The sequence below is a fragment of the Ursus arctos genome, unplaced genomic scaffold (assembly GCF_023065955.2).
Source record: "Ursus arctos isolate Adak ecotype North America unplaced genomic scaffold, UrsArc2.0 scaffold_14, whole genome shotgun sequence".
NCBI lineage: Eukaryota > Metazoa > Chordata > Mammalia > Carnivora > Ursidae > Ursus > Ursus arctos.
In genome coordinates, this window is record NW_026622808.1 from 3,464,788 (window position 1) to 3,606,551 (window position 141,764).

At 45.8% G+C, this 141,764-nt stretch overlaps 5 protein-coding genes across 9 annotated transcripts in view; all 5 read left to right on the plus strand.

Annotated features, from left to right (window-relative positions):
• Window positions 1–1,454, plus strand: part of LOC113271246 (zinc finger protein 501-like) — a 2,179-nt gene extending 725 nt beyond the window's left edge. The window contains exon 1 of the mRNA XM_026521050.4: window positions 1–1,454. This exon is cut by the window's left edge and continues 725 nt beyond it. Within this exon, the coding sequence (XP_026376835.3) occupies window positions 1–937 (937 nt within the window). The 3' untranslated portion in view covers window positions 938–1,454.
• A 1,845-nt stretch (window positions 1,455–3,299) lies between these two features.
• Window positions 3,300–7,221, plus strand: LOC113271245 (uncharacterized). The gene is made up of 4 exons (XM_044391705.3): window positions 3,300–3,372; window positions 5,705–5,790; window positions 5,882–6,632; window positions 7,055–7,221. The coding sequence occupies exons 1-4, from the start codon at window positions 3,300–3,302 to the stop codon at window positions 7,096–7,098; spliced, it is 954 nt and encodes a 317-aa protein (XP_044247640.2). The 3' UTR covers window positions 7,099–7,221.
• Window positions 7,222–31,844: 24,623 nt separating this feature from the next.
• TRIM16 (tripartite motif containing 16) lies at window positions 31,845–53,060 on the plus strand. Its single transcript, XM_026521048.4, has 6 exons — window positions 31,845–32,624; window positions 38,983–39,078; window positions 43,664–43,897; window positions 46,698–46,863; window positions 47,342–47,437; window positions 51,384–53,060. Exons 1-6 carry the CDS (start codon window positions 32,124–32,126, stop codon window positions 51,965–51,967), a joined length of 1,677 nt encoding a protein of 558 aa, XP_026376833.2. The 5' UTR covers window positions 31,845–32,123; the 3' UTR covers window positions 51,968–53,060.
• A 4,400-nt stretch (window positions 53,061–57,460) lies between these two features.
• On the plus strand, window positions 57,461–98,269 carry FBXW10B (F-box and WD repeat domain containing 10B). Of its 3 annotated transcripts, XM_057311310.1 has the most exons (16): window positions 57,461–59,426; window positions 61,253–61,400; window positions 62,906–63,710; window positions 64,377–64,508; window positions 65,480–65,680; window positions 65,779–65,906; window positions 66,694–66,816; window positions 69,510–69,619; window positions 71,892–72,092; window positions 76,823–76,944; window positions 81,603–81,751; window positions 82,757–82,899; window positions 89,773–89,931; window positions 91,540–91,808; window positions 93,105–93,260; window positions 97,420–98,269. In XM_057311310.1, exons 3-16 carry the CDS (start codon window positions 63,206–63,208, stop codon window positions 98,217–98,219), a joined length of 3,198 nt encoding a protein of 1,065 aa, XP_057167293.1. In that variant the 5' UTR covers window positions 57,461–59,426; window positions 61,253–61,400; window positions 62,906–63,205; the 3' UTR covers window positions 98,220–98,269. The 3 variants fall into 3 exon arrangements, with proteins under 3 accessions (XP_057167293.1, XP_057167292.1, XP_057167294.1); XM_057311309.1 differs by having other exon boundaries at window positions 57,461–61,400; XM_057311311.1 differs by lacking the exon at window positions 89,773–89,931 and having other exon boundaries at window positions 57,461–61,400.
• Window positions 98,270–100,654: 2,385 nt separating this feature from the next.
• On the plus strand, window positions 100,655–120,424 carry TVP23C (trans-golgi network vesicle protein 23 homolog C). Of its 3 annotated transcripts, none has more exons than XM_026521039.4 (7): window positions 100,655–100,792; window positions 105,055–105,137; window positions 106,409–106,553; window positions 109,390–109,479; window positions 110,691–110,822; window positions 117,411–117,539; window positions 119,317–120,424. In XM_026521039.4, exons 1-7 carry the CDS (start codon window positions 100,781–100,783, stop codon window positions 119,341–119,343), a joined length of 618 nt encoding a protein of 205 aa, XP_026376824.1. In that variant the 5' UTR covers window positions 100,655–100,780; the 3' UTR covers window positions 119,344–120,424. The 3 variants fall into 3 exon arrangements, with proteins under 3 accessions (XP_026376824.1, XP_057167295.1, XP_048082993.1); XM_048227036.2 differs by lacking the exon at window positions 100,655–100,792 and adding an exon at window positions 104,293–104,463; XM_057311312.1 differs by lacking the exon at window positions 117,411–117,539 and having other exon boundaries at window positions 100,676–100,792.
• The last annotated feature ends 21,340 nt before the right edge of the window (window positions 120,425–141,764 follow it).

Here is a 141,764-nt window from a genome sequence, read left to right on the forward strand (position 1 = left end):
AAAGAAATGTTATGAATGTAGCAAATGTAGAAAAATTTTTGGTAATTATTCAGCTCTTGCAGTACATCAGAGAATTCATACTGGAGAGAAACCATATGAATGCAAGCAATGTGGGAAAGCCTTTAATCATAATGTCTTTCTTATTCAACACCAGAGAATCCATACTGGAGAGAAACATCATGAGTGTAATGAATGCGGGAAGGCTTTTATTCAGATAATGCATTTTATTCAACATCGGCGAATTCATAGTGGCGAGAAACCTTATGAATGTAATGAATGTGGTAAAGCCTTCAGTCATAATTCATCCCGAATGGAGCATCAGTTTATTCATACTGGAGAGAAGCCCTACGAATGCAGTGAATGCAGGAAAGCCTTTAGTCACAACTCTTCCCTCATTGTCCATCAGCTTATTCACACTGGAGAGAAACCCTATGAATGTAGTGAATGTGGCAAGGTCTTTAGTCAGAGTTCACACCTCTATCAACACCGGAGAACTCACACTGGAGAGAAACCTTATGCCTGTTATGACTGTGGCAAAGCCTTCAGCAATCAATCAGCCCTTATTCGACATCAGAGAACTCATACTGGAGAAAAACCCTACAAATGTAGAGAATGTGGTAAAGCTTTCAGCCAGAGCTCAACTCTCATAAAACACACAAAAACCCACACGGGAGAGAAACCTTACACCTGTAAAGATTGTGGAAAAGCATTCAGCCAGAGTTCATCCCTGATGCAACATCAGAAGATTCATACCGGAGAGAAACCGTTTGATTGTCACGAGTGTGGGAAAGCCTTCAGTAGAAGTGCCCATCTTACTCAACATCAGAGGATTCACACTGGAGAGAAACCCTGTGAGTGTAATGAATGTGGAAGAGCTTTTAGGTGTAGTTCAGCCCTCATTAGGCATCAGAGACTTCACAGTGGAGAATCACCCTGAATGTGTGGTCATTTGGACTCCTCACCTTGTTAAATACCAAAGAATCCTACTTTAATGGGTTATTATAATTGTGATCCCCCCCCTTTTTTTTGAGGGCTGAAAATGCTCTCCTCCCATTTTCTCCTGCAAAGAATTAGCTGCCAGAATGCCACAAATCCATGTGAAGAAATACTGATCTGAAAGCATGAATAGCCCGAGACCAACCATCAATCTTTCTGTGTGTGTATTTTCTTCTGTACCTGAAAATGACTAATCACCGTGAAGTGATTTTTTTTCTCCTGCCCCAGGAATAGGCTGTTCCAACACGCAAAGGAATTCCAGTTGTTCAAACTGGGGCTCATTGCCCCTACTTGTGTTGATTGGAATACTGCCATGTCCATGTTAAATAGACTCATGGTTGATCATATATCCAAATACCACCTTCCTATAAATCTTTGCCTTAATATACAATCATCCCTACCCCTACCAGTACTGTCCTCACTAAAAGGGCTACTTTGAACTCTCCCTTCTCACTGACTTTCCCGTCCTTCTCTTCTATTTAAAGTGCTTACCCAGTGTTAGCTACAGCTTGAAGTTCAACAAGGCTTGAGTTTCAGAGCTGAAAAGCACAACTGAAGATAGAGGAAAAAAGAGTGTTTGTTCAGAAAATTGTAAGACGAAAATACTCTAAAGAAATGGTGACCTCTGGAAATAATTTTTGAAATCCATGAAATTTTTTAGTAACTTTTAGAAATTGAAGGCAAGAAAAAAAGAATCTTCCATAAAAGTGTCTGTTATTAGAATCAGAGCTCTTCAGGGGCGCCTGGGTGGCACAGCGGTTAAGCGTCTGCCTTCGGCTCAGGGCATGATCCCGGCGTTGTGGGATCGAGCCCCACATCAGGCTCCTCCGCTATGAGCCTGCTTCTTCCTCTCCCACTCCCCCTGCTTGTGTTCCCTCTCTCGCTGGCTGTCTCTATCTCTGTTGAATAAATAAATAAAAAATCTTAAAAAAAAAAAAAAGAATCAGAGCTCTTCAAATAATGTTAGTTAACATCTTAGGTATAGCAAGGTCTTTTCAAAAACTTTTCTTTCCTGGAGCCAGTTAGTTTGGTTGTAGAGAAACATTTGCCCTTCCTTCAGAGGCCTCATCTATAATAACCTTCAGAAAGGTTATTTAGAAAAAATTTATATGGTTTAGAAAAAAATTTATATGGTTAAAACTAATTTATGTGGTTAAAACTGCTTACAATTGACTTACTTGTGTTGAGTGAAGGGAAAATTAATATTTGTGTTATATCTCAAATTCCTCCAAGAAGCTTGGATAGTTTTCACTATTGTGATGAGCTCATTGTATGGTGACCCTGGGCTTGATCTGAGGATTGCAGGAAGAGATCTTTGTTGATTAAAGCAGGGCTTTCTGCCTTTTCTGAGGGAGAATTAATCCTTTTTTTATTTTTGTTTTTTGTTTTTTTTTAATCAAGAGGTAGTTGTCACATTATCACGGTTTTCAATTTGCAAGTTAATCTCCTTTAGGACCCAACTTAAAGTGTCACCTTCTCCCTGACCACCGCAGTTGAAAATAACCTCCCCCTCTGAAAAACTTTGCCACTCATTATATCCCTCATAAATGCCTATGAAACATTTTTAGTTTGAACTTACCATCTGGTTTTATCTCCAGATTTAACACAGTTCTCCCCACGAGGAAAGTAACTATCTTCTTAGGTGTTTTATTGTTGATTTTATTTATTTATTTATTTATTTATTTATTTATTTATTATTATTTTTTAAAGATTTTATTTATTTATTTGACAGAGATAGAGACAGCCAGCGAGAGAGGGAACACAAGCAGGGGGAGTGGGAGAGGAAGAAGCAGGCTCATAGCGGAGGAGCCCGATGTGGGGCTCGATCCCATAACGCCGGGATCATGCCCTGAGCCAAAGGCAGGTGCTCAACCGCTGTGCCACCCAGGCGCCCCTATTGTTGATTTTAAACAAAATAATATTTAATACTTATACACGGTTTTAAAAATTCATATAAGATGAGTTAAAAGTCATCCCTGTAGTACCTTTGATACACATCATACATTAGATGATTTCTGGATATGTTTTGCCAAAGTCGTGAATACAAAATATAGTGGCTTGAAATAAACATCTTGGGGAAAATCATATCATACTCACATTTTACTTAATAAAAATTCAACCATATGCACCAAGACTCCCCCTCCAAAAAAGCTCAACAGATAAATTAGTGAAATTTAAAATACTGTAAAATTATATTTTACATACATGTGTAACATTCTATCATTTACTTATACATTTATACATATGAACACATAATAGCATGTGTTATCAGAGTTATACACAAAGCTATGTAACTGCATTTTATGAGCAAATGTGAGATTTATAAGGACAATATTGATAATACTCTATTTCCACCTTATGGGCTCACTGCAGAAGGTAATTTTGTTTCTCCGAAGAACTGAGAGGCATAGCCAGTACATTTGTGTACTACTTTATTCCTCTCCATGAATGTTTCTGCTCAGTTGGCCAGAATCGATATCAGAAGATATGCCAATTCATCCTAGTAGGAAGGTTGCTATGATAGAGCAACATGGAGAATTGAGAAATACTTCTGTTTAATCTAGGTAAAAAAAAAGAAAAAATCCATTTCCCCAAATAAACCTGGCCTTAGGTATCTGGATAATTGCCTCAGTTTGTAAGGCAGACCTAGTTTAATCTCTTCTTTAGTAAATGTAAGAAAGGAAAGCTACCTGGATTTTGTCCTTATCCTAGAAATGCAGTTCGAGAGGTAGGCACTGATATTCCATTCCTTTCCTTTTATAAGCATAAGGTAAGGCAGAATTTAGTGTACAAACTGCCATTTGTCTGTTCTTTGTATTTTAGCTCTTCCCAGACCCCTTTCAGAAGATTTCTGTGACAATAATAGCTAATGCTTGTAGTAAAGATTAATTACATGCTAGACACTGTTCAGGCACCTTTGTATGCACCAACTCATTCATTTCTTCCAACGATGCCCTTAAATAGGCACTCTTATCCCTATTTTCTAGAGGAGGCAACCATGATTCAGAAAGGCAAAGTCACTGGCCAACCTGGAAACAGTGTGGAGCTGAGATTTATTTTTTATTATTTTTTATTTAAAGATTTTATTTATTTATTTGACAGAGATAGAGACAGCCAGCGAGAGAGGGAACACATGCAGGAGGAGTGGGAGAGGAAGAAGCAGGCTCATAGCGGAGGAGACCGATGTGGGGCTCGATCCCACAATGCCAGGATCACGCCCTGAGCCGAAGGCAGACGCTTAACCGCTGTGCCACCCAAGCGCCCCTGGAGCTGAGATTTAAACCCAGGTAGTCCAGCTCAAGAGTCCTTGTTCTTTTTTTTTTTTTTCAAGAGTCCTTGTTCTTAACCTTTTTACTCTACTGCCTTTCTGCACATGTGCCCATGTATGTGTGGCCCTGAGATAAGTAGTTGAGGAAGGCTGCTGAGCGTGCCAATCACCAGGGTATAATGGAACCACTTGCTAGGGATGGTGGAAGCATCAGTGACTGATGGACTACAGATGTCAGAAAACTTGATTTTCTCCATGTTGTACAATCTGGTAGCCTTGGGGAAGACAATATGCCAAGGGTAGATGGCTTCTGTATTGACTTAGAGGCAGAGCTCGGAGTTAGCACACTTTTCACATTAAGACACCGTCCAAAGGGAACCTCGTTGGATGGGACGGTATTGTCTGGGATTTGTTCCTGTGTAGGCTCCAAAGGAAAGAGTTCTGGATTAAGAGGTGCCTTCTCTAATATAATCTAAGTTATAGTGCCTGCTTAGGCAACTGCTATAAGTGTAATAAGGTATTAAATAGCATACAGGAAAGTCAGAGTGGTTTTCCTCGGATAGAACAGCCCAACTTTACTTACCAGTCCCAAAAATACCAGTATTTTTGACAGCTCCTGTGTGGTCCTTAAGATTCATGACTGTGACAAGGCCAGGGGCCTCTTAAGAGCAGAGAACACGGGCTGACAGTCCTTCCTGAAGAAGGCTTTCTGAATCATGCCCTCCTTTGTACTCGATGATTGACATAGTAATAAGCGCACACGAGAAGGGATTCAGAGGTTTCTCTGTGTAGTAAATTCAAGAAGCCAGAGTGTGAGGAAACCGGGAAAACAAAGAGAATATTCTTGAGATTTGTTTCCTTTTATTTCTTATCATTTTAAGAGTATGGCATATGATTCCTGTGACACTTCAAAATTATTCCTAATCCAGTGTCTTGTAGATTTATGTCATTGTTCCCTGCTTAGGATGGGAGGAAAGGTCTCCAACAGAGGAGAAGGCTTGAAAATCCCAGATGAGTTAGGGGAGTCCTTTCCTGCAAAGCTGATCCAAGTAGACGGCAGTCGCAGGCAGTGTCTAATGCTTTTGTTCGCTCTCTCCTCGTGAGCACACTTGCCTTGCCCCTCGCGAAAAGCTCTTTGCTTTCTATGTTGGATACAAGGTTGTCCAACTTCTCTGCTATTTTGGGAGGATATTTCTTTTTTGTATCCTTAGCTCACTTTCCTCGTGGACTCCAAAAGAGTGGTTATTTTTCACTTTTACTCCTTACATTTTAAATTTTTTTAAAACTTTTATTTTTAAAGTCTATTTATTTTTGTAATCTTTCACCCAAGGTGGGGCTCAAACTCACAACGGCATCAAGAGCCCCACGCTCTTCCGACTGAGCCAGCCCGGCGCCCTTAGTTTTCACTTTTTAAAATGTGTCCTCTGGCTTTTCTTTTAGGGAATGCTCACACTCAGTTCATCGGCCTCTTGTGCCTGGTTCTGGAACCCAGCCCTTCTCGCTGTAATCTCTTGTTCATCGATCAGGTGGGTTCCCCTTACGACAGCCCTACCTACATAAGATGATAAAGACACAGAAATTAGTCACCTTCCTCCTGCCTTCCGTCTCTTGGCGCAGCTGCTCTTTGAGGTTGGCTTGACCGTTTGGGGGGCGGGGAGGGAAAAACACAGGAGTTGTCATGGAGACCAGACGAGGACGTGGCGGGTAGGGGCGGGGCGAGGAAACGCCGCAGCTGCTGATTGGCTAGGAAGCCACTCTGTTGCGCAGAGCCCGAAAGATTCCTGTCTGCGCAGGCCCGTAGCTTTCCTGGCCGAGAGCTGTGGCGCCATTAGTCCTGGGATGTGCGTTTGGCTCTTTGCTGGGTCCCGGTCCGCTAATCCCAGGGCGGAGCTACCTGTCATCGTCGACCGCAGGGCGGTACTGATTCCCGCGTGGCCCCGCGTCCTGGCTCTGCCGCCACGTCCGGAACCCCCAGCGAGGCAGGCCCGGGGCGGTGCGGCTTCGCTTCGGGTCCAGCCGTTTGCTCACCCTGGTCGCTCCCGGAGAGGCTGCGCAGCCGGGTGGGTGCCGGCCTGTGGCGCGGACCGCAGCGCAGCGACTCGGGCGCCAAGGACCGGCCGTGGGCGGTCCGCTGCGGTGGGGCGGCCGAGCCCTGCTGTGTCCACTGTGGGAACCCGGAGAACCACTGACCGTCGGTCCGGAGAGGAACCCGTTCCTCCTGTGGGGGAGGAAGAGGGAGCGCCGGAGAGGTGGATCCATAGCCTAGGGCACGTTAGAGAGGGCCCCGGACTCAGTCTAGAGCCTTTGGAGCCTGCGCTGGAAGAAATTGCAGGCGATATTTTCCCTGGCCAAGGAAGGCTCCCTTTTGGTTGGTGTCTTAAATCATATCGATGTGTGGGAATTTCTAACAAGGTGGTCTGGGTGCAATCCCTGTCTCCTCCGCCTGACTCCTGTTCCTGTCTCAGGACTCTCGTGTTGGTATGAAGGAGCACTCTGCTGGCACATTTACCTCCATGTGATGCTCTTCTCCAACTTTGCTGTAGTGCCAAGTGCTAAGATTTTATTTCATCCCTCTTCACCAAGGCATTTAACTTCTCGAAGAGTAAAGATGGGAAACTTTTTTGTCCCCTCCCAAACTTTTGGGGAGAACTATTCAGGCTGATTATTTTAACGACAGTAAGAATATTATATAGTAGGGCAGGAAAATGTTTCCAGATATTTTTGGTGTGCAAAATAACTGTCAAATATTTTAGTCCTTATTATGAATTAATGTCTAAATTTTTATTTCAGATCTTTCCTCACAATCATATTCCTCCTTGAAAGACCTAAAATGACTTGTAAAACCATTACGAATTTTCTAGTAGAAACACTGAAGTAGACTGAAGGAATCCGTTTCAAAAGGAAAAGTGCTCACCACGAACTCCAAGACTAATTATTAAATGTCTAACTTTACAAAACACTTCGCATTTGAGGAAGTAACTTTATAAAACTTTACAGAACAGTTTGCATTTGAGTAACAGTTAATTATTGTTTTTTAAAAAAGGCCCTTGGGGCCCGTGGGTGGCTCTGTCGTTAAGCAAAGGAGTTGGTTTCGGCTCAGGTCATGATACGGGTCATGAAATCCAGCCCCACATAGGGCTATGTGCTCAGCCGGGGAGTCAGCTTGCAGATTCTTTCCCTCTGCCCCTCCCCACCTGTGCACGTGCTCTCTTTCTCCCTCTCTAAAATAAATAAATCTTAAAAAAAAAAAACAAAAAAAAAACACCTCATTTTTTCCCTTATTATTTTTTAAGATTTTATTTATTTATTTGACAGAGAGAGACAGCCAGTGAGAGAGGGAACACAAGCAGGGGGAGTGGGAGAGGAAGAAGCAGGTTCCCACCAGAGCAGGGAGCCCGAGATCATGCCCTGAGCCGAAGGCAGACACTTAATGACTGAGCCACCCAGGTGCCCCTTTTTCCTTATTTTTTTTCCTGTGTGTGGTGAGAAGGATAAGTCAATATGAGAACATGAATAACTTAGTGGTTTGGGTTTAAACACAGACAGTCTTAGGATGGACTTCCCCCAAAGCTGACTCAGACAACAGTTTGGAGGCAAGTAGTTAATTTGGAGGCGATCCTAAGAGGCATGGTGAAGGAATGGGGAAATGAAACAGGGAGGAAGGAATGACAATAAAGGGCAGTTAATGATCAGGTGACCATTGAGGCTCAGTCCCTCTGTGGACCCCGTGAGAGACTGTGTAGATGACATCTCACACTTGCCCAAGAAGCATCCAGGAACCTGGGTATTTATTCACCAACTTCCATTCCTCATTGGTTGAGGTTTGCTTTTGGAGTATTAACTGGCACTTCTGCACATCTTTGCAATATGATTATCTTTTATTTTTTTAAAGATTTTATTTAGCGAACGTGTGAATGGGGGGAGGGGCAAAGGGAGAGGGAGAGAGAATCCCAAGCAGATTCCACACTGAGTGTGGAGCCTGAGGTGGGGCTCAATCTCATGACCCTGAGATCATGACTTGAGCTGAGACTATGACCTGAGCTGAAATCAAGAGTCTAATGCTTAACCGACTAGCCACCCACGCACCCCCTGACTGGTTGTATCTTTAAAATAAAGTCCCAGAAGTGGAATTTCTTGGTCAAATTATACCCATATTTTAAACACATATTGTCAAGTTGCCCACCCGAAAGTCACCTCTTTACCTTCCCCCAGAGCATATGTTGCTCCCTTGGCCATGTGGGCAGGAAATGGAAGGGCTGCTTGTGACAAGAGAATCTCAGTGGGTAGGCCGGCAACTGTGAGGGTCGAGGCTAGGCTGAGGGGAAGAGTGTTTTCATCTCTTATTGTTCACAGAGAACAGAAATGGCAAGCTAAGATAACGTCAATGACAATTTTCTTTCACCTTATTTAGACATTGAGGGACAAACTTCCTGATATTTTTTAGAGAAATAATAAAGCAAGCATAATTCCCATTTAAAAAGGGAATTTTAAGGTAGGGAATCTCTATTTTTTTTTTAAGTGGAGGATAGTTGACATATTACTGTCAGGTATGCAACATAATGATTGGATAATTATAGGATACTCACCATGATAAGGGTAGTTACCATTTATCACCATACTATTATAGTACTGTTGACCATATTCCCAAAGCTGTACTTTTCATTTCCACGACTTATTTACTTTAGAATTGGAAGTAATTTTCTTTGCCTATTTTGCCTATCCTTCTATCCCCCTACCCTTTGGCAACTGCCAGATTGTTCTCCATATCTGTGAGTCTTTTTCTGTTTTGTGGTTTGTATTTTTTTTTAGACTCCACATATAAGCTGGGGAAACTTGATTTTATATGGTCTTCATTGCAGAGAGGCAGTGTGGCACTTGGTACACCCAGTGGCAGGCTGGGAAATTCTCAACAGCTAGTTTTCGGGAGCAAGGGCAGGGAGGGTGCTGATTTGTACGATTAGCCATTTTCTGTGGTGTAAATAATCCTATCATGCCTGACTTCAAGCTGCCAACAGCTCTGAGTTGGGAAGAAATGGGCATGATTGGCTTTTGTGAGTGGTACAGGATGGCTCCAAAACACCACTGGGGGATTTTTCTATTTCATCAGAAAAATAGATATTAGTCACATTCTGTCAATTCCATCTACTTACCATAAGGAAAACAAGGGCAATGTTTTTTACAGGCATTTCAAATACCTTGAAATTTTCCAAAGCATCTCCATAACTGATACTCTCAAAGATCTTCTGTTTTCTAACTCCCAGCTGATCCTGTTAGCAGGACCACTTCTAAAGGATTCCAAGTGACATTAGCACCAGAGTCTATGTGAATAGGGTCCCCTGGAATTACATAGAGGATAGCCTCAAAAATAGTAGTAGAAAGATTTCTGGGGAATGTCCATGTTTGGCAACGACTGTGAACATCTGAAACTAATATGACACTGTGTGCTAACTATACTAGAATTTAAAATAAAATGACATTGGGGGCGCCTGGGTGGCTTAGTCAGTTAAGCCTCTGATTCTTGGTTTCAGCTCAGGTTGTGATCTTAGGGTCATGAGATTGAGCCCCATGTCAGGCTCTGTGCTGAATGCAGAGCCTGCTTAAAATTCTCTCTCTCCCTCTCTCCCTCTGTCCCTCTCACCCCTGCTCTTGCTCTCTCTCATAAAAAAAAAAAAAACAAAAAAAAACCAAAAACCCACACAACGAAATAAGCCATATGATGCAGTAAGTATGGAAGAGCTTTCAGTAATCACTGAAACTGAATTTGATATCAAATAATCCATACTTGAAAGAAACCCTCTGAATACTTTACAAGTGGAGGACCCTTGACTGGGACACACATCTTACTCCTCACTGCAACGCTCACACCAGAGAGAACAATGTGAATGCGACAAATGTGCCAAAGCCCCTGGTCTCAGCGTCCCCCTTACTCTTCATCAGACAATTCACACTGAAAAGAAAACTCACAAATGCTGTGAATTTGAGGGGACCTGTCCTCACTGAGCTTTTACTCTACCTCTGCAGATTCACCCTGGAGAGATCATATAAATACAGCAAAGCCTTCTGTTTTCGGTTAACATTAATCAGCGTCAGGTAATTTACATATTATGCACGTAACAGATATGAAAATATTAATATAATGAAAGTGGGAATACAATTCATATATTATTGATATCAGATAATGCCCACTGGCAAAAACAACAAAGCCCTAGGAATACAATAAATGTATTATGAACCTGTGGCTTAGAATTCTATACCTATTCAGCAATTACAATTTTTATAGGACCCCCAAATCCTGGAATTTAAATAAATATATAAATAAAAAGACTCCAGTAGCACCAGCTTAATTTCATACAGGATAATCCTTCCTGGAGAAAATACTTACATTGTAGCAGGGACAGCAACACCTGTCCCGGATCATTTCCAGTCGTCTCTAATCATAGGTTATAGAACTGAAAGGGAGCTTCAGATATCTAGTATGGGTCGTTTGTTTCATAAATAAGGACACAGAGATCGGGAGAGATTAACTGATATGCCCAGGCCATGTCTGGTTTATGTTTTTGTTTCTGTGGGTTTTTTGGAGGTGGGGGTAATCAATAGCAGAGATGAATTTCCACAGACTTCCCCTCCCCACCCCAATACTTCTTAGTGACCTTTAGGCTATAAGGCAGTAATACTGTGAGTGCAGTGGACACAGGGATGCTTCCAAACGGGGTAAATCAGTGGGCTGAGTGAGGGGACAGGAGGGGACTGGCTTGCTGTTTTGTGGCACTTACTGACTGGGGGCACAGGGCTGAGGCCACAACATAGGGTGCTGTGAATTCCTGCTGTAGGTCTGGGAGTGGGGTGTGGGGCATGCATGCTAGGATTTGCCTGAGGCAGTTGGGGATTCACTGGGTAAGAATGGCTTTCCTTTCCTTTCCTTTCCTTTTCCTTTCCTTTCCTTTCCTTTCCTTTCCTTTCCTTTCCTTTCCTTTTTTCTTTTTTTAAGATTTTATTTATGTGAGAGAGAGAGGGCGCACAAGCAGGGAAGGGGGCAGAGGGAGAGGGAGAAGCAGACTCCCTGCTGAGCAGGGAGCCCAAGGTAGGGCTTGGCTTGATCCCAGGACTCTGAGATCATGACCTGAGGTGAAGGCAGCCGCTTACCCGACTGAGCCACCCAGGCGCCCAAGAATGGCTTTTCTTCTACTGAATTTAAGCCTCAGAATATTGCAAAGCTGTGAAAAGGCTTCTGTGTGAGAGCAACCATGGGTAAAAGAGATCACTAGTTCCAGCAGACATTAGAAATAGATCTCGTAAAGATACCTTGTCTGCTGTGATATTTTTGTGAGTGAATGAATGAGCACATTTTGTTTGTTTACTGTGCATTCATAAGGCTTCCATTCTCTTAGATCAGGGGTTCTCAACCGGGGTCATGCTTGCCCCGTCCCTGGGGGGAGAACTGCCAGTCTGGAGACCTCTCCAGTTGTCACAACTTAGGGAGAGGGCGTCACTGGCACCTAGAAGATAGAGGCAAGGGATGCTACTAAACACCCTACAGTATGCAGGACAGCCTCCTACCCCATCCCACCCTCGTTTATCTGGTCCCAAATGGCAGTAGTGCTGACAACTGAGAAACCCTCAGATACACACTTTATCATGGCTCTGTGTGTGACCACCAGGTGGCAGTCATGACTCCTGCTGCCGAGATGGTAAAGGAGCTCACCAGGAGCGTAGTTATTGGAAGTCTATCTCAACACAGACACAAATTGTTTTTAAATTACAAAAGTGAATAGATTCGAACAATATAGCAGTATATAAACTGGGGCACCTGGGTGGCTCAGTGTTTAAGCGTCTGGCTTCAGCTCAGGTCTGCTTCTCCCTCTCTCTCTCTGTCAAATAAATAAATAAGAACTATAAAAACAAACAAAAAAGAAGGGTTCTTCTGTTCCCCTTCAATTCCTACCCTTTATTTTTTATTTTTTTATTTTTATTTTTAAAGATTTTATTTATTTATTTGACACAGAGAGACAGCCAGCGAGAGAGGGAACACAAGCAGGGGGAGTGGGAGAGGAAGAAGCAGGTGCCCAGCGGAGGAGCCTGATGTGGGGCTCGATCCCAGAACGCTGGGATCACACCCTGAGCTGAAGGCAGAAGCTTAACAACTGCACCACCCAGGCGCCCCCAATTCCTACCCTTTAGAACTAAGTTTGGTGTGGACCTGGCCAGATTCCTATGTATGTGTGTATGTACCCACGTGTGTAACTAGTCTCGGACGGTGGCTTTTGTTTTGCAACTCACTTTTAATTCTCAACATTATACTGTGGACATGAGTAATTTAGAGCCACCTCATTTTTTAAATGGATGCATAGTGTTCTGATGTATGCGTGTACTATAATTTATTTATATATATTCTTATCGATAGGCATCTGGGTTCGTTCCCATTTTTTGCTGGTACAAGCGCTGTTATGGTCTTGCTGTTATTTCTGTAGGATAGATTGCTGGAAATGTGAGAGCTGAGTCAGAGTGTATGTGCATTTAGAATCTTGACGAGTTGGCAGTCCTAACCTGTACTCTCGTAGTGTAACGGAATACTTATTTCCCCATACTCTTTCCTACATTGGATACTATCAATATTTTATCTTAATTTACCTAATTAATTATTAATTTAATCTACTTTTGCTTGCATCTCACACAATTGCACAACAAAGTTTTTTCTAGAAAACCGTCAGAAGTGCCTTATGCAGGGGCACCTGGATGGCTCAGTTGTTAAGCGTCTGCCTTGGGCTTGGGGCATGGTCCGGGAGTCCTGGGATCGAGCCCCGCATCGGGCTCCCTGCTCCACTGGGATCCTACTTCTTCCTCTCCCACTCCCTCTGCCTGTGTTCCTTCTCTCACTGGCTGTCTCTCTCTCTCTGTCAAATAAATAAATAAAATCTTAAAAAAAAAAAAAAAGAAGTGCCTTATGCATAGTTCCCATTTTGTCACTTAGAGGATATTATAAAGTCTATTACTCAAGGGTTGAGATTTAATACAATTAATTTTCACAGTTTCATCAAATGTACCCAAGTGAAACTGACTTTTTTCCCCTTAAATCTCAGTGTGCGTGGCCGGGAAAGTACAGCGACTGCTAGTACAACTTGGTGCTACTGCTTTGACTTATGCTAAGCCCCCAGGAGTTTTGCCCACCATTGCTTCTGCATCATCAGTGCAAAATGCAAAAACAGAGAAAAATACAAATAATATCCTGGTAATAACATGAAAATACTTTTTTAAAGATTTATTTATTTATTTGAGAGAGAGAGCATGAACAGTGGGAGGGGCAGAGGGAGAGGGAGAAGCACACTCCCCGCTGAGCCCGGATCCCTATGCCTGCTCCACCCCAAGACCCTGAGATCCTGACCTGAGCCGAAATCAAGAGTAGGACACTTAACCGACTGAACCACACAGGCACCCCAACATGACAATAATTTTGACCTCACACACTCCCTGAACGGGTCTCACTGGGCCCCAGGTCTAGGCTCTTAGAACCACTGGGTTCATGGCAGGCATCCAGTTTTTAGAAGATGAAGGCAAGTCCGTACAAATACTTTATGGTTGTTATATTTATCCCATTAATGAAATCCATTAGCTTTCTTCTCCAGTGCTTGCCACGTCACTCCCTCCTCCTTATTGCCAAAGGCAGAGATCATTTAGCTGGATTAAAAAATAATACTCACTTATACAATGCCTAACAAGAGGTGCGTTTTCTTTTTTTTTAATTTTTAAAAGGATTTTATTTATTTATTTTTTAAAGATTTTATGTATTTATTTGACACACAGAGAGAGCACAAGCAGGGGGAGCAGCAGGCAGAGGCAGAGGGAGAAGCAGGCTGAGCAGGGAGCCCAATGCAGGCCTCAATCCCAGGACCCTGGGAGCATGACCTGAGCCGAAGGCAGATACTTAACCGACTGAACCACCCAGGCGCCCCTTTAAGATTTTATTTTTAAGTAATCTCTGTACCCAACGTGGAGTTCAAATTTATAACCCCAAGAATAAGAGTTGCATGTTCCACTGACTGAGCCAGCCAGGCACCCCTAGAGGTGCATTTTAAATATCAAGACCTAGGGGCGCCTGGGTGGCACAGCGGTTAAGCGTCTGCCTTCGGCTCAGGGTGTGATCCTGGAGTTCTTGGATCGAGCCCCACATCAGGCGCCTTGGCTGGGAGCCTGCTTCTTCCTCTCCCACTCCCCCTGCTTGTGTTCCCTCTCTCGCTGGCTGTCTCTATCTCTGTCAAATAAATACATAAAATCTTAAAAAAAAAAAAAAAAATCAAGACCTAGGTAGGTTGTTAAAAGGACAGGAAAAAAATAATACCAGATAGCCAAAACCCGGAAACAACCTAAATGCTCATCAGCAAGTGATGGATAGATACGCTGTGGTGTATGGTCATAGAAGGAAGTATTTACTCAGCAATAAAAGTGAACAAGCTGCTGAGACACCATGACATGAGTGAATCTCCTTGTGGTTTTGCTGAATGAATAATAAGGTAGACACAAGGGAGTCCCTACTGTATATTTCCATATATATGAAATTCTAGAACAAGCAAAACTATAGCGATAAAAAAAATGAGGTTAAAAAAAATCAGATCTCTGAGTGGCAGAGAGACTGATTGTAAATGGAGCTTTCTGAGGTGGTAGAAATATTCTTTTTCTTTTTTTTTATAAAGATTATTTATTTTTTTGAGAGAGGGCATGCGTGCATGAGTGGGGGGAGGGGCAGAGGCACAAGCAGACTGCCCGCTGAGTGGGGAGCAGAGGGCAGGGTTCTATCCCAGGACCCTGAGATCATGGCCTGAGATGAAGTCAGATGCTTAAGCAACTGAGCCACCCAGCTATCCTGGTGCTGGAAATATTCTCTATCTTGATTGGGTAGTTGTCCCATGATTGTACACATTTGTCAATACTCATTGGCCTCTGCACTCCAATGTATGAATTTTATTGCATGTACCTTATACCTCAATGCAGTTGATTTTTTAAAAAAAGATTTTATTTAGGGGCGCCTGGGTGGCTCAGTCATTAGGCGTCTGCCTTTGGCTTAGGGCGTGATCCCGGTGTTCTGGGATCGAGCCCCATGTCAGACTCCTACGCTGGGAGCCTGCTTCTTCCTCTCCCACTCCCCTGCTTGTGTTCCCTCTCTCTCTGGCTGTCTTTCGCTCTGTCAAATAAATAAATACAATCTTTATTTATTTGACAGAGCGAGAGCACTAGCAGGGGGGAAGGGCAGAGGGAGAGAGATAAGCAGACTCCCCTGCTGAGCAGGGAACCTGACGCAGGGATTGATCCCAGTACCCTGAGATCACAACCTGAGCTGAAGTCAGACCATTAACGGACTGAGCCACCCAGGTGCCCCAATGCAGTTGATTTTTTAAAAAGCTTTCTCTGGATGCAATTATGGAGAATGGGCTGTATAGAAGAACAAATGGGTATAGGAACCCTAGTTTGGAGGTTATTGTCATAATGCAGGTAAGAGTCAATGGCAGTTTGGACTACAGTGATGGCAGTGCAAATATGAAGGGTAAAGGTTCTGGAGATATTTGGGTTGTACAATGGTGATGGAATGGGTATGGGGGGTGAGGGAAAGGGAAGAGTTAGGGATGTCTTCCAGGTTGGATGCCGGTCACAATCTCAGAGAAAAGAACCATGGGCCAGCTTTGTTGTGGTGGGATCTGGAAAGGTCACATTTAATTTTGGACATGTTAGGTTCGAGGTGGCTATAAGAAAGTCGAGTTCTTATATTTCATATGAGATCTCCTATTTCAAGTCTGGTCTGGAGACACCAACTTGTGAGTCATTTTTACCAGGGGAAACTGAAGTCTTAGGAATGAATCATCTAGGGAGAGAGAAGAGGTTGGGAGTAGGAGGAGGTCTTGGGTTAAGACCTTAAAAGACTTCTCACTTTAACAGCCAGGTAACAGGGGAGGAGCAATGTCCACCGGGATGAAGGCAACCCAGAGAACGTGACGTCCTTTGAAAATTATCCATTCGTGATCTACTTTTCTGCTGCGTTACCTTGTTCTAAAATCTAGAATCTTATAGTAACCCCGAGAGTTTCTCAAAGCTGGTCCTACTAATTTTATAGGTGAAGAGACTTGGGGCTGATAAAGCAAATGACACCCATAAGGGGCCGATCGAGGGCTGTGCTGGAACGCAAACCCAAGTCTTCTGACTCTCAAACCCCAGGCGGCTCTGCTTGTGAACACAATCACTGAACTGCCACGGGAGACCTGCCAACAGACGGATTTGTTTTTTCAAAGGTGCCGTTCTCTACATAAATGATGAGTTGTTATTTTGAAAGTTGGAAGATATGAGAAGGCATGAAAAGGTCACTCCTGGCAACAATTTCATGCAGCTTTCTTCCTGCTGTATACCTCCTTACACACACACACACACACTTCAAAGCTACTCTTCTAGACGTAATTACGCTCATAGTGTACAGTCCACTTTACAATCTTCCTCTAGAAATGTAATATACCGTAATCCTTTCCTCATGCCATTACATAATGAAAAACTGGTTTTGAGTGAATTGTTTGGCAGAATCTTAGGAGAGCAAACAGAACACCTTGCCGGAAGCAAACAAGTCATGTTGGGTAGAGGACTTACAGTACTTTTGGGAATGAATAATGGTGTAGAAACTCAAGTCTCCATGACTTGCTTTCTAATCCTCGCTGCTCTCATGTAACCCTGGAGGGTATGTGTTGTATACCTCAACCAGATGACCTTACCCAGGCCTGTGGGGACAGAATGAACACACTCCTTCCCACATGCCCCAGATGAAGCCATACCCTATTTCAAAGATGACATGACAAATGCCCCCCTCCTCTCGAATAAGGGCACCAACCCCGACAGATCATTATGAATGTCAGGATGGGTACCAGGCAGGGCAGGGTTTCAAACCTGTCATAGATCCGGGAGCCACATACATGAGTCCAGAGTGGGAGGGGCAATGCGTTCTCCCGAGGTCAGTGGAAGCCATGTTCTTCTCTTAGGTTAAGAAAGCTATGTCTAGTCTTCCTTTTTCTGGGGACCCCCCAACCCTATCTGCCTACAACCCCCCCCCCACCTCGAGATATTTTACTAAGATTGCCTTTTGCCCTTAGCAAAGTATTCACATCAACGCAGTTGACTTTCTAGAGGACGGTCACTCTGCCTGTTTGAAGGGCTTGTCAATGGGCTGTAAGTAGTAAGGAAACTTGGTTTTTCTTCTTCTTTTGTTTCCCACATCATTACCCATGGAAACTTCATGAGACAGACAAAACCAGCCATCATTTTAAGTCATCTTTGGTGACAAGTTGCAACAGATACAACATGAATTTAACTAATAAATTCATGTAGAATAAAGGTTGATTGTGTTATGTTTGATAACGTGTTGATGACTCCAAAAGACATGCCTATTTTAATTAAGCCAACAGACGTAAACTTTAATTTACCAGAGATTATCCCAGATCACGTGAACCTGAGAAACATTTGGATTAGTTTCTATCTTTCTGAGCTTTAGAATCCTCAATTTTTATAAGCGTTTGTCTTCAAACCACCTAATCACAGAGCTCTTTTATAATGGAGTTTAGCAATACCATCTGGAGGTAGAAAATACCAAACATCCACAGACAGAAACAAAAACCTTATCGTTGAGATATGTATTTATCCTCGACAAGGTATCTTATGGAAGCTGGGTGCCAGGTTTTGAACAAGGGTGCTTTTCTAGCCATTTATATTTTTAAAAGTCCTCTTCTCCCCCTCCCCCCTTTTTCCCTTTGGTTTTAGGAATGGCGAATGATCTGGATAAGAGTTCCTAGAGAGGTTGAAGGACTTTGAATTGTTTCTGGGGCCATACTTCTGGTTTTTGCAAAGATGTGCAAGGTAAGGACAGTTGCTTTGAGCCCCTCAAGGATTTGGGTTGCAATTTAAGTGACATCATCGGTTGATCTACCCATCTGCTTATATTCTCAGTTTGCTCTTTCCCCTCTGAGCATGTAGTTCTCATTTGGACTTAGGGGAGAAGGCCTTAAAAATAATTCCTATCAGGCTGATATCTGAATATCAGCTTCCAATCTGGCCAAACTTGTGGCTACGGTTACCAGGGCTTTACCATGGTGAGGACAAGGAGGGTCTTGATTTTAGTGCCCTGCTCCCTGGCATCTCACTTAAAGAGTAAGACAAAGGTAGGGCGGTAAGAAGTATTTCTTCAGGAGTTGATATTTTGGGGCTCAATTTTGTCACTATTTCGAAAAGTTCCTTATTAGTTTCTTGCATGGATGGTATCCTGTCGGTGTTTTTTTAGCAGCTTCTAAATACCCATCAGAATATGCACCCCACTAGGATCATTTAGTTAACAGCCGCTTTCTGGATTCGGGTGCACGAATACACTAATTAGGTATTCCAAAGCATCTCATTCAGGCCATTCGAGCATTAAAATCATCCTTAATAGGGATGCCTGGGTGGCTCAGCCGGTTAAGCGTCTGACTTTGGCTCAAGTCATGGTCTTGGGGTCCTGGGATCAGGCCCCGTGTAGGGCTCCACACTCAGCGGGAGTCTGTTTGTCCTTCTCCCTCTGCCCCTCCCCCTGCTTACTCTCTCTCTTTCTTGCAAATAAATAAATAAAATCTTCAAAAAAATTTTTAAAAAATCCTCCTTAATAGGATCCTAAAAATTTTCTTATCCCACTAACCTGTCCAGGGTGCATGCTTCCAAGGATCTGGGATGCTGTCACCTCCTTCAACTGAGGACTTCTGGGCTCAACTCTAAAGAGGATTCAGTCCACCAGAGCCTTTACCAAAGAAGCCTTTCTTCTTTTATTAAAACCTTTCCCCCGAGCTTGGATCTCTGTTAAGGATTTGTCTCCACCTGCCAAGAGGTCTCTAATAAGTGTCAGTGGAGCCATCAGTTTGGGCGTTCTCAGCCAACTGAAAATTTCCTTCTCTGGAGAGTTAGTAAGTAAGCTCTTAAGACTGATCATTTAAAAGTGCACACTCAGTTGTTTGGCTCTACCAAACTGGGGCCTCCCTATCATCTCCAGAACCAGAGGTTTATCTCCTTGAGGCCTCCAGGATGAGGTATTCAAGATCAGCATCCCTGATGAGCCTCCAGGACTCAGGGACACAGAGATGATCCCCCAGGCTTCCCATCCAGACCAGACCAGATCACGGCACAGACCTCGAGCCCTTCCTTTCCTCCTCCCTTGAAATAGGGGCTGAGCCAGAAAGGCGATTTGTGGGGTAATTTTCACTGACCTCTCTGAAGGGGGACTCTGATTACAATGTCCAGAGCAGCCAGTGAACCCATTCAGTTGTACGACCCAACACATCCGCTGCCAATAAGAATTCTCTTAATGCCCTTGCCCCAGGTTTCCCAGCAACATAGACCAGTTGGCCTGGTGACCTGCCGCTGCCCACCTGGTGGGAGCTGGGGGATCTCAAAGGGCTTAGGTGGGAGGTCCCATCTGGGTTGCCAAATTTTGTGACCTGGAACTAGATTCACCTCTTGGTGGGTGTTGAGCCCAAAGACACAACCAAGCCAAAGAGTACAAAAAGGAAGGGTTTTACTTGTGATAACTAAGGAGAACACCAGGGCTATTTCCCAAAGCAGTGTCTCCTGGGACAACAAAAGTGGGGAGTTTTAAGCTAAGGGTGCATGGATGTTCATGGAGGGTTGGGGTGGGGTGGGGACTTTGGCAGAGGAGAATTCAGTCTAGAATTGGGGCAAAAGTCATCCTGAGTTGACAGAGCCCAGGTCCTGGTACACTGAAGTCATGGGGCCAGCAAGGGCTGGCACCATCATTCTCTGGTTCCAGTTAGTCTGGTGTTTGAGTGCTCAGGGGGGTTTAAATCCTGCAAAAACGATTAAAGAATGTGTTTCAGGACAATCTTTGCTTTTGAAACAGCACTGGGGGCTTACCACCAATTTATTATCTCTGATACGTGGAGGCTATCTCCCGGCCGGCCGGTAGTGGCTGTCTGTTGTCACATTGTTTTTGTTCCTTAGAATAATTAACAACTAAGGGCTATCGTCCCCAAATTTTAGCATTTTCCAGGAAGTTCCGCAGGAAATGTGTTTGAGCACGTAGTGCTAGTCAGGCATAGATCACCAAATGGCTGGGGGCCTCAAATGTTAAGAAAGCTATGTCTCGACTTCCTTTTTCCAGGGAACCCTAACCTTCTCTGCCCACAGAGGGTCATCCTTGGCCTGTTTCTTGTCTCGCAGCTTAAGAAAACTGGTTCGAAGAAGTCTTCAGCTCATCAAATACCTGGTGTGTATTTTGACCATGTATTATTAGTATACAAATCCGCTTGCATTTAGATGATGTCTTCTCTTTCGATTTCTTCACAAAATGTAAATTAGTAGGGGCAGAGACTGCGTTCCCCATCTGATGGATGAGAGACAGGCTCAGAGAGGTTGAGATTCTTAGCAGGGTCACACAGCTAGCTGGTAGGTGCTAGGCCAGAATGACAGAGACTTGCCACCTGGCACTTCTAACTCCAGATTCTCTGTCTGACTCTATCCGGAGTCCTCCCATAACAAAACCACTCAAGTCTCCTGTTTAATAAGCTTGTTTCTTTCCTACTAAAATTCTTTTTTTTTTTTTTTTTTTAAAGATTTTATTTACTTATTTGACAGAGATAGAGAGAGCCAGCGAGAGAGGGAACACAAGCAGGGGGAGTGGGAGAGGAAGAAGCAGGCTCCCAGCGGGGGAGCCCGATGTGAGGCTAGATCCCAGAACGCTAGGATCACGCCCTGAGCCGAAGGCAGATGCTTAACGACTGAGCCACACAGGCGCCCCCTTCCTACTAAAATTCTTGGCAAGACAGTGATTATTTTACTCTCACGGATGAAACAGTAACTCCGATGTCTACTTTTGAGTGCTCTTGATGTTTCTTTAGTTCCTAAGTCTGCAGCATCCTGCTTTGGAGGAAGGCTGCCCGCATTCCAGGAAATCCACATACACAGATGTTATACTTTCTCCACCCAGTCAGGGTACAAAGACACAGAGCGCGCTTCGACCATCTGGTTTGCAACAATGAGGCAGAAGTCGAAAACTTTTGAGCAAATGGGTGTCTCCAGGGGGAGTGGAACTAAGAATGGAAGGTCAGGGGCAAAGTATCTTGGGATACTCCCGAGACAAAGTATCTTCTGCCAGGCAGTGAGTATATTGTTTAAAAGAGAAACCAAACCATTGTCCTCTGACCCTGGGCACAGAGATCCTTGGAGGGAAGGGCAGGTTTTGGCCCTAGAAAGAAAAATGTTTTTTTCCTTCCTTTGTTCAGGGATGTAGGTCAGTAGTCCTTACTTCTTATTCAGAATAATAATAATAATAATAATAATAATAATAATAATAATAATAAATAAAAGCCAATTCCAAGATTGCTGGGGGAGAATTAACAAAATGCACATTCTCAAATAAATTGTAGACATGCTCATTAACATCACAGGCTCAGAGTCACCCGTTGGGTTCAAATCCCAGCTGGTGCAGAATCCAACATCTTTGGGCAAGTTATTTAAGCCCAGTTAACTTCAATTTATTGGTTAGTTTCCTCATCTACTAAGTAGAAATAGTAATAGCATCTCTCCCTGTGGGTTGTTGTGAAGATTAGCCTGTATGTTCTATGTAAAGCCCTTAGCACCGATAATGATACGAGTAGTATCAATAGTGTAGCCTCTGTAAGAAGGAATCTCAGACCCTCCTCTGTGCCCCTGAGAACAGGAATAAATCTCCCATGGGAAAGGTGCCCTCCCTGTACCAGGAGGCAAAGAGGCATCCTTTAGCTCAGAGGTGGGAACTTTGGGGCCAAAATGGCTGTAGAAACAACCTCTGTTACTTTGTGCTAATTGAACCCCTCCAGCCCAAATTCTGTTTAGAATCCCTCACTCACGGAAGCTCCCAAAGTTAAGGTTTCTTTGTCCAGTCACTTCCTCACAGTTTTATTGTCTCTATCTAAAAATTATAAAAACTGCCTGCCTTGGTCATTTTTAGGTGGTTTTGGAATATAGGTGGGGTCCAGAGCCAATGACTGAGAAAGAATTCTTGAGATATCTTTGGTGCAAAAAGGTGATTTTATCAAAGCACGGGGACTTGCCCCCCCCCCCCCCCTGGGCAGAAAGAGCTGCTGCCTTGGGGTTGTGAGGGGGGGCTGATTATATACTTGGGAGTTGGGGGAGATAAGGGAAAACGGAGGTTTTCAAAAGGACTTTGATATGCTAAAGAAGATTCACAGGATACTGGAGCCCTCGCCATTGTCACGTTAAGGTTGTTTTCCCCTCTAGTAAGGCATTAACACGAAGACAGTTGGAAGCTTCTTGGAGGAACATTATACTGCCTCAAGTGTTTGTCAATGGGCTGCAGGTTGTAAGGACATTTAATTTTATCTACATTTCCTTCTGGAAGTTAGGTTATTGATAAACATGCTTTTTCCTTGTAAATCACTAAGACGTTTGGAAACTGAGGGAGACTCAGGTCTTGCAGGACTGTCATCTCTATAAATTAACCATTTGTTTTTCTTTCCCTTAGTTTTAGGGCAGCCAGAAGTGCCTGAGGAATGTCACTCAGAGCCCACCTGGGAGTGGGGGGCGGGAGGGTTGTGGGGGTGTCAGCTAGCTTTGTCCTCAGCTTGACTTCTGCTCCCTCAACAATTTCTTTAGGTCTCAATTTCATTATTGGGTCTCTCTGTGCGCATGATAGAACTTCAATATTTTTTCCACTGTTAATCTGTCTCATGTAAATTTAATTCCTGGTCCAGCCAGAAGACCTTGAGGGTAGAGAGGGAGAATGTTTCCTTCCCTTCACTACACACGGGCTCCCACTGAGTCCCAGACTCTCTGCAGCACAGATGCCTACTTTTTTTTTTTTTTTTTAAGATTTATTTATTTATTTTAGAGAGACAGAAAGAGAGCACAAGCCAGAAGGGCAGAGAGAAAGGGAGAGAGAATCCCAGGAGAGAGAATCCTATGTGGGGCTCAATCTCAGGATCCTGAGATCACGACCTGAGTCAAAACCAGGTCAGACCCCCAACTGACTGCCCCACCCGAGAGCCCCCAGATGCCCACTTTTGTTCTCCTCTCTTGGCAAGTCTGCATCTGCCTTTGGGCTGACTGGCCAGGTCCCTGGGGAATTTCTGGGTTTTGGTAATTTTCAAGTTCTGCTTTGATCAGAACCAGTACTTTCAGGTCTATACACACCCATATGCACACACTCACGGACTATGGGCAATGCTTTGGCGTCTTTTCCACATCCTACAATCATCTTCCATCACAGCAGTGGCCCATGCAGCTCGCTCGCTCCTCAGTCCTCTTTGATGAGGGAACAGAAGACAAGCTGACAACAAAGCAGAAACTGACGCCCCGCAACCCGCCCCCCCCCCCATGGGTTGTATGTGACATTCCTCAGGCACCCCTGGCTGCCCTAAAGGACAAAGAAATAGTTAACCTATAGATACCACAATCCTGCAAGACTTGAGTCTCCCTCAGTTTTGCAAATGTCTTAGCAGTTTACAAGAAGGAAGCATTTCTATCAATAACCTAGCTTCGGGAAGGGAATGTAGATACAATTAAATGCCCTTATAATCTGCAGCCTCCAGGAAGTTCCCAACTATCTTCATGTTAATGCCTTACTAGAGGGGTAAACAACCTTAACTCGACAATGGCAAGGCCTCTGGTATCTTGTAAGTCTTCTTTAACATATGAAAGTATTTCCTCAACCTCCCTTTTTTCTTACCTCCCCCAACCCCATGGTGTATAATCAGCCACCCCTCACAACCCCGGTGTAGCAGCTCTTTCTGCCCACGAGTCCTGTCCCCGTGCTTTAATAAACCACCAATTTTGCACCAAAGACGCCTGAAGAATTCTTTCTTGGTCGTCGGCTCCGGACTCCACCCCACTGAACCTCACGAGTATTCCGTGACCTCATCACTCTTCACAGGCATCACGCTTGGAGCCAGGATGCCGAGGCTCCTACGTGTTACCATCCTCCATCCTTTTTGTTTATCTGACATTAAACACTCACGTTCTCTAGGGCTGAGTTTCCTTATTCATAAATGTTAGGAAGGAGGATCGTGGAAGGGATGATTTTCTAAAGTTCCTTCCAACTCTGAAGGTCTATACCTCACTAGTAAATGGAAGAGGTCCCTCACCCTGGCTGCCCTGCACCTGCCAGCCCACCCGCCCTGGCCATTAGCTGCTCCTCAGAGCACGCTGGTGGTGATCACACCCTGGCCGGCCTAGGCTGGCCCGAGATAATTTTAGGAAGGTAAATCTGGGTTCCTGGAATGTGTGGCATCCCAGCGAACAACAAGATTAGAGGCACCCATTTTGACTGGAGGCTGGACAGCTGTCTAACTTCCAGAAAGCCAGCGGTCACCAAAACAACAGTTGCCTTAGGCCCCTGGCATAAGCCAAGCTGGAAACCCATGTTCTATCCCCAGGGCAAGGAAGAATGTTTGTTACCTGTTTTAAAAGATTTCTTTCATTTGTGACAAGTAGGTTATTTTGCCATTTTAGACCTAACCTGTAAAGATAATGAGAATTTAATTTGTGTAACTGCTTTAAGTTTGTTGTCAGAACGTTGTCGAACAAATGTGCTAACTTTGTGCCCCATAAGGCTCTGAAATCTATTAAGAGCTGGAGAGGGGGCCTGGGTGGCTCAGTCGGGTAAGCATCTGACTCTTGACTGGCTCAGTTCATGATCTCAGGGTCGTGAAATCGAGCCCTAGAGCGCAGCCTGCCAAAGATTCTCTCCGGTCGTCTGCGCCCACTCCCCACCCTTGCTGGTAGTGCATGTGTACCCACACCCCCATATACTCTCTCTCTCTCTCTTTCTCTCTCAAACAAAACAAAACTGGAGAATATGGTCAAATTCCTTGGCTGTCCATTTCCAGAGCACTGAAGACTCCCCATGACGAGGTCTCTGGGTGGTCTAGCTGCTGACCCTGGTCCTGCAGGCCTGGGGTGTTGGAGAAGAGGTGGTCAAGGTGTACCACAGCCATACCTCTTCGGCAAACAAGAGGCAGCCTGGGAACAGCCCAGTCCTGGCCCTCCTGTGGCTTAGGGAGGAAACAACCTGAGTGCTCTTCCTTCATTGTGTAGGGGCCCATCTCCCCAAGATGGAGATTGTTTTGAGTTAAAAAGCTCTCAAAACCCAGCAGATTCAGGAAAAGCTCTTTACCTCTCTCACAACTGCCTTAAAGAATTTAGATAGAGGACCTGCTTAGAGAACTTGTGATAGCTTAGGACAGGAATGAGGTATGGTGAACGGGGAGGAACCTAAGAGGGCCTGTTTGACCAAAGTCCTCTATGTCCCATTGTTCCCAAGCAGCCCAGCAAACATTGATTTACCAAACATTAACTCTTTCTCATCTTCTTGGGAATTGCATTTTTTCCCTTTGAAGCCCCAGACTCCTACCCTCTTCTTAGTTCAGAATGACACGTACACCTCGTTTTCTCTGACTGCCTTCGGAATTTCCAAGTCGATGTGGATTTCCTGTCTGTACAAAAATCAATATGATCTTTTCCTGTTAATTGGTCTCATCTCAATTTGAGTCTTAGCCTGGCTAGGGGGACTTGAAGGGCAGAGGAAATTCTTCCTCCTGACAGTTGGAGGATGTCTGTTGCTAAAGCTAAGTGGAAACTGATTCCAGCCAGTTTTCTCCTGCCAACAGCAAGAGCCCTCAGGCATTGGCTGGGTGCTGGGCAAGACAGACCCTATGGGAGTGTGCAATCCCGCCTTCCAAACCAACATGGGTGTCCCCTGTCTTTGTGAAGAGAAGGCTTGGGGTGGCCCCTCCTACTCGGGGGGACCAGTCACTACCCCACAAAGAGATAGGGGGCTAGGGGGCAGGGGTGGGGGCTGCCTTCAACCATCATGTTCTGAAACTAAGTGTAATGATCCTTCTAGTCCCTAAACTCTGTTCTCCCCTTCAGTTCGTTCTCTTGTTTTGCCAGCAATAACCAATCACCAAAACAATCCAAGAGGATCTTAGTAGAAAAGGAGAGCTGGGGACCAGTTTGCTGAGAAGGATCCCAGGCCAGAAAGTCCACTGAGCTCACACCCCCAGGTGTACCAGGAACATTCTGGGCTGGTTTCCGGAAGAACGATCTAACTTCCAGTTCTGTGGTTCTCAGACTTTGGGGTCTTGGTGGAAAAATGGCAGAATGAATTTGGAGGACTGACTTACATGTAACTCTTCCAGATAACTCCACCCCCACTGTTATCACCAGTTTCATAAAAGATAAGATGTTGACTTCCAGAAAAGGGTGCAGGACACAGTCTCAATAAAGTATAATCCCTTAAAATCAACCAAAGTTCAAATTTATGACCATTTTATTCTATTATTCTCACTTTCTCAGTCTGATGGGCTGATTTTTCTTAATTTCTGCAGGCTCACGGAGGGATATTATCTACATTTGTGAATCACAGCTCTGCATGGCTCAGCAGAGACACAAATGAAAAAAATCTGGTGAGATTTTTGAAGAGACATACGGGAAGCTGTTTGGTTGGAGAAAAGCTTGAGCCGCGTCTTCAGCCAGAAACTGCCAAGTAGAATCTTGAGGTTAGGAAAGCTCTCCTTGAATTGTTCCAGATTCCTCAAGGCAATGACCTGAAACATGCAAACGAGGTGATGTGGTTTGGAGCGTTGGGGTTTGGCGCTGATGGCCAAGAAAGAATTCTTGAGACGTCTTTGGTGCAAAAAGGCGGTTTTATTCAAGCACGGGGGACAAGACCCCGTGGGCAGAAAGAGCTGCACTGGGGGTGTGAGGGAGGACTGACTGATTATATACTTTGGAGGTGGGGGAGGTAAGGCCAAAGGGAGGTTTCCAAAAGGACTTTTATATGCTGAAGAAGACTCAGAGGATCCCCGAGGCCTGGCTATCATCGAGCTAAGGTTGTTTTTCCCTCTAGCAAGGCATTAACATGAAGACATTTGGGAGTTTCTTGGAGGAATGTTAAAATCTGCCTGCCTTAAGTATTTGTTAAGGGACTGCAGGTTATAAGAACATGTAAATATGTTCCCCACATCAGAGGGAATCCACTGGCATTTAATGTTTAGGGAGTTTGCCAGTTTGTGGGATTATTTGTCCCAAAGTCAACTGGATGATAGATTAATAGGTACTGGCCTACCTACAAATCATCTACCACATGGCTTGTTAGAATTCGAGTCCTCCAAGTTCTGGGTAGGGAAACCTCCCTTAATTCTGGAAAGGAATATACAAACCACCACCCGCCCTCACATTCCTGGAGGCAGGCCTGACGCAGGAAAGGATACCTCAGTGAAATTATGTTAGTTCTGTGAAGAAGAGAGAGACACTTGATTTTATACAAGGGTGAAAGTTTTGAATGGATGTAAGTGGTGTCCAGTTAATCCTGGACCAAGCCTCCTCTCAGCAGGGCCATCCCTGTGCCTGAATTGGTCTCAGTGAATTGCACATAATAATTTGTTGCTGTGGCGACCAACCAGCAGGCTGCAGAATGCCCCAGAGCACTTGGAGGTCAGAGCTGAACTGACCAGAGTCAGGAGTGAGAGGAGAATGGCAGCCAGAACTTTGGTATCACTCCCTGCTGCTGGAAGGATTAAGCAAGACCCTCCCTAATTTTTATAATGGAAGATACTAGAATATGTTTGCAAATTCCTGGGAGTGATCTAGTGACAGGGACAGAAAAAGGGTGCAGGAAGGAGCATAACTGAAGGGGCAGAGGCCCTGCTAAGGCAAGTAGAAGAGGGGGGGAGTCCAACACTCTTGGGGAAGGACTAGACTCTTTAATAGACTTAGGGACCCTGCTTCCACTGCAGAGGGAGGAGGAAGAGGAGGAGGAGAGGCGACAGACTCTGGCGCCTTTGTAGAGCTGGTCATGGGGATGTCAGCAAGTTCCTGAGTAGTGGCTTCTTTTTCACAGGAAAGCAGGAGCCCAGATCCTCTGCACGAAGGGGAGATAGGAAGAAGGAAGAGGGTTGAGAATGGAGGAGCCTGGTCCCTGAGGAGGGAAGAGAGGGCTTACCTAGAAATACACAGCGCCATGGCTATGCAGTACTGGGGCCACTGGAGGGTAGCCATCTTGAACGTTTAGTGGCGCCTCTCTGTGGGATTGGGGATTTTGCTCCAGCGATCCTTACCTTTCGGTGTAGGCTTGGGGAAGGTGGGAGCATTCTGGGGTTGCCGGGAAGGGGAGATAGAGGGCGGAAAGGGCACCATGCTTATGCTGGGCCATGGAGTTTCAGAGAAGCTAAGAAGAACCCAAAGACAGGAGGGGAAAGATGGCAAAAAGGAACTGCGTTAGCGGCGCGCTGGACCTGAGGCCCTTTCTTCCCCAGGGCATCGCAGCAGGGGAGCTGCAGGTATAGTCGGAGAGTAAAACTCCCAATTCATGATTTCGGAGATAAGAGATTTCTGGCAAACGCAAAATCTGTGTGTGAAGAAGGAACGGAATTCTGATGCCTGCTACAACGTGGGCGAACCGTGGGGACCTTACGTGGAGTGACACAAGCCAGACACAGAGGACAAACACAGTTTGATATCACTTCGATGAGGTACCTAGAGTCGTTAGATTCCTGGAGATGGAAAGTAGAGGGGTGGCTGCCAGGTGCGGGGGGGGGGGGGGGGGGAGTGGAGGGATGGGGAGTTAGGCTTGAACGGGGACAGAGCGTTAGTTGGGGAAGACGAAAGGGGTTCTGGAGATGGACGGTGGGGATGGCTGCCAACAGTGTGCGTGTACTTAATGCCACAGAACTGTATACTCAAAAACAGTTAAGGATGGTCAGTTTTATGTGATGTGTATTTCACCACAGTAAAAAAAATAAAAATAAAAATAAAAATAAATTGCACTTGTGACTGTAGGAGGTGTGGCTGTGGCAAAGGTCCCCAGCAATGGCGTGGCTCTAGAAGCTTGCAGCGGTACAGGTCATGAGAATGGTGACAGGGCTGGGGTGGAGAGGGAGGCTGTGGTCCAGGAGCTGCAGTCTCCCCTGAGTAAGGGGCCTGATGGGAAGGCTGGGGAGGGGCGGCGTATGAGCATCAGGGGAGCCAGCTTGATGGGAGGGCTGGGGGGACAGTGTGCACGTTGTGATTGCGAGTGAGGAGGACGCCCAGCCTGCCTTGGCTCTGTCATTTGTAGGGGTGAGAGAAGCAAGAGTGCCAGTTGAGAGGTGGCAGGAAGCTTTGGGGGAAGCCAAACATCGGTTAAGTCAAGGAAGCAGAAGGAACTGTCTAAGAAAGACTAAGAATGTTGGGCACCCCTGGGCTGCAGCAGGAGGAAAGGGGAGATAATGGTTGGGGGGCACTTGGTGCAACAGGGATTTCGAGTTTCAAAGATCTGCTTGACGTTAGCTGCAATCTTCTGGTGCTGAAGTGTTGAACCAGGGTATTTGAGGCACAATGACACACGTCAGATCCCCTGGAAGAGGGTCAGAGCTCAGGGCTACTGTCATCTGGAAGGCTCGGCTTCAAGGCCTGGCAGTGGAAGGGATTCGGAAGCTGTGGCGAATTCTGTGGCCATCTAGAGGTGGGCCTCCAGAGGGCTTGCACTCTCCCAAGAAGCTCAGACAGGGAGTCAGAGACAACACAGTGCCCCAGAGAGCGAAACCAGGAATCTCTTTGCCACCCTGACTCAGGCTGACATGCCCATTTTATGGGTGGGGAAACTCGGGTGTTGTGGGGACAAAGGCTTTTCTCAGGCCAGGCGGGACCGAAATTCAGATTTCCTGTTTTCCACGCCTCTGCGGCCAATCTGCTAGCTTAGGCTCCCCAGTGCGGAATGGAGTAGGCCCTCGAGCTGCCCTATAGGATTGGCAGTAGAGGAGGGATGGGCAGGGAAACAGTTCATGAAAGGAGAGAGGGTGGGAATAGGATGAAGGAAAGAATGGGAGAGGCCAGGTGGACACCAGACTGTTTTAATGTCCCTGGATCAGCCCTGGAGGCTCTGGCCACTTTCCCTCCTCCTCTGCAGAAAGATCAAAGGCTCTGTGCCTGTGGGAGGACCAGCTCAGCTCTAGCACCAACCAGGTCATTCTGAAAAAGGAATGGAAGGGAAAGCAGCCTGATCTGCTACCCCTGAGACCAGTGCGAGCCTGTAGAAACCAGCTCCTTTCCCTCCTCGCTGGAGATCTAAAAACTGTGGATTTAAATGCAGGGAAACCTCTTCCGGGGGCTCTTCAACAGTGGACCACAGCATTCAGGACAGCGACACTTAGGGAACTTCATATTGCTAAAAGGGCTGCTTTTAGGCAATCATGATACGAATATTCTATGGACGTTGAAAATACAACAGAGCTGTGGCCGAGATAGATTTTTACAATCTTAATGCCCTTCAACTTTGAGCAGCCTCTAGAGTTCTTGAATTTTTGGACCGTCCCTTGGTTTATCTGGTTTAACCTAGATCCTGTAGTGCTCAGGGGTGGGGTGGGGTGGGGTGGAGAGCCACAGGGGGTGCCATGTCTTGGAGCCACCTCAACCCCGGATCTCAGGGATGAACTGGACCAGGGCCCCCTCCCCCATTCTTTCTCTGTTTCATAAGCTTTCTAAATTCCTTTGAGTATATCTGAAAAAATTCGGGGCGGGCAGGGGGGGGAGTTGTAGAAACTTTCCAGGATACAGGTGTTGGGGTCCAGGCACCCTGGAATCATCCTGGGTCCCTTGGTGCCCGTCTGGCAGATACTAAGCCCACCGTGTACTCCCACCCGGTGGTGATGCCTGGGAGCTCCTTTCTTTTAAGGAGCTAGATGCTTCCGGTCCCATCCTCTGGCCATGTGTTCTGGGCTGAATTGTGTCTTTCTCTCCCAAATTCATATGCTGAACTCCTAATCCCCAGGACCTCATCATGTGATTGTATTTGGAGACAGGGTCTTGAAAGTGGTAATTAAGAGGAGGTCACTAGGGTGGGCCCTAATCCTGTATGACTGGTGTCTCTATTAGAAGAGGAGATCAGGACACAGAGACACAAAGGGAAGGCCATGTGAAAACAGAGGGAGAAGACGGCCATCTATAAGCCAAAGAGAGAGACCTCAGAAGAGACCAACCCTGCTGAGCACTAGATCTTAGATTTTAGCCTCCAGAACTATGAGAAAATTAATTTCTGTGGTTTGTATCAACCAGTCTGTGGTACTCTGTTATTACGGCACACAAGGAAACTCTGTGTCCAGGCACACCCTATTAAGTGGGCAAAGGGGCTGTTGCTTGGTACACACCTCTTTCTAGGAACCATGGGTGGGACGTGTAGCCTGGGAGAGCTATCTGAATGGAGCTTTGTGTGGAAGGAGACATGTTCTTCCCCGACCCTCTGATCCCTCCTGAGCACTTATTTGCAAGGAGGTGGTATGGATAAGGTCAGGGTCAGGGGCACATATCCTCCTTTTCCCAGTGCCTCCTGTCCAGTTCTATGAGGTGGGAAGGGATGAAGGGCTGTCCTATCGCCGAAGTCCTTACATTTTAGATCCCTTTAAAAAATGCAAACGAAAAACGTAGCCTGTGAAGCCCCATAAAGGAACACAGGCTTTCTCCAGCAGAGCTCAGGAATCTGAGAGCGGCCACAGACACACGTGGTCTGCGGCTGAGCCTATGGGGTGCGAATGATTTCACGCAAGAATATAAGTTTCGGGGCTGGACCCGAGGAGGGGCCTGAGCCACTGGGGAGACAGAGCGGCTGTCCTCAGCCTCAATAACCTAGCTGCCTTGTCATCACTGCAGCTGGCGGCCGTCCGAGCCCGGAGCCGAGTAATGACTAACTGAGCTTCCTCCGGGAGGGCGGAAACAGTTAAACTCCTGTGACAGCTGCAATCACTTAGGCGTGGTTTTCTCGTCTGACTTGGGCCCCACAAGATCCTGGGCCAAGGGGCAGAGGAAGGACAGCTTGGGCGCCAGAGCCTTCCAGATGGCTGAGTTGGATCTGATGGCTCCAGGGCCCCTGCCCGGCATCACCGCTCACCCTCTGGCCACTGTCAGCCCAGACTCTGGGTCGGGCAGCGCTGCCGAAGAAGAGGACATGGGCTCCCCAGGGAACCCTCAGGGGGAGACGGAGGGACAGGGCAGCAGCTCTGCAGGGCAGGGGGATCCTGACGGCGAGGGGGAGGCGGAGATCCTGTGTGACTTCTGCCTCGGGACCGGCAGGGTGAAGGCGGTGAAGTCCTGCCTGACCTGCATGGTGAATTATTGCGAGGAGCACCTGCGGCCTCACCAGGAGAACAGCAAACTGCACAGCCACCAGCTGACCGAGCCTGTGAAGGACCGGGACCTGCGCACCTGCCCTGCCCACCACAGCCCCCTGGTCGCCTTCTGCCGCCCCGATGGCCAGTGCATTTGCCAGGAGTGTGGCCAGGACGAGCACAAGGGCCACGCCTCGGTCTCCTTGGACGCTGCCCGCAGGGACAAGGAGGCGAGTGCTGGGGTCCATCCAGGGGAGGGAGGTGGGGAGATGGCATGCCCGGGGAGAGGCTGGCCCACCGCCACAGCTCCTGGGGCTCCCGACTTCACTTCTGTGCTCTGAGTCCTGACAAGGACTTTAGCCTTAGTACCTGGCTGTGCGTCCAGGGTAAATATCTGTTGCACTTGGCTTTGGAAACCGAAGTGGGTCCCTCTGCTCCCATCTCCATCTGGCTGTCCCTATACTATCCCCATGTGTGTCTGTCTCACCTCACGCTTGCTAGTTTCCTATCTGTCATTCAGCTTTCGGTGATGGATGCATGTTTGGGTGCGGGATACAGGAATTCTGGGGCTTAGGGCAGTGACGTCTCCTTCTGGCTGGATCTGTGCGGCAATTAATGAAATGTAAGCCTTGGCAGAAATTCAAGAGAAAAAAGTCAAACCTTTCACTTAATGTGTGGCAATTAATGAAATGTAAGCCTTGGCAGGAATTCAAGAGAAAAAAGTCAAACCTCTCACCTAATTTCTCTTTTTCCCCTTTACCCCAAACGGGAGACTGGTAGAAAGGGCTCCTTTAGAGACAATCCGGTGTGAAATCCGAGAGCTTGAGAAATGCTAAGGTAGCCTAGAATTGGACACTTAACCTCCAGGTACAATGTCAAGGACGGCTTAACATCGGGAAACTAGAAGTTCCTCATCAGATGGAGGTATCATGAGGGACTAAGAAACACCATGCTCAGAGCCTGTAATTTTATTCCCATCAGATAGGGAAGCTGTTTCTAGAACAACCAGCTTTTCTTTGCCTTTAAGCGGAGAGCATGGGGAAGTTCTTGGGAGTGGATTTAGCTACTTTGTATTCTTTGTTTCTCATACTTTGACTTTTCAGGAGTACATTTCCCCCCCCCTCAGTAGGGCAGTGCAGTTGACTTTTCTCCCACATTCCTTACGGTCATCCTGCTGTCAGCTCCCTGTTTGCGCTGCACAGGGAGGGAACCCCACAACTCCTTGGTCCAATGTTCCTGGGCAGCAGAGGGAAGGGCTTTCTGGGAAGGGCACTTTACTTGCCAGGCCCTCCTCCATGTCCTTTCTTAGGCACAGCTTTTATCCAGTGTTAGTGGCCATTGTTCTGGAAAGCTCTGTATTCCAGATGCCAATGAGTCACCGTTCCCAGTGCAGGGAGCCACTTGCCAACGGCTTCCAGTGTTTCCGGCATCAGGGAAATGTCCTGTCAGGAAAGCAGTTTGCTGCCACTCAGTATAATACTCTTCCGTAACCATGGAGAGGCTCGTATCAACAGACGGGTCAAAAGGAAAACTCTGGACAGAGTTGAGCAAAATGGTCCCGGTTGAGCACTGCCTTGTGCCAAATGCTTTCTGTGGATTTCCTCATTCAGATAACTCTCATTCCTCAGATAACTCTACCGGGTGGCAATTCTTTTTATCTTCACATTTTGCCCAACTCATACACACAACTAAGTCACGGAGTGAGGAATGGAAGCTTTTGGAAAGCCGCCCTACCTAGGGAACGTGAGTGAAGGATCCCAAGATGTCAATATTATAACTTTACTTCTTTTTTTTTTTGGTACCAAAAAAAATTTGGTACCAAATTCCTGCCATACATACAGTAGAGATACCAAGACAAAGTGTACTGCTGTTCTCTTTGGGTATAATATCTGAATGTTACTGTATTTAACTGGAAAAACTTATTATTTTTTTTTTTTATTTTTTTTTAAGATTTTTATTTATTTATTCGACAGAGACAGAGACAGCCAGCGAGAGAGGGAACACAAGCAGGGGGAGTGGGAGAGGAAGAAGCAGGCTCATAGCGGAGGAGCCCGATGTGGGGCTCCATCCCATAACGCCGGGATCATGCCCTGAGCCGAAGGCAGACGCTTAACCGCTGTGCCACCCAGGCGCCCCTGAAAAAACTTTTGTATATACATGTTGAAAAGCAATCTCCACCAAACATTGCAATAGATCATTTCAGGGAAAGGTCTCCCTCTAGCCTGCATCCCCCCCCACCTCCTTCCTCAGACAAACACCACTATCTACTCTCTTTTGTTTTCTTTCAGACGCTTTGTGTCTATGACAGCATGGATACAATATGAATTTTAAACAGAGTTAGGGTGATTGTAATTCCGAGCAGGAAGAGTTATTATGTAGAGCATTTATGGAACCCTAAGTTCAGGCATCCTCAGGGAGAGCTGTGTAGGGTAAAGTAAAAAACTGGGTAAGGGGCCCCAGAGCAATTTTTGGTGTTGAAAAGCAATCATGGTTACAGGTACAATCCAACAGCCTCAGACCCCAGGTATTTGATGAGGACCCCCGTTCAAAATCTCCGCCCTTCTGCTCTAAGAGAGCTCTCACCATTTCTCTCCTATGTCCTTGTTTTTGGCTCAGAGAGCAAGTTTCCTTCCTAAGTGCAGCCACACTCTAGGGGGCTCCGCCAAATCTTAGGAGCAAAAGATTTCTCAGCAAGGAGCCCAAGAGACCAGCCTAGAAGACACGGTGGCTTGATGAAACTGCAAATGCCCCTAGGATTATTTTGAAAGCTTTACTAGGCATAAGGAAGGCTCCAGAAGCCTTGTGTCCCCTTCAGCTAGCCCCAGCCTGCTGGAGTCACTCACTGAAGGTCACTTTGGATCATGTTAAGGGCTAATTACTTAAGCAGGCATGTTGTTGTAGGAAAGTGTAAATGGCAGGGTCAGTCACAAGGACACAAAGCAGCTAAGATCCTGCATCAGATCCACAGAGCCACTTCCTTCTCAGTTAACCAAGGGAGGCCCTCCCTGAAGCTTCTCTGGTCTCTAGCTATGCCAGTGGGCAAAACTCTGGATTTTGGAGGGTGGGTGCTCTTTGATATATGTTCTATCCTGCTGGTCTACCAGATCCTGGTTCTTCCTGATGGGGTCTTCTCTCCGTCCCAGGCCAGCTTTCTAAGGCCCCTTTGCTTTTTTTTTTTTAAGATTTTTATTTATTTATTTGACAGAGAAAGAGATAGCCAGTGAGATAGGGAACACAAGCAGGGGGAGTGGGAGAGGAAAAAGCGGGCTCCCAGCAGAGCAGGGAGCCCGATGTGGGGCTCGATCCCAGGACCCTGGGATCATGCCCTGAGCCAAAGGCAGACGCTTAATGACTGAGCCACTCAGGCGCCCCAGGCCCGTTTGCTTTTAAGATCAGCAGGCCTTGCTGTGTACGTGTGTGCATGTATGCAATGCCTGATAAAACTTGGACTCCTTCGGCCATTCCCTTGTTTGTTCTGACCCCGGTTCACTCCTGTTCTTCCTCAAGCTTATCAGACATCATTGATTGCTTCCAGTGGCCTCAGTGTGAGACCACACTGCCTGTCCTCAGGGAGCTTGGACTCGAACAAGGAAGCCAAGGCAACTTCCACAGCTCCCTGGAGTGCCAAAGGGCTGAGGCAACAGAACTGCTACACGGTCCAGGAGGGAGTTGTCATCAGGAGAGAAGACAGGGCAGGGTTCTTGGAGGTGGGAAGATCTGTCTTAGATCATGGGTCCACTAGTGACAGGCCATGTTATATTCAGCCTCAGCATCGGTTCCAGAAGGTTCAGGACTAGAAGTGGCCTGGGAACACAGTCTCCTTGCAGAGCAGGAGCCAAGTTTCTGCAAGCCACAGGTATTCATGCATCTCTGGAGAACAGTTAACCAGTACTGTTCATAGCCTATTTGCTGGTGGCCACAACACGGATGGTTCGAGGGCACCCAGGAAAAGAATTTCTTCTAGAAATTCTGAGGAACGCCTTGAACTTGGTATTACATAACTTGTTTTATTCTTACACATTCTACCAGACTGTATGTCTTTCCAGAGCAGGGAGGGTGTCCTATTTGACTGCACTGGCATGTGGTAGGTTCTAGACCAATTGGCTGAGGAATGAAGTCCGCCCAGGTGGAACTCTAGTCTACCAAATGCACTCCCCAGAAGGGCTACCATTGTGCGGATGGAAATACAGAGGAACCTGGACTGCCTGGAATTTTCTGTCTTCTCCTTCCCTCTGCTCTTCCTATTTGCATCTCTAACCCCAAGTCTGACCCCTAACCTCTGGGTACCACCTTCCCCTGTAGATAGAAGCAAGAACAATTATGTTAATGCATTCCTGTGGCCCCTGCACCAGGGGAGAAGCTCAGTGATTTGACAGAGATCAGATGGCCAGCAATGGCAGGCCTTCACACCCCAAATATTGTACCTTTTGACACTTGTCATTACCTTGCTGAAGCTGGCAGGACCCTCCATGCCCTTCAGTACAGGGCTGTCTGCACTCACTGGCACCACTGTCCCGCTTTCGTGCCGACCCCATCCACCCTGGCCTGAGATGTGTGTATGGCTGACATGGGAAACCCTAAAGCCAGAGCCTGAGGCACCCTGTCATTTTCTAGGAACAGGAATAACTGGAGATACAGGTCTCCCAAAGTGGCCCCACCTTTTGTAGTAATCCGGAGTGCCTTCCCTTGGGGTGACTCACTCGGAGAAGTCCCATTAGGTACTCAGGAGTCCTTTTCTCCTTTTATGGCAATCTGCAGGCAAGGGAGAGCGCCCCCTCCCTGGCTACTCTCTGAGAATCTCCCTGTGCCTCTGGATCCTGCTGGGGCTGCCCGTGCCCCTTGCCAGGGTGTGTTGGGTTGTGGCCTTCACCAGCTTTAAACAAGCACTCACGTTTCCCCCCTTTTCCTCCCTTTCCCCCCCTTCCACCACTGCCCCTAAATAGGCCAGACCCATCCCCCCACCCCCAAGCAGGTTTCAGGGGTGGGGGCATGGGTCACTGGGCTCCCTCAGCTCCATGTCAGCACCCCAGATCTGAGCAAAACAAAACGAAACAAAGTTACCTGCTTTCTGCAGGGTGGTGAGGCCTTGGGCCTGCTTGGGCTACCCTCCCTGGGGGGCCTGGAACTCCCCCCAGGCTTCGGTGGGGAAAAAGCAGAGGACATTGATGCCGTCTGAGTTCCCTTAGGGCGCAAACATGCTGCTTCCGTTGCTGATAAAACCTACTGAAAGCATTTAAAGCTAGTCTTTTCTTTTTTTGCTGACTCATGCCCTGGGAGGGCCTCTGAGGGCTGCAAAGTTTTAGGCTTTGGGCCTTAGCACACTTCTTGGCAGAAAGTGTTTCGGGAGCCTCCGGAGGGAAGAGTGAAGAAGGCAGTGGGGTCAGAGCAGGCAAACCGGAGGGTCTCAGGCAGCCACTTGCCCAGGCTGGAGGGCTAGCCTGCCTCCAGGAGTGATGAGCGTATGATGGAAAACAGCCATGGTAGTGATGTGGTTGTGGAATGTAGGTGAGGTTCAGTGGGGTGAGGTCCGGAGCCGAGGACCAAGAAAGAATTCTTGGGACGTCCTTGGTGCAAAATGGTGGTTTTATTAAAGCCCGGGGACAGAACCCGAGGGCAAAATGAGCAGCTGCCCTGGGACCTTGAAGAGTGGTGATTATATACTTGGGAGTTGGGGGGAATAAGGAAAAGGGAGGTTTCAAAAGAACTTTCATGTGCTAAAGAGGACTGACCTACTGGATACCAGGTTCTTGCCATTGTCAAGTTAAGGTTGTTTTCCCCCTAGCAAGGTATTAACATTAAGACAGTTGCAAGATCCCTGGAAAAGTGTAACACCTGTCCCACCCTGGAGTGGGAGGTGGGGGGGGGGAGGTTGTGGGGTTTAAGCTTATGCTTTGTCTTCAGCCAGCCTTCTGCTCCCTCATCAGTAGCAATAACCTGGAAGAAGGGCCCCCATAATGGCCGACATTGGTGGACCACACACAGTGTGCCAGCTACTGGAGCAAATTCGAATTAACGCACGCTATCTCATTCAGTCCTCACAAAACCCCTTGGGTTGGGTGCTTTAGTTACCCCATTTTGCAGGTGAAGAAATGGAAGTCTGGAGACGTTAAGTAGATTTTTCCAAAGGAGCAGCTGCTAAGTAGAAAAGCTGGTGTCCCCACCCTTTGCTCCAGCTCGTATTCCTTGTTAGGTTATTTTGGGGGCAGCGTGGCTGGGCCGAACTCCACTGTTGAACTGCGTGACCTTGACTGGGTAGCTTGATTGCGTCATCTGTGAAATGGGGATATTGGTACTTAGCTAACGTGGGTGTGGTCAGGGCGATAGGAGATACATCTAAATGCTGGAGGTGGTGACCCGCGCAGCACCACGTAAGTTCTTATGGTAGTTTAAGCTGATTTGTGCCGAGTTCAGCCCCAGGAGGCTCTGGCACACAGCTGACCCTTCCTGTCCATTTAGGACCCTCCTGGCTGGCTTCTGAGGCAGCTCCCAAGGTCAGATTCTCCTTTCCATGCCAGAAGGGCGGATGGCGCCATCGCCCCTGCGGACATTCTGTGTGCACTCCTTAATGCCGTTCTTCCCTCTTCTTAGGCTGAGCTTCGGGACACCCAGTTAGAGCTGGAACGGAAACTCAGGTTGAATGAAAACGCCATCGCCAGGCTCCAAGCCAATCACAAATCCGTTTTGGTAAGGCTTCTCTGGGTCCCCTGCCGCACATCAGCACACCTGTCCGCTGCTGCAGGCTCAGCCAGGCCTATCGGGGGTTGTGGGACACGGGGTCGCAGGCCCAGCCTCTGTGTCCATGGGCTCCTTGGGGTTTCCTGGCAAATGAGAATTGTAGGTAGAGATATGAGCAGCTACACCATGGGGTGGCCTCACCACACTGTCGGCTTTTGCTATGAAATTTAGGTTCAAAACTGGCAAGTGATTTCCTTTTTCATGATACAGAATAGGAGCAAGATTAGTCCTGTAATAACAGCATTCCTGTTTTTACATTGTATGTAGCATATGCTTTTTTGGCCAGGAGAAAGGAATGTGGGGGGGAATAGAGGGGGATCTGGCTAGAACTCCAGGAATCAGGCAGAGTCTGGGCTTCTCTTACCATAGGAGGGTGTTTTGCATGTGAGTGTCACCAGACCTATGACTTGGCAGCAAGAAAAAAGAGTGGAGAACTGCTTGATTAGTGGATGGTAACTTGAAAAGGCCAATGGTGTGCCAGGCTACTTGGTTTTAGTCTGTCTGGTTTATGGCCACTTAATTCTAACTGGACCCAAACAGTTCCACAAATACTTCTCATTAGTGGAAAGCCAAACCATCACTCAGAAAGGAATGCAAAACACCTAAGCTATGGTAGTGAGTCAGCAACAGCAACTTTGCATACCATGCATGATTCCATCCATCCATCCATCCATCTATCTTTCCATCTACCTATCTTTCTTTCCTCCCTCCCTCCATCCATCCATCCATCAAATTTCCATCCATCCATCCATCCATCCATCCACCCACCTTTCCATCCGTCCATCCCTCCCTCCATCCATCCCTCCGTCCATCCATCCATCCATCCATCCATCCATCAAATTTCCATCCATCCATCCACCTTTCCATCCATCCATCCATCCATCCATCCATCCACCCACCTTTCCATCCGTCCATCCCTCCCTCCATCCATCCCTCCGTCCATCCATCCATCCATCAAATTTCCATCCATCCATCCACCTTTCCATCCATCCATCCATCCATCCATCCATCCATCCATCCATCCACCTTTCCATCCATCCATCCATCCATCCATCCATCCATCCATCCATCCATCCATCCACCTTTCCATCCATCCATCTACCTTTCCATCCATCCCTCCCTCCATCCATCCATCCCTCCATCCATCCATCCATCAAATTTCCATCCATCCATCCATCCATCCACCCACCCACCCACCCACCTTTCCATCCATCCATCCCTCCCTCCATCCATCCCTCCGTCCATCCATCCATCCATCCATCCATCAAATTTCCATCCATCCATCCATCCATCCATCCATCCATCCATCTTTCCATCTATCCATTTTTCAACCCATCCATCCATCCACCTTTCCATCCATCCATCCATCCATCCACCCACCCACCCACCCACCTTTCCATCCATCCATCCATCCATCCATCCATCCAATTTCCATCCATCCATCCATCCATCCATCCATCCATCCATCTTTCCATCTATCCATCTTTCAACCCATCCATCCATCCACCTTTCCATCCATCCATCCATCCATCCATCCATCCATCCATCCATCCCTGACACATGTATCCATTTCAACCTAATTTCCTCCTTCTCAGTGTTGACAACTAACTAGCTGTGAAAGATCAACGCCTCTTTTGCACCCACATCACCTTATGAAAAGAAGAAAAATAATTGTCCCTTTAAAGTCTTAAAAGCCTTCAGAGATTGTGGATTTCCAGGCTCTTGATAATCTAGAGAACCACATGGAACAGCCTGCCTTTTTTCTAGCCCTTTATTTTTCAGACACTTTGATCCCTACACAGCTTTTCTCATAATTGTGAGACACAATAGCCAACATGTACAAGGGACACGAACACACAGAGAGATGACAAGACTTGTCTGGGGCCCCCAGACTGATGAAACAGGAACTTGGGATTATTGCTCCCTCAACCTAAGACATTCAGGACATTTACGGGCATGTGCATCATCCTCAGTCTCGTTAAACCATCAGCTTCCATACTTTGACATCCTTGTGGCCCCTTCTCTCTTTAGTCTTTATTTGTCATTATTTGGGGAGTAAAGAATATCCTTTGCATATTCCATTTACATGGAAGGAACAAGTATTTCTCCATGGAACAGTTTAGGAACGAGAGGTCACATTTGACAGCAGAAGAGTCAATCCGCCAACATCAGTTGAAGCCTCCTTCCATCACCCTTCCTCAGGAGGGTCTTGGTGGAAGAGGGGATTTGAACCCTGAAGTCTCTCATTAGACTCCTGCTTCTCAGCCTCATGGCATTGTGCTTCTGTGAGAAACTTGTGATTGCAGGATGCATGTCAGCAAGAAACTCGCAGGGCATTTTGAAGAACAAGATTTATTACTCAAAGGTCCTGGAGGGCACAGAACACTGCCCGAGGGCCACACAGCCACTCTGCAAGGTCGCAGGTAGAGAGGGTACGAGAAAGTACAGACCTGGGGTCTGCCTTTATTGGGGTTGAAGCTGGGTGTCTAGGGTTTCATGGGTTCATTCTTAGTTGGCTTATTTAAAGCATGAGAGCAAGAATTCTGGCTCGGAAAGAGGCAGGGTCACTCAAGGGATCAGATATCTAGACCCCCCCAGGGAATTCTGAAAGAGGGAGCTTCACAGGTGGGGGTGGCCCGATTCCTTACCCGGTTGTGTTGCTCTTAGCTGTGAACCACAGCGGCAATGTGTTTATTCCAGATGGATGTCTTTTGAAATGGATGCTTCAGGGATGACAAATTTAATGTTGGGCACTTACATGACGGCTGCTGTTCTCCATGGGCTCTTCTCGGTCTGGGCTTGAGGAATTTGGGGAAGATCTCCCATCTGCCTTCTTAGTCCCCAGTACCAGCTCATTTTATTTCCAGTTCTGTTCAGCTGCCCCAACCTTGAGGAAGCCAACAAGCAATGGGGCAGTTGGCATGAAAATGACAACGTAGAGAGGCTCTACCCATCTCCCCGCCCCCCGTAGAGATGCCCCTGGCTACCTTTCTCCTCCTTCTTCCTCCCTTGCCAGTTAGACTGAAGACCGGGCCGCCACTAGGCATTCTTGTGGGCTTGCAATCCTGAGCACTGGTCGAGCAAGGTCCTCAGCCAAGCAGAGGTCCTCCTACCTGGCATCATCATTTCTTCCCATCTCCTTCCCAACCTTAAGCCTTCCACATGCCCTGGGCCCAGAGTGCCATCCTTTCTGAGTCCTTTCCTTTGTAGGCCCCTCCTTATTCTCCTCCTTCCCTCCCCATCTTTCCTGCCAGGGAACAGAGGTGCCCTAGCACCCTCAGCCTCTGAGGTATCTGTTGTTTGAGCTCCCCGTAGATGCCCAGGGCTGGCCCTTGCTCTCGGGAGGAGCAACAGAAAACAGCACCCGGAGGGGTTGCTCAGATTGCTCTCGGACGGGATCGATGTGGGTGGGACAATTGGGGAAGCTGAGGTAGGCGAAGAACAAGCTCCGGGCTGTAGAATGAGGTGAAGGGAGTATGAGCAAAGGAAAGTGTGTCCAAAACGGTTAGATGAAGTTTAAGCTGGACAGTATCAGAGGGAGCTGTCAGCACCGGCCCTTAAGAACCACCAAAGGACAGAGGGAAGCATTTACACCTGGATTGAAGTTATAAACGTGATATTGACTGAAGGCAGGTATACAGGATGTCCATCCTGCGAAAGGGCAGAGTACACGCACATGCATAAATGCCATCAGGCAAACCCTTAGTGTGTATCACACGGACTTTGCTTTGTATTTTGTTTGGACAACACATTCCTCCTGCACACTCTCAGGTGCCGTGGCCACCTACCCACACCCTAAACGTTTGTGCCTGATAGAGACACCCTATGCTTAGACGTGCTTTCAGTTCTGATGGACTCGGTGGGCGGCTTAACCTGACGTCATGAAATGCCGAGAAAGCGAGATCACGCCACTGATTTGTACAAAGAAGTCGAATTATTAATGTCCCGCAAGAAAGATAGTTATGGGGGGGGGGATGAAAGATAGCTATCGAGTATACTGAATACATGCATCTCCCTGGCAGGAGAATTGATTTCAAACACTTGAATGGTAACACCAGACTGTCAGAGCTGCCGGGGTCTCAGAGAGCGTCAAATGTATGAGAGACGAAGTTGATGATGGTACATTTAGTAAATTCACCCTGGAGTGTAAATCCTTTTTTTTTTTTTTTCCAGGACCCCAGGATTCATATGAGAATAAAATCTTCCTTTTAGATTTTATTTATTTATTTATTTATTTATTTGGTGGGGGGAGGGAGGGCGCTGGTGGGGAGGAGGGGCAGCAGGAGAGGGAGAAGCAGACTCCCTGCTGAGCAGGGAGCCCAATGTGGGGCTTGATCCCAGGACCCTGGGATCATGACCTGAGCCGAAGGCAGATGCTTCACTGAGCCAGCCAGGCACCCCAAAAAATCTTCCTTTTACAATAGAAAATTGCTCCCTAACTTACGGGTTCCTAGGGTTCACAGTCCTGTGTGCTGAGCTTCGAGAACGTGGCATGCCTCGCTCACGTTTTCTTCACTGCACCTTCCCTCACCAGCTGTCGGTGTCAGAGGTGAAGGTGGTGGCCGAGGAGCAGTTTGGGGAGCTGCTCGCTGCCATGAGGAAGGCCCAGGCCGATGTGATGCTCTTCTTGGAGGAGAAGGAGCAGGCCGCTCTGAGCCAGGCCAACAGCATCAAGACGCACCTGGAGCACAGGGGTGCGCAGATGGAGAAGAGCAGGCAGGAGCTGGAGAGGATTGCTGCCGTCAGCAACACCGTCCTGTTCCTGGAGGTGAGGAGGGGAGGGGTCAAAGGGTGGGGGGTGCAGGGCGGAGGCAGAGGCGTCCAGGCCACTAGGGCCAGGGAGCACCCTCACTTGGCTGGGTCTGTAGCAGATGTGGGACATGTGGGAATGGAACTGCTCTTTGAATAATGGGGTGCATGGGGGGCTGCGGGGGCAGGGAGAAGCAGGTTTTAGCAGAATACAGGAATACTGGAGGGGAAGGCCAGCCTTCCCAGAGTGGGAGGCTGGAACCAGGTCATGGGAGGTAAGTCATGTCCAAAGAGAGAGAATGGCCTATGCACAGGTAGAGAGGTTTGAGAGAGCACGGCTGATTTGGGGAATAAGGCGCTTTCACAAGGATGGGGCATGAGCTGCTGGGCACTTAGGGATGGAGGTGAGGCTGGCTGGGCCAGGCAGGCATCTGGCTGTGAGAGACCTGTGTTCTTCTGCATGAAGTCATGGATGGACGCCGGTGGAGGGTTTCAGGTGGGGGAGTGAGGAGCTGAGATCAGTGTGCCTGGCAGGGGTGAGGCTAGAGACCTCTTGCCTTTCAGAGAGGGCCATGCGTGATGGTTGATTGAAGAAGACCCAGCGGAGGAGACGTTTCATTACAGGGCAATTCATTATACACTAAGCCACATTAGGGCCAGATCTGAAGGACATGTAATCTTGCAGGGATCGGGTATAAATCCCATCATTTCAGATCTGTCACTAGATAGCTGTGTAGTTATTAACTAAGTCACTTAAACTTTCTGGGTCTCAGATTCCTCGTTTATCAGACAATCAGGTCGGAATCAATAGCTTTCTTTCTTTCTTTTTTTTTTTTTTTTAAGATTATTTATTTGAGACAGAGAGCACAACGGCAGGGAGCGGCAGGCAGAGGGAGAGGGAGAAGCAGACGCCCCGCTGAGCAGGGAGCCTGATACCGGGCTCAATTCCAGGACCCCTTGGATCATGACCTGAGCCGAAGGCAGACACTTAACCGACTGAGCCACCCAGGTGCCCCCAGAGTCAATAACTTTCAAGGCTCCTTCAGCTCTAATATCTCTAAATACAAATAATTTTTCTTGATTGCCCTTTTGAAAAATTTCCCCTATAGTTACAACAAACATAAATGGTTATTATGAAAAAACACTTGGAAAACACAGGGAAAGATGAAGGAAAACTGTCATTCATACTGCTACCACCTGAAAACAACCATTGTTACCCCTTTAATGAGAGAAAGAAAAGCAGGCAGAGAACGACAGACAAACATACTCACAAGAATGTCCCTCTTTCAGTCCCTTCCCTTGCTTTTCAATATCAAAACAAAATATGAATAAATACTTGGCTTTCCACATCCTGAGTTCCGCCAAAGAGGACATAAATAATTTTTCTTTTTTTTTTCTCCTTTTAGGACTTGAACTTGAAAACTTTAATATGTATATATTTTTGTATAAGATAACTTATTTACGTAGAAAGCTAACGTCTTTTTCTCCAAATTGTGAGCCAGTTGAAATGACATGTGTTGAATAACACTTTTCCACCCCCCACTGATTTAAAATACCACTTTGCTCATGTTTGGCTCTGAATCTATATACAATGTTAAAATGTTTATCTTTCGGGCGCCTGGGTGGCTCAGTTGCTTAAGCTCAGGTCATGATCCTGGAGTCCTAGGGTCCCTGCTCAGTGGGGAGTCTGCTTCTCCCTCTGACCCTTCCCCTCTCATGCTCGCTCCCTCTCATTCTCTTTCTCTCTCTCAAATAAATAAATCTTTAAAAATCAAATAAAATGTTTATCTTTCTATCGACTCTCTGGGTTGGCCTTTTTCTCCTCTTCCATGAATCTGCCTAACCATTTTGGTACAACTTTCTTTCCATTGCTGTTTTCTGCCATATCCAGTCTGCCCTGCAATGCTCTGGCTGAGTTTGGATGTTGATACTGTGTTGCATCTGAAAGCAGCCTTTCCTGATCACCGCCTTGTTTTGAATCTTAAGTAACTTCATCTGATTATCTACCTGAAAGCACTTTTCAGACTCTAATGAGCAACAGTGCAAAAATTAGAGAGAGCTTGTATATCCGATTGAACTCACAAGGCAAAGGCAGCATTCCTGTCTGACCACCTGTTCATGGGTCTTCCTAGCGTTGCACCTGCTTCTCCACTCCTCCCTTCCATACTGTGACTTGTGTTTGAATTCTAAAAAAGAGGGGTGCCTGGGTGGCTTAGTCGATTAAGCGTCTGCCTTCGGCTCGGGGCATGATCCCAGAGTCCTGGGATCAAGCCCCACGTTGGGCTCCCTGCTCAGGGGGAAGTCTGCTTCTCCCCACCCCCATGCTTTCTCTCTCTCAAATACATAAATAAAATCTTTTTTAAAAATTCTAAAAAAAAAAAAAAAGAAGAAGAAGTCCGGAAGGAATGAAAGTTGCAGGAATGTTACTGTTGCTGTTTGGACTGTTGGCAAAAAATGTGTTCTTGTTCTTGGTCCCTAGTCTGGGAGGTGCATTGGAGCTGCTCACAGGCATCTAGTGTCTCTTGATTTTAATTTTTAAATTTTTTTGTGTGTGTCTCTTGATTTTTATTTTTATTTTTCTATGTTTATTTTTTGTGTGTATCTCTTGATTTTTAAAAGCCCACCTTCCCAGTTTAAAAAAAACCAAAACTTTTTCTATGTTGTTAGGTCCTGAGCTAGACATGTTACTTATGCCTGCTTTGTGATGGCCACGTTACCATCAACCCATTTTACAGATGCAGGAAGTGAGGTAATGAGAGCAGTCTGGTTTCAGAAATCCAAAAATGAAGGCAAGTTCTGCCATGTTTCCTCTCCTGCAGGAGTACTGCAAGTTTAAGAACACTGAGGACAATGCCTTCCCTAGTGTTTACATCGGGCTCAAGGACAAGCTCTCGGGCATCCGCAGGGTCATCACAGACTCCACAGCGCACTTAATCCAGTTGCTGCAGAGCTACAAGGAGAAGCTCCAGGATTTCTCCAAGGAAGGTAAGGAAAGCTGTCTGGGCCGGCACTACGGTATGTGTGTTTCTCAGAGTGTCAGAGAGCCAGGGGAGGGAGGGTGAAATCAGGGGGAATGGCTCATTTGCAAAGCCGTCCTTTGGCCAGGCCGGTGGCTAACGGACACTCACCTTGATGATCTTAGTTTATGATTGAGACCCAGAGAAGTCGAGCTAGTTACATCCTGCAATTGGCTCGAATTTCTCTGACTAGTTCCTGAGGTTGCTAACGCTTGTACTTTTAAGTGAAATCCAAGTCAGGTTGGGATCGCTCTCCAGTGTATTTTGTTTCAGCCATGGAGAAATCATCCACTGAGCATGAGTGTCTCTGACATGACTAGAGTCCAGCCCTTTCTACCCGCCCCCCCGCCCCGGTGAGCCCGGGGGAGAGCGGCTGGGAAGTCCTGCTTCTTAGTCTCTCCTGACCACCTGGACAGGTATGCATTCATAACTCTCTGATTTTCTAGAGGAGTACGATATCAGCACTCAAGTGTCTGCTGTTGTGGAGCGCAAGTATTGGACCTCAAAACCCGAGCCCAGCACCAGGCAACAGTTCCTCCAATGTAAGTTGCAAACAGCGTCCCTTACCCACTTACTGATGTCAGCGTAATGCTCGTTGGAGCAAGAGCGCTGTCTTTCCTGTAAGTCTCAGGCTCTTGCAACCTCGGGTCTATCCCTAAATGGGATATTTAATTTTTAATTTTTATTTTTACTTTTCATCTTTGAGACCATTTCAGACTTACAAAGGCACTGAAAAAACAAGACAGAATTCTTGTATACCTTTCATCGGACTTCCCCGAACGCTAACACTTCATATAACTACGGTACATCGACCAAAGCCAGGAAAAGAACATCACTACACTACTAGTAACTAATCTATAGAATTATCCAAGGGTTTCACCAAGCGTGCCAGCCAATGTCCTTTTTCTGGCCCCAAGTCCGATTCGGGATCACAGATGTTTCCCTGTCTCCTTAGTCTCCCCCCACCCTAGGTCCTGTCCCTTAGTCTGTCCTTTATGAGCTTGGCACTTTGGAAGCTCCTGGCTAGTTACCAGCTGACTCCTTTTTAAGTCTGGCTTGGCCAGAACTGCGTAGCCCATTGTCCTGTCATTATGTGGTATTGACCTGATGTGTTGCATGTTTGAAAACACCATGTTTCCGATCAGACTTAACCAGTCCACGTGCTGTCATCTCCCAGGAGAGGCAGGACTTCATCTGTGCAGTTGAGGCTCATTTTTATGACATTTGGCAAATTAATCTCTTTGGAACGTGTCGTTGAATCCAGTTACTGCTTGTTTTCTGAGGGTGACCGCTGATTGGCTAACTGCTGGACCTCCTTTTTCTCCAGTTTTTGGAGCCTCAGGTTCCAAGGACTGTTTCCTGTTTTTGCCACAGCTCCTACTTTTTCTCAGGACCTCTTCGCTCTCACATAAATTTCCTTTATTTATTCTTTCCTACTTCCTGCCAGAAGCATATCTGTATTTTTTATAAACAGATATAATTAATACAAGACACCAAACACCCTTTATTCTTGACATTAAGATAAAAATGAAATGTATCCTATTATAATCTATCTTCTTTGGTATTACAGAGGTCTTTTTTCATACCCAATATCAACGTTGTCATTTTGGGTATTGTTATGAACTTCGAGCCTTTTATAGACTCAGATTGTTTGACCTGTCAAAGTCACGTGGCTCAAGTTGCCAACTTGACCAGTGGGAGCCACTCTTTCTCCTTTAAAGCCTTTTTTTTTTTTTTTTTTTAAAAAATAGATTTATGTATTTATTTTAGAGAGAGAGCAGGAGAGGGGTGGAAGGAGACAGAGAGAGAGAGAGAGAGTCCCAAGCAGACTCCCCGCTGAGCACGGAGCTCGATGCGTGGCTGATCCCAGAACCCTGAGATCATGACCTGAGCCGAAACGAAGTGTCGCCGCTTGGAACCGACTGAGCCACCCAGGCGCCCCACCACTCTTTCTCCTTTAGACATTGACATTCTGCCCTTGAAATTGGGAAAAGTATCGTTGCTTTTTGGCGCTAACAGAATATTCCAGACCCACTCTGATTTTCTGGTCCCAAGACATAGAGTCACCTCCTTGCCAAGAAGTCCTGGGTCCCCTTAGATGAGAAGAATATTATTGTTTACTCTCTGGATGCTAAGGATTGCCAAAGGAGTTGGTTGGTCAGAGTCCGCTGCTGATGCTGTTGGGAACTTTTAGGAACACAGAGCTGCAGATAGTTTTAAAAATATGCCTTTTTTCAGGTGCCTGGGTGGCTCAGTTGGTCAGGCGTCTGACTCTTGATTTCAGCTCAGGTCATGATCTCTCAGGATCATGAGATCGAGCCCTGCATCGGGCTCCCCAATTGGTGGGGAGTCTGCTTCTCTTTCTCTCCCTCTCCCTGTGACCCTGCACCATTCATTTTTTTTTTTTTTTAAAGATTTTATTTATTTATTTGACACAGAGAGAGACAGCCAGCGAGAGAGGGAACACAAGCAGGGGGAGTGGGAGAGGAAGAAGCAGGCTCATAGCAGAGGAGCCTGATGTGGGGCTCGATCCCAGAACGCTGGGATCACGCCCTGAGCCGAAGGCAGATGCCCAACCGCTGTGCCACCTAGGCGCCCCATACCCTGCACCATTCGTGCCTGCGCTCTTTCTCTAAAATAAATAAATAAATCCTTAAAAAATAATGCCTTTTTAAAACACATTTGTTGGGATATTATTGACAGATAAGTTTGTATCAGTTTCAGTATGGAATGCTTCACGAATTGTACACGTGTATATGGACTATGCCAATTTTTGCATCATTCCCATTTTAGTATATATGTTGCCAAAGTGAGCACCTCTATGCCTTTTTATGGTCCTCAGTTCACATTCATTTTTCCTTTTTTTTTTTTTAAGATGTTATTTATTTTGAGAGAGAGAGAGAGAGCGCTGGGGAGGGGGGCAGATGGAGAGGGAGAGAGAGAGAATCTCAAGCCGATTCCACACAGAGCCCAAAACAGGGCTCAATCTCACGACCCTGAGACCATGACCTGAGCCGAAATCAAGAGTCGGTCAGTCAACCGACTGAACCACTCAGGTGCCCCTTCATTTTTCCTTTTAACTTAGATTGTTGTGTCCTTTTTATCCTTCTAAAGTGGTCTCATTGCCTACTAAGAATTTCCCTTACCAAAAAAAAAAAAAATTTCCCTTACCTAGACACCAAGGAGTTGGGAAAACTCTGGGTTAATCTCAAACAATTTTTTATATTAATGGATTTTAAATTGGCTCGAATATGCTAATTGGGAAATAAATACTGGACATCTTCTCTGAGCTAGAAGCCCATGATCGAGTCCCATGTGAACTGTGGAGTTTTATCAATTAGAAGGAAGACAGGCATGAAACAAACACATAAATAAATAGATTATACACATTGTGTGGAGTACCATGACGCTTCAGAAGCCAGAGGGCTCTGAGAGAAAGTGGTGGCGAGTCACGGAGGGCCTCTTTGAGGACACGAACCCTTAGCTACAATTTGAAAGGATCAGTAGGAATCCCCCAGACTCAGGTTAGGGCGATGATGATGTCACAGAGAGAACGGTCTATGCTAAAGCCCTTAGAGGGCTCAGCGTTGCACGTTTCTGAGGCCGGGATGACTGGACCATGGCCATGAAGGGCCAGAGGGAAGAAGACAAAGCTGGAGACACGGGCAAGTCATGCAGCCTGGGGTGAGGGGTCACTGCTTTATTCTGTGGGCAAGAGGCACCATCCAAGGTCTTGAAGCTGGGGTGACATGACTTACCTTAGCCTACACCCTGAAACATGCTACACGGCTCTGTGGTGGACAAGGGATAGAAGGGGGTCAAGACAGAGCAGCATGGCATGATTCTGGGCTAGACTGGGGGTGAAGCAGTGGTTTGGACAGAAGTGGGATCTACTGGGCTTGAGGCTGTCTGTGTGTGTGGGGGGGGTGGTGATGAGGATGGGGGCAAAGAAATTTCCAAAATAACTTTAGTGTGACTCAAGCGACAGGGTGCATGGAGGTGCCATTATGTTTTCATTCTCTGGGATTGGGAAGAGAATGTGTTTAAGGGAATTTTTGAGAGGTTACCATGCTAAATATTGGTCAAATAAGGAAAGAAAGACTCAAGTGTGGGAATGTGAGTGCCTATTCCCACAAGCCCTTGCCAACACTGAGAAGAATAGTGCCTGGCTTTCAATACGTATTTGTCGAATGAATGAACGACGAAATCAGTGGGTTTTATTTCTTGATTCAGTTCCGCAAATCACATAGTCAATGCCAAGCAATTTGAACTTCAGAAAGGAAGGAAATGGAGTGACTTGTGTTCTCGGTTCTCTGGTTTTCTCCCACCTCTTTTCTGGGGACGGGGGAGCAGCTTCCCGAGGTAAACAGAGCAGAGGAGAGAGATGTTTGCTCAGACCTGGGAGGCAGGCTGGGTTGGAAGTGTTCTGTCTGGAGCAGCCGTCCGTTCCTGACCTGCCTCCCTGCCCTTCCTCCGTATCCCCCTCAGATGCGTGCGACGTCTCCTTCGACCCGGACACGGCGCACAGGTATCTCCGGCTGCAGGAGGACAATCGCAAGGTCACCAACACCACGCCCTGGGAGCATCCCTACCCGGACCTCCCCAGCAGGTTCGTGCACTGGCGGCAGGTGCTGTCCCCCCAGAGCCTGTACCTCCACAGGTACTATTTCGAGGTAGAGATCTCCGGGGCGGGCACCTACGTTGGCCTGACGTGCAAAGGCATCGACCGGAAAGGGGAGGAGCGCAATGGTTGCATTTCTGGAAACAACTTCTCCTGGAGCCTCCACTGGAACGGGAAGGAGTTCACAGCCTGGCACAGCGACACGGAAACCCCGCTCAAAGCCAGCCCTTTCCGGAGGCTGGGGATCTACGTGGACTTTCCGGGGGGGATCCTCTCCTTCTATGGGGTAGAGCCCGATGCCATGACTCTGATTCACAAGTTTGAGTGCAAGTTTTCAGAGCCGGTCTACCCTGCCTTCTGGCTTTCCAAGAAGGAAAATGCCATCCGGGTCGTGGATCTGGGGGAGGAGCCTGAGAAGCCAATGCCAACTTCCGCCGAGGCTGCTCCCTAGACGCCAGACTCTTGCTGGCCACAAAGACGGGGCAGCAGCTTGCATCTTAAGGGGGACTTGGGGATGGAAAGGTCCGCCGGTGGTAGCGGGCTTTAGGAATCCCGTGGGTCCCTGCGCAAGGAGAGAGGTCTCTGGCTTTTCCCTTTTGCTCCCTGCTGTGCTGTTCTCTATGTTATAGCATTCCCTAGGCACCGACACCCCGTTTCTCATCTAGTGATATTCTCCTGTCTGCTCAGGTGAATGTCACACTGTGTCCAGGCTGGGTGATCAGGAATCTTCAGAGCAATCAGAAAGACGGCAGGCTAATCAGAATCAATTGCAAACTCTATTTTGCATTGCCTGCCCGCCCCCCCCCCCCCCCCCACCCCGCACACTGTTCTGGATGCTGCGTGGCCATTGACTTCACCTTCACAGCAACCCCCTGGGGGTCGAGGCTCCTATCGTCCTCATTTTGAAGATGGGGAACCTTTGGTCCCCGGGGGGATCAGTGAACTTGCTCAAAGTCATTGCGCTCCCGTGGTGGGCGAGTGGCAGAGCTGGGATTTGAACCTGGGCAGGCTGATATGGAGATTTTAACCGCTACACGATGCTGCCCTCCTCATTCCATCGTGGGTATTGTGTGTAAGGGAATAAGCCACATGATGACCTTCTCGGCATGGACATCGAGACTCTTAAACCCTCAGTGTCTTTGCACCCACTCCGTCTGGCTGGGCCATGCAGCTGAGACCTCACTACCTCACACAGCAGCTCATCCTATTTTTGGATAGTGAAGATGATACGAAATGTCTTTCCTGTGTCTGAGTCTTAGTCCTCATGACCTCTGCGGAGGGTCTCACCTCGTGATGTGGACTTGCCTGATTTCTCATTCAGAGGACAGTCCTTCAGGGGACACCTGGGTGGCTCAGATGGTTAAGCATCTGCCTTCGGCTCAGGTCATGATCTTGGGGTCCTGGGATCCAGCCCCACCTCAGAGTCCCAGCTCAGCAGGGAGTCTGCTTCTCCCTCTGCCCCTGCCTCTCCCCCTGCTGGTGCTCTGTCTGTCTCTCTCCCTTTCAAATGAATAAATAAAATCTTAAAAAAAAAAAAAAAAAAAGAAGACAGTCCTTCAAATATTTGCAGGCAGTTCTGCTGCACATCCTTCAGGGGAGTAGTCTTGTTTCTATGCTGCATTTCCCACTTTTCTTCGTAACTTCTGGGTCTTTCCCTGTGAACTGTGTCAGGCAAGGCTCTTCCTCATACGGTCCGATGGTCCTTTCTCAAGAGTACGTTTCTTTACGTCGCTTGTCTTATTTCCAGAGACCCCATCCTCTATTCGTATCCAAGGATTTATACTGTGTAGGATTTGAATTTTTTATTGGATTTTTTTAAATTCGATTTTTATTATTTTTTTACTTGGATTTTAAATTTCATTGCATCATTGCTGCTTGCTGAGATACTTTTGATTCCTTCCTAGCCTGGTGTCACCTACAGAGTGGGTAAACTTTTCTTCTGAAGTCTTAGTCGTGTTGATACATACCGATGAGGGGAGGGACAAATATGGAATCTGGCAGCTCCCAGTCGATACCTGTTGGGTTTAGCTATTCAGTAAGTTACACTTTGGTAAAACTATACTAAGGTACCCCACTTTTAGCCCTTTATCCCCAGACACCAGGAAGAACTTTTCCAAAGGGAGAAATCAAGACATGTCTAGAAATGTCTGCATTTCCTTGCTCCGTCTGTCCCACACTGCTCTCAAAAGACAAACTGAGATCAGCTTGGCCTGCCTTGTGTTTTATCGAACCGCTGTGGGTTATTGGCACTGGCTGCTTTATTTTCTAAATGCTCACCACCCGCTTGATTCAACCATTTTAGGATTCCTTTGCCATGAGTCAACATCAAGTTGATGAGTCTGTTGTTTCCAGAACCTACCTTATTTTTCTTTTTAAAAATTAAGACAGTTTTGTGTGTCCCCATCCTCTACCACTTTTCCTAATTTCTCGAAGATTACTGCCTGGCCTTTGGTCATATTGGTAAACAGTGTCAGTGTCGTGAGATGTAGCTGGGTTAGGTCAGAATGCCTGAGCTCTTACAAAGGGACCCTTTGGGTGTCTCCTTCACCGACTGGAACTTCATTTCCCTGCCAACTCCTTTTGTTCATTCAATTTCAGTGTCAACACCTCCCTTTTTTTTTTTTTTTTAAAAGATTTTATTTATTTATTCGACAGAGATAGAGACAGCCAGCGAGAGAGGGAACACAAGCAGGGGGAGTGGGAGAGGAAGAAGCAGGCTCATAGCGGAGAAGCCTGATGTGGGGCTCGATCCCAGAATGCCGGGATCACGCCCTGAGCCAAAGGCAGACGCTTAACCACTGTGCCACCCAGGCGCCCCTACACCTCCCTTCTTGATATAAAAGATCAAAGCAAAATTGAGAGTTTGGGACATCTACTTCTTGTCTGTCATTGTGTCCACGGATGGGCATACCATTTTTCTTATTCTTGGTCTCCAAATTGGAGTTGCCTAAAATGAACATATTAAAAAAAAAAAAAATATATATATATATATATATAAAACAAGAGAACAAAGGCCTATTTTATATTCTGTCATTTCCCCAAGCTGTGTGTGTGTGTGTGTGTGTGTGCGCGTGCACACCACCCTTCTGTATTTACCTACATTTACTTCCTCTTCCATTGTGTAGACGCATTTGGAAAAAAAACCTGAACTCATCAGGAGCTCCTTCTGGTGCATGATTGTTTTGTTCCGTTACGAGACCCTTGTGGTTGTAGAGTCAGAACGTAATTTTAGACACTACGTAATTCATTCTTGTCCCAACGGGTTGAAGTTCAAGTGCCTATGGCATTCTCTTCCAGGAACGTTATGGAACCTGAGCAAATTCCCACGTCCTCCCAAGGTTCATGATGGAATGAGGAGATAGGAATTTTGGCCCGGTCGTGGAACAACCTTTATTTCTCTAACCCGGTTCAGCGTGGTTTTGGAGTGACTGTCCTCAAATCAAATTGGTTCAACAGACGTAGCATTTATAACGTGCAAGCCACTATGCTAGGCACCAAGTGACCAAAACATAACTAGCTGTATCTTTTGATCACAAGAAGTTGATTCATATTTTTATTTTACTTGTTATTATTATTTATTTTTAGAGAGCGATCAGGGGGAGAGAGGCAGAGGGAGAGTGAGAGAGAGAATCTCAAGCAGGCTCCACGCTCAGCACAGAGCCCAACGCGGGACTCAGTCTCACAACCCTGAGACTGTGACCTGAGTCGAAATCAAGAGTTAGATGCTTCTCCGACAGCCACCCAGGTACCCCAAGAAATTGATTTAAATTTAAGTGAAAAGTGACAGAATCTGAAGAGCTAAATAGAATCTACTATTTGGGGCACCTGGGTGGCTCAGTTGGTTAAGCATCTGCCTTTGGCTCAGGTCATGATCTCAGGGTCCTGGGATGGAGTCCTGCCTCGCGCTCCCTGCTCAGCGGGGAGTCTGCTTCTCCCTCTCCCTCTGTGGTTCCTTCTGCTTGTGCTCTCTCTCTGTCAAATAAATAAATAAAATCTTAGAAAAAAATAATTGTTAAACATATTTTTAAAAGAAGAATCTACTATTCAAGGGGCACTTGGCTGGCTCAGTCAGTGGAGCATGTGACTCTTGGTCTCAGGGTTGTGAGTTCAAGCCCCATGTTGGGTACAGAGATTAAAAAATAAAAATAAAATCTTTAAAAAAAAAGGAATCTACTATTCACAACAGTAACAGACAAGGCAGTATGGAATGCATCCCTCAATTCCATGTCTGATGCGCTGCCTCTAATTTAATGTCTTCTCAGGCCATCTTGGATTTTGTATTGTGTCGTTGACTGACCATCTACCAGATTGCTCCCCATCTCTACAACCAAATGCCCGCGTTTTGGGGCTCACCACTCCAGCCTCATTAGCCAAAGACAGAAATGGAAGAAATGGTAGAGGGCACATTTCCTGCTTCTCCCAGCTCCCTCAGATTTGAGCTTGACTTCCCTCCCTCTGCACCCATGATGAGACATGGCAGTGGTAGGGCAGGTGGCCTTTCAAGGAGGGTCACTATATTGTGTGCAGCTGATACGCACATGCAGGGCACACACTGTGTATGGCTTGGGTAAGAGTGACTGGTCGTCTAGTCTTTGTTGGGACGTGCTTAGTCTTTTTTTTTTTTTTTTTTTTTTTTTTAGATTTTTATTTATTCGACAGAGATAGAGACAGCCAGCGAGAGAGGGAACACAAGCAGGGGGAGTGGGAGAGGAAGAAGCAGGCTCATAGCGGAAGAGCCTGATGTGGGGCTCGATCCCACAACGCCGGGATCACGCCCTGAGCCGAAGGCAGACGCTTAACCACTGTGCCACCCAGGCGCCCCAAGGATGTGCTTAGTCTTTATCTCCATTTCTGGTTTGTTCTCTAGTCTTGTTGAGAAAATCCAGTCTCCCTGGAGGGAGGGGCACAGGTACTGGAAAAGAAGAGGGCACACAGGTCATCCGACAAAGACCGAGGGTCAACATAGCAGTGATGCGGACTTCGAGGTTAAAATCCTTTCCCCCAAATTAACGACTTTTCCCCTAAATTAATTAATGTAGTGACCCTGATTACTTGGGGAAAAAACTGTGTGTTTATGTCTCATATAAAAAAATAATTTTCAAAAGATGTACTAAGCTACTATAGTCAAACTCAGTGAACTCCTTATCCTATCTGAGGTGCTTTGAGCTCTAGCAATTCGGTGTTCTCAGCCTTTTCAAATTATAACTTGCTTCCAGAAGTTTCCATAAAAACCCTTGTCATCCTTTCTTCTGTTCCAGCCATTCCTCCCAGGCCCTCCTCTCTGCATCCGGGCCCCATCTTCTATTCAGTCAGTTTCAAGCAAGATTTTTTTTTTTTTTTTAAGATTTTATTTATTTGTCAGAGAAAGAGAGAGAACACAAGCAGGGGGAGCAGCAGGCAGAGGGAGAAGCAGGCTCCCTGCTGAGCAGAGAGCTGGACGATGTGGAGCTCGATCGCAGGACCCTGGGATCATGACCTGAGCCGAAGGCAGACGCTTCACCGGCTGAGCCACCCAGGTGCCCCACCTGGCCCTTCTTTATTCACAAAACTTCAGTGATCACTTTCATACCCTTAACCAACCCATCACGTGTTCATCAATGACAGACCCATACCTGGAGCCCATTAAGAGACTCTAAACCTGGGACGCCTGGCTGGCTCAGTCAGAGGAACACGGGACTCTTATCACCAGGTTGTGAGTCCGAGCCCCACGTTGTGTGCATAAATTATGTACAAATAAAATCTTTTAAAAAAGCCTACAGGGGCGCCTGGGTGGCTCAGTCGTTAAGCGACTGCCTTTGGCTCAGGGTGTGATCCTGGCGTTATGGGATCGAGCCCCACATCAGGCTCCTCTGCTGGAAGCCTGCTTCTTCCTCTCCCACTCCCCCTGTTTGTGTTCCTTCTTTCGCTGGCTGTCTCTCTCTCTGTCAAATAAAAAATAAAATCTTTTAAAAAAAAATCCTACAAAGCTACTATCGCATAATTTTTAGGGCCGACCTAAAAATAAAGTGGACAACTGCCACACGGAAGCCCTCACTGTCTCTGGTGACTCCTTACGCCCAAACAAGAACATATAATAACGGTTGGTCAGACATATTAGAGATCCTGGATCCTCTCTCTCTCTCTGGAAATCCACCTCTGGCTACCACACCCCTCTGCTGAAGTGTTGCTGACCTATCCTCCAAAAAGCTTAGATTCTTTGAAGATTAATGAGAAGTAGAAAGGGCCTTAACATTTTGAGTACTCCTTTTGAATACCATTTCTTATTTCATCTCTGTAGCCCTGGGAGAGAGAATTTTCCCTGTTTCAGGGAATGAAGACAAAAACACTGGTGGCTCAGAGAGGTCATGGAACGTGCTCAAGGACACACAGTAATCACTTCTGAAAGAATGATGGATTTGTGTTTATTTTTACCTATTTTAAACAATTTTATTTTTAGGGAATCTCTACACTCAAGGTGGGGCTCGAATTTACAACCCTGAGATCAAGAGTCGCACGCTCCACCGACCGAGCCAGCCAGGTGCCCCTGTGTTTATTTATTTATTTTTTATTATTTTTTTTAAAAAATATGTTATTTATTTATTTACTTGACAGAGAGAGAGACAGCCAACGAGAGAGGGAACACAAGCAGGGGGAGTGGAAGAGGGAGAAGCAGGCTCCCAGCTGAGGAGCCTGATGTGGGGCTCGATCCCAGAATGCCGGGATCACGCCCTGGGCTGAAGGCAGTCGCTTAACGACTGAGCCACCCAGGCGTCCCAGCCTGTGTTTATTTTTTAAATGACGTTCGGTTCACAGATTCTGAGACATAAGCGCAGCTCACATCGGTGCTTCTCAGTGTGGTTTCCCCACCATCCCCATCAGCACCATCCAGAAACTTCTTAGAAATGTAAATTCTTGGGCTCCCAGCCTGGATTGAGGGCTCAGAAACTCTGGGGACCGGGCGTAGCAGTCTGGTTTATTAAGGCCTCGAGGGGACTGTAAAGCCCATGTCAGTTTGAGAACCACTGGTTTCCATCTATCTCTCCTTAATCTGCTCTGTTCTTCAATTAGCAATAGCTGGGCTTCGAACTTCTCTGTGCTTGTCTTGGTTCTCCCCCTTGTGGATAATACAACATTTCTAGCCAATGCCGTTGTTTTCCACCTGCTTCTTTCAAAGTCAAAGGGCAATTCGGCAGCGTGGAAAATCACGGACTTCTCAGGAACAGAAGCTTTGCTCAATGAACTGTGAAACACCGCATAATGGGGAGGTCATGATAAAATGCGAGTTTCCCCGCTTTCCCTGGTAACAGTACTTGCATAGTTCTTCACACATTGTAAGATGCCCTTCAAATACATCCATTCATTTGACCCTGGCACTCACGTGTGAGCTAGGCGGAGGTGAGATCTCCATTTTACAGAAGGGGGGCAGGCCTGGAGTGGCAAGGGAATTATCTAGGGGCAGGTAGCTGGTCATGGCACAGCCTGGTTTCACCGCACACCCTCCTTCTCCGGCCCCCAAGCCCTTTCCCGACTTCCTGCTGGCTGAACCGGGCAGGTGGCTGTGGGTGCAATGTTAACTAGGGGAGCAGAGCGGGCTGGGATGAAGCAGCCGTACCGTCTGGGCTTCGCCAAATTGCGTGAGAGGGTGGGAAAAGGAAGTAGAGATTGGGGCCAAATGGGAAGACGGTTTAATCAGAATTGTGAAGAACACAGGGCAGAAAGAACCCCTAGGGGCTGGCATGGAGCCTCCAGGCTGCTGGTAGCCTGAATATTTGAAAAATCTCCAGGTGGACTTAGCCCCAAAGCCTGCCTTTGAGAAATGTTTTCCTCTCCTGGGTCTTGAGTCTGACGAGAGCTATTTGCCTGCCTGCCTGTTTGGGTACTAGTGGCGCCAGTTCCCCGCTATTGGCTTATCCCATCCGGTCACCTTGCAGGTAAGATGCTGTGTGTGTGTGTGTGTGTGTGTGTGTGTGTGTGTGTGTGTGGAATGGGGAGGAAGCAGAAGTAAATTCCATGCTCACCTACTTTAATTAATGTAGTCCTCCTAGTACAACACCCTGCAGGGTGGGGATTATGTGTCTTTATGGATAAGACAATAGGAGCTCAGAGAGGCAGGAGTCCCTTGTTCAAGGTCACACAGCTAGTAAGGAGCAGCAGTGGGGTTCCAGCCAGTCTCTCTGACTCCCAGGTTTGTGCTTCTCCACGGGGCCACAGTTGGCCCTCAGCATGGAATCAAGACTGAGTTGGGTGGATAAAACTGCTCTGATGTACGTCGGCCTCACTGATTAATTTGGACCTTCAGAAACAAGCCACTTTAGGGGCTCCTGGGTGGTTCAGTCAGGTAAGCGTCCGACTCTTGATTTCGGCTCAGGTCATGATCTCAGGGTTGTGAGATCCTGCTTAAAATTTTCTCTCCCTCTCTCCCTCTGCCTCTTCACCCCTCCCATCCCACTCTCTCTCTCCGCCTCTCTAAAAACAAACAAAACAAAAAACACAAGCTACGTTCAATCTGTAGCCGCTCTGGGGGTAGTGTGTCTCCTGCTTACAGACCCAAGCCCTCTGCGTAACGGTACTCTTTCCTCCTGGCCACTGGTCCTCCGCCTGGCCTTCCCGATAGTTGAGATGGTAATCTACTTTCACCTCTTCTCCAGATACTAATTCAGACAGAAGAGACTGAGCTGTGAGAAGTGATCTCCTTGCCGGCCTGATTCCTCTCCCTACACCCCCGACTCTTGTACGAGACGGCCTTTGCCACCAAGCAGGGCAATGATATCCAATACCTTTCTCTCTAGCTAAGCCTGGTCTCCAGATGTGAGCAGCAGAAATGCTCAGTTACTGCAAACATTTTGGCTTAATCTAGGAAAATCATTATAATAACAAGAGCAGTGACAATGGGTCTCACACATCTGATTTAATCCAGGAAGAAAGCTATAATTTTTTTTTAATGATTTTTTATTATATTGTGTTAGTCATCATACAGCACATCCCCGGATTCCGATGTAAAGTTCAATGCTTCATTAGTTGTGTATAACACCCAGTGCACCATGCAATACGTGCCCTCCTTACTACCCATCACCGGTCTATCCCATTCCTCCACCCCCTCCCCTCTGAAGCCCTCAGTTTGTTTCTCAGAGTCCCTAGTCTCTCATGTTTCATTCCCCCTTCTGATTACCCCCCCCTTTCTTTATCCCTTTCTTCCCCTACTGATCTTCCTACTTCTTATGTTCCACAGATGAGAGAAACCATATGATAACTGTCTTTCTCTGCTTGACTTATTTCACTTAGCATTATCTCCTCCAGTGCCGTCCATGTTGCAGCAAATGTTGAGAACTCGTTCTTTCTGATAGCTGAGTAATATTCCATTGTATATATGGACCACAACTTCTTAATCCAGTCATCTGTTGAAGGGAGGGGAAGGGCAGAGGGAGAGGGAGAGTGAGAATCTTAAGCAGGCTCCAGCACAGAGCTCGATCTCACGACCCTGCGATCACGATCTGAGCCAAAACCAAGAGTCGGACACTTAACGAACTGAGCCACCCAGGTGCCTGTGTGTCTGTCATCTTTAACTTCAGGTCTCCAGGTTCTGTCTTCATCAAAGTAGGCCCATTGTTCTCCCTAATTGCCTTGCTAAGATGTGAACTTTGAACATATGACATAGATTTATGCTAATATAACATTACTTTTGTCTATGTTACACACTGAGCTTTTACAGAAGATATGATTTGCAAATAAAATTTTGTTGTTCAAAATGGTCAAAAAGCCCAGTGAGCCCCTGGTCTCTTTCGGATCATAAGTGACAGCAGGACCTCAGGGACCACGTGCACTCAGACGGTTGGCTCTAAGGACCCAAGTCATCGCTCCTGATTGGATCATAAGCCATGGCGAATGGTACAGACCTCATGAAACAGGTACACCATGTTTCATATCATTCTTTTTTTTTTTTTTCCAGTAGTCTCCATGCAGCGTGGAGCCCAGCATGGGGCTTGGACTCACAACTTTGAGATCAAGATCTGAGTTGCGATCAAGTGTTAGACGCTTGACCGACTGAGCCACCTGGGTGCTCCTTTGTCGTTATTCTTTTAAAAACTATGCACGCATATGGTCATTTTTTACCTTCATCTCAATGTGTGCACACACACATGTGTAGAGACTGGAGCGGGCATTGATTACTTGGCTGCTCAGAGCAATGATCCCAATGACACCCATGATGACAACGACAATAGGACTATAGTTAGTGCTTATGGAGGGCTGAATATCTAACAGGCCATCTTTTTAATCCTCAAAAAAACAAAACAAAACCCCAAGTCTGAAGTCGAAACTATTGCTGTCTTTGTTTGACAGATGAGTATACTGAGGCATAGGGGATCAAGTAATGTGCTTGCGTACACAGAGCTAGTAAGCTGGGCTGGGGCCCAAACCCGGAGTCAGACCCCAGACCCCTCACTCTTCGCCACTTGCTGTAGTGTTGCCTGGGATGCATTGGGGGTTACTCAGATCAGAGGGCTGAAAGCTAGTGGTAGAAGAAGAGGGGGAACGGAGGTGAGCCAGGACGGAATGTGCTGTGTTTTGGGAGCTGCTCAGCTGGGTGTCTCACCTGGTAGCCCCTAGTTAGATATTTAGCCTGATGTCTCCTCCCAGAGCCAGTCTGAGCTGGCTTGGAGCTGAGGCTCTGCACAGATTCCCCGCCCCCGCTCCCCTCAACCTTGTCCTGAACTTACCTTTAGCTCATTATAATACTAAGATCTCCACCTATGGGCGGAACCTTCTGCCATTTTCGGACATAATGCATGCACTAACATGTGGATGGGCTGGGCCTGAGTGATTGCACCGAAATGCCCAAGTAGTAGAATAGGAATAAATTCCTTAATGTATATGCAAGCTCCTTGCCCCCGCCCCCTCATACACTGAATACAGTCTTCCCCTCCTAACGCCACGGAGACAGTGCTTTGGGAGATAGCTCTTTCCCTGGCTCCTTACTTGCCTCACGTAATCAAAAGTTCTTTGCTCTCAAACACTTCCTCGGGTTGTGCTCAATTTCATGAACCCCAAGGGGCGACCCCCTCTTGAATTCAGTCACTGTACTGTCTCCCAGACCCGTGCTCGTGCGTGCGATGGAGGCCGAGTGACATTTTTCCACGAAGGAGGGCTTCCCTGTAGAGGTTTCTGGTTAGCATTCCGAAGCAGTAAAACAACTTACGTTCCTGTTACACATTTGCGTGCTCAGTTCGAGGAGAGTTAGGAAATGACTATAAACGCATTGAGGATCGTATACAAACAGCTATAAACGTAAGTACATCATGACTATTTACCCGTCATTAATCACAATCACAGCTCAACGCCAGGCTCCACGATACATATATATTTTTTTCCTTTAAGAACTTAAATTTGACTAACACTGTTCTTGTTGTCCTAGAAATGGGATGACCAGCTCTTTCAGAATATACAGCAACTGCCTCCACCGCAGCAGTGCCCAGTTTAGGAGATTTACGGTAAAAGCCAGGTTTCCTAGGAGGTCAGTACAAAAAGCCAGACTTCTACCGGCAGTTTCTGGGAGAGATCAACTTTCCATCCAACGCAGGGGTTTAGCTTTCCTCTGGGAAATGTTTATAACAGAAAAGGCTCAACCGGGATCTCCATCAGCTTCTCCTGTACCTCTGGTGTTTGGTGGGGTTGACAACGGGCAAGGATAAAATGAGCGGGTCATCTCAGGATCATGGAAAGCCTGGACCCGAGGCTCAGGAATGCCCCCTATTTTCATTGTGAGAAGGGAGACAGTGCTGTCCCTGTGTGCCGAAAGTGTGAAACATGTGTCTTGGCTTGGAAAATCTTCTCTACCAAAGAATGGTTCCAGAGGATCGGAGAGGGGCCCCAGAGGCGGTTTCTCGTGAGCATCCTGGAGCAACTGAACAGCTTCTACCTGCTGCACTATTTTCAGAATATCCTTCAGACCACGCAGGGGAAGGATTTCATCTACAGCCGCTCCCGGGTCAACCTCAGCAGGAAGGAGGGGAAAATCGTCAGGTCTTCCCTGAACCAGATGTTGCATAAAACCGTAGAGCAGAAGATGAGGGAGATTCTGTACTGGTTTCGGAGAAGCACCCCCCGGACCAAGGCAAAGTATACGCTCTTGCTGCTGCAGATGTGTGACCCCAAGCTCCTGCTCACGGCTGCCAGTGTCATCAGGGCCCTGTTTCAGAGACGGCGGAACAATGTCGCAGGTAAACGAGGCCACGGGGACTAGGAAAGCCGACTTCAGAAGCCACACCCAGAGACCAGGGGTGTGGACAAGCCTAGGTAGCTGGGGATCTTCCAGAATGCAGGCTGGGGTTCCTTGTCCTCACCTGCAGTCCTGTTTACCAAAGGAGGAATTGCCGACTGTGACTTCCTTCTAGAAAAGTATAAAGTGCACACACAGAAGGAAGTGCAGAACTTGTAACTGTCAGGCATGTATTTATTTATTGTCTTGATCTTTTTAGAGCTTTTTCTTTCTTTAAGATTTTATTTATTTACTTGAGAGAGAGAATGAGAGAGCACAAGCAGGGGGAACAGGAGAGGGAGAAGCAGGCTCCCTACTGAACAGTGAGCCCGATGCTGGACCCAGGGAAGCATCTGAAGGCAGATGCTTAACCGACTGAGCCACCCAGGCGCCCCTTCCTGCAATTTTTATATAGAAACTCAGAGGACCCCGCCCCACCCCGCTGGAAAACCCAGACATAACTGGCCGGGTCCGTTTCATGTAGATTGAAGAGAAGCAAGTAGAAATAGAACTGCTTGTCTCACCTCCTTTCCTCCACACCCCCGCTTAGAGAGCAACCTTGTCTTGGCCGTTGGCTTTTCAGGCCTCGATCAAGACACTAGGGATGTGTTTTTCTTTCCCGAGAAAGACTACAACCTGCAGTCTGAGACCTCAGATGTTTGCTGGGCAGCCAGCACCAGGAACGCGTCCTTCCCTTTGTCCAGAGCTTCAGGAAGAGAAAATTCGCTTGACAATGTGGGGGGTGAAGCATCTAATTTTGGTAAGTCAGCGTGTGGCAAGGAAACTAATAGGCAGGAGGCCGGGAAGGCCCAATGGGGTTGGAGCGGCGGGCAAGGCAGTGGCATCTGGAGGTGGCAGATTTGGAAACGAACGTTCAGTTGGCGCTAACAGTGTGTTGGGCTCACGGATCCTTATTACGTCATGGAATCCCAAATCCGGTAGGGGAGAAGCAAGAATTAAAGGCAGTCATTATAACCTTGAAGTCCATGTTTTCACTCCTCCATCTTGGTGCCTCTAAGAGACACCTGAAAATAGAGCTCAGATTGGACACTATCAAAGGGTTTCCTTTGGAGTCTCCCTTTGTCCTGGGCCACCACCCCCTGTCTGGCCCCTGACCTTTGGCGTTGTGGGTACCTCTAGGGGTCAGCCCACCAGCGCCTATTTTCTGCAGCCTTGCATTCAGTCTTGAGGAGGAAACAAAAGCAGTGGGGAACTGGGGCCCGACCTCAGGGCTCTCCTAAGTTGGTTTGTGAAGCGAGATCTCTACGTGACGTAATTACAAGAAACCCAAAGCATCGATTCTCAAGCACTTTTTATCTGGAAACTTCCAGTTTCATAAACAGATAGGACAATGTAATAACCATCACTCAAGTTCAATAATTATCAACACTTGACCCACTCATGTCATTCATTTCCCCCTTTTCCAAATTGTTTGCATTTGTTTTTCTTGGGGTATTCTAAGGGAATTCCAGGCAAAAGGCCATTTCACCCAAGCCAGGCAGGCTTTGCTACTCTATCTCCTTGAACTGGGAAGCCTGAAAAGTCCTTGTGCCTTTGGTTGGGGAGGTTATCATTTCCAGTTTGGCAGAAGAAGTGACAAAAATCCAGCGGTCTTGTGGGTGGATTCCGATGAGCTCTATTTCTGGGGAGAGGGTTTGCTGAGGGCTTCTCTTGGCCTGGAGTTACCATAGACACAACCCCACCCTGCCCCGTTCTCTGGCTTTCCTCTAGAAGGACAATGGAAGAGTTCGATCCAGTGTATTTCTGAGATGAATAGGCTGTTTTCCAGAAAAGCAGGCATGTCAAAGGCAGAGTACGTGCCCTCCGATCCACTGGTTGACTTGGACGTCGTCAAAGACCTGTCTTCTGGGGTCAGCAAATACCGGGACTTCATCCGTAACCTGCCCATTCACCTCTCCAAATATATTCTAAGTACGCTGGGCTGTACTGGGGGGTTTCTCGAGATGCTGCTCATTATGGCTCGGTTGGGAGTTTCCCAGCTCCATTTTTTTTTGTTTTTTTTGTTTCAGGTATGCTGGATAAAAACAGCCTGAACAGGTGTGCCTTGGTGAGCCAGCACTGGGCCACGCTGGTGCAGCAGGTCAAGATGGATCTGTCCATGCATACGTTCATTCAGAACCATATTGCCTTCTTGCAGGTACTTCCCGTCTGCGTGGGGTCCATCCAGAGACCGGCCCCATTTCCGTGTTGAGGTTGGCCTGACTGTGGGCCTTTCCGGTCTATTCCGTAGACCCTTAGTTGGCCTCCTCCTCCAAGTTTGCTGCTTTGCAGGCTTCAGTGGCCCCTTCCTTTGTGTCTGGTCTCCCCGTTAAACACCCCACGGTCAGTGCATCTAGCAGGGACAACATATATAGAAACTTCTCAGGAAGAGAGAGGCGGAGCCTTTCTGAAACCTTGCAGAGCGGGCAGTTGTTTTCCCCAGAGAGCTCTGTTGTGGCTTTTGCAATAAGAGGGCCACGAGGATGTCCTTGGAGCAGCTTATATGGTACACAGATGTTTCAAAGACCATGAAGTATATGTTCTCGGGTCAAGGTGCCATTTTCCTGGAGAGTATCCGTCTCTGGCATTTTTGCTTCTATTTCCTGCCTGAAGCCTTACCCTCAATCATGGGTTCTTGAGAGCTTGAGTTTTTCTTAGCAGAGATAGATGACAGAAGACAGAAAGAGGCCGGCACTGTGAGGCGGGCCATCCTCTGGGAAGCTGAGGACTGCTGGCCATTTCCCGCTGGTGGCCCTCCAGATGTCTGGTATTCGTTATTGACCGTACGCCGGTCTGCGTACGCTAGCGGCCTAGTGGGTCAGGCCGGGGCCTTCCTTCGCCAGAGTTTACCCACCTTTCGGATCTTGCCAAATACTGGTTCCCCCCTCCTCTTGGAGAGTACGGGCCCAAAGCAGTAACCATTTTCTGTGTATTTCTTCCCTCAGGGATCCTACACAAAGGGAATCGATGCTAATTATGCCAACAAGCTTCTTATCCCAGTTCCTAAAATAACCGATAACGGGAAGCGCATGCGTGTGAAAAATCAGAAATTGAAACTGAGAACAAAGGTGGGTGGCGGTGGCGTCTGGGGCAAGTCCCTGTGAGTGTGTGCTGTTCTCCGTAGCCGTGCTGGAGTCCAGACTCAGCCGTCACATGAGGGTAGAGGAAATGTGGATTTCGGTCTGGGAGGTGACATTCCCTAAGGGAGACCAGAGTTCTGTGCTGTGTGTCCTTAAGCAAGTGACTTCCTCTCCTTCAGCTTTAAATTCCTCATCTGGTGAGCGAGTGGATGTCAGTGATGGCTGGGATTTTCCTCGACACCCGTCAGTCCCCACGTCCAGAGGCTGCAAAAGTGTGGCTCAGAAATGGACGGGCCAGGGAAGGTCCAGAACGTCCAGGGTCCCGAATGAATTAATCCTTCTCCCCTTTCACTTCCAGGTTTATTCTGGTTCTAGGAATGAAGGGGGGAGTTACTTAACCATAGACCCCCTACCAAACCTCAGGCAACAATGAAGAGCCGGTGAAAGGCTCTGAGATCTCTATTCAGCATGTCCAGGCGTGATGGTCATTCCTAAAACCATCAGATTCTTGCCCCCTCCTCTCTGCTCAAGGGCATTCTATTTTGAAATCTCTTCCGTGGGCCCCAAAAGGGTACTTAATGAGGCGTGGCCAGACTGTAGCTTCTCCTAAGGCAACCGTGTAGTATGAGTTAGAGTTTGAGGGCTGGAAGGGACCGGAGCAACCATCTAGCTCATATGTCTGTAGAGGCCAGACAGGTCGCATGAATGAGGGAGGTTGGTGGTGTGAGCGAGTATGACGGAACCACCATGAGCTGGAGAGTTCCCTCCCCATCTGAAGGGGCCAGTTGCTGCGCAGCTCCCGCGAATTATTGGCATGGGAGACTACGGACCTCCACCTCCCCATCCATGTGAGCTTTCTAGAGAAGTCAGAAATCTGAATTATCTTGTGACATCTCTTGTTTTCCTTAAATGCGGGCAACCAATGAAAAGCATTTTTTTAAAAACTATGGGGGCCAAAGAAAACACATTCGTGGACTTCATTTGACCTGCAATTTTTTATCTTTGAGTTGGCCCACTCACTCATTTTACGGATGAAGAGACTGAGGCACAGAGAGTTTCAGGTCTCCCAGACAGAGTGACAGAGACATAAGTTGGATGCTGACCCGCTCTTTCCAAGCTTGTTGCTCTAAGTATAACAGAATCAACATCCTTCTGTTTTAGGTGACGTAGCTAGTAATTGCCTGACAAAAAAGGACTACCCGGACAGTGTTTGATTTTTAAAAAAAATTTTTTTGAAGATTTTATTTATTTATTTGACAGAGAGAGAGACACAGCCAGCGAGAGAGGGAACGCAAGCAGGGGGGGTAGGAGAGGAAGAAGCAGGCTCCCAGCGGAGCAGGGAGCCTGATGCGGGGCTCGATCCCAGGACTCCGGGATCATGCCCTGAGCCAAAGGCAGATGCTTAACGATTGAGCCACCCAGACGCCCCCCCGGGGAGAGGCTTCTAAGGTGGACATCACTACTGGGTTAGAAATCAAGAAGGAGGTTGAGCCAAGAAAAATGGGCATTCCAAGGAAGAGTCTATGGGCATGGAGAAGAAGGCTAAGTAGGAAGGAGACTTTGAAGAGATGTTCCCAGGAGGGCTCCCAGGTCCAAACATGATGCTGTGGTCTTCTTTGCTTTCATGATAAACTCACACTCTTTTTTGGTTTCCTGCTAGCATGGTGGTCATTTCCTGCTATTTGAGGGTAAAGAGTATGGCTGGAAAGAGGAGTGAAACTCAGTCTGGTTGAGTCATTGTGCCAGAATTCAGCATGTCTGGCATGCCACAGTGGATCAGAAAGTGTGCCATGGAGGGAGGGAGGGACAGGGGAAAGGGAGGAAGGGAAAGAAGAAGAGAGAGAGGGATGGAGGGAGGGAGGGAGGAAGGAAGGAAGGAAGGAGGGAGGAAGGATAGAGGGAGGAAGGAAGGAGGGAGGGAAGGCGGGAGGGAGGGAAGGAGAGTAGGAAGGGAAGGAGGGGAGGGAGGGAAGGAGGGGAAGGAGGGAAGGAAGGAAGGAAGGAAGGAAGGAAGGAAGGAGGGAGGGAGGGGAGGAAGGAAGGAAATAACTCTTAGAAAGGGAAGGAAAACACCCCTGTTGAGACTTGATAAAACTGATTTCCTCTCTCTGAGGCTCGGATATATCTCATCTGTAAAACGATGAGAATACTTCATGGGGCAAATGATGTACTTCTTGCGGCAGCTGTAAGGAGAAATCAAGCTTGCCTCCGTGTGCAGACATGGAGGCACAAATGCAGAGTGCGTAGCTGTGATTTCCCATATGGCTTGAGTTCCCACCAGTACGCTTTGTACTGTCAGGTATATGCAGTGTACCCACGAAACCCAGACTCCTGCAACATAGTCCGTTAGAGGGCACCTGTGACTTTATTTTGTGAGCATTACCCTTTGTGAGCTGGGTTTTTGGAAAAGTTGAGCGATCGGCGACCTCGGAAGTTCATGGACTCAGAACACACAGAAAATACAAAGAGGTGGAGGACGAGTCAGGACCCTTGACTCTCCGTGGATTACTTTAGGTCCTGCTCGTGGGTCCCTCCCAACCCACGTGTAGTGGCAGCCACAGCCCAAAGAGGAAGAATCCTTGGGCCCTTACGTCTCTACCAGGGGAGACCTTAGGGGGTGCATCTTTGGGGCCCGGGGTAAAGTTGCCACTGTGCTTTGACTCTGAGTGTTCCCTTGCTAGAATGACTACAACCTGTGGGCCGCATACCAGAACCAGGAAACTCAGCAGGTCCAGATGGAGGAGAGAAATGTCTTCTGTGGGACTTACAATATCCGCATCCTCTCTGACACGTAGGTACTGGGGTCAGAATCCAGGTCTTCGGGGACCCTTGAATTACCCACACTGGCGTCTTTAGGATTCCCGTGACCCTGTTCACTTGGAAAGGCAATCCTTCCTCACCTCAAGCTCCAGCCCCCCACCGACATGAGATCCCCTTCGGAGAACAGTGCTGAGTGTTTGCACCATTCTCGGCAGTGGGTAGAGGACACTGTCCTGTTATCATTTTGGGTATACTGATCAACAGTCTTTCACACAAGTCACGTGCATAAAAGCATTGCTTTTCTTGTAATATTTTTATGTTTTTTCTAATTTTAGAAGTAATATATGCTTAATGCGGAGAGGAAATCCACCAAATGCCGGAAAATGTGTAGAGAAAAGCAAAGACCTCCTATAATCTTCATGTATAGTAATACGTGGATTAATATTCATTATATTAATATTCATGTATATTTATGTGTATTCTAGAATTTTCTTTGCATGTATACCTACAAATTTTAAATAAAAATGGGGTTATGGGGGCGCTTGGGTGGCTCAGTTGGTTAAGCATCTCTCTTTTGCTCAGGTCATGGTCCCAGAGTCTTGGGATCGAGTTCCGAGTCGGGCTCCCTGCTCAGCCAGGAGTCTGCTTCTCCCTCTCCCTCTACCCCTCCCCCCTGCTCATGCTCTCTCTTTCTCATGCTGTCTTTAAATAAATAAATAAATAAATAAATAAATAAATAAATAAATCTTTAAAAAAATGGGGATATGCTGCACATATTTCTGTAACCCACTCCAGCAAAGTACCATGGATATCTTTCCATGTTAAACATGAAAATGGTGTTGATGATAACCGCATGGTGTGATATCCCTTTGGTATGCCAGAGGAAGGCCCTTCACCAATCAACTTATTTTTTTAAAGATTTATTTATTTATTTGAGAGAGAGAGAGCGAGCCGGAGCCCAAGTAGGGGGTGGGGCAGAAGGAGAGGGAGGGAATCCCAAACAGATTCCCCACTGAGCATGGAGCCCATCACAACACAGGGCTTGATCCCACAACCCTGAGATCATGACCTGAGCCAAAACCAAGAGGTGGACGCTTAACCAACTGAACTACCCAGGTGCCCCAATAATCAATTTTCTGCCATACTTTAGGCCTAGGATTTCACTCTTTACTCATCAGGTTTTGTGGAGTCTGTCTCTCTCTATTTTATTTTTTGACTGTGAATCTTACTTACAAATTACATCTTGACCAGTCAGTAGAGGGAAGACACAGCAGATTGGGGAAAGGCAAAGATGAGTTTTTATGGCTGGCATGGTGATAAGTGCCCTTAAGAAAAGATGATGGCTGATTGAAGTCTAGACATAACAAGGGGAAGGAGGATGAAAATATCAAGAATTACTTCTCATATTCAGACATGACTACATCTCTGTTTGCTGAAATAATCCCACTTTACTCTGTGGTCCTGGAGTTATCAATAATAGTGTCCCCTTTCGCAATAAAAAATTCTCAATTTGGACAATAAATGATTTGGTCATCTTGCTCATATCTTTTTTTTTTTTTTTTTTAAATATTTTATTTATTTATTCGACAGAGATAGAGACAGCCAGCGAGAGAGGGAACACAGCAGGGGAGTGGGAGAGGAAGAAGCAGGCTCATAGCAGAAGAGCCTGATGTGGGGCTCGATCCCGTAACGCCGGGATCACGCCCTGAGCCGAAGGCAGACGCTTAACCGCTGTGCCACCCAGGCGCCCCATCTTGCTCATATCTGTTTGCTAATAATCTTATGATTGGACAATTAACTTACCCTGTTTTACTGGACTGCAAGGTCATTGACGGCAGGACCCATATCTTAATTCATCTTTGTATTTCCCATGGTACTTGTTAGCACTGGGCTTTGAACCTAAAATAGGCTCAGTGGATATTGGTTAAGAGAAAAAAAAGAAAAAAAAGAAACGGTGGGATATGCCGTTGGTATAGGGCTTCCCAGCTGTGTTCCTCTGAGGTTTTCCACAAAAAAAGATTTCTGTGGTCAAACAAGTTTGGGAAATGATGCATATTCTGTTCTCTCTCTTGAGGATTTATCATATGTTAGCAGATTTTTTTTTTAATAGTTTTGCCTGTTGTCTTTAGGTTTTAACCTGAAATGACTTTTTGGTATGGTACGAGGTAGGGGTCCACTGGGGATGTGTCTTCTTCAGCTTTCCACTATACCATTGCTGCAGGTGACAGCCATCATACTCAGGGAGTTCCTGGAAGGACACTAACTCTTCTTTCATGGATTATCTTTTTCCCTGGGCAACTCAGGTGGGACCGAAACAGAGTCATTCATTATTCTGGGGGAGATTTGGTCGCAGTGTCATCCAACCGGAAGATCCAGCTTCTAGATGTCATACAAGTGAAGGAGTTACCCATCGAGTGCCGAGGCCATGCTGGGAGTGTCCGTGCCCTCTTCTTGTGTGAGGAGGAGAACTTTCTACTGAGCGGGAGTTATGACCTGAGTATCAGGTGAGTGGTAAAAGGGAGTTGGGGTCCACCCCCCCCAGGGCCTAAAGTCAGCTCGTGGAAGAAATATGCATGCTTTTTCCTTTTCATGTTTATTGAAAACTTATCCTACTGACTTCTTGAATAACCCATACCATTTTTTTTTCTTTATTTGGCGAGGTAAAAACCAATAATTTGTATACGGTTTAAACTTTGAATGAGATTGATTTGTGGCAATTATCAGATCTATTTTCTAGCTGAAGGCTGTGAATCAGAAGGTATATATTTTTTAATTTTTCAAGATTTTATTTGCTTATTTGAGAGAGAGTAAGAGAGAGAGAACGAGCAGGGGGGAGGAGCAGAGGGAGAGGGAGAAGCAGACTCCCCACCAAGCAAGGAGTCTGATGCGGGACTTGATCCCAGGACCCTGAGATCATGACCTGAGCCAAAGGCAGACGCTTAACTTACTGAGCCACCCAGGTGCCCTTCGGAAACTATCTTTTTTAGCACTCTTAGATGATGGCATAATTTATATATATTTTTTATAGATACCTCAGGGAAAAGTGGTTTTCTGTGGGTATGAAATACGGTATAGAAGCAAAATAGTATTTAAAAATGTACATATACATTTATTTGTAAACAATATAATAAACATCCATGTACTGTTACTCAGACCAAGAAATAGGTTGTTACTGTTCCCCAATTCTCACTGTGTGTCTTTCCCTTCTTTCTCCCTCCCAGCCAGAGGTAATGTTGTCCTAAATTTTATACGAATTATTCCCTTGTATTTCTTTCTAGTTTTGCTAACTATTTATAGATCTCCACATATATTGATTACTTTTGCCTATTTTTCAACTGAATGTGAATGGAATTGTATTTAAAAAATTCGAATATACTTGACTCTTGCACTGAACCATGATTTCGAGATTTATCCATAGGATATAGGTAGCGGTAATTAATTTATTTTCATTGAGACATAGTATTTTATGGGATGAATATATTATAACTCATGTCGTCTTCTGTTGATGGATATTTGCATTGTTCCCAGTTTTTTTTTCTTTCAAAGAATAAACATCTGCTGTTACACATGTTCTTGGATGTGTCTCCTGATACCCGTGTGCGTGAGTTTTTAAAAAGGTTTTTTCAGGGGCACCTGGCTAGTTCAGTGGTAGAGCATGAGATCCTGGAGTTGTGAGTTTGAGCCCCATGGTGGATGTAGAGATTATTTTAAAAAATTAGTAAAAAAAAATTTTTTTTACTGAAATATAATTGACATACAACATATTAGTTTTAGGTATATGACATAATGATTTGATATATATATATATATGAAAATGTATATATCTTGTGTATATATACATATATATTGAAAAATGATTACCACAGTAAGTTTATTTATATCCATCACTACTTATGATTACAAATTCTTTTTCTTGTGATGAGACCTTTTAAGATCTACTCTCATCAACTTTCAAACGTATGATGCAGTATTGTTAACCATAGTGCATGAGTTTTTCTTAAGGTTTATTCTTTGTAGTGAAATTTCTAGGTAGGAGTACTAAATTTTTAAAAATTATTTATTATTTTTTTAATTTAATTTAATTAAAAAAAAGATTTTATTTATTTATTTGACAGAGAGAGACAGGGAGGGTGGGGAACACAAGCAAGGGGAGTGTGAGAGGGAGAAGCAGGCTTCCCGCCAAGCAGGGAGCCCGATGTGGGGCTCGATCCCAGGACCCTGAGATCATGACCTGAGCCAAAGGCAGACACTTAATGGCTGAGCACCCAGGCGCCCCTAAATTGTTTTTTGAAACAGTTGTATTAAGTTACACTCTCATCAGTTGGGTATGACAAGGTGCCTTCTTATAGATCCCCACCAACACTTACTATATTAAATGTTCAAGACTGACAACATTAAGTGCCAATCTGATGGGTACTAAATAAATCCTTATTGTGGTTATAATTTTCACTTCTCTAATTACTAATGAGGTTGGGCATATTTTCATATGTAGGTAGTAAGGCTTCCAGATAATGAATTGGCTCATGTGATTATGAAGACTGGAAAGCTTCAAATCTGCAGTGTGGGCCAGCAGGCTGGAGACCTAGGAGAGTTGGAGGTGGAGATAAGTCTGCAGGTGGTCTGCTGGAGAATTCCCTCATGTTGGAGTTGGGGCGGGAGGTTGGTCTTCTTGTTCTATTTAGGTCTTCCGTTGATTGGACGAGGCCCATCCACATTATGAAGGGCAGTCTGCTTTACTTGACACCCATTGGTTTAAATGTTGATCTTGTCCCAAAACACCCTCCAAGCTGACACACAAAATTAACCATCACAATGTGTTTTACAGCCATTGTGCTGCTGCTTCTATGAAATTCCTGTTCGGTTTTTGTTGTTGTTTGGCCTCTTTTTCTGTTTATTTATTTATCCTTTTCTTACTGATTCGTTGGAGTTCTTTATATTTTTTGGATACTAATTCTTTCTTCATTTTTGTGTTGCAAATTTCTTCTTCCAATTCAAGACTCCTGTTTTCACTGTCGTGTTTTTTGATGAACAGAAATCCTCAACTTTAAGGTAGTTGACTTTGTGGACTTGACACATTTAAGAAATCCTTCCCTTTGGTAAAGTCATAAAGATATTCTCCTGAAATATCTTTTGTTAAAATTTTTTTAAAATTAAATTTTTTTTTTATTTTTAAAGATTTTATTTATTTATTTGACAGAGAGAGAGACAGCCAGCGAGAGAGGGAACACAAGCAGGGGGAGTGGGAGAGGAAGAAGCAGGTTCACAGCGGAGGAGCCTGATGTGGGGCTCGATCCCAGAACGCTGGGACCATGCCCTGAGCCGAAGGCGGATGCTTAACGACTGCGCCACCCAGGCGCCCCTAAATTTAAAATTTTTTTATTTTTAAAGATTTTATTTATTTATTTGACACAGAGAGAGAGAGACAGCCAGCGAGAGAGGGAACACAAGCAGGGGGAGTGGGAGAGGAAGAAGCAGGCTCCTAGCGGAGGAGCCTGATGTAGGGTGTGATTCCTGAGCCAAAGGCAGATGCTCAACGACTGAGTGACCCAGGCGCCCCTAAGTAGATGATCTTTCAACAGAAATAATGACAATAATTATCTTCTTTTCTAATACTTATATACTACTTTTTTCTTTTTCTTTCTTTCTGACTTTACCTAGGCCTTCCAGTTAAGCAGAAGCAGTGAGAGCAAGCGTCTTGTTACCCTTTTTGAAGGGAGTACATCTATAGTTTTTTTCACTAAGTATAATGCTTGCTGTGATAACTTTTTGTTTATAAGTTTGTGAAATCAGGGATGTTCCTTCTATTCCTATTGTTCTTTTTCTTTTTTTTTTAAGCTTATTTATTTATTTAAGTAATCTCTGTACCCAATGTGGGACTTGAACTCACGACCCTAAGATCAAGAGTCACATGCTCTTCTGACTGAGCCAGCCAGGCGTCAGTCTAAAAGTAAAAATATTTTTAGAAAAATATTCCTATTTTTCTAAAAGTGTTTATCAAATATCTTTTCTGCATAACTTAAGAAAAACAACCTGAACACATGGTCAGCCATGTGGCTAGAAACAGAAATTCAAAACATGCTTTTTTTCAGGCCATTGGGATATCGTGAAATGCACTGTGGGTGCATAGCAGGCTCTGACAAACAGCCAAGGCCACAGGACCTTTGGGAATATTAGAGGAAAAAGCTTAGTGCATTCAAAGAAAAACAAAAGAAACATTTACTAATTGTTTATTATATGCCAACTGTCATAATAACTCTATGAGGTAACTACCATTATTATCCCCGATTTACACATGAGGAAACTGGGATACAGAGCGGTTCATTAACTTATCCACGATCATACACGTAGTGAGTGATGGACCTGGGACTGTACCCCAGGCCGCCTGGCTCCAGAGCCCACTATCTTAATATTACACTTCCTCCTCTCACAAAAGCACAGTGGCTGAAGTGGAAGTCTGTATCGGTGATAGGTGAGACACCTCGGCAAGTTTGCTTATTAAGAAATGCTGTGACTCACACATGTTCCCATGTATCTCTTAGATATGTCTTAGAAATACACGTAAAATATTTTGGATCTAAGTGACTGAAGTAAATTGTTCTTGTTTGAAGATCAGCTCTACCGTTCAATCAGTGCCACGGATTTTAAGCCTGGTGGTAATTCTAAAAACTCTTCCACCTAACACCAGCCAACATTTATTAAGCGTTTTCTGCATGTTAGTCGTTGTTCCAATGTTACGTGAATTAACGCAGGGTTTCTCAATTTGGGAGTGTAAAGTACTTGGTGTGGAGGCTGTCCTGTGCATTGCACGACGTTCAGCAGTGTCCTGGCACTCTACACACTAGATACCAGACGCGTGTCTCTCCCCACCTGAGACAACCAAAAATGTCTCCAGACATTGTCAAATGTCCCCTAGGGGTGGAAATCACTCTTGGTTGGCAATCATTGCATTTGCATATTTAATTCTGCACAAAAACCCTACGAGGTGTAACTATCATTATCATTTCTGTTCTACAAATGAGGAAGTGACGCTTACACAGAAATTAAGGAACTTTCCCAAAGTTACACCTAGTAGGTGCTGCAACTGGGATTCAAATCCAGGCCTCTGACTCTGAACTTGACCATGAAACTTTGCTGCCTTTCAACAGACTGCTGATCTAAGGGAAGTCATATGCAGTAAGATCCCTTTAGGCCCTCAGAAAATCTTAAAAACATTTTTTTGGCCTGATTCCTGCAGATCCTGGGATCTGAAAACTGGGGCTTGTATACGAATCTTCAATGGCCACCAGGGGACAGTCACTTGCATGGATTTATATAAGAACAGGCTCGTATCTGGAGCAAGAGATTGCCAGGTGAAAGGTGAGAAAGAAATGCCTTGAACTTTCTCAGAAGTTTCCCCTAATCCATGAATTGTCAAAATACTGTTTTGCTCATTTCTGTAGGAAGACATTCTTGTATCCATCCATCCATCCATCCATCCATCCATCCATCCATGTATCTATTGATCCGTTCAGGTAACAACTATTTGTGGAATACCTACGATATTCTAGACACTGTGCTAGGAGCTAAGGAAAAAAATAAATATGATATGGCCCTTTCAATACGGCTTTTTATCTCCTCAAGAGGCTCATAATCTCTTAACGGAGATAGATACATAAATACATAATGGAGGATATAATAAATATATGAATAATAATGGCTGCTATTTGTGACCGACATAGGTACTTTGCACATATTATTTACTAGTTTAACCCTCACAAGAAGCCTATGGTGTGGATACAGATGAGGAATCCAGAACTCAGAGAGAAAACCATTGCCCCAAATCAGAGCTGCTGCTGAGTGGGAGAGTGGGGATTGAAACCCAGGGCTGTCTCACTTTAAATCATGTGCTCCTAACCACCACGTGGAATTCTTTTTTTTTTTTTTGAGATTTTAATTTATTAGAGAGAGAAAGCACAAGCAGGGGGAGGGGCAGAGAGAGAGGGAGAGGGACAAGCAGACTCCCTGCTGAGCACAGACCCCCCCTCCCCCCCCCCCCCCCGGCGCGGGCTCGATCCCAGGACCCTGATATCATGACCCGAACCAAAGTCAGACACTTAACTGATTGAGCCACTCAGGTGTCCCACATGTGGAATTCCAAGGGACCATAGAAATAAGAGTAACAGCGAAAACACAGCAGACAGGGTGGTGTTTGAGTGTGTCCTTGAGGATGGGTAGTTCTACAAGCAGAGGGAGAACGTAGGACATTCTTTTTTTTTTTTTTTTTTTAAAGATTTTATTTATTTAATTGACAGAGAGACAGCCAGCGAGAGAGGGAACACAAGCAGGGGGAGTGGGAGGGGAAGAAGCAGCCTCCCAGCAGAGGAGCCTGATGTGGGGCTCGATCCCAGAATGCTGGGACCATGCCCTGAGCCGAAGGCAGACGCTTAACGACTGAGCCACCCAGGTGCCCCAGGACATTCTAAGCAGAAAGCACAATACAGGCAAATCCACAGAAGTGTGAAAAAAATGGCGTCTTTAGGGAATTCCCCTTGCTTGGTATGGCTGGACTGCAGCACGTGGTGTTGGGCATAAGGCTGGTTAGTTTGTTTGGGGCCAGATTATCAAGGGCCTTCTGCATCATGGTAGGAAATTGAACTGTATCGTATAGATTGCAGGAAACTATAAATGCACGTTGAGCTGCGGACTGACACGATCAAATGTGTATCTGACAAGGATGCCTCTAGCGAATAGTATGGAAGGAAGATTTGGAGTCGGAGGACTATGTGGAGACAGGAGACAGGTGAAGATACTACTCAGTCTAGAGAACTGCTGTGGCATCTTCAGACTATCTGAGAACAAGCAGACGTGAAGAAAGTCAGGTGGATATGAGCTTACGTGAGGTGGCATAGACTGAAAGGAGATTTCTCTAGGGACAATTGGCAGGACTTCACTGCCAGCTGGATATGAAATGTGAGAAAGATAGAAGGGCAGATAATGAGGCCAGACTTTTAAACTCAGGCCAGTGGATGTGTGGAAGTGCCATGGATGGAAATAAGGACTAAGGGGAAGAATAAGGTAGGGTGAGGAAGGAAGGAAGAGGTGATGGCTTCAACTTTGGACATGCTGAGTGTGGTAGGCAGAATAATGGCCAACCAAACATGTCCATGTCCTAATCCCTGGAACCTGTGACCATGTTACCTTGCAAAAAGGACTTTGCAGATGTGATTAAGTTGAGGACCTTAAAATGGAGAGATTATTTTGGGTTATCAGTGTGGGCCTCTGGGTCATCGCATAGATCCTTAACTTTCTTATCTGTGATCAAAAGGAGATGTGATTATGGGAGAATGGTCAGAAACATGCAACGTTGCTGGCTTTGAAGGTGGAGGAAGGGGGTCATGAGCCAAGGAACATGGGTGGCCCTTAGAAGGTGAAACAGGCAAGGAAATGGATCACTCCGGCCCCAAAATCTCCATAAAGGAGCACAGCTCTGCTGACACCTTGATCTTAGCCTTGTGAGGAGGTCATGTCAGACTTCTGTAAGATAATATATTTGTGTTGTTTTCAGCCACTAAGCTTGTGGCAAGTTGTTACAGAAGCAACAGAAAGCTAATGCATCGGGTATGGGATTCCTGAGGATAGCCAGGGGAGGACTGCAGGACGGAGAGGCAGGTGTGAGTTTACATGTGAGGTTACCATGTAACAGGTCTGGGGCTCCAGATACGTCGATTTGGTGGTTATCAATTATAATGAAAGGGGGAAGCCCCAGGTACGGATGAGATTTCCCCTGCAAAGCACAAGAAAAGAGTAAAAAGAGAAGAGAAGCAAGGGACCCAGGAAACCACAGCATGTTAGGGGTAGGTGGAGGAAAAAGGTGTGGGAAAGCAAGAATGGAGTGTTGTTCCATATGCAAATCCTCAGACCTGTTGAAGAAACCTTACTCCTCCCTACATCTTTGCCCTCCTTGATTCGACTGGAAGTCTCTTAGCCATGACTGCTTTGAGGAGAAGAGCGGAGAGGAGGAGGGGATGAGGGTTTGGAGTTGGAAGTCCAGACAAGGCCTCCAAACTTGGGAGAGTCTTGCAGGGCCACTGGCAGGGCTGGAGCTAGGGCAAGGGAAGGTAGGCTCTCACCTCAGGTGTAAAACTTAATGGGGCACCCAAAACTCCTAGTAATCAAGATACACATTTTTAAAAAATTTATTTATTTTTATTTATTTATTTTTTTAAAGCTTTTATTTATTTATTTGACAGAGATAGAGACAGCCAGTGAGAGAGGGAACACAAGCAGGGGGAGTGGGAGAGGAAGAAGCAGGTTCATAGCAGAGGAGCCTGATGTGGGGCTCGATCCCATAACGCCAGGATCACGCCCTGAGCCGAAGGCAGACGCTTAACTGCTGTGCCACCCAGGTGCCCCCACATTTTTTTTTTTTAGAGATTTTATTTATTTATTTGAGAGAGACAGACAGAGAGCATGAGCAGGGGGAGGGGCAGATGAAGAAGCAGGCTCCCGCTGAGCAGAGAGCCCAATGTGGGGCTCGATCCAGGATCCTGGGATCACAACTTGAGCCAAAGGCATGCTTAACCGACTGAGCCACCCAGCTGCCTCTCAAGATACACATTTTAACACAGTATTTAAAAGGTCAAAATTAATTCACAAAATACACGACCAAAAAAATTTCAAAAGATATCCCCTTACCCTAATGCTGGCCCCAGCCCCCAGCCTGCTTGCTTCCCCTGGGCCCCTCCCACCTGCCTTGGTTACCAACAGAAGCAAGAGGAGACACTTAGAGACCTGAAATGTAACCCCCAACTTGTTATTTATTTTTGAAGATTTTATTAATTATTTGAGAGAGAGACAGAGAGAGCACAAGCAGGAGGAGGGGCAGAGAGAGAGGGACAAGCAGACTCCCCGCTGAGCAGGGAGCCCAACAAGGGGCTCGATTCCAGCACCCCGAGACCACGACCTGAGCCAAAGTCAGACGCTCCCCTACTGAGCAGCCAGGCGCCCCTGGCTTTCTCCTTTCTAATTAGATAAAAGGGCCAATATATATATATAAAATACATGAAGAAAAGCATACCTACATAGTTCAGATTAATCTAGTGTATGCGGTTAAGAGCGTGGCTTCTGGATCCAGACTCTCTGGGTTCGAATCCCAGCTCAGTCTGCTTACCATCTGCTTGACCTTGAGCAGGTTACTGGACTTCTCTATGCCTGTTTCCTCATCTGTGTAGTGGGGGAATAATGATAGCAACTGTCTCGTGAAGACGAGTTAATACGTGGTCAAGCACTCCCAATGGTGCTTGGCTCATGGTACTTGCTATATGTAAGTATCAGCTGTGGTTATTACTTTGTCTCAGGTTATACATTTTGCTGCCTGAGAGGTACTCTGGGGCCAACGAGGCCGACTTTCATGGTCTCATCATCCCTGAATTTGTGGTGCCTCCTTTCAGTTTTTTCCTTCAAGCTCTGTTCTCCCACCTACCCATCTACTTTCATATCTTCCCAACACAGTGTGGTAGGCAGCTGTCCAACACCATCTATGTAGAAGCAGCATTAAGCCTGCCCCCAGCTCTGGCAATCCGTCAGTTAGTAAAATCCAAAAGTCACATTCAGAAATATTTTAAAATGTAAATAAGGACAGACAGCTTTCTTTTTCTTTCGGAGATAGAAGGGATAATAAATCAGGAGAATAGTGTCTGGAAAGAATGAGGCCACAGAAGACATGTGGTGATTTTCTTGAAATTCACTCAATAGCAAGTATTTTGCAGGCTTATTCGAGATGAGCTGCCTAGCACTTGGACCTCAACACTAAGTTCTAGGGTTGGAGCCAAGGTCTATGGATGGTGGCTTTCCAGGGGCCCATGGTCAGGGAGCTCTGTGTTGCAGGCACACGGAGCTGTTGGTGAGCCTACAGGGGTGCTGGGCCAGCCGAGAGCCTTCTAGGGTCTGATTTGATGGGCTTGGCTTCTGTGATGGGGTAGAGAACTCCACCGTAACCTGCCTTCATGCCTCTTCTCTTCCCCCCTCCCTTTCAGAGTGGGATGTAGAGACAGGGAAGTGTCTGAAGACGTTTAAACACAAAGACCCCATCTTGGCCACCAGGATCAATGACATCTACATCGTGAGCAGCTGTGAGCGGGGGTTAGTCAAAGTGTGGCACGTTGTCACAGCCCAGTTGGTAAAGGTGAGAGGGTGGTGGGCTGTCAGGGGAACGGGGCACTGGTGGCGATGGATTGGAGGAGACTTATGGTCTCCCCCATGGACCTCCCCAGACGACCCTAAAGCTACCAACTTATGGTCACCAAAAGGATGGTCCTGAAGAGCTGACGAGGAAGCTCCTCCTCGATCCCCCCAAGAAAGGGCCATTCTGAGTCAGTGGAGGGTCAGGGCATATGTGACCCACATTGTCACGGAGGTGGTGGGGGAAGGCTACATTCTGACTCAGCATGATATATGGGCTCAGGGTCTTTTAACAGCAGCAGAAGTAAAGTGACTTTTCCTTTTCCAGAACATTCTACCCTGACTCTTGCATGGGGTAAGGGAATGAACAAAGTCACAGTGGGTTTTCTCCTTACTCTCCGGTGAAAAGAGTACATCTGCTGTCTTGAAAGCGATTGAATGTTCACATGCAAAAAACGTTGCTGGATTTGAAACCGCCTGGCCCTAGTGGGCAGTGGTGGGATACATTTGTGCCAGGAGCACAAGGGCACAGTGAGAAGCTGCTGGCCTGGCTGGTGGGTTGTTTCCCATCAATCTTGTCACCATGGTCTAACCAGCAGTTAAAGGTGCTGGGATGTCCCAGGTGTCTTCTGGTCTTGGCAAGGAGCCAGGGATGGAGTGCCTGCCCCTACACCTTGTGGGAGCAGACGACGGTGAATTCTGGCCCTCTCTGGTACTCCAGGAAGATGAGGCCTGCCCCAGCCACAGACCCACCAGGAGCAAGGCCTCTCCTTGACCACATTCTTCCTTCACGGGGAAGAGCGAGCTCTGGAGAGAGGGAGGCATGGACACCACTGGCCTTCTTAGAACAAATGTAAAGTCAGCTCAGGTAAATACCAAGTGAGTGGTAGTCATGGATTGGCAGAGTGTGGCTTTGCAGTTCATCTAAAAACGCCTCCAGCTTTGGCCTTTGGAGGACTCACAGTCTGAGTTGAAGATGGGGTGAAAACAGAGCCCTCTTCTCTTGCAGACTCTCAGTGGTCACGAGGGAGCCGTGAAGTGTCTGTGCTTTGACCAGTGGCATCTCCTCTCAGGAAGTGCTGATGGCCTGGTCATGGCCTGGAGCATGGTGGGAAAGTATGAGCGGTGCCTCATGGCCTACAAGCATCCAAAGTAGGTACAGGAAAGCTCTGAGCGATGAATGTAGTACTCTCTCCTTTCCCCCCATAGCCGAGACTTCGGTTTTTGGTAGATCAGTCCCTTCTGCTCTCTGCTGACTTTTGTCCCCTCTACCTGGTACCCATCTCCACCCTACTCCCCATTTGGCCATTCCCTCTCCCACTGTCACTTATTTCTCTTAAGAAAGAGTAGTACTTGACGTGGATGTTGAGAAGTTATTGAAATCTTATGCTTATGACACACATGATACATTTATATCTGTTGTCTACCAAACTTAAGAATATTGGCAGAACCGTCCCTAAGAACGCCAGTTCCAGTAAACTCAGAATACCTGGAGTTGGTCTCTACCCCAGAAGCCTGTATTCACAAAAATCATCCAAGTGCCCAAGGTTTAAAAGTAACTTAAGGGCTTAAAGAAGGGGCTTTCTTACAAGTCTGCTGGCTGCATTCTATTCCAGGACAGCAAATGGATCTTATTTTACAATTCCAGTCCCACTTTGGTGGTGGTGGTGCTTGGAGCCAATTGAGAAGTAGTCTGAGGTCATAGCTGAGCTAACTTGGACGGAATATTGTGCGCAGTTAATGGTTCTTCCATGGCCATGGGTTTCATAGGCTGCTCTGAGTCCCTCTTGCGCTGCAAGAATAATGCTTCTTCCTCTTAAGTGCACTATAAAAAACTCTAGGAAAAAAAAATGCTATCCTAATTGGTTGAAAGAGTAAATAGGTCTTCTAGGGAACCTACTGGGGATAGTTATTTAGTAGAATATGGCCCTAGATTTCCTCATATCTTCATAGGAACCTCTTGGGCATACACTGACTTTGTGGGAGGTGGAAGGGGATTTGGGTTATATACGTGAATGTTTACTCATTGTGGTGTATGACTGCATTATTGATGAGTGGGTGCTGGGCAAGGCTTCTGTTTGGTGCTTTATCCAGCCCATAGGTGATTATCAGTAAGCTTCTTAGCATGTCATCTGGATTATCAAACTCAAAAGAGTCAAACTTTATGATATCACCTGAAAATTGTAACTTTCCGAGCATGATTCTGTAGGATTTAGTGTAGGTATTAGAAAATAATCTGTTCCCAGCAAATCTAGGAGTTTGGTTGCCATTCTGTTAACCCAGGAGCCTCCTACTCTATCTCAGCAATGAGATCTTCTCAGACCATTCTCATTGCCATTGAATGATGGCCCCCAAATCTCATTCACATTGGTTCTTGATACCTTCACAGTTACAGCAAGTCCATAGGCATGTGGAGGACATGGTCAATGTTCTTGTTTTTAGGGCCCCTCCTCCACTCATCTGTAGTAGTGGTGTGCACATGGAAGTGCTCAGTAAATTTTTCTAATTGATTGGTAATGAGAACCATCTTGCAGATTGCCTTTCTGGAGAGTTCTAATGATGGGACTGGTACCCATCTTTTGAATATGACGTGGGTGAAAAAACGGGTATCATGGCTGTCTGAAGAAAGAGGTCTTCCTTCTGTCCTCTTGATCCAAAAATATTTTTCACCCAAAATTAAGATTCTGCATATAGTGTGGGAGAGAATATGACAGATGAACTTACAGGGTACAAAATAGGGCTGAGAGGAATGATGATCCTTAAAAAAGTTTCTGTGCTCTGTAGTTTTTAAAAAATATTAGTCTTTAGTGTCTTTTCCACAGGTAGTATTAAGATAATATTTTTCAAATTCATATGATATAAGATTCACCATTTTATAGTGTACAATTTAATGGTTTCGGTACATTCATAATGTTGTGCAAACATCACCACCATCTAGGGGCGCCTGGGTGGCACAGCGGTTAAGCGTCTGCCTTCGGCTTGGGGCGTGATCCCGGCGTTCTGGGATCGAGCCCCACATCAGGCTCCTCCGCTATGAGCCTGCTTCTTCCTCTCCCACTCCCCCTGCTTGTGTTCCCTCTCTCGCTGGCTGTCTCTATCTCTGTTGAATAAATAAAAAAAAAAAAATCTTAAAAAAAAAACACATCACCACTATCTCATTACAGAACATTTCTGTCAATCAATCGTAATATCCTCTGTTTCATTTCTAATTTCAGTAATTTCTGTTTTCTCTCTTATTTTCTTGGTTGTCTAAGCAAATATTTGTCAGTTGTCTAGCTAAATGTTTGTTGATCTTTTGATCTCTTCAAGGAACAAATTTTTGTTTTCATTGACTTTTCTCTATAGTTTTCGAATTCTCTATTTCATGGCTTTCTTCTCCAAGCTTTATTTTCCTTTCTTCTCCTTGGTTTGAATTTAGTTTGATGTTCTTTTTCTCGTTTCTTAAGGTGAAAGGGTAGGTTATTGGTTGGAGAAATGTAGGCATCTACTGCTACTACTATAAATTTCCCTCTGAGCCCTGCTTTAGCTGCAACCCTAAAGCTTTGATATGTTGTGTTTTTATTTTTATTCATCTGAAAGTATTTTCTAATTTTCTTTCAGAATTATTCCTTGAGTCAGAGGTTATTTAAGAGCATGTTTAAGTTCTCCATAGTAACGGTTTTTCCTAATTTCCTTCCGTTACTCATTTCTAATTTAATTCCATTGAGGTTGGAGAGCATACTTTGTATTATTGCAGTCTTTCAAAATGTACCGAGACTTGTTTTCTGGCCTAACATAAAGCCTATCCTGAAGAGTGTTCCATGTGCTCTTCAGATTAATGTGCATTCTGCTGTTATTTGGGGGAAATGTTCTATACATGCCTGTTAGATCTAGTTAGTTTATAATGTTAGTTCATGTCTTTTGTTTCCTTGCTGATCTTCTGTCTAGTTGTTCTATCATCTAGAGTGTGGTATTGAAGTGTCCATCTCTGATTGTTGAGTCATCTGTTTCTCCCTTTAATTCTGGGAGTTTTGCCTCATGTATTTAGGGGCTCTGTTGTTAGGTTTATAGGTGTTTATAATTGTTACATCTTCTTGATGAAGTCAACCTTTTTTTCATCATATATATTTTTTGGTGTCTATTAACAAGTATGTCTAAAATTTTGTCTAAATTTTATCTCCACTTTGTGCTTTGTTTTGGTGTTTTTCCCATTCTCTTGCTTTCAACCTATTTGTAGTTTTGAATCTAAAGTGAGTCTCTCTCTCTCTCTCTTTTTTTTTTAAAGATTTTATTTATTTACTTGACAGAGAGAGACAGTGAGAGAGGGAATACAAGCAAGGGGAGTGTGAGAGGGAGAAGCAGGCTTCCTGCTGAGCAGGGAGCCCGATGTGGGGCTCGATCCCAGGACCCTGGGATCATGACCTGAGCCAAAGGCAGACGCTTAACGGCTGAGCCACCCAGGTGCCCCTAAAGTGAGTCTCTTATAGACAGCATATAGTTAGATTATGTTGTTTTTATCCTTCCTTCCAATTTATGCCTTTAACTGAAGCGTTTAATCCATTTATATTTAAGGTAAAAAGGACTTACTCTACCATTTTGCTACTTGTTTTCTACAGTCTTAAGTAATTTTTTTGTTCCTCAGTTCTTCTATTATGGCCTTCTTTTGTGTTTAATGGCTATTCTCTGGTGTGCCATTTTAATTCCCTTGTCATTTTTCTTAAACTATATTTCTGAGTTATTTTCTTAGTGGTTGCCTTGGGGATTACTGTTAATATCTTAATTTATAATAATCCTGTTCATATTAATATCAATTTGATTTCAATAGTATACAAAAAACTTGCTCTTATAGAGTTCCTTCTCCCTCTTCCTTCTTACCCTGTTGTCACAAACTAAATCTTTATATCCTGTGTATCCATCATCATAGACTTACAATTATTGCCTTATGTAGTTGCCTTTTAAATGAGATAGAAAAAAAGTCCTATAAACAAAAACCACATTTTACTGTCTTATATTAATCTAGGTAGGTACCTCTACTGATGCTCTTTATTTCTTCATGCGGATTTCAGTTACACTTATGTTGTTTCATCCCCACCCGAAGGAGACTGTATAGCATTTCTTGCTAGTGTGAACTCTTGGTTCTTGTTTATTTGGGAATATCTTAATTTCTCCATTTTTGAGGTTAGTTTTGATGGATATAGGATTCTTGGTTTACAGTTATTTTTTCCTTTCAGCACTTTGAATATGCCATTTCATTGCCTTTGGCCTCCATAGGTCCTGATGGTTTCCAATGAGACATTTGTTGTTGATACTACTGAGGATCCTTTTTATGTAACGAGCTGCCTCTCTCTTGATGCTTTCAACACTCTCTTGGCCTTTGGCTTCTTACAGTTCGATTATGATATGTCTAGGTGTGGATCTGTTTAGTTTATCACAGAGTTTGTTGAGCTTCTTGGATGTGTAGATTAATGATTTTCATCGTATTTGGAAAGCATTTGGCCATTATTTCTTCAGATATTTCTGCCTTTTCCCCTCCTTTCTTTCTGGGACTCCTATTACGCACGTGTTGAGAGTTAATGATGTCACACAGGCTTCTGAGGTTCTGTTCATTTGTCTTCATTCTTGTTTCTTTCCATTCTCAGACTGGAAAATCTACACTGACCTCTTTTTAAGTCCTTTGCTTCTTCTGCCTACGTGAATGTGCTGTTGAGCCCCTCTGGTGAATTTTCATTTCAGTTCCTATAGGTTTCAACTCCAGAATTTCTATTTGAACTTCTTAAAAAAATAATTTCTAACTCTTTATTGGTATTCTCTGTTCTCATACTTTCTTTTAGTTTTGTAGACATGGTTTCTATTTGCTATTTGAACATGTTCAGAAGCCATGAGAGAAGTCAAATAATTCATTGTGAAGGAGGTTTGTTCTGTTTCCTCCAGTACCAGGAATGTGGGCTGTTATTTTTTCATGGTTGCCACGGAGCTGGGGAGTTGGGAATGGGACTTGGGTAAGTTAATATACCACAAAGTTCATTCTTCTTATTGAGACAAAGCCATTCGTTTTTGTCTGAGTGCTCCTTGGGTTGCTGCAAGCCTTTGGGTATTTTCCAGAGTTCTGAAAAAGTTGATTGTGACAGTTTTTGCCAGTTTTTTCATTGCTTTTATGGAAGGGTGGGATTTTGGAGTTCCTTCTTCCACCATTCTCCCTGACATCACTCTCTGCAGTGTCTTTTGATAAAGAAAGAACAAAGAAGGAGACTTAAGAAATAAATGACTTTTTTCTAGGGCAGAGATAAAACCTGAATGCAGACTGGGCTATGACAAGATCATAATAACCATTATGAGCTGTTTGAAAAGCACCTCCATTAATTTAATCCTGACAGCAATCCTCTGAGGCAGAAATCACTACCCCCTTTTCATAGGGTAGAAAACTAAAGACCGAGGTCATGTTACTTTCTGAAGGTTACCACTCAGTATGTGGTAGAACCAAGTTTGGATCCCAGGTTTTCTGATCCTAAAGCCCCTGCTTTCAATCACTGGGCTCTAATGGTATAGGCTGAACTACCAAATGCCACAGGAACCTATGAGAAGTGCAGGTCCAGCTCTGCAAGATCAAAAGAGGTACAGAAAGAGACAAACCCTTCTATCACAGGGCATCTCTCCTAGCTCTGGATTCCCCTACAGGGAGACTAAGATGCACTTAAGGCACCAATAAATGTATTATAGTTACATCTTAGAAATAAAACTAGAACTTTGTTGGACTTTGCTATATTTATTTTGCATTTCAGAATGAGTGATCAATTGATTGATTGATCTATCCATCCCATGAGCCACATTGGCCTTTTTGTTGTCCTTTGAACACGCTAAGCATGTTCCTGCCTTTCAAAGTCTTTGTTGTTTCTATTTTGCCAGCAGCTGGGGCTTTGAAATATCTTAATCTGGCTCTTGGATCTGATCAGGGCTAAGGCTAAATGGTATGGGGTGAATGCCATTCTTTTAACTCATTGTATCAGCGATCATACTCTGAAACTTGAGCTGACACTCACCACTTCAACGGATATTTATTGAGAACCTTCTATGGGCTAGGACTTGTGTTAGGTGCTGTGCATGCAAAGATGCGTAAGCCATGTGTTCTGCCCGAGAATCTAACAGTGTATCTGAAGTTTGTGTATGTGTGCGTGGGGAAGGGGAGATGGAGGTAAAGGTGGTTTTATGGAGAAGGTAGCATGTGAGCAAGGCCATGGGTGGACTTGCATACGTATAGATGGCAGGGATCAGAGGACTTGCTTTGCACATAAGATCTAACAAATTGGTGGTACCAAATTCAACTTTTCGGTATCATTAACAGGAATGGGGTAATTACGTTGTGCAGAATTGAGTACTCCACACGCCTGGAGTCGCCCTTGGCCACAGCCGTTGTAGGAAGGTTTGGTTGGAGGCATCTAAGTCTCCTGGTCCTCCCTCTGTTTCTGCTGGTCACCACAAAAGGGAACTCCTAAATCTCATCCCTGGATACAGTTTTCCTTTGGGATGTTTCACTGAAAGAATGAAAGCCACTAACTTAAGACCCAAAAGAAACTGCTGAAATATTAGGTTTTTCCCTCATATAAAGATGATCATTTCCCCATCTGTTCTGTTCTTTCTTTATCTAATAATGCTATTTGCAAAGGAATCAAAACATTAAGTACTTCTCTGCATGACTTTTGTAGAAGTCAGTAGGTAGGAACCAAATTGTAGGAGAAAAGCACGATCGTCTACATATCAGAACAAAGCAAAGCAAAACGAAAAGCCACGATGTAAGCCTTTGCGTGTTGCCATCCTGTGGCACTGTGACCAATTTGCAAGAAACACAACAGCAGAATGGGAGGAGAGGGAGCGACCATGTTTTGAGGGTTAATGGCTTACATCCAGAATTATGAAATGATGGCAAACATCACAGGAAGGGCAGTCACGACCAATGCCTCCCAGGCATGCGCACAAAATCCCCCAAGCTACAAACGAACCCAAGCACTTTCCCAGAAGACATGGACGGCCTGTTGCTCTGTTCCCTTCCAGGGAGGTGCTCCACGTAGCTCTTCTCTTCCTCCGGGTCATCAGTGCCTGTGCAGATGGCAAGATCCGCATTTACAATTTCCTCAATGGGAACTGTCTGAAGGTGATGAAAGCCAATGGCAGAGGTGATCCTGTGCTGTCCTTCTTTATTCAGGGCAACAGGTGGGTGGTAGGTGTGGAGGTCAGGGCCGTGAGCTCTTCTGTCTGGATGATTTTCTTCTGCTCTGGGACACCAGCCCTGCATTTGCTGGCAGTAGGAGAGAGGGGGCAGTGCTCCCCTCCAATTTTGGCTGTAGAAGGGCCAATAATCATATGGGGGGGGGTGAATCAGACTTTGCACAAAACTTAGCAAGCAGGGTTCACATGACTCTGAATTTGTTCTGGATGTCTGGGCAAATCAGGCAGTGAGTACGGCATAGCTCTGCTGTGAATGCATAGCCCCAGCTTGCTCCCTGACCAGCTGTCTCTGATGTTCACTTCTGACTCAAAGAGACTTATAGGAGGAGTGGGGGATGGTGGTAGCAGGGGGTCCAGTGTCTGGTGGGGCAGAGCTGAGCTTACAGAAACCAGAACCGAGACCATTTGTATGTCATATTGTATTTGTCATAAGCTAGATTCAGAGTGATAATTATGTGAAAATACCCAAATAGAATTCACTTTTGCACAGGCTCACTTGAGATATCAGTTAATCTTCCCAAACCATATTGCCTTCCTTTTAATGAAACTATACCAGGGCTACTTCTCATCTTAAAGGGGCAGAGCTGGTAGGAAGTCTCAGTAAAGGGACACATTTCCATTTCAAAGTAATAATGCCATTTAAAAAATCACCTCTGACCTTTCCTTTTTTATGACATCCAAAGAAAGACAATTACCTTTGGGCCCGAGTAAAAATGAGTCTGAAAGAGATTTGTAATTGGCATGATTCCCCAAATTCCATTCTAGCATTTCTAACCGGAACAAGTCACTCTGATAGAGAGTTTACACTAACAGTTAAGGTCTTAAAATTCAGCCTTTTGGAGCAGAAAGGAACCTACACATGGTATCTCCATTGCTCGTTTATGGTTCTAGGAGATCTAGGTACAGAGTAGGGTAGCTAACATGCTCTGTGAATGTTATGAATGACAGAAACCACTGGGTGGTTGGGAGTCCCTGCTGGGGGGCCCAGGTTTGGAACTCTTTGCCTACCAAGGCATAAAAGTGGATTAGGAAACATGGAAATCATCCTGCTTCATCAAGTACAGCTGTTTTGTTTAAATGTAGAGCATGCAGAGACCCTGGAATGATAGAGGGACGGAGGGTGGGCTGGTGGGTCAGCAAGGGACCAGAGTTCTCCTTATCCCCATCACAGCAATAAAACATGGCATTTGGATACCATGCTTAAAAAAAAAAAAAAGAGTGAATTTCAAGACATCAGTGTGCAGAGTACCTAACCTTTCTGCTCTGGGCACCCTAGGGACTTGGCACTCACTCTATGAACAGAAATTCATTTTAAAATATTTTAACTTGAAAAGGGAAGGAATCAGAACATACATGCCCTGCTTACAGTTAATTTTCAAGAGAACCCCCCCCACCCAACTGTTGCCTGACCTGTGACCATTCACTGCTCCAGACCCTCCAACAACCTCCACCCCCCTCTTTGTACAGTCATGTCCCAGGCACTGTTCCCTCAGGCTTATGGTTGGATGGGGCAGTATTTGAAAAGCATATTTGGGGGCCGGGCAGTGGTGGCCTTCTTGCCTTTTGTGGGCCATCTTTTTGTTTTGGTTCCAGGATGGTGATCAACACAGAGAGCAATATTCTCATGTTCCAGTTTGAGAATATAAAGTGGCAGTACTCCCTGGACCGGGCCAAACAAAAGAAGAAGGATAAAGAGGAGGACAGGGAAGAAAATGGCCTCACAGAAGTCCTCTCCAGGTCTAGCACTCAGGTTTTCAGCCTGAGGGACTCAATGTCCAGTAAACAAACCGTGGCCCAGGAGTCCCTATTAAGTAAACCATACAGGTCCCGAGTTTTCCTGAAGCCCGCCAGGGTACCTACAGGTAAGAGAGCTGAATCCCAGGCCGCCTCGGTGGTTCCTGATGGAGCGGGTTCCGGTGGTGGTGGTGACGGAACTAGTTTCTCTATAGGATATTTTAGCCAATGATTTTTTTTTTTTTAAGATTTTATTTATTTATTCGACAGAGATAGAGATAGCCAGCGAGAGAGGGAACACAAGCAGGGGGAGTGGGAGAGGAAGAAGCAGGCTCATAGCAGAGGAGCCTGATGTGGGGCGCGATCCCATAATGCCGGGATCACGCCCTGAGCCGGAGGCAGACGCTTAACCGCTGTGCCACCCAGGCGCCCCTAGCCAATGATTTCTTGATGACGTAACTCCTAACCATTCAGGAAAGTGGGAACCCATTCTCCAGCTCAAGAGAATCTCCTGATTGTTCAAGGCCTGGGCTTACCAAACGCACTAGAATCTTTGTACAGTAGATAATACCGGCTCTACCACTTGCCATTCAAACCAAAAACCACCGACACTCTCCACCCCCATCCAAACATACATTAAATAATTATTTCCTTAGAACAGAGATAAGATATTACTCTACCACAGAAAAATGTTCTAGGCAGAATGTATTATCTCTAGAGTCCTGACTGATTACATGCATACCCAGAAAATACTAGTATGAAGCAGAAATGTGTGTGTGTGTGTGTGTGTGTGGCATATGGAATGTCATTTTAAGACACACAAAGAATAAGTTAGGTGTGGGCTGGAGTAGCCAGACTCCTTCCTTTCACCTGTCCCATATCTGGCATGTGAAAGTGGATCCACAAGTCTAGGTCACGTCCAGGTATGTTACACTGACAAATGATCAGCTCTCTCTTGAGGAGAGAGGCCAACAGGTATAGATAATGCCTAAAGCTCGACAGTCAGTTGAAAAAGTGGGTGAGAGGGGCGCCTCGGTGGCGCAGTCGTTAAGCATCTGCCTTTGGCTCAGGGCATGATCCCGGCGTTATGGGATCGAGCCCCACATCAGGCTCCTCTGCTATGAGCCTGCTTCTTCCTCTCCCACTCCCCCTGCTTGTGTTCCCTCTCTCGCTGGCTGTCTCTCTCTCTCTGTCGAATAAATAAATAAAATCTTAAAAAAAAATAAAAGAAAAAGTGGGTGAGAGGAAAGGCAGGAGGTGGTGTAGACCTTAGGCTCCAGATGACTTAACCCAGTGTCACACGACAACAAACAACGGGGTGATAGTTTGGGTACAAATCAGCCAAATTACCAGCTATGCCCCCCATTATTTAGACCTCATTGAATTATGTAATTTGTGTGATTTCCTCCTCCATCTTCATTTAGAAGTGTTACTAGAGGGATCGCAAAGTCAAGAAAAGTCAAAATCTCCTCGAAGAGATGGCAAGAAGAGAGCAAGTCCTGTTTCTAAGGAAGCAAGTGACATCGATGGTGGGCAAGAGAGTTCGGCAGCGAAGTCCCCCGCAGGAGATACAACGAACGGTGATATTTTATTCCAGATCGGGGCAAGATCCTCTCTCTCACTTCCTCTCTCTCTCCCTGTTGCTCGCTTGCTCTGTTCTGTCTAGTTTTTCAGCAAGTCAATGACTTTGCTTATCTTTGAGAATTCAGAATGATTAAAATGTCTGACTTTTCTTAAGGGTGATTGGCTTTCCTTAATTGTCCCCTTACTAACTTGAGGCCACAAGACACAAGCCTTTGTAAGAGCTGCATGTCCAGTTTTGGGCTCACAGCCTGCCTCCCATGCCTGCCACTGAGACTTCTCGCTTCTTGGACTGGTGTGTCATCATGAATAGGATATCCCTTTGTTGTTTTTGAGAGAGACTTTGGTAAAGATTTAAAATGCCTTTCGAATATGTTTGGCTAACATAATAGTGCTTCTTTGAGTGAAATTCCCTGTAGAGACCAGCTTCAAGGTGAGTGTAAAACAGTTAAGTTTCAGGGGGGCTATACCAACAATGGGTAGCCTTGAATATGCCTGTTTATGTATCTGTATAGGTATACCTGTAGGATAAAGTCTTAGAGGTGGCGTTGCTGAGCCAAAGGATTACTACCCTTAAAAATTAGAAAGATATTGGGACACCTGGATGGCTCAGTTGGTTAAGTGTCTGACTCTTGATTTCAGCTGAGGTCATGATCTCAGTCAGGGTCATGAGATCGAGCCCCACATTAGGCTCTGCGCTCAGCTGGGAATCCACTTCTCTCTCTCCCTCCTTCTCCCCCTGCTCGTGCTCTCTCTCTAAAATAAGTAAATAAATCTTCTCAAAAATTGGAAAGATATTGCACCCCTGTTTATTGCAGCATTATTTACAATAGCCAAACTATGGAAGTAGCCCAAGCGTCCATCAATAGATGAATGGATAAAGAAGGGGTGGTTTAGGGGCGTCTGGGTGACTCAGTCGGTTAAGTGACTGACTCTTGGTTTTAGCTCAGGTCGTGCTTTCAGGGTCATGAGATCTAGCCCTGCGCTGGGACTCCATGAGGAGTCTGCTTCAGAGTCTCTCTCCCTCTCCCTCTGCCCTTCCCGTTCGTGCTCTCTTTCCCTTGAATAAATAAATAAAATTAAAGAAATTGGAAAAAAAAGAGGTGGTGTGTACACACACACACACACACACACACACACATGAATATTACTCAGCCATAAAAAGGAATGAAATCTTTCCATTTGCAACAACATGGTTGCATCTAGAGGTTATAATACTAAGTGAAATAAGTCAGTCAGAGGGAGACAGTTGCCAATTTCACTCCTATGTGGAATTTAAGAAACAAAACAAATGAAGAAAAAAAGACCAAAAAACAGACTCTTAACTACAGAGAACAAACTGATGGTTACCAGAGGGGGTGGGGGTGGGGGGATGGGTAAATAGGTGAAAGGGGGGTGAATAGTACACTTGTCATCATGAGTGCTGGGTCATGTGCAGAATGGTTGAATCACTGTTGTACACCTGAAGCTAAGATAATCCTGTGTGTTCACTATACTGGAATTACATTTTTAAAAAAATAATAAAAAAGGAGGACACTAGCGTAACTGATACATTTTCTTTGGATTTAAAAAAAATTAGAGGGGCACCTGGGTGGCTCAGTCGGTTAAACATCTGACTCTTGATCTCAGCTCAGGTCTTGATCTCAGGGTCATGAGTTCAAGCCCTACCTTGACGGGGGGTTTACTTAAAAAATAAATAAATAAAAATAAAAAAATTTAGAAAGATATTGCCATAGTCAACCTTAAAAAATGATGTATCAATTTACAGTCCCACGAACAATGCATGAGAGCTCCCACTACACCCAGGCCCAAACTAGGTGTTATCTCTCCTTTTGTACTTGCTCATATGATAAATAAAAATGGTATTTGCATTTTTTAAAAAGTTGATCACTAACAAACGAAATGTCTACCAGTGGGCAATGACTAAGTAAAGATAAGGAAAGATTCATACTATGGAATATTATCTAGTAGCTAAAAATTATTATCATGAGGACATACCATAGTGACTTGCAAACAGATTCACAATATATTATTATACAAAAAAAGACACCTTAATGAACAATGAGTCATCACAATTCCTTTTTAAAAAAATTTGAGTATAGTTGACAGATAATGTTACATTAGTTTCAGATGTACAACATAATGACTTGACAAGTTTATACATTATGCCGTGTTCACAAGTGTAGCTGCCATCTGTCCCCATATACATCCCTGTTACAATATCATGGGCTGTATTCTTTATGCTATGCCTTGTTTTCCCATGATTTATTCCTTTCATTACTGGAAGCCTGTATCTTCCACTCCGCTTCGCCCATTTTGCTCACCCCCCGCCACCTCCCCTCTGGCAACCATCAGTTTGTGCTCTGTATTTATAGGTCTGATTCTATTTTTTGTTTTTTATTCATTTTTTTTAAGGTTCCACTTACGAATGAAATCATGTATTTGTCTTTCTTTGTCTGACTTATTGTACTTAGCATAATACCCTCCAGGTCTACCTATGTTGTCTCAAATGGCGTGATATCATCCTTTTCATGGCCGTGTAATATTCCTCTCTCTCTCTCTCTCTCTCTCTCTCTGTGTGTGTGACCATTGAGTATGATGTTAGCTGTGGGTTTTTCATATATGGCCTTTATTATGTTGAGGTATGTTCCCTCTAACCCTACTTTTTTGACACAATTCCTTTTTTTTAAAAACGATTTTATTTATTTATTTGTTTTAGAGACAGAGAGAGAGCGCATGAGTGGGAGGGGGAGGAGGGAGGGAGGGGCAGAGGGAGAAGGAGAGAATCTCAAGCTGACTCTGCACTGAGCTCAGAGCTTGACGTGGAGCTCGATCTCATGACCTGAGCTGAAATCAAGAGTTGGGTGCTTAACTGACTCAGCCACCCAGGTACCCTGACACAATTTTTTTTTTTAAAGGAAAAAAACTGTGTGCATTTTCATACACACATGCAGAGTGGTTTATTCTGGGATTAGAAGGACAGTGGGGAAGATTTTGACATCTTAATTTAATTTTGTATGCTTTAGTAAAAATATTTAATATCTTACTATTTAATAGCAATGTAATAATATTTAATGTAATCATTAATTTGATATTATAATTATCAAATAATATTTAATTTCATGATTTAACAACATTTAATAATTCAATGAAATATTATTTATTTAACAAAGTAATTGGGGAGATATTTGAAACTTCATTCCATCTTAGTATGTTCATACACAAACATCTTGGGACAAAACCCATTTCGTCAAGGAAAATTATACGCTCAGTGCACTTTTGCATTTTTTTTTACTAGTTATACGTTGGCATAATTTGGGGTACAGACTTTTAACTGTTAGGTCAGACGAGACAAATGACTTCTACTTTTCATGACTCAGTTATTCCTTTTGTAAAATGGGGATAATGCCTTCAGGGTATCTGTGAGGCATTGTAGGGACTGAAAAGCCCAAACGAGAGAGAGAGAATAGATTTGCTCACATGTGAAGACATCCTTGTTACCTCTAGGTATTTGGCACCTTGGGAGTCTTGACCATAATGGAGTACGCCAGAATGAACCTTCTGTCCTTGTCAAGTGGCTTTTCGAACTGTATCTATTGCTCAAAACCTTTTAGGAACTCCTGTTCAGAAACTGCTGTTTGGTTATGTTGTCATATTTTGCATTTCCAAGGGGTGATGGATAGTTTGAAGGCCATTTTGATTTTGGGGAAATGTCCCAACGATCATCTAAAATCAAATATGATGAATAATTAATAAGATGGAGATCAAACTTTGTGATACGGTTTTTGTTTAAAAATAGAGATTCGTTACTATCAATTTGTAAGGCCTATTTTTTGTGTGAATCATGAAAGAGGGAGGAAGCTCATTCCCACAGGGAGTTTTCAAAATGTGTGAAACGCTGCGATGACATATGTCCCCTCCATGTTAATACACACGTGTACTCAAGTACTTGCACATTTATTCAAAACCTGTGTTAAATATGTCGTCATTTCTAGCGTCGTAGAGGATTTTTGGTCCACATCTTGGCACGCCCGTTGGACCACCAAGACCTCAGTGTGCATCGCCGTTAGAATGGGTTTAACTTTCATGCATAACTACTTACCGGTTTTCATGGAACACTCTGACCTGTTTTTGTTTTCTTTTTTTTTGAACACCCAGAGGACGAGGAGAAAGTACAACCCGGAGACTTGACCAAGCGCTCAAAGAAGAAGCACTGGCAAATCTCTATGTCGCCCGACCAGTTCCTTCTCACGGTTAACGCCCTGCAGCAGGCCCATAATTCAGGGGAGTTTGCCTATCCCCGGAGGCCCCAAACCCAAGTCATTGATGCCTGGGGACCTTCAATTTCACACCCAAGGAAGGTCCTGAGTTTCAAAGGAAAATCAGTCCAACAGGCTGTTGATAGGCTGAGATGGAGCAACCCTCCCATCGACGTGAAGGAAACCAGTGTTCCCCTTGAGATCCAGAAACTGCAGCCCAACGTGAAAAACTCTTTGCACAGTCCCCGAGTCCAGTCCACCATACCCGAGCCTGCGATTATCCGCCCCAGGTTCGCAGGCGGCCTCAAGGGTGAAGACCAAGCGACCAGCTCCACGGACGGGACAGTGCGCAGCTTTAGCCCGTTAACCAGCCTGCAGGTCATTAAACCAAACCGCATGCTGGCTCCACCCATGGGCGTGAAAACCGAGTGTGTCAAGAAAGAACGACCTTGCTTCTGCACGACCCTTGATCCCTTTAGAATGAACACCGAGTTCATGTTGTTGACCGTAAAGGAGGAAAAAGAGTACAGGGAGGCCAAGATGAAGGAGTATCTGGCCAGAAAGCCCAGTGAAGTGGTCAATCCAGGAAAAGCCAGCAAAGCTGCCTGGATCAGGAAGATCAAAGGCCTGCCTATAGATCATTTCATGAAGCGAGGGAAAACAGCAGCCCCTGAGCTCGGACAAGACATGTTTATCTGAACCAGCCTTGGGAAATGAACGTCTTACAATAAACAGAGAACCCAAGTGGATGCTGCTGTTTGGCCTTTTGTTTTGTGTGTTTGTTTTGGACTGTCCCTTAGCCATGTGGGGAGTCTTAATTATCTTCCTATAAGCCAAAGAATTGATACGATCAAATCAAGAAAACAGAGGCAGTGGGGGAGGGGGGTGTTGCTGGGTGAGACTGACATCTGTATTCCCACTGAAAACTATTTAACAAAACCTATGAAAGCCCAGCTTCACTGGTGGGTGATGGGAAAGTGGTCAATGGAAATTAAATACCACCCATCACCACCAATTTAGTGCTATCATCCTGGCAAAAAAGGAACTGATGGGATTGTATCAGAAGAATGCATTGGAATTCCCTGATCTTTTGCACCAAAGCCTGATAAGTTCAATGACTTCAGTGAAGAATCTAAAAGGAGAAGCCCTCAATGGGGTTGACCTGTTGCATTTGAGAACATTACGTGTTCTTTTCCTTCTCAGGGCTAACTCCTTTGGAACAGAATTAAGCATATTCGCCTTTTCTTTTAAAGAGGGACACTAATACCAAGTGTGTTGATGTTTCCACCTAGACCTTCCAAGGATGGTGTCGGGGACCAGGCAGGTAACTGAAAAGAGTGAAGCACACCATGGGAGCTATGGCCCATTGGAGAGCTCAAGCCCTATCCAAAGGGGTAGTTCTCTTTGGTGGCTTAGCATGACCATAGGATGGTGTGAGGTAATAGAAAATATATATCGGTCTCTGTCCTTAGTTCCTAGACAGAGCTTCTGAAACCCTTATAAATTCCTAACTGATACGAACACTAGAAGCATCTTTTGTTTTAATGAGGGGACTCAGAGTGGGCTTCTGGATGGCGGCTGGTCACCAGAAGGACAAAGCCAGGATTGGAAGCTTGGCAATTTTAGTCCCCCTGTCCCATCCTCCAGAGAGGAGAGAGGGGCTGGAAATGGAGTTAATGATCCATCATGCCTATGGTGATGAAGCCTCCATAAAAATCTCAAAAGCATGGGGTTCAGAGAGCTTCCAGGTTAGTGAACACATCCATGTACTGGGAGGGTGACACACCCCAACTCCATGGGCCCTCCCAGACCCGGCCCTGTATGGTTGTTCATCTGTATCTTTTAATAAACTGGTACATGTAAGAAAGTGTTTCCCCGAGTTCTGTGAACCCCTCTAGCAAATTAATTGAACTCAAGAAGGGGGTGATTGGAACCTTCAATCTATAGCCTGGTCATCGGATGGAGCCCACGTCAGCTCTGGGTTCAGTGTGGGGTCGGCTTCACATTCTCTCTCCCTCTCCCTCCCGCTCACTCTCTCTCTCAAATAAATAAATACATAAAATCTTTAAAAAAATTAATGCAGCACTAGTAAATAGCCATATAAAAATTGTGATTTCTATGGAAAGGATCCCCTCAATGAAGGAAACCTGCTAACAGATTATTCCATGAGTCTCCCAACAGCCCTTTGATGTAGGCCAGACAGATGGGATAGCGTTACAGTCACATCATTATAATCACAGTTTCAAAGATGATGTCAAGTCCCTGAATGTCAGGTCCTTCTTGGAGAAAAATGACATCTCCAGCGATTAGACTTAAAACAGTAATCAGAATTACATTTACTATTTACTAAGCACACTTACCCTGTTCGGATACCATTCTCATCCCCCCTTTACAACTGAGGAAAGACATACATAGAGGTTAGCTGGATACCTAGTACCTGGAGAAGTGGGGACTCAAACCCATGCCCTCAACCTCTATTCCTTACTGTTCTCTGGCCTCTGTTTTCCTCCCTCTCCATTGTTGAGTCCTCCATCTTGTTTCTTCTTAATGCCTTTCCACCTCTTAGCAAGTGCACATTTATCTTTTTCAGTTGCTTCTACAATTTAAGGTCCACATATAATAGTACATGAACACATGTTGTAAAACAGTCAAACGAAATGCAACTGTGTTATAATAAGCCCGTCCCCCCAAGCCCCTTGCTCTCAAGACACAGATGTGTGCAACAACATCCCCACGTGGCAAACCACAAAGCCTTCACCCTGAAGTCGACTGAGCCTCGGGGCTGCTGTACCAGCGAGCGTGTCTTTCGTTCCAGCTTGGAACGGCCCCCACCCCTGCCAAGTCTACACTTCCCCGCCCCCTAAGGGGAACCTCGTCCACGCACTCGCCCGGCCCCCCGCTAGCCCCGCCCCCGGGCCTCCGGCCCCCCGCCCCTGTCGCGCTCCGCCCCGAGCTCGCCCCGCCCCGGGCGCCCCGCCCACATGCTCGCCCCGCTCCCGGGCCGCCCACCGCCCTCGCGCTCGCTCCGCCCCGAGCTCGCCCCGCCCCCAAGACGCCCGCCCTCCCCGCGCTCCGCCCCGAGATCTTCCCGTCCACACGCTCGCCCCGCCCTCCCAGTTACTCCCCCCGCCCAAAGCACCTGGAAGCGGAAGTGGGAACGGGCTGGGCTTTTGCTTTGCTCCTCCCCTCCTGCGCCGACCAGGCCGCGTCAGCGACGACGCTGACGTGGCTCCCGGAAGTGGGGCTGGCGCAGGGCCGTCATGTTGCAGCAGGTGAGGGGCTGCGGGCGCGCTGTGAGGGTGGGTGTGGCTGGGTGCCGGGCTTGCCTGGTCCGAGGGCCGTTGTGCCCGCGGCCCCGCTCGCTGCCCGAGCCTGGGGGGAGGGCGGGTGCGCTCGTATGTGGGGGGCTGCGGACCGCTGTCCCGGGGAGCGCGGCTGGCAGCCCCGAGGCCTCTGGTGGAGGGCGGCCGGCTGCGCCTTGGAGGGACAGCTGCGGGGTGTGCAGAGCGCAGTGCCAGCCGACGCGGGGCGCTGGGTCGCTCGGGTGCGGTGCTGTGGAAACGTCGTCGGTGTGAAGTTGCGGGTGGTCTGGCTTTTCCCAGCTGTTCGGGGACTCTGAGGGGTGCACCGCGGTCCTGTGGGAGTGGGAGACACAGCCAGGGTCTTGCACTCAAGTGTCTGTCGCCGAAGTGACACTAATGGTGATTGCTTATCACTTCGGTCATCATGTCTGTGCCCTTAGAATTAATTACAGTTTACAGGTTACGACCAGAGATGAGTAAGACTAATTTAATAACCTCTTCCGACGTTAAAAACTTTTTACTGTTTCTAGTGCACTTTCCCTCAAGAATATAGGTATTTTCTTCTTACTGAGGGATGACTGTGGCCCAGGCACTTGCTGTTCTCGGCCCTGGGATAGGGCTGTGAACAATCCAGACAGGTTTATGGTGCTAGGGGATGGGCGCTTGTGGATGGTTTGGGGTGGGGGGAGATAATAAGTTATGTAACTGAGGATGTTTTCAGGTGATGATAGCAAAGACAAAGTGATGTCATAGCAGGTATGAGAAATAGGATAACTTTAGAATTGATGGTCAGAAAAGACCGCTCTGAGCAGGTCACTTAAGTGGAGACGATCCAATGATGGTTAGATTCCGCTTTCAGAACCTGCACCCAGGCTGAAGGAGGTTGGAGAAAACCACACAACCGTACTGACTATTCCCACTTTAAGTGTGTGACCGTGAACCTCAGTGAGCCCTTAATGCTGCCAGGCGGTCATCACACATTCCTCAGCCTCCCACCCTTTTGGGCCACTGCTGAGGTTTCTCTTTCCTCAGACCTTTCCCATTTCTTCCCTTGTCCTTTCTCTGCTTCTTATCTCATTGAGAAAGTGGGAGCCACTGGAAGAGAATTTCACACCACCTGCCGTCTCTGTCCTCATAATCTCCCATAGACTCTACCTTCCTTTTCCCATCTGTGCTCCATCCCTAGGCCATCCCCTCCATTTGTGTACTGTTTCCATGCCCTCTGGTCTGCTGGAAGGCAGTGCTCCAGCCATTCTCCCTTCGCTCTTCTGCCTCAGTCTTCTTCTTCTTCTTCTTTTTTTTTTTTTTTTCCAATTTTAAAAGCTTAAGGGGCACCTGGGTGGCTCAGTCGGTTAAGCGCCTGACTTGATCTCAGCTCAGGGTCGGGAGTTGGGCTCTGCACTTGGTGGAGCCTACTTAAAAAAAAAAAAAAAAAAAAAAGGACAAATCTAGAGCCTCAGAAGAAACTCAGCCCAGCCAATACCTTGATGTCAGTTAGCCCTTATGACTCATTCTGGATTTCTGACCCAGAACTGTGATGCGATAAATTTGTATTAAGCCACTAAATTTATGGTAATGTGCAGCAACAGGAAACCTATACAGTAACTAACTAGATTTGTCCTTGCCTTTTCCATCTTTTGGAAGTTACCTGCATTCCTTGGCCGGTGGTCTTCCTCAGGCTTCAGAGTCAGCATCATAGCATCTTCAAATCTCTCTCTCTCTCCGACTCCTGCTTTTCATGGTCTCAGTGCCCTTTCTGACTCTGACCCTCTTGTGTTCCTATTGGGCCCACCTGAACAGGATTCTCTTCCCCTCTCAAGATCCTTAATTCGATCACATCTAAAAAATCTTTTTGCTAAGTAAATGTACATATTTGCAAATTCCAGGCATTAGAACCAGTATGTCTTTGGCAGGAGGGAGAGGAAGCATTATTCAGTGCATCGCAGTTCCTGAAGGGAGAGTAAGTGGCCTGAGATAAGGTCCTCGAGGTGGGCAGGGCCAGATCATGATGGCTCCTGGTAGGGAGTCAGTTTTTCAGTCAAAGTCCTCTAGGTTTTCAGTAGGAGGATAATATGATCTAAGTGTGAAAGGTCACCCTGGCTGCTGCATCGAGATTGGACCAAGATTGGGATCAAGGGCAAAAGTCTCAGTGTTTTAGTCCATAGCATCATACAGTGGATCTCAGTCTTGGCTCAGATTATTATCATCTGGGGGGCTTTAAAAAAAATCCAGATACCCAGGCCACGCCCCAGACCAATTCATCTGAACCTTGGCGTGGGGACCCAAGTATCAGGGCTCCCCCCCTTTTTTCTTTTTTAAAGCACCCCAGGCAATTCCAGCCTGTAAGCCAAGTTGAGAACCACTGGTCTCAGATCTGAGTCCATTTTCCCTTTAAAGCTTTAGCTCCCACTCTGCATTTCTCACTGATCACTTCCTATGTGGACTCCTTGGCCATTCCCTGGATATGCCTGTCTGTTTCCACTCTCTGCCTTTGAAAATCTCCTTAGTCAAGGGACTGGAGTGAGCAGGAGGCCTCCTTGTTCTGTGAGCACCCAGCACAGAAGCTCTCCTCCAGAGCGCTCGAGTAGAAATGATTCTCTTCCTTCCCCGTGCCCCCATTTGCACTTGTATTTCTCCCAGCTCTGATCACCGTCTGCAGTTGCCCCCTTTGTGCGTTTGCCCGTGCTTTCCGTAAATACCGTACTGCCTGGCCGGGTGATCTGCTGGACACTAGCACTTACCACAATGCAGTGACACTCCCTGCCCTCCAATGGCTTGGAGTCTAGGTGGAGCTAGTCAGTGGAGACCTGCAGAGAATCCCTGATTCTCTTGCGCAAGTGGACGTTTGTCCTGGTGCCGTGGGAACATGGGAAACGGGAAGCCTGGGGTTTGTAGGGAGAGTCTCTCAGCTCTTTCAGTCTTTTAGCTGAAATTTGAAAGCTAGATCTGGTGTTGCCTGATGGTGAGCTGCATAGGGGATGGAGAAGGGAAGAGCTTTCTGGGCGGGGGACACACGTGAAAGGCAGACAGTTGGGAGGCCGTGGTGTTTTCAGAGAACACGTGGTAGCGGTGTTGCGGCACTGCCCCATGGGAGGGAGAGTCAGAAGGTCATGACGTGCCTTGTACTGTACGTGGAGGAGTTCAGTTTTATCCTATACGTGTGGGAGCGCCATTGAAAATATTTGCAGAGGGGGTTGACCTGGTGTGACCTTCCGGTTAGGAAGACGGCTCTGTGCGTAATGAGGGGCCGGAGTCGGGCAGGGATGAGGTAAAGGCAGGTGAGTGGTGGGTGGCTGGCCCGAGGCCAGGTGTAAAAGCAGGTTCATTGTGGTTGAGGCCAAAGCAGTAAGTTGAGGTGGGAGCCATCCTTCGAACCTAAGGCTGTGAAAGGGGAGGAATGCCGTGGGATGAGAGCAAAAGATAGAAGGGGAGGTTCAGGACCAGGGTTTTTAAAACATTTTTTCAAGCAATAAATGGCGCAGGAAAAAGTTCATTTGTAATTGGAAAGATCCAATAGAAAGACCTGAGGATACAAGAAAGTGTAAGCAAAAGAGAAATTGATGGAATAAGCCCCCAAGGAGGCGGGAGAAGAAGAGATTCCAAGCCCAACAATTGCTTTCGCCTTGGATACAAAGTGAAGGGTAAGAAGGGGTCAGGGAAACGAGGGTGCAAGCAGGTGATTTCGTGAAGGAGCCAAAAGCATCGAGTGTGTCCCTGATAGTCTCTGCTTTCTCTGTGACTGGTGAGAAAGCAGCCGAGAGCGCACGTGGGAGGTTTGCAGGAGTGTCATTGACGCCCCAGGGGTTTCTCATAGGGCTCAGCAGCAAGGGAGCGATGGCTCGTTGCCAGATGATCCCGGGGTGCCCTTTCCCTAGGTTGTGAATTCCTCAGTGTCCGTGACTGTGTCTTACTTTTGTCCTCCGTTTGGACTAGCGTGCTACATTCTTTTTTTTTTTTTTTTTTTTTAAAGATTTTATTTATTTATTTGACAGAGAGAGACAGCCAGTGAGAGAGGGAACACAGGCAGGGGGAGTGGGAGAAGAAGAAGCAGGCTCATAGCAGAGGAGCCCGATGTGGGACTCGATCCCACAACGCCGGGATCACGCCCTGAGCCGAAGGCAGGCGCTTAACCGCTGTGCCACCCAGGCACCCCTAGCATGCTACATTCTATGTAGGAAGCACGTGAGTACCGAATTTCATCTTGCTTCATGGATATTCAATTTTCCTGCTAGGACAGTAATGATGACACCGAGGATGTTTCCCTGTTTGATGCGGAAGAGGAGACAACTAACAGACCAAAAAAATCCAAGATCAGGTAAGAGGACACGTTGTAAGATTGTGTGGCTGCCAGCCGATGGGATTTAGGGCAGAGCGAGCCCTGAATTATGTATTTGGTGTGTAGTGGACATGGCTAGTTTGAGCTTTGGTCTGAGACGAAGACATTTCAGATTTTCTTTGGGAATAACTGGCGTGTGGATTTGTACTCAGTGCCGAGTTTTCGCTTCTGTGAGTCCAATTTTGTGAACACTGTGGTTTTTACTTCTAGCTGCTGTTTCCCAAGAACACACATTTCTTTAGTTTCTCTAGACCTGTTCCGCTTTGATTGATTGTGCAAATTTCAAAATCACGTGTTTTATCTATAAAATAACATGAACACGTCAAGCTAGACATATTTCTATTCCAAATTTAGTTGCCTCTAAAGAAATTCACTTACTGCCATCAAATTCTGCCTGACCTTTGAAAACATGCTAAGTGAGAGATGCCAGTCACAAAAGAGCACAAATGGTATGATTCCATTTATGGGAAATGTCCAGAACAGGCAAAGCTATAGAGTTAGCTGTGCATTAGTAGTGACCTCTGGCTGGAGAGGGGTGGGATTGGGGCGGATGAGGAGGGACTGCCAGTGGGCATAGAGTTTCCCTTTGGGGTAAAGAAAAGTTCTAAAAGTGATTGCGGTGCTGATCGCACAGTTCTGTGAAAATACCAAAAACCACTGGTGTATACACTTTAAACAGATGATCGTATGGTGTGTGGATTATACCTCAGTAAAGCTGTTAAAAAGCAAAAACATGTCTACCTGATAGTTACTTTGCCTTAAAGCCTGAAGTGATTTCTGAGGGCCCAGGAAGTCTTTTACTTTTATTTTTTATTTTTAAGTAATTTCTGTGCCCACCATGGGGTTTGAACTCATGACTCTGAGATCGGGAGTCACGTGCTCTTCCGACTGAGCCAGCCAGGCACTCCCGAAGTAGTTTTTTATGTGAAAATAGGATTTAATCCCAAGAATATAGTTTCCTTAATTCTCCAAGCTTGGCAGAGTTTCTCATTATATATTTTGTGAAAGTTTATATTCAGTGAGGTGTTAAAAGTCCTGTTTCTATGGTATATTTTCTGACAACACGGCTTAGTCAAATAGTGGGACTTGGGAACAAAGAGAAGTGGGCGGTTTACTTCTTCCTCAGGTCATCTCTTTGGCTTTGACAAAACTCTGCATGGTTGTGTTATGGCTGAAACGTTGTTCATCTCCGTCTGCAGTACCTGTGGTGAAATGTAATTGCATTTCTTTTATTATGTTTTGGTTTTCAGACACCCAGTGGCATCATTTTTCCATTTATTCTTTCGCGTCAGTGCAGTTGTAGTCTATCTTCTCTGTGAATTGTTCAGCAGCAGCTTTATTGCCTGTATGGTGACAATTATCTTGTTGTTGTCATGTGACTTTTGGGCAGTCAAGGTAGGTTTGATCGTTTTTATTTTAACATTGTGTTTACTGTGATAAGATTGAATGATGCATGAACTGTGAAAAAAAAAGAAGACCCTTAGCAGTTTGGGTTTGCGTTAATTTATCTTTTTGTTACCTGCCTCACCCTCATCTGTGTTAATATCCTCAGATCGCATGTAGGTTATTACGTGACTCATCTGTCTGTGCCTTACGTCAGCCTGCGTCGGCTTTAAAATTACACAGATAAAATGTGACCAGCAGCCACAGATCCTGTATACTGCTTCTCATTTTTTTTTTTTTTTAAGATTTTATTTATTTATTTGACAGAGAGAGACAGCCAGCGAGAGAGGGAACCCAGCAGGGGGAGTGGGAGAGGGAGAAGCAGGCTCCCAGCGGAGCAGGGAGCCTGATGCGGGGCTCGATCCTAGAACGCCGGGATCACGCCCTGAGCTGAAGGCAGAGGCTTAACGACTGCGCCACCCAGGCGCCCCTACTGCTTCTCATTCTTATACTTGTTTTGCTTCAGGGTTACCTCTAGGTGTGCTGTGTAGGGTTTCTAGAGGAGAGCCCAGAACAGATCCCGCACACATTCTTAAGGAGTGGCCACCATTCACAAAGGCTCCTCTGTGTGTTCCAGGGTGGTGTGTCTCAACCAGGACCAGTTTCGTCCCCCAGAGGACGTTTGTCCGTGTCTGAAGACATTTTTGGTCGGCACGGCTGGGGTTGTGGGAGGTGTTTTATTGACATCCAGTGGGTAGAGGCCAGGGATGCGGCTGAGTGTCCTCACACGCACAGGACAGCCCCCCCACAGCAATGATCTGGCCCCAAATGTCCGTCGCGCTGAGGTTGAGAAACCCTGTTGGGAGGGATGGGAGGGAGTAAGAAATGGCTTTAAACTCAGATGCAGTGATAGGTAGAGAGGTGGATGGATGGACAGACAGGTACCTAGATAGGTGGACATGTGATAAAGTAACTGTAGGAAAATACTAAGCGTAGACTCTAGTGGTAGGTGTGTGGGTGGTCACTGTAAAATTTGACTTTTCTGTGTGTTTGGAAATTTTCATAGTAAAATGGTGGGGGAAAAATCAAAGGTAACAAAAAAGCCAAAGCTAATTTTGGGATTTCAGAGGCATGTGTATTGACTCAGAGAGTAGGCAGATGATACAGGTCTATTCACAGCCACCAGCCCCGACATTTTTAGACCTCTTGACTCTTACGACACCAGAAGTGGCTGGCTTGGTGGTGGCCAGCTTCCACAGGCCACAAAGCTCTTAAGAATGAGGAGTGTAAAGGTCTCTTTTATTAGGCTTTTGTTTTGTACTGTCTTTGGCTTGCATTTCTTTGAATGTCTTCTGCTGCTTTATGCTCTGTTTACTGTATCCTGGTCACAATTTTGTTTTGAGGCATGTTTCGTTTTGTTGCTCAAGTAATTTCTGTTTAGCCAAATAGAACACGGCCTCTGGTTAGTTCTTCCTGGTCATTTCCTAATTCTTATAGTTAAATAGTTAAATCCTTCTGGGTTTAGGGTTTTAAAAAATGTGGCCCCAAAGTATATTTTCTGATAAACTTCTCCTTCTTCCCCCTCCCTCTCTCTCCCTCCCTCCTTTTTTTTCTTCCTTCCTTTCTTTCTTTCTTTCTTTCTTTCTTTCTTTCTTTCTTTCTTTCTTTCTTTCTTTCTTTCTTTCTTTCTTTCTCCTTCCTCCCTCCCTCCTTCCCTCCTTCCCTCCCTCCCTCCTTCCCTCCCTCCCTCCCTCCCTCCCTTCCTTCCTTCCTTCCTTCCTTGATTTTATTTATTAGGGAGAGGGAGAAGCAGACTCCCCACTGAGCAGGGAGCCCAGGGCCATGACCTGAGCCGAAGCCAGATGCTTAACTGACTGAACCATCCAGGCACCCCAGGAACTTAGTTTTCAAGTTCTAGAGGCCAGAAGTCCCACGTCAAGGTGCCAGTATGGTCAGCTTCTGGCGAGGGCCTTCTCCTGGGTTCCAGACCGCCAGTTTCTCCTTTTATCCTCACATGGCAGAGTAGAGGAGGAAGTCAGTATTTACTGATAAATACTATATCTCCTGACTCTTAGTACCAGTCTCATTCGAGAAGGCTCCACACTGTGGACCTGATCTAATCCTAATCACTGCACCAAGGCCTGACCTAGTACTGGGGGGGTGAGGGGTGGTTAGAGTTTCAACTTACGAATTTTGGGGGGACCCAAACATTCAGTCCAGAGCAACCATTTTTAGAGATATACAATTATAGAATGTATGTAGCTACGGTCAGGATATATGGGAGCACATAGGTCTCAGTAGCTAAAGAGCATGGGGCTTAGGAACACATTAGGGGGGTGCCCGGTGGCTCAGTCGGTGAAGCATCTGCCTTCGGCTCTGGTCATGGTCCCAGGGTCCTGGGATCCAGTGCCACATTGGGCTCCTTGCTTAGCGGAGACTCTGTTCCCTCTCCCTCTGTTCCTTCTCCCCCCCCCCCGCCCCCGCCATGTTCTTTTTCTCTCGCTCTCTCTGTCTCTTTCTCAAATAAATAAATAAAATCTTAAAAAAAAAAAAAAAAAGGAACACATTAGAGAATTGGAAGAAGGGACAAGAGTTCATGAGAAAAAAGAGAAGGGTGATGTTTATTGATACGCTTATCCTGTCACCTCCACCCCTGCTCGTGGCGCTGTTGCATTATCTTTATTTTTTTGTCCAGGCCTGGTATGTGGTGGTCTTTGTTAACTGGATATTATGGGAGGTAGAGCTGAAGATTTTTTTGGTTTATGATATGTTACACTGAGATGTGACCTTACCGTAGGCCTTTAAACAGTGCTTTCAAAATGTGTGTGTTTGTGTTCATCTTTACCAGAACGTCACAGGTAGACTCATGGTCGGTCTGCGTTGGTGGAATCACGTAGATGAAGATGGAAAAAGCCATTGGGTGTTTGAATCCAGGAAGGTATAATGCCCCCTTTTCTTCCCCCAGAAATATCATTCGATAAATTATGTGCAGATTACATTAGAATATTTACGGGTGACGTATTCAGGCTTAAAAGTACTACCCCGGCTCCCTTGGCATGTCAGCACTAAACCCGACGGCCTTTTCAAACTGCATTTTTCTGTCTGGTTGAGACTGGAAGTACGGTGTGTGGAAGTACGGTGTGTACAGGAAAGCAGCCTCTGAGTCCGAGTTTGTTCCGTGTGCTAAGCTGTTTCTCAGGGGCTGCGGATAAAGGGCCTCTGAGGACCCTCAGCTTGGTGTTGCTGTGCCCGGTCTCTCCAGGGTTCTATCCCCGTCAGCAGATAACTGCTTCCAGCAGCTCCTTCTGTCCTTGCTCCCATAGTCCGCTTCCACATGTGGGCAGGGAAAAGAGAAAGAAAAAGAGGGATTACAAGTAGATAGGAAATCCGAATCAACCAGAACAATGTTCTTTAAGCCTCTAACTTCAGGAGCCCTTGGGGATGCTGATCTGTTTTGAGTTAGGCTGCTTATCTGTAGCGAACATTCGGTTTCCCTGTGGAATCAGCGGGGGAGGCAGAGCACAGAATTCTTGGAGAACACTACTAATTAAGTTGTTTGCCTTCTGCTTGGAAGGGCCTTGACGAGTTCTACTTCTGAGAAAGCGGTACTGTGCTTAGTGATAAGCCCATGTTCCTTTACGTTATAAAATCTGTATGGACTTCAAATTTCTGGGTATTACTGAGACATTTTGGCCGTTGTCCAAAATTCCCTGATTCCATTTCTCTCTCTGGACCCTGACTTGACCTTTTAGTCTCTGGGATGATTATAGCCTTGATTTCCTTGATCCTTAGATCGTAAGGTGTGATTCAAAGCTTGCTTATGAATAAACGGTACAAGAGCAGGAAGAATTGAATAGCAGCCTGTCAGAAACAAGCTTTACTTTTACCCATATCTGGGGTCATGACAGACTGCCCATTCTGCCCTGAAAATACAAAATCGTTGAGTTAAAGCATATTTAAGCCAGTTCCGAAAATAACATAGTGGTAGATATACTAACTGTTCTTTTGTGGGGGGGGATTTCTAACTTGAGACTTGGGTCATCTTTATTAATTTATTCAGATTTTAGATTTAGGTGTTTTTCATTAAAAATGTGAAACTTCTTACTGATAAATACTATAATACCAGTTACTGTTTATGTTCTTTCTTAGGCATCCGCTCAAGAGAGTAAAACTGTTTCTGAGGCTGAATCAAGAATCTTTTGGTTAGGACTTATTGCCTGTCCTGTGCTGTGGGTGATATTTGCCTTTAGCGCGCTCTTCTCCTTCAGAGTGAAGTGGCTGGTGAGTATCAGTGAGGATGTCCTGGCTAATTTGTTAGGATGTCTGATGGGTAATCACCATAAGCAACCATCTGTGTGAACATTCGGGACCTCTCTTGAATAGGCAGCTCCATTACGTGTTTCCCAAGTTCCGTTCCCCAACTCTGCTTTTCTCCAAGAATCCTCTTAAATACCTAGTTTCACCCATTCCCCTAGTGCCCAGCAGAATTTTGATTTCACCCACCTTTTACAGAGCTTGCGATATATTTATCACAGTACGATCTTGTTGGATGTTCAGTAAACGCCAAACAAACATGTTTAGCTTCGTTTGGAGCTAACCGAGGAGTCTTCTCCGAAAATACCAGTTGGTAACTTGTTCTGGCTGTCTATTGCTTATATCATAAATCTTCACAGAACACGGTGGCTTAACAATAAATTTTTATTCCCCCCATCAAGCTACAAATAAAATATAAATAAGAAAGAAAACAATGAAATAAAATAATTTAAAAAATTTTATTCTCTCTCACAGTTTCTCTGGTTCAGAAGGGGGGGGCTTGTGTGGGAGGTTATGCGTTGGGGTCCACGTGGTTGCAGTCAGGCGTGTGAAGTCCCCTGGCCAGGTGGGGCTTCCTCACAGCGTGGCGGCCTCATGGCAGTGTGAATGCTTCCTCGGAGGGTCGGGGCTCCGATGGGGAGGGTCTGAGCTCAGAGGCTGAATTGCCTTTTATGGCCGTGTGTGTTTGCTCCAGCTGCCATAACAAAGGACTGGCTTCTGGGGGGGCTTAAGCGACAGAACTCATTCTCTCACAGTTCTGGAGGTGAGAAGACCCCGATCAGGATGTTGGCAGGTTTGATGTCTTCTTTCCGAGGCCTCTGTCCTCGCCTTGCGGATGGTCGTCTTTCCCTTGTGTCTCCGTGTGGTCTTTCCTCTGTGCACATCTGTGTCCTAATCCCTTTACAAGGACACCAGTCGTACTGGATTAGGGTCCACCCTGGTGACCCCGTTTTACCTTAATTCCCTCTTTATTTTTTATTTTTTTAATTTTTATTTATTTATTTATTTTTTAAAAAAGATTTTATTTATTTATTTGTTCGACAGAGATAGAGGCAGCCAGAGAGAGAGGGAACACAAGCAGGGGGAGTGGGAGAGGAAGAAGCAGGCTCCCAGCGGAGGAGCCTGATGTGGGGCTCGATCCCACAACGCTGGGATCACGCCCTGAGCCGAAGGCAGACGCTTAACCGCTGTGCCACCCAGGCGCCCCAATTTTTTAAAGATTTTATTTATTTATTTTAGAGAATGAGCAGGGAGGAGGGGCAGAGGGAGAGAGAGAGAAGCAGACTCCCCACTGAGCAGGGAGCCCGATGCGGGGCTCGATCCCAGGACCCAGAGATCATGACCTGAGCTGAAGGCAGATGCTTAACTGACTGAGCCACCCAGGCGCCCCGTTAATTGCCTCTTTGTAAACTTGTCTCCAAATACAGTGACATTCTGAGGTGCTGGGGTTAGGATTTCAACAGTAGAATTTTGGGGAGACACAACTCAGGCCTTGGCAGCAATCTAGGTCAGAAATCATCACTTTTGCCACCCTTCCACATTCAGGGGAATGGGAATTAAGCTCTGTAGCTTGATGGGGGGAAGGAGAAGGTTCTAGAAAAGCATGTGGAACAGATGTTATTGCTACTGTGTTTGGAAAATATAATCTGTCACTTGACCCAAACTGTGATTCTTGTTCATTTCATAGTTGAGTTTATCTCACTTAACATTTATTGATACCAGGTATATTCTGGCTTTAATTATGTTTTTTTCCCATATTTTGAATATTTCCTTCTCTGTTCTGTTTTGCTCTATAGGCTCTTTTTTTCTTTGTGTATGCATGTACATACTTTCCCTTTTGGGATTTGGGAGGCTTATTGTGTATTTTTAGTTTTTCTAGTAGGTCTCTCTTACTTTGTTTTTTTGCTTTTTTTTCTAAAGATTTTATTTATTTATTTGACAGAGAGACAGCCAGAGAGAGAGGGAACACAAGCAGGGGGAGTGGGAGAGGAAGAAGCAGGCTCATAGCGGAGGAGCCTGATGTGGGGCTCGATCTCAGGACTCTGGGATCACTTAACGACTGAGCCACCCAGGCGCCCCTCTCTTACTTTACGTTTGTATCACACCCTCTTTTGTGGATTGGGAAACGTAGTGAGTCTGTCTTGGTTTCCTGCTGTGAAGGACGGCACAGTTAACAGCCACGCTCTCTTCTGCCTCTCCTCCCTGCTTCTGCCTTTGGATTTCTGTTGCTTGTAGGCTTATTTTAGTTGTTTTAAGTGTTGTTCTTAAACAGGTTTCTTGACCTCTAGAGTCTGTTAGAAAGGGAACGAGAGAAACGCTCTTCTGTCCCTTCTGTTGTTTCTTCCCTTCCTCTTGTCCGAGCTCTGTTCGCTCCAGTATTAGTTTTGTCGTCAAGGTTTAACAGTTATCTTTTGAAATGATGTTTCTTACTGGGTGTTCATTCTTTGATCTGTTAAAATACACTGATTCAGTTCTATCAAGTGCAGCTTTTCCTTTTACCTCCTGTTTGGCTAAATTTCATTGTTGGGTGATTCCCCCCCCCAAAAAAAACCTTATAGGTGTTCTTTTCCTTTGGCTCTGTCATATTGAAGAGTATGAGCCTGTTGGGGCTCCTGGGTGGCTCATTTGGTTGAGCGTCCGACTCCTGACCTCATTTTAGGTCTTGATCTCAGGGTTGTGAGTTCAAGTCCTGTGTTGGGCTCCATACTGGGCTTGGAGCCTACTTAAAAAAAAAAAAAGAGAAAGAATATGAACCTGTTGGCTTCATTCTTTATTTTTTTTTATTGTTCCTATTTTTTATTTTAAAGTAATCTCTACACCCAACATGGGGCTCTAACTTACACCCCTAGATCAGGAGTTGCATGCTCTACCGACTGAGCCAGCCAGGCGCCCCCCTATTGACTTCATTCTCGATTGATGACGTGGCGGGGTGGGTCACAGATGCGTTCTCGCAGCCCTTAGAAGACATTACATCATCGTTTTCTTCTATTGAATGTTGCAGAGAAACCTGAGGCCGGGTTCACTTAACCTGCGTGTGAGTGAGTGCATCATTTCTCTCCCTGGATGAAGAAATTGCTTTTTTTAATTCTTGAGTTTTAAAAAAATCCAGTGTGTCCTTGCGTTTGTCTTTCTCTGTTGACGTTTCTGGAAACTCTGTGCTCCTCGAGGATGTAGACGCAGGTTTTGCTTTGAATCAGGACGGTTGTCTTCCGCCAAGTGTTCACGTTCGCTTATGTTCTGTTTTTGGGCTTCTCTGATTCTGACGGACCATTCTCTCTCTGTTGGGTCATTTTTTATGTTCTTCTCTCCCTCTCTCACTTTTTCCTTTCTGCTGATTCAGTCAGCAAGTCTTCTGAGGACCCTTCCCGATGCCGGAGCCGTTCCAGGCCCTCGGGTGCGGTTGGTGGCCAGCTAGACAAGGTCGCTGCTCTGGTAGAGCCGCCCTGCTAGTGGAACACGCTGGAGGGGACGGCGGGGTGGGGGTGGGGGTGCGACAACAGCGGGCCGCTCCCAGCGGGCGCGGGTGGGGGGGCAGCGGCTTCCTTCTGCACTTCCTCAGCTCTGCCAGCCCCATTTTCATCTCCCCCTCTTGCCCTGCGTGACCTTGACGCGCCTTTGAATGCTTATCTTCAGATTCCTCGTAGGGTGAAGTGTTCCCAGAAATGCTTTCATTTTGGTGGGCTACGTTTGTTTCAGAATAGATTCTTCTCCTTTTTCACACTGTGTTCCTTTCTTATTATTTTCGCCTCCTCCCCCCTCCTCCTCCATCATCATCATCATCTTCATCATCGTCCTTCATCATCATCATCATCTTCTTCTTCCTCCCCCTCCTCCTCCATAGTTTTGCATGGATTTCTTTCCCTCTTTCCCTGCAGTTTGCGCATGCTTGCAGCGGCAGCTCTGGCCCGGAGACCTCTTCTCCATGCTGCCTTCGTGCAGGCGAGTTCTCCTTGACTGCCTCTGGGTGCTGTCTCAGACGTCTGGGCTCTGCTCTGGTGGCCTGAGGTGTGGCTGTGAGGAAGAGGACACAGCCCGGCCTCCGGCTGCCTCACTAGCTCCTTTGGGTTTTGCCTTCTCTTAGGTAGTGCGGTTCTTTCTCCTGGGTTCATGCTGGTGCTACTCTCCTGCTTTGGATCGTTTGAGAGGCACCGGAGACTTCGCATCCATCTGGGGGCGGTCAGCGCAGTCCTTCCCTAGCACTGGTTCCACGTCCCTAAAACAGAGCTGGGAGAGGTTATGTGGAAGGTGGTCTGGGATCCCATCATTCAGGCTGTCCAGGAACCTCTTCCTGCTTCTGTCCCGCTGGGAACACGGCATGATGATTGCTGGTCCTTCTGTGCTACTCCTACTTATCCGGGGGGCATCTCCCGGCAGGCTGCTGGGATTCGTCGCCTGTGTTGGTGGTGGGCGGTTGGGAGTCATGTCTCCATCTGCATTTTTTCTCGGGGCTGTCTGTATCCTTTGGACTCCTGCCTCCAAGATGTTGGGGTGGTGACCATCCGTGAAATTTCTGTTAGAGGGTCTTTGAAGAGTAAGGAGCTGTGTAGTGGGTCTTTCTCCAAACACCAGCCACCCCCCCCCTTTAAATGTTTACTGGTACCAGCTTATTTGCCTTGTTTTGAAACCTGTTTTTTAAAACCTCTTTTAAACCTGTGTATTTTAAAAATCTTTTATATATTAGGGATAGAGAGATCTTGCTATCTGGCTTTACTGTACCATCGTAAACCAGACGTGTGCTTGTTGTAACTAATAAATACATTTGAAGATTGGTTGCAGGGCCCGTGCTCCTGACACGTTAGGAGTGTCCCAGTTTGAGAAGCATGAGAAATTGAAGGAGATTTATTTAAATAAAAATATAGTTGTATGGGGCGCCTGGGTGCCTCAGTTGCTTAAGCATCTGCCTTCGGCTCAGGTCACGATCCCGGGGTCCTGGGATCAAGTCCTGCATTGGGCTCCCTGCTCAGCGGGGAGCCTGCTTCTCTCTCTGCCTGCTGCTCTCCCTGCTTGTGCAAGCGCTCTCTCTCTCTCTCTCTGTCAAATAAATAAATAAATAAAATGTTTAAAAAATATATAGTTTTATGTTTATTTAGGTAAGTAACAACCTTGTATAATTCTTATGTGTTTATTTCTGTGAAACACAAGTTTTAAACAGCCAGTACAACTCCACTTACTAGGAATTTGTATCTATTCCTTAATTCAACATTCAAATCCTTTAGCTTCCTTAAAATCAGCTGCAGTTTGTTAAGAGTTAAGGAGAGTAAGTCTGGATTGGCGAGAGATACTCTGTTTAGCTGTGTTGCTTTTTAACTATAGAAGCATTTCTCCAGTAATCCTTATAACAGCAGAGGGGTTGATGAGTTGTTTATTCTAGAGCAGGGGTCGGCAAACTATGACCTGTGGGCCAAATCCAGCCCAACGCCCGTTTTTCTAACTTTTCATTGGAACCCAGCCTTGCCTGTTGGTTCACATATTGTCTGTGGCTGCTTTTAGGCTAGAATGGCAGAGTTGAGTGACTGTAACAGAGATCGCATGGCCCGCAGAGCCTCAAATATTTGTTATCTGGCCTTTCACAGAAAAAGTTTTCCAACCCCTGTTCTACAGGAACCATGGGACCTCCTCACATTGTCCTAATTGACTTTTCTTCCATAATATTTAAAGAGCAGGCTTGAGTTTCTTATTCTCAGTGTTTAATGATCTTAGTGGGGTGACCTATAGGTTCCCGGATGTGGCCACCAGGAAGAAACTACTCTGCCAAGTGCTTTTCCTCCCAGTGCTCCCCATGCACCTCGCTCATCACAGGAGGCAAACGCCTGTTGATTGCTGCCCGGCAGCTCTGCTTTGCTCTTCCAGAAGCCAGTTGTCACGCGTACATGTCAGCATAGAGCGGAGATTCCCCCCTGCATGCTCTCGGTTTACTGAGCTTGATCTCTTGACCATTCTTTCACAATTCTTTTTTTTTTTTTTTAAGATTTTATTTACTCATTGGACAGAGAGCACAAGCAGAGGGAGAAGCAGGCTCCCCGCTGAGCAGGGAGCCCGACAATGTGGGACTCGATCCCAGGACCCCGGGATCATGACCTGAGCCGAAGGCAGACGCTTCACTGACTGAGCCACCCAGGCGCCCCTTTTCTTTTGTAATTCTTAAAGGAATAATTAACATTTGAGCCTCTTCTGAATCTCTGTTTATTTATTTATTTTTATGTCTGTATTTGCAGACCCATGGAAAATCCTAGAGAGAGGATGGTCCCTCCACTGCATCCTCAGGGGCTAGCGTGGGGCCTGGTATATAGCATATGTGTGTAGTAAATATTTGTTGGGTGGGTGATGAGTGCCTTGTGCTCAGCGGGTATTGGGTGGGTCTGTTCTGCCAGGTGAAGGAGTCTCATTGGCACAAGCCCCACCCATGAACTTCCTTTTTCCTTCTCTTTCCTATGACAGTCTGCTTTGTCTTGGTGGTGGTGGTGTTCTGTTTTGTTTTGTTTTGTTTTGTTTGGGTCACAGAGGAAGGTCAGTCAGTTTTAGGCCAGTAATCTTTGCTTATTTTTTCTGTCCCAGGCAGTGGTTATCATGGGTGTGGTGCTGCAAGGTGCCAACCTGTATGGTTACATCAGGTGCAAAGTGGGCAGCAGGAAGAATTTAACCAACATGGCTACATCGTATCTCGGAAAGCAGTTTTTAAGACAAGTAAGTGTTTTCTGGATGTAAGAGTCATTTCGATGTGCGCACTGACTAGTGCAATCATTTCTAATTCTTACAGAGTTTGGTTTTTAGGAAATACTTAAAAAATAAGCTTTTTTAAAGCACGTACTTAAGTATGAGATGATGATGATAAAGTTATGTTAACAACTCTTGACTTTTAGGACATTCTAGAAATGTATTGTCAGTGCCCTGAAATTATTTTATTATTTATTTATTTATTTATTATTTTTTTGGAAAAATTTTATTTACTTATTTATTTTTTAAAGAAAATAATTGGTGGGGACGGGGAGAGGGAGAATCTTAAGCTGGCTCGATGCTTGGCACGGAGCCCAATGGGGGCTTGATCTCATGACTCCGAAATCATGACTTGAGCTGAAATCAAGAGTCCAACTAAGCCACGCAGGAGCCCTGCCCTGAAATTGTTTTAAAACCGGGGATAAGCTATTATTGATAATAACTTATTTAAAAAAAACAAACATTAAGTTCAGTAGCTTTCCATGATTTCTGGTGGCTCTAAATGAAGTTTTGGAGAACGTATATTATGATTTTAGGATTTTATGGTAAGAAAAGTAGAGACATAAGACTGTATCATTAAAGATTGTTTTAGAGTACTCAGATTTGTTTGTTTTTTAGAGTATAAAGGTTTTACTATAGTTCCCCATTGTGGAGATTTAGATCAGGGGTTTCAGTGGAATAGGTGAATAGTTACTGTTAAGTCACTTGGGAGAATTGACTGGGTCCTTCGTATGATAGCTCACATGTGTTTAGTGCAAGACGTTGGGCAGAAATCTCATACAGGACAGTGGTTTTCAAACTCGAACCTGCCTAAGACTCACCTGCAGGGGGGCGCCTGGGTGGCACAGCGGTTGGGCGTCTGCCTTCGGCTCAGGGCGTGATCCCGGCGTTATGGGATCGAGCCCCACGTCAGGCTCCTCCGCTATGAGCCTGCTTCTTCCTCTCCCACTTCCCCTGCTTGTGTTCCCTCTCTCGCTGGCTGTCTCTATCTCTGTTGAATAAATAAAATCTTAAAAAAAAAAAAAAAAAGAATCACCTGCAGGGCTAAAACAAAGATGGCTGAGTCCTACTCCCAGAGTTGACCTGGTGGGGTCTCACAGTTTGCATGTCTAGCAAGTTCCCAGGTGGCTGGTGGTCCCGGGACTACATTTAGATGGCTAGAGCCCTGACAGATTGAGTGACTTCTTAAGGATATACAGCTAATACAGGGTACTTAGCTAGGGCCTAACCCACCTCTTCTCACTTGAAATTCATTGTTCTTTCTATTCTACTTATATAAATGATGAAAAGTCCAGAAAAGGAATAATCTTGTAGGGACACGATTCTCTTCCTGAGGGGTTTTTGCACAGTCCCAGGTACATCTTTGCAGGGGTCCAGTGTACGGTGATTGTCAAGTGTGCGTCGACTAGTTTTTTCCCTTTGGATTTTTAGTGTTTCTGAAGTGTGAGGGACATTGAATACAGGGAAATTAAGCCTTGACCCTGACATAACATGGGTAGGGTCAGTAGAGTTACATGGCGCCTGGCAGTTTTCTGCTGACACAAGACCGACTTGCTGGACATCTTGGGGGATCCTTCGATGTACTTCTCCGCATGTCCATGATTTTTAACTTCACTGGGCCGTGCACTTCCTGTAAGGGTGTAGCAGCTGGCCCCGCTTACAGACATGGAATGTTTTCCTGGTGCTTGAAGGCTGGCATGTCAAGTGGAATAGTTCTCACTATGAAGGAGTTCTTTCTCTTTTGCAGAGCGCCGGAGATGAGCAGACTTCCTGAAGAGAGTGAGAGCAAGCTCGTGTGTCCTGTTGCACGGGGGAACAGCTGAAAGATTCTGGACCCTGAGGCTTTTGGAACTCAGTCCATTGTTGCAAAGAGGAGTGTTGGGTTTGTTTTGCCAGTTTAAAATTTACTTTTAAAAAATGGAGAGGGAGTTTTCATATCACGTTTTTATTCTCTTTCTAGCATTGGGGGCTTGAAAGTATGGTGTGGCCAGGAACATTGTCAAAAGTGGTTCCTGGTTTTACACGTGTACGCGCATAGTCCTATAGTGCCCGTATATCCCAGATTACTGAAAGTGCGTGCACGTACGTATGTGATGGAGACCTTTGCATTTGGATCCGTAGAATATGGGAGGATGTTCTCCGTCTGTCTCAGAAATCTAGGTGTGTACATATTATTTCTGTCGATTATTGTCAGAAGAAAGTTTTGCTTCCATGGTAAGAGTGAGCACTTTGGCTTACATATAAATTAGCGATCCTTGTTAATTTTACAACTTAATATATACTTCGTGATGGAACTTCTTTTCTTAGGCACTCACAGGCAGGTAAAAACCACATTTGGGCCAGTGGTTAACTAGTTTGTAAATTTTATGTTCATTTGTAATAACTCATGTACTTAAGGCCCAGTTAATATACATGGAATTTTCAGTATATGTTTAGGGGATTCCTTAGAGGTTGCTGCTGTTCTATTTATTTTTTTGGAAGGGATGGCTAGATTTTACTTTAGAACTTTCCGGAAGCTCTTCAGTGGGCCTTGGCCTCCTGAAATCTATCTTTTATCACTGAAAGAATATTATTCTTATGTCATAGTGAGAATAATCATTTACATACTTGGCATAATAAATGCCTAAAAGACATTTTATTGTATGAATCTATTTTTTGTTTCTTGCTATAATGGGGACATTGTAAATCATGCCTTTGTATTAATGGTATTTCTTCAAGCAATATATGTCACAATCTACAAGCGGTTGTAGGAGTCTATAAATTCTGTTGTAGGTTCTGTAAACTTTGTTGGAGTCTTTTAACCAACAGATTATTTTGTGGGATGTATTTATACATTGTTAAAAATTTTAAAAAGATGTTTAACTGAATACGTGTCTTTATTGGAGTGATAACTTTGAAGGTGCATAACTTTATATTTGTATAAAACTCTACTGTTTACAGAGCACTTCAGCACGTGTTACCTCCTTTCATCCTCACGACAAAGCAGTTACGTGTGACACCTGTTTACAGCTGACGAAACGGGATTGTAGGTTTACCGAGTGCCTTGTCCAAGGAAACACAGATGACAGGAAGACCCACCAGGACATACTGTGGTTTTTAGAGGAAATATTTGTCACTAAATGTCTTTTGCTTTCTTGGGAATCAGTAGTTTCTTAAGTGTTTACTTGCCATTTTGCTTATACTCGTCTGGTGAGGAAAGTCGATACCGCGTAAAGACGCGTGTTGAATCAGAAAGCTCTAAACTAAATCTTTAGCGCTGAGAGTCTGATGGGGGCCACGCTGGTGTGGTTCCTGAGGTTGCTGGGTCGTAGGAATCGAACTTTGGAATATGCGTGTGGCAGAAGCTACGACTTATTTCCCAAGGTCCATTCTTCCCTTCACCAGATTTCCCCCTTATTAGCAGGGACGGGGCAACAGACAGCTTTCCTCAGCTTTTCCTGCATCTCGGTGTGGCCATGTGGCTGCGTTCTGGCCGGAGGACGCACTTGCAGGAAGTATTCTTAAAAGGAGGGGCCTATGGGTGGCTCCGTCGGTTAAGCACCCGACTCTTGATTTCGGCTCAGGTCATGCTCTCAGGGTCCTGAGATTGAGCCCTGCCTGGGGCTCTGCACTCAGCGGGGAGTCTGCTTGGGTTTCTCTGTCTCCCTCTGCCCCTGCCCAATCAATCAATCAAACAATAAAAAAAAAAATCAATCTTCAAAAAAAAATAATAAAGGGGTCTACCCGTCCCATTCCAGTTTGTCCTCCCTGCTAGCTCAAATGCAGACATGACAGATGGAGCTTGGGCAGCCATCTTGACCGTGGGATGGAAGCCTCTTTGTGTGAATAACAGAAATAAGGTAGGGATTGTCTGAGTTCTCCCTGACAGGGATAGCAGCCCTGAGCTGCCTGTCTGAATTTTTAGGTGAGAAACAAACTTCTCTCTTGTTCACGTGTTCCTGTTTTGGCTTCTCTGTTGCTAGAGCTTAGCGGAATTCTTATCAGTACGTCTATTTTTAGCATCCCCCATAATTGTTTCCGTAAGTATAGCATTCAGTAAACACACATTTGTCCTTTTCTCTGTGTGGTAATAAAGCTCCTGTTACTGGTGCTAATGAATTCAGTGCTACCAGATGCTGTTGCTGCAGGAACATTTCGTGGTGATGTCAAATAGTCATTTTGTTACGCTTGCATGTGCTGTGGGCAGGGATTTGGAACTGGCCCGGTGGGACAGTTTTTCTCTGCTGTATAGTATCTGGGGCTCAGCTGTGACGATTTGAAGGCCCGTCTTTACACATTGGCGAGGGGCAGGGAACTCGGGGGGTGTCTTCAGCCACGGGTCTGGAGGTTGATGTTGGCTGTCAGCTGGGAGCTCTGCTAGGCTGTTGTCGGAGCACATCTGTGATGTCCTCGCGTGGTCTCTGTAGGCTTATTTGGGCTGCTTCACGACCTGGCAGCTAGAGTTTCAGAGCGAGCTTCCCTAGAGAAGCACATGGCGTTTTTACGACCAGTCTGAGAATCCTCATGACATCACTTCTGCTCCTCTGGTGGTTGACACGGTCGCCAAGGCCCCCCCGAGTTGAAGGGAAGGGTACGTGGACCCCAGCTTGATGAGAGGACGGTCAAGATTAAACAAGGTCATGTGGGCTGGGAGAGACTGTGAGCCTTCTTTGGAAAGTAAAATCTGCCACATCTGCTTTAATCCTCTCACCAAGACTGAAAAGTTACTTGGGAGAGGCCAAGAAAATGAGCATTATTTTCTCTTTTCTCTTCCCTGGATCAGCCTTGAGTACAAGTGAACTGGCTGCATCGTGCCATTAAAATGAAAGCAACATTGCATTTTATAGCTCCCAGAGTATCTATACTTGGACCACACCTCTGAGATAAATAGGCCGGGGTGTGTGTGTGTGTGTGTGTGTGTGTGTGTGTGTGTGTAGGGGTGATAGCGTATTCCACCATGGGGTAGGTACTAGGATCCTTTTAAATTGGTATGACTTTTTAGAGCTCATCAAAATTCCTCTGTATGTATGATCTCCTTTGTTTTTTTTTTCTAATTTCAATTTTTTATTTAAATTCTAGTTAAGATATACGGTAAAATTGGTTTCAGGTGTAGAATTTAGTGGTTCATCACTGACCTACAACACCCAGTGCTCATCACAAGTACCCTCCTTAATGCCCATCCCCCATTTAACCCATCCCCCATGTGCCGTCCTCCATCAGTCCTGTTTGTTCTCTATCTTTAAGAATGTCTTATGGTTTGCTTCCCTCTTTCTCTCTCTCTTTTTTTCTCCTTCCCCTATCTTCATCTGTTTCGTTTCTTAAATTCCACATATGAGTGAAGTCATACGGTATTTGTCTTTCTCTGACTTATTTCACTTAGCGTGAAATACACTCTGGCTCCATCCACATTGTTGCAAATGGCAAGATTTCATTCTTCTTTATGGCTGAGTAATATTCCATTGTTTACATACACCACGTCTTCTTGATCCGTTCATCAGTTGATGGACATTTGAGCTCTTTCCATAATTTGGCTATTGTTGGTAATGCTGCTATAAACAGAGGTGTGTGCGCTCCTTTGAATCAATATTTTTGTATTCTTTGGATAAATACCTAATAGTGCAATTGCTGCTTGTAGAGTAGTTCTGTTTTTAACTTTTTGAGGAACTTCTGTACTGTTTGCATTCCCACCAACAGTGCAAGAGGGTTCCCCTTTCTACGCATCCTTGCCAACATGAGGGATCTCATTTGATTCACCCCATAAGCCCAAGAGGGAGGACAGACCATTAATCGCCTCATGTTACAAGTGCATAACTAGGACTGAGATAAGTAAAACAAATTTTTAAAAAAAGATGTACTTAGAGAGAAGAGAGTGCATGTGAGCAGGAGGAGGGGCAGAGTGAGAGGGGGAGAGAGAGAAGCAGAGACCCCACTGAGCACGGAGCCTGACATGGGGCTCAATCCCGGGACCCTGAGATCATGACCTGAGCTGAAATCGAAGAGTGGGACACCTAACCGACTGAACCACCCAGGTGCCCTGTGAGATAAGTAAAATGATTTACTGAAGGTTGGGTGTGGTAGAGATAGTAGTGCTCCCCAGGTATTCCATTTGTTCTGCATTTCCCTGCTCCCTTAATTAATTGATCCCAGGTGAGCAGTTATGACCATGAAACGTGAGTGAAAGTGACCAGTGTCATTTCTGGGTGAAGAATGGGAAATCTCTACTCTTTCTTCCCCTTTGGTGGCAACCAGGGGGTGTCAAGATGGTGGAACCTCAGCCATCCTGCGTCCCAGGGTGACTCGTAGAGCAGAATTTCCCTGCCTACTCCTGCGGGACATACAGCACAAGTGAGAAAGAAACTTTTGGTGTGTTAAGCCACTTGATTATGTGGTTAATTTGTTTTCACAACATGACTTATTAGTTGTACAGCCAATAAGTCCCACTTAGAAAACTTTTAGTCCTAATTCAGTAATCTTACCATTGCTCCAAGCTATTCGTTTTTGCAAGAAAAGAAACTGGATTCCTTATCCTGTAGTGCAGGTGGGACTAGGCAGGTGACACTGACCAGGTGAAAACTGCCAACTAGGAGAGTCCACACACCATCTGCAGGTCCAGAAGCTTCTCACTTCCAGCCATCATTGCCACTCAAGAGTGTGGTTCTGCTGTTGCTAGGTTTTTTCGGTTTTTCAAGAGACACGAAAAGTCTAGATGTTTACATGAAATCTAATCCTTTAATACTTATAAATTAAATTTATAAATAAGAAAGAGGGGCAGCTGGTTGGTTCGGTCAGTTAAGCGTCCAACTCTTGATTTTGGCTCAGGTCAGGATCTCAGGGTCCCGAGATCCTGACCCGAGTTGGGCTCTGCGCTGAGCATGGAGCCTGCTTAAGATTCTCTCTCTCCCTCTGCTCCCCCCACCCCCCCCGCTTGTGTGTGCACTCTCTCTCTCAAAACAAACAAACAAAAAAACACATGTGAAACCAAACTATATTTGCAGGTGAAATTCAGCTGTGCCAATTTTTACCATCGTGCAATGATTTTCAAACTTAGTCTATTGCTGGTTTTGAACACATTCTAAAATTGTATGTTAAGTTTACTTTCCAGTTACAAATAAAATCGAAATCATACCTAATTCTTACAGGAAGCAGCAGGCATTCTTTAAAACCTTTATATTATTCTACATAAGAAAGGAGGAGGCATATGATTTCCTGAAGAAGTTACAATTTATTGCCAAGAAAAAAGTAATTAATTAAAAAACAACTTGAGTCTGAAAATCAAGTATTACAGAGACTACAAAGAAATGCAGCAGTCTTCTTAAAAAAAAAAAAAAAAAGAAAAAAAAAAAAGAAAAGCAACAGTCTTATCTCACTCTCAATTCTGCTCCCTGAAGCAAATGTCTTCAGCTGCCTCTGATTTTATATTTTGGGATATTTATTTCCATACTTCTAAATAATATTCTTATAGTGCTTACAGTGTTTCTTGGCCTTTCAGCTTGATACATCAGCTGTTGACTTCCTGCTACGGAAGAATGAAGATTTAACTCCATCGCTTCCCCCACACATAGTTCGGGCACCGTTTTTTGTCCAATCGGTTACTATGTTTTAAAGGCTTAACATAAACCTCTATTTTTTTTTTTATTCCATCAGATATCTGTTGTAACTATTGATTTCCTCTCGTAATAATGTGTTCAGCCACAAGGAACAGAAAGTCCTACAAAGAATAGTGGCTCAGACAAAAAAAGGGTCCGTGTGTTTTTCCACAAAGGAAGTCTGCAAGTGGGCAATTGGCTAGTGTTGCTGTGGCTACTGCACGCTTCTTCAGAGAGCTGGGTTTTGTCTCCTTGCTCATCGCCTCAGGGTCACAAGAGGACGGTCACAGCTGAAGATGACTCATCTCTTTTGGAGGAAGAAGATTATACGCTCCAGTTGCATCTGTCCCCTTTCATCAGAAACGCGAAAGCTTCCTCCGAAGTTGCAGGAGACCTGTTGCTGCGTACGTCTCAGTAGCCAAAATGGCGTCACTCAGGTGTCAGGAAGTCCGGAAGAGCAGGTATTTCGGAAGGCACATTGCTGTCTTGCCTAAAAATGAGATTTTGTTAGGGGAAAAAGCAAGGGACATTAGGTAAGCGACTAACATTGCTGACCACATATTTCTCACGGGAGGCTTTATGTGGAGGACCCTGGCTGCTGGCAGCTAACGCTGATAGTGCTATTTCTATGCTAACTCGCCTTTGAGCGACACAGCTTTTTTAGCCAACTTTTGATGCAAAGCCGTTCACTACAACCTGGTAAGATAGTTCTGGGAGGGTGTAGTCTGATGTACTTTTAATACGTGTCCTGACATCAATGTGATATGGGGGTCAGATGTAGGATATTCAGAGCAGTGGTTCTCAGGGGGACGGCGCCACCCCCAAGGGAGGGTGTTTTTGTAATTTGGGGAGGGAGGGGGTTGCTTAACACAATGATTGGTCCCTTTGCTGGGTGATATTTGAACGTGTGGAGCCCCGGGGGCGCCAGGCCCTTGTGGAGCACAGGACAGTTATCTACAGCCAACAGTTGTCCTACGTCTCTAATAACATCTGCATCTCCCACTGAACAATTACATGAACATTTTGTTTATGATGAGAAAGAAAAAGCACCCGCCTAACAGCTGTCAGCTGGAAGCTGACCCGACCTGAACTGCAAAGCCTATGGCTTCCTGTTGAACATAACATAATTTTATTCAACACTAACATCTGACAGAGCCATTCTGTGACCGTGACAGAGCAAGGCAGAAATAAGGACTCTGTAATCATGCTGGAGCATAGAAACGAGAATACTGCACAAACCACAAAAAATGACCAAACACACCCCTCCCCGTCCTGGCCTACATGAGTGACTGACTGCTGCTTCGGGCCACTGTTTCTGCTACCTCCCAGATGAGCGTGAAGATGCCCACGTGTAGAATTGCTTCGTTTTCTGAAAGCACCCAATCCAGACTGAACCTACGACTCGTGGAACCCTTCTTGAAAGGGCCTGACACAAGCCCAAATCCTAGAATAAATCCTTCCTGACACCCAGTACTGAGGCATCCCATGGTGTGGGGTCTCCCTTGTGCAAAGAGCGCTAGTAAACCCACTTGGCTCGACCACAGCTCTGTTCCCCGTGGTGTCTCTAGCTGGCGAACGCTGACAGTAATTATCTGAGCCCGGACTCTTAAGTCCGTTGTACATATATAAACTACAATTTACATTTTTTGCTGTTGCAGTTTTGCGGTACTCCTCCAAAAACGCAACTGTCGAGCGAGGGAAGGTTGTACTCTTTGCTCAGGACTTTACCAAGAGTTTTTCACCATTTTGAAAACTCCTGTCACCAGTGGCAACGTTGCTCATGGCATTTGAGTGGCAAGTCAGAATTCACTGCAAGCTACCTCGGTCTGCATCCGTAGTGACCCCTTTCGTGGTGATTACATGTACATCCATGCAAGCATCTGACTACTTATTGTGTCTTCAGCAGCTGTGACCATTTATTTTCATATTGAATGACATGCCACCCTCAGTTGCTTCCTTCTATTTCTCGTAAGTTACAGTTAGACGATAGTGATTCAAAAAATGCCTAAAGTTACATTGTTTATTCATTTTTTAGGCTAACGCCATTTTTAAAGGGCGTTTAAAAATATTTGTAATAACAAGTGGGTGTGGGTCTGGAGGGGTGAGAAACGCTAGTTTGCACTTATTAATGGACAGTCGATCCCTTAGATCCCCTTCACTCGGGTGGCGCTGAAGAGCAGATAGATTTGGGCTTGAACTCTGGTGTTCTCATCTGAAGGGGGGGGGGATGCCATAGTCCAGGAACCAGCGCTGATATTCTGCGAAATTGGAGAAGCCAGACAGTTTTCTCATTTGGATGGTTTGTCGTAGGAGGAATGTCTGCTGTTCTAGTGAATTCAGTATATGCTGATTGCATTAATTTAAGAGAGCAAGTATTCCATTTTCTATCGAAAGAAATCCTGCAGAAGCATTTCAAGAATGGTGCAGTAAGGCACTCTGAAATTCCGATCCTCCAGAAAAGCAATGAGAACACTGGCAGAAATCGTCAAAATCGACTTTTTCAAACTCCAGAAATTAGCCAATGAACTGCAACAATTGGAGGAACATGTATTCAAGAAAAATGGTTGATTCTCTAAGAACAATAAGCTTCGCAGTATTTTTAACCTGTCCCGCTGCCAGCCCCCTCTCCCTAGCTCTGTGGTAGCCTCGAAAACCAGCAACTTTGAGCCACGGTAACTGTGAAAGACAGTGGGCCTAGCAACCACTGGAATAGTTTGGAATTCCCCTAAATAGGCTTGGAGTGATCCAAAAGAATTGTCACTGTTTGATCTGCCTGACAGCTCCCTAGAAAAATCCCAGTGATGGGGCTTCTCTTTATTTAACATGACCCATTGAGAAAAACCCTGTCCGCAGGTGGTTTGTTGGAAATAATCCGCGGTAACTGCATAAATAGCACAGCTGCCGGTTGGGTGATGCCAGTTGGGGCAAACCAGACTGGTCAAAAAAATGCAAAAAGATAAGAGTGAGATGCAACAGGAGGCTTTGAAAATCATTAAGCTATTTCTAGGGATGTGGGAAAGCATATGCCTGTGCAGGATTTGCATGCCCTGGAAAGACCCGAAAAGGCCCCAGTCTCTCAGCTCTGGATGATCTTGAGTCTCTGCCCAAACAGAAAGTAAAGGCTTAGTTGTCAGCTGCTGGAGTCTTGAAGATGTGCCCTAGTCCACAAGAGCCCCTCAGCAAAAGGTGGGAGATACCGTTTCAGGTGCTTAAGGAAATCCTATCTAATTATTAGCTGAAGACTAAGCTGACAGTAGAGATTTCAGTGGCTACGCGTGATAAACAATGCAGACTTTACGGAATAATTCAGGAAAATCACACACACACACAAAAACCTCTGCAAGAACAAAAAAACTTGAAAGGAGGGGGGCAACAAATTTGATTTTCAGAATTGCCACCTTATTCTAACTGTCCAGTTTTCAACGAATTAGGAGATAGGCAAAGAAACAAGAAATATGGCTCAGGCACAGAGGAAGAAGAAGTCAACAGAAACCATCCTTGAAGCCCAGACATTATTTTATTTTTTAAAGATTTTGTTGATTTATTTGACAGCACAGGTAGGCAGAGCGGTAGACAGAGGAGAGGGACAAGCAGGCTCCCTGCTGAGCAAAGAGCCCCATGCGGGGCTCGATCCCAGGACCCTGAGATCATGACCTGAGCCGAAATCAAGAGTCGGCCACTTAACTGCACCACGCAAGCACCCCCATATCTCACTTTTTTTTTTAAAAAGATTTTATTTATTTATTTGACAGAGATAGAGACAGCCAGCGAGAGAGGGAACACAAGCAGGGGGAGTGGGAGAGGAAGAAGCAGGCTCCTAGCAGAGGAGCCTGATGTGGGGCTCGATCCCATAACGCTGGGATCACGCCCTGAGCCTAAGGCAGACGCTTAACCGCTGTGCCACCCAGGCGCCCCCCCCATATCTCACTTTTAATAACGGCTAGATGAATGAGGCAGGACAACAAGGAAACAGAGAATCCAAGAGCACTGCCAACCAACTAGATCTAACAGACATCTGTTCCGTCCAACAACAGTATCGTGCACATTTTACTCAAGAGCACGTGGGATGTTCTTAAGGATAGACCATAGGTTAGGCCATAAAACAATCCTCGATAAACCCAAAGGGATTAAAAACACACAAAGTATGTTCTCTGAGCACAACGGGGTTATATTAGAAATCAATATGTGGAAATTAAACAACACACTGAGAGAACCAATGGGTCACAGAAGAACTCAGAAGGAAAACTAGAAAATACTTTGAGATTCATGAAAATGAAAACACGACATACCAGAACGTATGGGATGCGGCCGTAACCATGGGTAGAGGGGAAATTTAGAACTATAAACCCCTATATTTGTAACTATAAACTCTCACTCATCGCTGGTGGAAATGCAAAATGCTGCAGCCGCTTTGCAAGGCACTTGGACAGTTTCGTAAAAAACGAAACATACTCTTCCCGTATGGTCCAGCAAATGCGCTCCTTGATATTTATCTAAATGAAATGAAACACGTCCACACAAAAAGCTGGACTTGGGTGCTTTAGTGATAATTGACCCAAATTGGAAGCAACCAGGCTCTCCTTTGGTACATGAATGAATAGTTAAATTGTGGAACACCCAGACAACGGAATACGATTGTTTGTTTTTTGGAGAGAGAATGCATGTGTGCACGTCAGCACATGCGCGTGTGAGGGGGTGGGGGAGGGGCAAATGGAGAGAGAGAGAGAGAGAGAAAGTCAAGCCGACTCCATGCTCAGTGTGGAGCCCAACACGGGGCTCGATCTCAGGATCCTGGGATCACAACCTGAGCCGAAATCAAGAGTTGGACGCTTCACCGACTGAGTCACCCAGGTGCCCCCAGAAAATGGAATATTATTCATCACTAAAAAGTGAACTATCAAGCCACAAAAAGACATGGAGGAAAAAAATGTATATTACTAAATGAAAGTAGCTAATCTGGAAAGATGACACGTTATGATGCCAACTACATGACATTCTGGAAAAGGCAAAATACTCTATATGATACTATAATGACGGACACACGGCCTCTTACATCTATCCAGATGCAGAATGTACAACACCAAGACGGAAGCCTAAGGAAATGATGATGTGTCAATATGGGTTCATCAGTTGTAACAAAGATAACCACTCTGCTGGGAAATATTGATCGTGGGGGAGGTTATGCGTTTGTTTGCAATCTTTGCATTTTTTCTCTCAATTTTGCTGTGAATCTAAAACTAAAAAAAAGTCTTGGGGCGCCTGGGTGGCGCAATCAGTTAAGTGTCGGACTTGGTTTTGGCTCAGGTCTGATCTCAGAGTTGTGAGATCAAGCCCCACATCTGCCTGTGTGCTCAGCGTGGAGTCTACTTGGGTTTCTCTCTCCCTCTCTCTCTGCCCCTCCCCACCTCTCTCTCTGTCAAATAAATAAATAGATCTTTCTAAATAAATAAATAAATGAATAAATAAATAAATAAATACTTAAAAAAAAATAAAACTAAAAAACAGTCTTAAGAAAAAAGATCTCAAATCAATAGTCCAATTTTTCACCTTAGGAAACTAGAAAAAGAAGAGCAAAGTAAACCCAAAGTAAGCAAGGAAAGAAATACTAGAGAGGAAATAAAAGAAATAGAGAATAGGAGAACAATAGAGAAAATCAACAGAACCAAAAATCAGTTCTTTGAAAAGAGCAACGAAACTGACAAACTTTCAGCTCAACTCACTGGGAAAAAAAGATTAAAATTACTAATTTTAGGAATTTTAAGGAATGAAAGAGGGGACATCACTGCTGAGAAAAAGCAATCCATAACCGAACAATACTTTCGTAAAGTAATGGTTGTCCTAATAGAACATAGAGCATCTTACACCTATTTGTGGGGGTAACGGTGTTTTATGTATAAGTTTTCAAACATCGTGCTTTCTCCAAAAAGTGCTTTCCATGACTCGTTTCGTCCTCACAACATTCTTGGCGTTGTGCAGGAGTGTTGCACGTGGGACGACGTAATCACGAAGAATCTGTATTTTCAGACACATCTGGGTCATGGATCCAGTTTTATGTCCTGGTTTTGACTTTGAACAAGTCACTTATCCTATTTTTATAGACGAGGCACTTACCCTTTGAGTTAGCAGGGGGAGGGATTCACAAGGATTAAGCGAGATAATCCATGTAAAATATTCAGCACGGCCCCAAGCTCACGGGAAGCGCTTGATAATGGTAACTTACTCAGAAAGGAAAACAGTTCTTAGCTCGTTAAAGGTAGAGCCGTCAGGAAATCCAACCCCTGGTTGAGCGGCTTCTCTTTAATTCGGATTCCCCTCCAACATAGGGCCTGGAGAATTCAAACAGAGCAAAGCAGTCAGTTGCAGGGAAGAATGCTGACTCTCTTATTTTTCATTTTGCTTAGAACAAGCGAGGATCATAAGATTATATGAGCTGGTAACTTGCTATAGTGTTCGTTTGTAATTTATTTTATATTTAAAAGGCATCCTGTTATTTATGTTTTTCAGATGGTTGTTGAAATCCAGCAGTGTCATGCATAGATTTGTCTTCATAATTGTAAACATTTCTTCTAGGATGTTGCTTTTCTCTGCCCGCTCTTTTCCTCTTTTTTTTTTTTTTTTTAAAAGAGGGGGAGAGGGGTAGAAAGACAATCTTTTTTTTTTTTTTTAAAGATTTTGTTTATTTATGTGACAGACAGCCAGCAAGAGAGGGAATACAGCAGGGGAGTGGGAGAGGAAGCAGCAGGCTCCCAGCGGAAGAGCCCGATGTGGGACTCGATCCCGGAACGCCGGGATCACGCCCTGAGCCGAAGGCAGACGCTTAACGACTGCGCTACCCAGGAGCCCCTAGAAAGACAATCTTAAGCAGGTGCCATGCTCTTGGAGCCCGAAGTAGGGCTCGATCTCACAACCCTGCGATCATGACCTGAATGGAAATGAGAAGTCAGAAACTACTGACTCAGCCACCCAGGCGCCCCATCCTCTTTCTGCTTGTAACTTGCACATCGTCCACTAGATGGCAGTACATCAACATAAAATGTAAATGAAACCGTTCCCATTGCAGCACCTTATTTACTTGGTTTAGTGGGAAATGGTGATTTTCCTGGAAAATTAGCCTGCAAATAGTGAGTTAGGACTAAATCCATGTTTCCTGTGGTGCAATTAATTAAATTTGGTGCTGATGAATAGATGCTGGACGAATAAATAGAGTAACGTATCCCGTACCTAGAGTGTACCAGACACAGAGATAAAGGTACTGTGGACAAAAAGAAACATAAGAACCACCTGTGATACGTCTGCTTTCCTCGTATTGCCAAATCTCCCTCCCCCCACATTGAACTCTGAGGATTAGAAGATCAGTAGTTTTCCCAGGGTCATATAAGTAGAGAGAGACGAAGCTGGGATTTGTCAGTGCTGGGGGAAGACGATGAGTTTGGATTGAAGATAGTTGGGTTTGGGGCACCTGGGTGGCACAGTCGGTTAAGGGTCCGACTCTTGGTTTCAGCTCAGGCTGTGATCTCAGGGTCATGAGATCGAGCCCCCCCCCCCCCCCCATGTCGGGCTCTGTGCTCAGCCCAGAGTCTGCTTGAGATTCTCTCTCTCTCCCTCTGCCCGTCTTGCTCACGCTCTCTCTCTCTCTCTCTCTCTCTTAAATAAATAAATAAATAAATAAATAAATAAATAAATAAATAAATAAATAAATAAGAGACGTTGGGTCTGAAGCCAGTGGTCACATCCAAGCACCGGAACGCAACGGAGCCTGGAATTCCACCTTTGGATTGGGCCAAAGGTGTAATAAATTTAAGAGGCCTCTCTGCAGAGCGGAGTGGAAGCTACGACGACGTATGGATTGTCCGTGGCCAAGTGCCAGTTGCAGAACCAACGCCCATGTGCATCGACAGAGCAAGAGTTAAGGGTACACACTTCGGAGCCTGGCAGACCTGAGTTTGAATCCTGGCCTCCTACTCCCACGCGAGTGCTCACGGGCAGGATCGTTAACCTCGTTGACCCCTTGCAAGAACCCCACGAGGGGGATACTGTCTCCGTTTACACGCAAGTGAGCTGAGGCTTAAAGAGTGTAGGAATTGATCCAAGGTCATGGCGCGTCTACTGCGCGACGGATCCAGGGTTCCAGCCGAGTCCGATTTAAGGTTACATGGCTGCGTGCTGCTTACGTTGCTCCCGGGGTCATAGCACCGAGGACACTGCGTAGTAATCCCTTGTGTACATGGGACTCTCCCTGGACTAGTCAGGGTTCTCCAGAGAAACCGAACGAGCAGGGGAGATAAGCGTATCTCCCTCTCTCGCTCTGTCCCTATCTTTGTATCTCCGTATCTATAAACAGTAGGGTACATTCCATGAACTAAGTCTGTGTAGAGGTGCCTCTGTATCTAGTTCACACACACACACACACACAGATGTATTTCAAGGAACTGGCTGCTTCTGCGGTTGTGACAGCTGGCCAAGTCCCAAGTCTGTAGGGCAGCTTCGGCCAGCACTCGTAGGCCCGAGCTCCTGTTGCAATGCCCCAGGCCAACTTTCTTCAGGAAACGCTCAAGTTTTGCCCGGAAGGCCTTCTAACTCGTTGGATGAAACCCACCCACCTTACCGAGGGGAATCTCTTTTATGCCAAGTCAACAGATTGCGCATCTTAATCACAGGTACAAAATACCTTCTCAGCAACACCGAGACTCGGGTTTGCTTAAATAACGGGGCACTCTCGCCTCGCCAAGTAGACACATAAAACGAGCCATCGAGCTCCTCCAGTTGTCTGTCAACTCGCTGGCAGGAGGGATCCTAGCTTTCTCGTTCACGTGTCTATTCCCCGTGCAGAGCCCCACGCCAGACACGCAGTAAACAGGGTACCCGCCGTCTAGCAGCCCAGGTGAAAGTGAGCATCCGTGTTCAGCTGTAGACCGGGGCTAGGCTGCAGACTTAAGTGTTCTCAAGGCACAGGTAACTTTCTTTGGGGCCCCCTGGTTGGAGCAGCAGGAGCTAAGGATGAAGCCACTGATGGCCACGGGCAGCAGGGGCCACGGGTAGCGCTGCCACCACCAAGAGCTGAGTGGGGGTCCTTGTAGGGCACTGTGTGCATACTGTCTGATTTTGGCTACTGCTGGCATGTCTTTTCAGCTGCTGATGCCTATTTACAACTTCATCTGTTGGAAAGAAGGCACAGTGGTTTTCAAGCAGCCCCTTCTGGAAGAGAAAAAAGACAAAACAGAGAGATGGGATGGCAGGTGCCGCCCAGATGGTGGAAAGCATCTACCAAAAATTAGGCTAAAAATACACTCCCTTGGGGAGCTTTCTTGGCCATCTGTCTCATACCTCCACATCAAAGAGAATGGGGTCCCCTCTTGCTTGAGAATTTAAACACACCTTGGAACACTTTTTCATCTTTTCTTCTCTCCTCTCTCTGGGGTCCCATTATGCTGCTTCCGAGAACCCTGCCTTTTATCCCCTTCCTTAGACCTATCTACAGGAATAGGCTGGCAACAACCGAAGACCCATCTAGATACCCTAACACCTAGGAGAGAAGTGGACTTACGGCAGACGTTCAAAGACCTGGACAGAATTCAAAGATCTGGGGCGCCTGGGTGGCGCAGCGCTTAAGCATCTGCCTTCGGCTCAGGGCGTGATCCCGGCGTTCTGGGATCGAGCCCCACATCAGGCTCCTCTGCTATGAGCCTGCTTCTGCCTCTCCCACTCCCCCTGCTTGTGTTCCCTCTCTCGCTGGCTGTCTCTATCTCTGTCGAATAAATAAATAAAATCTTTAAAAAAAAAAAAGAATTCAAAGATCTAACAAAACAGGAGTGGGGGAGATAGAATACTTGCTACGGACTGACATTCACCCCAATGCTAGAACAATGTATGGGAACAAAATAGAGAAAGAGCCATTCTAAGTCAAAGGAATTACTTGTGTGAAGGTGTGGAGAGTAGTATGCAGGTACACACACACACACACACACACACACACACCCCACTCTGGTCTACACTCATGGGAAACATCTGGTGGTTCTTCAAATTGCCAGGCTTTCTTCAGCTGGTTTTGTGGGGTGTAGAAGACATTTTAAATGTTCTGGATATTCATCCTTTGCCATGTGTTGAAAATATCTTCTTCCGGTCTACAACTTCACTTTTAACTTGGATTAGTGTGTTTTTTGACTTGCACAATTTTTTAAACGTAATCAAGTTTACCAACCTTTCCTTTTATAAACTTGATTTCTTAGTTTTCATTTAAAACACTCTTTCCTTAAGCAGTATGTAGTGACACTCTAGATTTTCTTTTAAAATGAGAAAATGTTGGGGCACTTGGGTGGCTCAGTCGGTGAAGTGTCTACCTTCAGCTCAGGTCCTGAGTTCAGGATCCTGGGATCCAGGCCCGCATTGGGCTCCCTGCTCAGCACGGAGTCTGCTTCTCCCCCTCTCTCTGCCCACCCCCCCTTCTTGTGCTTTTGCTTTCTCTCTGTCAAAAAAAAAAAATCTTTAAAATGAGAACAGGTTGCTTTTCATATTTCCCTTTTTAAATAATCCAGAATTTATTTTGGTGTATAGTGTGAGGTAGGGATCTTATTTTAGCTTTCCCCCTATAGACAGCCAATTGTCTCAGCACCTTGTACTGAATACTTTGGATTTTTCTCACTGATTTGTAATGCCACTTATGTCAAATACCAAGTTTGGCATTTGCAAAGGTCTATTTTTCTTACATACTTAGAAAGATGTTTTATGTATTCTGGATACAAATCCTTTGCCAATGATATATGTTGCAAATGTTTTGTCCCATCTTGAAATCCTGATGAATGTAAGTTTTTAATTTTAATATTGAAATTACCAAATTTTTAAGTTTCCTTTTTTTTTTAAAAAGATTTTATTTATTTATTTGATAGAGATAGAGACAGCCAGCGAGAGAGGGAACACAAGCAGGGGGAGTGGGAGAGGAAGAAGCAGGCTCATAGCGGAGGAGCCTAATGTGGGGCTCGATCCCATAACGCCGGGATCACGCCCTGAGCCAAAGGCAGACGCCCAACCGCTGTGCCACCCAGGCGCCCCTACAGTTATGTCTTTAAACCTTTAGTATTAACTTTTTTTCTGGTATGGGGTTACATAGAGATCTGTAATAAATTGTATTATTTGCTCATAATTTTTCTTCTCCTTCTTGCCTTTGAATGGTCCATTGTGGGCAGAATATTCTCCACTTTCCCACTGTCTTTGAACTTCATCATGTGACTTGCCTTGGTGAATGGGATGTGAGCTGATATAATGTATGCCCCATCCAACAAGCGGCTTTATTTTTTTATTTTTTAAGGATTTTATTTATTTATTTGAGAGAGAGAGCATGAGGGAGGGAGGGTATGGGCAGAGAGAGAAGGAGAAAGAGACTCTCCCCCGAGCAGGGAGCCTGATGCAGGACTCGATCCCAGGACCCTGGGATCATGACCTGAGCCGAAGGCAGATGCTTAACTGACTGAGCCACCCACATGGCCCTGTGGGGAGGATTCTCATCTTTTTTATAGTGAGTATTCTGAGCTATGAACATTGTGTATAACTTCATTCCTTGATTTCTTTAATAAAGTTTTTATAGTTTTTTTCTAGAGATCTTTTATATATCTGTTAGCTTTATTGTTAGGTACTATTTATTTATTTATCTATTTATTTATTTAACTCCTTTGCCCAGTGTGGGGATCGAACTCACGACCTGGAGATCAAGAGTTGCATACTCTACCCACGGAGCCAGCTAGGTGTCCTGGTACTTTTTATTTTCTGTTGTTATCATAAATAGTATCTTTTACAAGCACATTTCCTAAATGTTTTTTTTTTTAAAGATTTTATTTATTTATGTGACAGAGAGACAGCCAGCGAGAGAGGGAACACAAGCAGGAGAGTGGGAGAGAAAGAAGCAGGCTCCTAGTGGAGGAGCCCAATGTGGGACTCGATCCCGGAATGCAGGGATCACGCCCTGAGCCGAAGGCAGATGCCTAATGACTGAGCCACCCAGGCACCCCCTAAATGTTTGTTTTAAACGTACATGCTTTAGGATTTTTGTGTAGGTACTTTGGGATTTTTATGGCGAGGGTCATGCAAATTGCAAATAAAGACAAATTTGATTCTGCATTTCCAATTTTTCTATTATTTATCTAATTATGCCTCAGTCCACTGGCTAGGAACTCCGGTATAGTGCTGTAAAGATGCGGTAACAGCAAAGTATTGTTCCTGGTATTAAAGGGAATGCTTTCAACGTTTTACTATTAAGTATATTTGCTACAGGATTTTTGTAGATACCATTTGTCACGATGAGGAGCCTTCTATCTCTTCCTAGCTTGCTGAGCGATTTCCGTCATGAATGGCAGATGAATGTCATCAAACATTTTTTTCTGCACTCATTGTGAAGGTCCTTTTGTTTTCTTCCCTTAGTGGTGAATTATATTAAGTCATTTTCTAATGTCAAAGCAAATTTACAGTCATGAAATAAATACGTGTTCATGAGCCCTCACCTTTTTTTTTTCCCCTCTCTTTTGTTTTAAGGAGGCCCACGCCCAACGTGGGGCTTGAACCCGCAACCCTGAGATCATGCCCCGAGCCAAAATCAAGAGTCACCCGTTTAACCGACTGTACCACCCAGACGCTCCGTGTTGCCCAGTTTTGAAAAAGGATCGGGCCGAAGTTTTAGAAAGACCTGTGGCCAGGTAAAGTCACAGTGACTAGAAAGCACACATATTTTTCCATTTAAACTTTAATATTATGTGTGTTTGGGAGGCTGGGACTTACAGGAAAGGCCTCGGCATCTTGCTTGGTATCACCCTGTGAAGACAAGGCTGCCTGGTCGATGCAGGGCCCCGATCATTAGTCTTTTCAACCCCGGTTCTCTTGTTTGCAAAAACGGTGTTAGTTCTACCAGCTTCCCGGGAACTGTGAGGAGTAAATGATCGCATGTTGCAAGTCCCTGGTAACACACAGCTACGGGTGCAAACATAATGGAACCTTCGGAAAACGTCTGGACCAGACATTCCTACACACGCTTCGTGGGACGCGACATTGGACAAGTCTCTAAAAAGTCTCAGGAAGAACTTTCAAAATTATTATTATTATTATTTTTAAAGATTTTATTTTTATTTATTTGACAGAGACAGAGACAGCCAGTGAGAGAGGGAACACAAGCAGGGGGAGTGGGAGAGGAAGAAGCAGGCTCCCAGCAGAGGAGCCCGATGTGGGGCTCGATCCCAGGACGCTGGGATCACGCCCTGAGCCGAAGGCAGACGCTTAACGACTGAGTCACCCAGGCGCCCCAGAACTTTCAAAATTATAAATGTGTAGGAAAAAAATGTTCTCTGGGGATTTCCACTTCCAGCCATGATGTGGTAGCAAGGACCAGACTCAACCTCCCGTAGAAAACAATGAGAAAACTGGACAACATAGATGAAATAATGTTTCCCCCCAGGCATTGGAAAACAGGCGGTGCATAACTGCAGTGCCCGAGAACGGGGAACTAAATGAAGTGAGCCTTATAATCACCCTGGCTTTCTGCCTGGAGGCAATTTCTGACGATGAGATCAGGAGCAGGAAACGAAACAGAGCCGGGATCAAAGATGATCTGAAGAAGGGAGCCCAGGGTAAGCAGGTGATCTGAAGTCTGGTCACCTGGGAAACAGTGCGAGTCCTGGGGCTGCTTAGCTGGGAGTAGGAAAGACTCAGGGGGGCAGGGAGGCTATATGCCGAGTGTGTTCAGAGATTGGCGGGACTGTCATGTTGAGCAGGGAATTCGTGTTCTGTGTGGCTCGGGGAGTTAGAATTATGGCTGTTGGTGAGAGATTAGAGGGAGAGGATTTTGGCTGAGTCCAAGGAAACATTCGTGGCGATTACAGCCATCAGGTTCAACTGACTGCCTTGTCCAACTGAGCCGATGAAGGGACTGAACAGGTGTGCTGGGCTGTTGCTGGAAGCATTTCTGCTGTGCCCAAGGGACCGACCTAAATGACATCCGGGGCCCATCCTAAAGATTCTTTATGGCTTGATTTTTTTTTTTTTTTTTTTAGCTTGGACTCTATAAGAGGCAGGTGACACCAACTGACTGTGTTTTGAAGAGTGTCGAGAAAAGGAAGAATCCCCGAAGACCCCACCCTATTAAAAAAAAAAAAGACTAGGGTTTTATTTATTTATTTTTTAAAAAAGATTTTATTTATTTATTTGACAGAGATAGAGACATCCAGCGAGAGAGGGAACACAAGCAGAGGGAGTGGGAGAGGAAGAAGCAGGCTCATAGCAGAGGAGCCCGATGTGGGGCTCGATCCCATAACTCCGGGATCACGCCCTGAGCCGAAGGCAGACGCTTAACCGCTGTGCCACCCAGGCGCCCCAAGACTAGGGTTTTAAAACAAGAATTGCCCCCACCTATCAATTGCATTTATATTTTAGTTTGATTTCTCACCTTTTGTGTGCCTTTCTGCACATGTGTCATACGCACGCTGTTGTAATAAGCCATGCGGATATCCACCGGGTACTTCCTCAATACCTGTGTGGACGTGGAGCGCTTTGGCCGAAGAGGGGTTAGCAAATGTGCCTCTGGAGTGTTGCTTCCCCTGCCGTGCCCCTGGCAGACATCACTAGTCAACCATGGAACTGTTGTCCACCGAGCTCAGTCTTAGCCACGGAAATTCTCTGGAAACACAGATTCTCGACGATGACTTCTTATTAATTAGAATGAGAACTGACAGTGTCTCCCTATTTGCTGTCCTGGGGCCAAAGAATGTTTAACAATGCTCTAAGGCCCAGTAACAACCTGTCCTGGTCATGATCTGTGTTTTCGGCCAGCTGCTGGGGACCCCAGCTGTCATCTGTTTTCCCGACATCGGAGCTACGTGGGCACGGTGGGTATGCTGGGGGTTTGGCTGAGTGCCAAGGGGACACTTGGGGGGCACTGAATACTAGGGATGTCTTCTGGATTATGCAAATGTAAAAGGTATTGAGCTTGGATGCGATGTTGTTACAGTGCACAGGGCTGCAACCATATAGAGTGGGAGTTGGGACATGATCGCATCTCTGAACTCCTTATTTTGGGGTTAGAGCCCCACCTTGTGACCCTTAGTGCCCTTGGGGCTCTCTGTGAGAGCCTAGGGGCGTTCTTCTTGGCTGGGGATTATCTTCAGCCTAATTCGCGGCGTGGTAGAAAGAGAAAAAGCATAAGGCTCAGCTCTGGGCTCACATTCTGTCTGTCTGCCCCCTGTCACCTGAGCGGCTCCCCGCACGCTGCTTCCCTTCCCTGGACCAGACTTCCTCTTTAAGGAGGGCTGGAAATACCCATCTCCAATAGTCGCTTGGAGATTTGATGAGACGGACTAGGTACTGTGGCAAACGCATAGTGGATATTAAAAAGAAAGAAACTGTGTTAGATGCTGGGAAGGATACAAATATTAATAAGATACGTTTGGGGGGGCGTCTGGGTGGCTCACTCGGTGAAGCATCTGCCTTCGGCTCAGGTCATGATCTCAGGGTCCTGGGATCGAACCCGCATGGCGCTCCCTGCTCAGCGGGGAGTCTGCTTCTCTCTCTGCCCCTCCCCCTGCTCCTGCTCCCTCCCAGACAAATAAATAAATAAATAAAATCTTAAAAAAAAAAAAGATCCACGTAAGGATGAAGGAAAGGGGGTGTGAAACTGAGTGGGGCCCAGTGCTGGGGCCGCAGAAAGCTTCTCATCGGTGTAGGGTGATGGGGGAAAGGGCGAGAAATCCCAGTGGTCAGCAGGGAGGAGCGGCCCAGGGAGATGGCTGGCACGCATTAGCCTTCCAGGGATTTCTGCGGGTTAATTATTAAACGGGCCCTCTCGCTTCTGAAGCGGTCTCTTTTGAGTTTGCGGAGTGAGGAAACTGACTCACTGGGGTTTGGTCAGAGCTCGGTGAACCGAGACGGTGGAGTTTCTGGACTCGCACACCCGGGGTGAGAAACCGCGCCTGTGTCCCTCCCCAGACAGCACACACCCTGAGTTGGGCGGGCAAGAGGCTTCTCCTGGTTGTATGCAATCTCAGTTTCGTGCCCAGATCTGCCATACAGCTTGCTGGGTAGTTACATTGGGAGGTCTGGCCGTCACCTCAAACTTGGTCTTCCTGGAACCAAACCCATCGTCCTAGCGCTAACTGTTCTGGACAAAATCGCGTCACCCCCCGAATTCACATACTGAAGTCCTAACCCCTGGCACCTCAGAATGTGACTGTCTTTGGAGACGGGCCCTTTCTGGGGATGATTAAGTTAAAGTGAGGCCATTTGTGACGAAAGCTGGATTTGGGGATAATTACCGTCTCAACTCTTTGGCTCGGTGTTGAGAGACTTGCCCTGTATTATCTGGCTTTTCTAGATTGCGGTTCTCCACAAACAAAAACAAACCCCCAAAATACTCCGTTGCCACCGTTCTCTGAATCTAAATGACTTTGGCGACATTTCAGCATAAAATCCACGTCTGATGTAGCCCAGGTGTCCTTGGTCATGTCTCTGCCTCCCAAGGGAGAGGAGGGAAGGCGCTGCTCCCCGGGCAGTGACCCCGACAGTCATACCATCACAGGGAGGACAGGTATGAGGTGGGCTAGCCAGCCGGCCATGAACTGGCAGCCTGGGTTCAAGTCCGCCCCCTTCTGGCTGCGTGGCCTCT

Coding starts and splice junctions, on each gene's coding strand:
- LOC113271245 (XM_044391705.3), top strand. CDS start 3,300: ATGAGCAAATGTGAGATTTATAAGGACAATATTGATAATACTCTATTT. Junction 5,791..5,881: donor ATCTCTTGTTCATCGATCAG/GTGGGTTCCCCT, acceptor CTCTTGGCGCAG/CTGCTCTTTGAGGTTGGCTT. Junction 6,633..7,054: donor CCAAGGAAGGCTCCCTTTTG/GTTGGTGTCTTA, acceptor TTTTTATTTCAG/ATCTTTCCTCACAATCATAT.
- TRIM16 (XM_026521048.4), top strand. CDS start 32,124: ATGGCTGAGTTGGATCTGATGGCTCCAGGGCCCCTGCCCGGCATCACC. Junction 39,079..43,663: donor CCAATCACAAATCCGTTTTG/GTAAGGCTTCTC, acceptor TTCCCTCACCAG/CTGTCGGTGTCAGAGGTGAA. Junction 47,438..51,383: donor CAGGCAACAGTTCCTCCAAT/GTAAGTTGCAAA, acceptor TATCCCCCTCAG/ATGCGTGCGACGTCTCCTTC.
- FBXW10B (XM_057311309.1), top strand. CDS start 63,206: ATGGAAAGCCTGGACCCGAGGCTCAGGAATGCCCCCTATTTTCATTGT. Junction 64,509..65,479: donor GGGTGAAGCATCTAATTTTG/GTAAGTCAGCGT, acceptor GCTTTCCTCTAG/AAGGACAATGGAAGAGTTCG. Junction 65,907..66,693: donor ACCATATTGCCTTCTTGCAG/GTACTTCCCGTC, acceptor TTCTTCCCTCAG/GGATCCTACACAAAGGGAAT.
- TVP23C (XM_026521039.4), top strand. Junction 105,138..106,408: donor CCAAAAAAATCCAAGATCAG/GTAAGAGGACAC, acceptor TTTGGTTTTCAG/ACACCCAGTGGCATCATTTT. Junction 106,554..109,389: donor GTGACTTTTGGGCAGTCAAG/GTAGGTTTGATC, acceptor CATCTTTACCAG/AACGTCACAGGTAGACTCAT.